The 144179-nt window shown below is 38.0% G+C and overlaps 1 protein-coding gene across 3 annotated transcripts; it reads right to left on the minus strand.

The window, feature by feature from the left end:
• Positions 1 to 17941: 17941 nt before the first annotated feature.
• Positions 17942 to 108415, minus strand: KHDRBS3 (KH RNA binding domain containing, signal transduction associated 3). Of its 3 annotated transcripts, none has more exons than XR_008839890.1 (11): positions 107906 to 108415; positions 81609 to 81727; positions 71554 to 71670; positions 69349 to 69495; positions 63037 to 63176; positions 52537 to 52729; positions 40556 to 40638; positions 25620 to 25678; positions 22153 to 22302; positions 20718 to 20774; positions 17942 to 18715 (listed from the first exon to the last, which is right to left on the minus strand). XR_008839890.1 is itself a non-coding variant. In XM_056485382.1 (9 exons), exons 1-9 carry the CDS (start codon positions 107991 to 107993, stop codon positions 22211 to 22213), a joined length of 1038 nt encoding a protein of 345 aa, XP_056341357.1. In that variant the 5' UTR covers positions 107994 to 108415; the 3' UTR covers positions 20993 to 22210. The 3 variants fall into 3 exon arrangements, 1 of the variants encoding a protein (XP_056341357.1); XR_008839891.1 differs by having other exon boundaries at positions 21196 to 22302; XM_056485382.1 differs by lacking the exons at positions 17942 to 18715; positions 20718 to 20774 and having other exon boundaries at positions 20993 to 22302.
• Between the last annotated feature and the right edge of the window lie 35764 nt (positions 108416 to 144179).

Here is a 144179-nt window from a genome sequence, read left to right on the forward strand (position 1 = left end):
AGATTCTAGGTTTTGCTGCAAATTTCCTGTCAGACCACTGCACCTGGGGTAGTTTGCAATGAGGTGAAGATAATTCCAAGCCAACACCAACTTTTGGTATCAATGCCACGACATTTGTATAAATATGTAATGTAGAAATGTATAAATGTGGGGCTGATGCATACCACAGGAAGGCAAGAAATCCCTATTCAAGGGAGAATGTGCTCACCTGAAAAAGCAAGATGTGTTGCTGTAACCAAGGCAAAGGAACTGCCCCAAGGTCCTCTGAGAGAAGGAGAAGTCTTGGCATGAAAATATCTGCCATCTGATTAGTCAGAAAATCCCACAGGAACAACTTGAACACCCCAAAAAATCAATCTAATACATATGTGATTGTTTCACAGAGACATTATTCCTGCCTCTTTTTCCTCCATGCTTTTTGATTAAGGAAGACAATGAGTCATGGTTGCCTCTTTGTGGCCCACTCTGAATTTGCCTACAACCAGCAGATACAGACAATGGCCACTTTTCTGAGGTGTCATAAATCAAAGTTTCCACCTTGGGCTAAACTACAGGCCCTGAATCTCTCATGGAGCATCTCTTGGGAGCTCTGTGCTGGGTGGAGGGATGGTATTTAGTTCTTCAGTTCAGTATTCATGATAAGCAAGAAACCCTCACTTCCATCCCCATATTCTCTTTATTATCCATCATATAACACCTAATTGCTGCAACAAGCCACATTCCTGGGCAGTGGAGCCTTTCACTGCTCATTCCTGATTTATCTGAGGAGAAGGGCCCATAAACAGATGCAATATGTGCCTGTATTTGTACAATCAGTGGCTGGAAGGTAAGAGATGCTTGTGAAGATCACCAGCTGTCACAGAAAATGATGGTGATTCCCAAGCTATGTGCTATACATATTAAAAAAACACATAGATTTTTTTAAAGTCAGTAATCGTGATTCTTTCCAGATAAAGAGGGAAAGGGAGGATCCAAACCTGCTTTTGGGTTACAATATGGCTAGATAATTATACTACATGTGTCTGGGATCACTCTTTGGCACAGATTTGCCTATATCTCTACTGTTAAACTCTCCCAGCCTTGGAAACAGGGTGGGCATCCAAACTGGTTTCTGGGAATGGTCCTGGGTCTGTGCTGACTCCCCAACTGTGTCCAGGATGCATTTGGGAGAGTGCCAGCTGAATGGGGCCAAAATCATAGCAGGAACCATTTAACAGGGCAGTCTATCAAGTTCCCATTGCTGGGAACATTCCCTGGTGCCATTCAATTAACCAGGATAGATGTAGTCCAAAAGTCTAAACTAATTACCATGAAAAGAGACAGTAATTCAGTCATGGTGTTTTGTGGCCATATGCTGGCACCTTTGGAGCCTGGAGAGGAAATGAAAACATCTTAAGGAGACCTTTGCCAAATGAAAGCTCTAAATGACAATTGCAATAGGGAGAAAAATATTAGGCATTGACAAATTGTGGGCAGAGTTAAAATCAACAGGAGAAGAAAAGATGAGCCCATAGGAATGGGGCATGATAAAACTGCCCTTCCCTTGCTTCCAGAGTATTTCAATAGAAAGGAAACATGGTGAAGAACCAGAGAAGCAAAATACTCAATTATTTACAAAGTTGTGCTGTTTCATTTTTAAGAAAATACTCTTTAAATGCTGTGTTTTCTTTACTGGAATGAAGAGTTAACCACAGCCTGTTCCACAGGGAGAGCCCAAATCAGCTTTCATTTAAAACAAATTTCAAACTCTGGTATCCTGAACACAGTGATGTGGGGAACATTTACCAGAAACAGAAACACTTTGTCAAGAAGTCTTATCAGGAAGAGCAAATTTCCCACATACGTGCTGGGGCCTTGTAAAATTCATTTCTCAATGAAAATGCAATTGTAAATGACAAATTCCTCCTTGAGTTGAACTGAAGGGGTTGAAAAATGATATGTGTTTTAGAAATATCAACTAGTCTTCCCCAGGCATGGATTTAAAAATGGGATAAATGAGATGAAGTAATCTAGTTGCACATGAGAGGAGACTGTACTGTGATACTTCATTTTACTACTGACCTCAGAACATTTTTTCAGACCTCCAGGCCTAGCAAATATCTGGATCATGGGAAGTACTGCATCAGCAGGGAGATAAATAACTTCTGCAAAGGCCATTTCTTGCACTGTGGCTCTGCATGGATTCAGCTACTGGATGTACTTTGAGTAAAGCCTCCAAAGGTGAATAAAGAGGGTAAATTCCCTCCTTGTTTACTGGCCCACCAGCTGGATAAGATAAATGTCTCTTTCTACTCTTGTGAAAAGAAAAATATTTATCTACTGAACACCTCCAACTAAGCATGACAGTGAAAAGAGGAAAGGAAAATTTACACATAGGACACAAAAGTAACCTGGTTGCATCTCAACAAGTTCTCCTTTATCTGGAAGAATACAAAATTTGCTTGATACCACTGCATACCAGAAATGCCTCACTCCCACTTGTAAGACAGTGCCATAACATGATGTATCTACCCTGTTAGCTTTTACCAACTTCCATTCACTAAATAGTGGGAGATGGATAAAGGTCAATTGGTAGCTGAGATAATTGAGTTTAATCATGAGCCACCTAAGTGAGAGAAGACATTACCACCTGGCATTATATAGTAAGTACATTAAACTGACTCTTCTCTGGCCTGTAAAGGTCATTGTACATTGTACAGCAAAGGTTGTGCTGTGAAAATGCTAATTGATTTTTAATAATGGCTGCTGACTTTCCTGTAGAGGGTGTCAAGTGCCTCTTGGGAGTACTTACTGACACTCATTCCAAATTCAATCACCATTGTCATCCCATGCCAGCAAAAACAAATGGAATTTGAGGTCCAGTCCAGCAAAGCTGGGAAGGACTGAGTGACTGTCCCTGAAGGACTAGACCACCTGTGTCCAGCTTGGGTAAAATGTTTGAATCTCTCATCCTGAAAGGAAGATAACCCTGAACTCTTGCTATGAGATTCAGAGATGGAAAGGGCAGGTTGTTACATTCACAGAACAGGTCTGAGCACTAGGGGTTTAAGTGATTAATCCATATTTCAGCTGACTTAACTAAGTGTTAAATAGAACAACACAGAAAATACATCACCAACCCAGATCAAGTTCTGGGGAGGACTCTGAGGTGATGAGAGCTGGAATGCCCCAGAGGGGAGGCTGAGGATGGGCAGTAGGATGCCCCAGAGGCTCAGGGATGGGCAGTGGGATGGCCCAGAGGAGAGGCTTAGGGATGGGCAGTGGGATGCCCCAGAGGCTCAGGGATGGGCAGAGGAATGTCCCAGAGGCTCAGGGATGGGCAGTGGGATGGCCCAGAGGCTCAGGGATGGGCAGTGGGATGGCCCAGAGGCTCAGGGATGGGCAGTGCTCAGCAGGGAGGGGAGGTGGCCTTGGGGCACCTGAGAGCAGCTCCCATGGCAAGGTCCTCAGGAAGATGGAGCCAGGCTTTTCCCTGGTGTGTGGTGTGAGGAGAGCAGAGTCCCCCACTGAATAAAGAGGTTTTTTTTCTCTATTGCAAGGGCCAGGCAGTAGAGCAGATTGCCCAGCTACATGGTGCCTTCCCATCCTCAGAGCTTTTCCAGACCCAAATGGATCAAACTGAGCCATGTTATAGGATCCCACAGCTGACCTGTTTACAGAAGGAGGTTTCACTAGAGGTCTCCTGGGGTCCCATGTAACCTGAACAGCACTGAGCCCATGAAATGGGCAGGTTGGTGCTGGACACCCTGTTTGTGTGAGCCATCTGGGACAATGGGCAGGGGGGAATTCCATCACTCTTCACAATCAGCACACTCAGCAACCAGCAGGAGCCAGATGTGCTTCCAGCACAAACTCAAACACCTCTGAAGGGGGACACTACATGGTGATATTTTGCCTCCTGGAAAAAGACAATAGATGATTTTGTCTGGCATCTGTACAAATGTCCAGCAGCCTGCTCCTGACTCTCATCTTCAGTGGCAAGAAATGCATTTGAATTGTACACACAGTTACTAAATGAATGCAAAGTTCAATCTTCCTGGTGCCTGTCAATTAGAATTAGATGCATCTCTAGGAAATCCTGAAAAAAGACAAGTTTAAAATTGGAAAACTGTGGTTGGGAGGGCTGTGGTGTGACAGGTTACATTGCTCACAATGGTGGCCTGCAATGGCAAAGGGAATCCCTGGCAAAATATTGGCAAATTTCTGTGTCCATAATTCCCTCAGTTCTAAAATGAATTCTGGAAGGCTGATAATCATTTTTATTAGATCACTACTATGTAGGAACAACAAAAAGCTGTGACAGAAGGGAGACAGAAGTTAACGATGAAAGCACTTTAACAAAAAACCAAAACACAGAAACCAACAAACAAAATTCAACCAACCAATCAACCAACAAACCAACCCCCCAAAAACACCTTACTACAGAAAACAAAACTTCCCTATTTCAGAACTGTTTATTTCTAGGAAAAAACAGCTCCAGAACCTCTTCCAATGGCACTTCCAGTAGTTTAGAAAACATTATCCTTTATGTAGTACTTGTCACAGCTTTGCACAAATGCTCAAAGTTAGGGGGAAAAAACCCAACAAAAAATTTAAAAAAAAAATTAACATTAAAAAAAAAGACCAAACAGAAAAAAAAAAAAAAAAAAAAAGCCACTAAACAACCCAAAAAAACCCAAACCAAACCCCAAACAACAAAAGAGAGGAAAATGCACTACCAGGGCTTAAAAGGAACAGGTGAAAACAAAATGTATTCCCAGTGCAATCCAAGCTCCTTTTGTCAGATTTAAAGAATTGCATCAAATTTCCCAATTAATCAGCTGATGAAGCAGACCCACATTCTGACATGAAGCATAAGATAATTTCAACATTATTTGCAAACTGCTGCACCACGGTGACAGCCTAATGTTTATTACTATCAAATTACTGTCATTTTATTAAAAGGACCAAAAGCTCTGGCTTTGCTGAGCAGAGCTCCCTGTCCCACCAGGGCAGTGGAGCTGCTCCCTGTTTCCCTGTGCTGTTCTCTGTGATGGAGCACAGCATTTGCATCCATCTGCCTGAGAATGTGCTGGCTAATGAACAGGGCAGGCAATTTTACACTCCAAGACATCTTTTATCTGAATATCACCCCTTGGTTTTTGATAGTTTTTTTTGTTGGGAGGTTTCGACTGGTTTGTTTGGTTTTTTTTCCCCCCTTCCTTTGTATTATCCCAACAGTTTATTCTCCTAATAGCTATTCTCCCTGTGGTGTTTGTGTTTTTGGGACAGACTCTACTTGACTTCCTCAGACTTTCTTTGCTGTGTCAGTTCTGGCACTTGTGAAGTGACATGCTATGAAATTTTAGAAAAGATATCACTGTGCCACCTTCTAGACTTGCATTTCCTAGTCAAACAGAATGTAATATTCTCATCACCTACGCTTTTCTAGTGTAAAATAAAAATACTTGGTAGAAGGTCTGGGCTAATTCACTCCACAGGATTGCATGCAAACACCCTAATATTTATTTTGGTATAGTTAACAAGAGCTGGAAGCTAGAGACTACAAAATTCAACCTTAAAATTAGTGATGATAACCCAGAAATAACATTGTTAAGAGCTGGAACAAGCACAATACTTACACAAGGAAAGGAAGGGCAGGCAATGCCTGCCACCTGCCCTTGCGTGGTCTTTTAAACAAGGTTTGAGATCCTTTTATCCAGCTTTGGAAAGAATTGCTGAATTTGCATTTTTTGAGGAGGAAAAGACATTTGAGCCTATTCTGCTGAATGAATGCAAGCACCACCAGCAGGACTGGAACTCCTTGTGCTGCACTCAGTGCAATCACAGCACAGTAATTCAGCTAAGGCTTAATAATTTCTTGCAGTACAAGTTAATGTCATCTGATTAGCACTGATAATTTCCAGAAGGATTTCATTATATTCATGGAATACAAAGAAAAAGGGCATCAGATTCAGGTACTCTGTGCTACACTCGGTGTGGCCCCTCCCTCCAGTTTGCTTGTTACAGTTGTTAATGAGTTTAAATGTTACTGTTGGTTCAAATAGGAGTAGAATGACCTGTTCAACTGTTTTTACAGAGGCTATAAATGAAGGATATGTCTCTCTGTAAATAGGTGAACACATTGCAGAAATACACATTCCTCAGCACGTGCCATAGCAACATACTTAATGTGAGAGGTGGGAAATGGGATGGGAATGCTGAGGGATAAAAGCACCTGGCTCTGGTTGTCACTGTTAAATCTTCCCAGATTAAATACCCCAAGTCAAGCTCATTGTCCAAACCAGCTGAGCTTTAGCAGCTGATTTCCAAATATGAAACTGAGGTTTGTAGAATCCACCACTGTGAACCAGAACCAAAGGAAACTTTGTTGGATGCTTACAAGGGAAACTCCTGCCCCCTTTCACCACTGCTCACAGCCTGTGCAGCTCTTTTGCCCAGAGAAGCTGTGGATGCCCCATCCCTGGAAGTGTCCAAGGCCAGGGTGGATGGGCTTGGAGCAGCCTGGGATAGTGGAGGGTGTCCCTGGCCATGGCAGGGATGTTGGAGTGAGATGGGCTTTGAGGCACCTTCCAATCCAAAGCATTTTTTTGTTCTATGAATCAGAGACTCTCACAGAAAACCAAATGACTTTTAATTAACCTATTTAAATTTATGCCTTTGCTTCATTTGGATTCATTATCTGATATCCATCATTTAGAGAAGCACTCCAACTCATCATCCAACCCAGTGGTGACCATGACTTGTTCCATTCATGAGACACAACTCTTCCATCATTTCAAATACTTATTCTACATAGTGGAAATTCTTTCAACTTTCAACTTTAAAAAAGGTAAAGTTGCTGAAATGAAGGCAAGCTATGGAGCTTGCACAGCAGGAAAGTGAATTTCATATAAATCTTTGTGTGAAGACTATTTTTAGGTGAGCTGTACACAAAGACCAATCCTGAGGGTCTGGAAAAAAATAGCATCCTTGAGTTTTGCAGGAGCCATTTCTAAGCTTGGCTTGGCTAAACCTGAAACCAGGAACAGTTCATGACTAGACTTTTCTGTGTGACAAGAAGGAGCTTGCACACCATCCATGGCAAATCTGAATGAGCTGCATTGGGATCACTTCATGGTCCTCATTCTGTGTTATGTGAAATTACCAACATGATACATCTTCCTTCTTGAAAGAAAAAAAATAGATACTTGGTTTATGGATGTGGTTTTTTTTTTTTTTTTTTTTTTTTTTTTATTTTAACAACTTGTTTGCTTAATAGATTGTTTTCTTATTATCTAATTTTACCAAAACACTTATGTCAGATCTTCTGATATAAATGGAGGAAGTCAGCTGAAAAACATTAGGAATAAACACAAACTCAAATTAAATATAACTCATCCCAAAAACAGGCAGAAGGAGAACATCTGGTAGGATTTTAAGGGTTTTTTTTTTTTTTTTTAGTTTCAACTAAAAATGACCTCTGGTAGGCCGATATTTAATTACAACTATTTAGTCGGATTTAGTAAGACTGAAAGTCTGCTCTGTTTTGTCTAGAAGAGATCAGTAAAATATTTTTTCTGTGTGGGGGGAGGTGAAAAGAAGTAGTCATCTGCAAGGATATAATAATTTAAGGATGCGTCCCTACCAATATCCAAACATCAGATTTTAAACCTGCAGGTGTTTGAAAAAGATTTTAAAGTCAAATAAGGCAGAAGATTAGGAGCTTTTTACTCCCAGGGAATTTCACATGCTTGAAGAACAGCAATTGCTTTGTCTTCTGCTGAAATGCTGCTCTCTGGGGTAAAGAGAAGCAGCTGTGTAATAACACATAGTGATGCCACACAGGAACTTGACAGGAAAGGAAAAATTGCACGTGAAAGCACAGCAGCACCAGGAACTTCTCTAGACAAACTGTGCAGTCATTACCCTTTCAGATTTTCGGGACAGAGATGGAAATTAGGCACAGGGCCTTTAAACACTCCTCTGTGGCAAAGTCTGGAGTCTGATATCTTATTTTAGCCTGGCAACCAGCACCTCACAGGGCCCTTTGCTCTGATGCTGCTGCTGCTGCTGCAAGTGCTGCTCTGATGCCACAGCAGCAGATACAAGTTCACCCACGAGAAATCTCTGCTTACAGACAGAGTTTGCTGGTGCAAGTAACTTTGGCTGCTTTAAAAAAGGGGATGGGGGAGAAAAAGAAAAGAAAAAAGTAGAAAAAAAAAAAAAAAAACCCAAACAAAAACAAAACAAACAAACAAACAAACAAAAAAAAAAAACCAACAAAAAAAAAACAAAAAACAAAAAACAAAAAAAAAAAAAAAACAAAACAAAACAAAACAAAAAAAAACCAAAAAAAAAAAAACCAAAAAAAACCCAACCAAACTAACCCAAAAAAAAAACCCCAGAAAAAAAATCCCCTGAAAAACTGAAAGGCAACATCCAAATATGACTCAAAAGCTGTACCCCCTACTAAGTCAACAGGAAACTGAAATGAGATAATAAATACCTGGCTCTGGGTGAATATTAGAAGCTCATCAATATGATTTACTCGATTCTTAAAGAGGAAGTGCAGGGTGAAAATTAACACTGTTGCTAGAAATCTAAGAGACAAGTAACAGGCTTTACCAGAGGCTTAGGAGGTGGGGATGGATTTTCCAAAAAGGAATTTTGCTGTGCCTAAGTAAAGCACGGGTAAAGGTAAAAGGCACCCAGAGAAGGAAACTGAGGCAGTTCTTGTGGGGATCACAGATCCCTGCTCTAACCAGAGGAGGTGACTGAGCTCATCAGAGCTGTTTGTTCTGCACAAATGGCTGTGCCTGAGCAGCCTGGGTGGGTGAGGGTGGAACTCTGTGACTAACCCACAGTCCAGGGCAGCAGAGAGAGTCATTGAAACATAAAGGCTGGAAAACTGAGACCATTTACCCAGCACTGCCAGGTCCAGAACTAAACCTGCACCAAGCACCACTCCCACACATTTTCTGAACACTTCCAAGGACAGTGATTCCATCCCTACCCTGGGCAGACTGCTCCAATGCTTGGTCACCAGTGGAGAAAATTTTCCTAATATCCAGTTAAGATTTAAGTGAAGGATGGAGACAAAGCTTAGCAGATGCTGCCATGTCCCACTGGGGACCTGATCTATACCCAAAAACCCCAACCATTTCCAGCAATTTGTGAGTTCTGCTCTTCCCATCACTGTGTGTGGACATAGGGTCCAACAGCCCAAACAAATGAAGCATTCAAACCTTTCATCTGGAAATTTTCATGGTAAGCAATGCTTATTAACACTGTGATGACAACTGCTGAGTGATCACTCCCTTTCCACATCTCCACACACAAATGAGCTTTTCATTTTATTTCCTCCCCTGACCAATAAGGAATAAGACTAAAAGAGTAGCTCAGTGGGCAGGAAAGGAAATGAAGTCCTGTGATTTCAAGGAAGATCAACTGGGCAAGGTTTGGGCCATTTCTGTGCATTTTGTGTCATCTCATTCACTTTTCTTGTTTTCACTTTTTTTTTCAGAATTTGCTCTTGTTATTTTGTAGCATTCCATTTCTTCAATTTCTTTGCCTTTTTGTTGACCATTTTTGCTTGATTTTGGGAACTCAGTGGGAATAGCTTTGGCAAGTTTCAGTCCTTTTCACTGCTTCTCATTTCAGCTCAGCCTATTTGGTTGTAGCACTCCATTTGCAGATTCTTGGGATTTTTTCTGATTGCATTTGATTTGATCATATATTCTTTCCAGAGAGCTTGTTCTACTTTGTTCTGTGCTTTCAAGATTTCATTTCCTTTCCTGAAAGGAAATTGTTCCTTTCAGAAAAATAAATGAAATCTTGCAATTTCAATGAAGATCAATCAGACAAGGTTTGGGCCATTTCCATGCATTTCATGTCATCTCATTCACTTTCCTTGTTTTCACCTTTTTCCAGAGTTTTCTCTCATCATTTTGGAGCATTTCATTTCAGTTACTACTCCTGTCTTTTTTTTTTTACCTTTCTTGCCTGATTTTGGAATGTCAGTGGGAATAATTTTGGCAAGTTTCAATCCTTTTCACTGCTTTTCATTTTGTCTCAGTCCTTTTGGTTGTAGTCACTCCATTTGCATTATTTTCCAGTTGCATTTCCTTTCCAGAGTGTTTGTCCTTTTTTTTTCTCTTTTTTCTAGGTTTCTATTCCTCTCAGCCTTGATTTCCAAATGTCCCTTATTAAAATAATTTGAAATTTGCCTATAGGTCAGTGACTTGTGCTCAGATGATTAGCTGTCAAAGCTGTAAATCTTTCCAGCCTGTCTCCATTCTAACTAAATATACTGTGGCCAAGGAATTAAAATTCTGATTGTTCTTTTGAAAGCTACCAATACATCATGAAGTGTGCCCTAAACTAATTTTTTTTTTTTTTTTGGGCTTTTTAAATTTTAATGCCTCTTACATGGAGCTAATAGGAAAAAGACATTCACAGATACATGTACTAGTGCAGAGTTGTGTTCTGCTCACTAGACATGAAGTACTCAGTAGGTGCTGAGAAGAAAATGAATAATATATTGCAGTCTGCTAGTTTTTCTGATGCTTTAATACTGAGAAGCTCCTTGAAAAATCATTGCCTGCATATATTATGAAAATTCTGCCTTGTTTTCTAGAAATATCTGTAGTAGAACAAAAGATCTGCAGGGATAATTAATCTGTAGCACTGCTCCTCAAGCACCATCTGATTAACAGTATTTCCACTTACACAGTCCTTCACTGGAATGAGCAGAACAAGGTTTCAGCACTGAAGGACAACAACAGGACTGGTGGTGGAGTAGCATAAGGAAATACTCTTTCCTGCTGACATATGCTGATCACTGTGAACTTCTTTCTAATCAGCCCACTTACAGTCTGTGTTTGCACAGTACAGCAGACAGAGGACTGAATACCAGCTCCATATTTAGTGTGCTCATTCATTATTAAATTATTTTTTTAACTCCATTAATAACTGCAATTATTTCAAAAGCCATTTCTGTGAGTCAGTAAGGGGGTGTGAGACAACCACATGAGGCTCCTGGCCCAGGAGCAGAGTTCCTGATGTTTCCCAGGGTAACCAAAGCACACCTGGCACACTGCTCCCCCCTCTCTTCAATGCCTTTTGACCACAACTAACTATAAAGAAACCCAGAACAGCTACAGGCCAGAGATTATCTGGGTCCAACACACCTGAAACACATAAACCTCAACAGACACAGACACTGTGCAGGTGCTTCCAAACTATTCAGTAAAAGTTGTAATGGTCCTAAGGCCTTCTGGCTGAGGGAGAAATAAAGATATGCAATCACCTTTCTTTTACCTTGATGGATTTGAGAAGAAAAAGAAAGCATGCAGAATATTTTTAATGTCCTTTTTATGCTTTTTTTTTTAACAGAAGCAGAATCAGAACCAACCTGTGTTGGTTTAGATTCTTCTCAAGTACCTTCCTTTGGGTGTTGGGTAAATACTGACTAGCACACTGTCCTGAAAGAAAGTCATCCCTTAAATAGATACATTTTTGAAAAGAAATTTTGAAATAAGTTATTTTAAAATTAAACAGTAACTCTGTTCCCAATCCTTTTTTTCTACAAACCCATATTTTTCTGGGAACGTTTCACCTTCCAAGGAATATTTCACCAATGCTAAACTTCATGCTTGCTTTAGCTCTTTTTCTGTATAGTGCAAAAGTTATCTACCTGCATCACCACTCCCTTAACAGAACAGTGTTTGAAAGTTAGTGAATTCCTTAAGTGTTATGAGCCACAAAGGTATAAAGTCTTAGATTTTCATTAGTAGAAGTGCTGCATATTTTCTCTTTCCTAGTTAAAAGACAACCTGCACATATTCCAAAGGATAGATAATGTTATTTAAACAGCTCTGGATAACTGGATAAGTACACTGGAGGTTTTTATTTTCCTTCTGTGTAACATCTAATGGTTATTAGTGGGGACTGGGTACTAATATTTCAAACACTAGACTGAAAGAGGAAAATTCTTACTTCACATTGTTCTAAGTATTTATGCACAGAAATTTATCTGCTTTATCTTGTCTCTAGGCTTTCCTTCAGAATTTAAAGCTTTCTCTTAAACAGTGACTGATATTTACAGCGTAACCATAAATTCATAGAATCCTTGAATATCCAGAACTGGAAGAGATTCACAAGGATCACCAAAGTCCAACTCCTGACCTGCACAGGACAGCCCCAAGAATACAGATTCAGAGAATATTCTGAATTGGAAGGGAAATTTCCTTTTGTACAAGTTCTCTCAGCCAATATTCTACCTGATCCTGAGATTTAAGGTGCTTAAAACCAAAAGCATGTGGCTGTGCTTAACAGAAGGCTCTGGAAACAAATACTGAGCATGAAAACCTCCTGACCAATGCACATACCAAGAAGGCTGATGGAGAAATATTTGGAGCAGAAACCATCAAAAAAGAGTCTGCCTTTCTTTGTTCCCTGCTGTTGTCTTTAAGATATCAACAAAGGTGGTTTTGGAACAGAAATATGAGTGAGATTCATCAGGCTTTACTTCAGACATCTAAGGTTTAAAATCCAAATAAGTTTAATCACCCACATGAGTCAAGGGGGAAGAGCCAGGTGCTTTCACAGTATGAGTCTGTCCCCTGTAGCTCAATGCATTTCCTCTTAAAAAGTTGATTTATCCTTTGAGATTGTTTCTCTTGGTCAATGATAAGGGAATCCTGGGCAAACACTCAAGAGTTTTTCATCCGAGTTGTACATACATATGTCAGAAATAAAAAAAAATCAGCCTGTTTTTTAACAAAATTAAGAGCCTTCTGTGAATTTAAGAACTCGATGGTGTCTTTTTCAAAGTGTAATTTGTGGGGTTACCACAGCAATACCCAGAATCTCTAGGTGCAGCCTGCATGAGGAACAGGAGCTGTGTTGGTGTACCAGCACCAGGAAATACCTTCCAGTTTGCACAGACAGCAGGAGGTGCACTACACAGATAACACAGACAGAAATGGAAATTCACCCCTTGAATAAATTTTTATCATCTTAACTCACATATTTCTAGTCTGAAAATCAGTTAAAGAAAGTAACAGTGAGAATTATTATACAACAATCATTGATCCATGACTCTCAAGCTCAGACACAGTTATTAGATCATCCAATCTACTTGCTACACAGGAAAACCAAGAGAAGCCCATTCTTTTCATGTAGCTTGCTGCTGTGGTTAATCACTCTCATTTGAGCCTAATTTCTCATTTAAGACTGCAGGGTTTTTACTCAGCATTAGTTCTTACTTTTTTCAGTACTAGATTAGAGTAATTTAGTACTTATTATTTTCTCCCTGTGCGAGCAATTATAAAGCATAATCAAGCTTTTTAAGTCTCTCACAGTAAGATATCACCTTCTGTCCTTTGAATTATTCTTCTGAAGGGCCCTTACCAAACCCGTTAAATTATGTACACATGCCTATAAATATTATTCAGTACACAAAGTGACCTTTCAAAGGAATATTGATTGTGGCATTTACGAAAGTTATATGCTTATATCTTTGAAGTGTATCACCAAAAATTAGTGCTGCTGTTCCTACCATGTGAGGAATTTCAATGCCAGACCAGTTACATATAGGCAGAAAAAAAAAGTTATCACAGACTGCAACTGTGACCTGTGTTTATCTTGTCCCTCTGGACCAGGATATATCACTTCAACTTCCTGACATCAAATATAGTTAAACTGAGAGTGAAATTCAGGGAAAAATAGTTGGAATAGCCTAGACAGAAAAAAAAAATACAACAACAACAACAACCAAAAAAAAAAAAAAAAAAAAAAAAAAAAAAAAAAAAAAAATCTCAAAACATAAAAAAAAATATTAGCAGCTACTGCATGGCTCCCCAGGCTAGCTCAGGGAAGATATGTTCTAGAACATGGTGGCTTCTTTCCTCTTCTATTCCAGATTTTGAAATCCAAATTGTCTTTTAGTCTTTAGCCTTCTTTTGAACAAACCACTTCTCAGTTACCTGTTGTGTAATAGGCTTATATTAATTTTTACGTTTTAATTTCCTCAAGCCCATAATTTGTCTAATAAGGCAAATGCAATTCATGGTCACCACCATCAAACACACCACAAAACTTTGCACAATTCCTTATGCATTTATCCTGTAGCTCATTCAGAACTGCCTGAGGATCAGCTTTGTTTTCTTGACTTATTAATTCTGTCAGTCTTAGAGTGATCCTATTTCTGATGTTAAAATAAATAAATAAATAAAAATTAGTCTTAAAGCTAATAAAGAAAAAAAACCACACACACTTTTCTTATTAGTAAGCTGTATGAGAAAATAATCACTGGAATACTTTAAATATCTAAGGGAATTTTCTATTCAAACTTTTATTTGAAGTTAGAGCCTCAAGTGCTGTAAAATAGTAAAACTGTGCATGGTATGTACTCTAATTTTTAATGTAGGTTTGTGCAGTATATTAGTTGCTTATAACTGAGGTTGGCTGAGTTGGTCAGAGCTCAGTGCTGCTAACACCACGGTTGTGGGGTCAGTCCCTGTATGGGCCATTTACTTAACAGCTGAACTTGACCCTTGTGGGTCCCTTCCAACTCTCCTGTCAATCTGTAAACTTATACTAAAAAGATTAAGCTCAACTTTCACATGTGGATAATTCTGATAATCAACATTAGTCAGATGATTTCCAGTATGCATGCAGGCAGAAGTTCATATAGAATTCTCATTTGATTTCAAACTGTAATTAACTGTCTTGAAAGGTCTATTGAATTTTCTAAATAGTAAATATTTATATTGTAATACAAACGTGGCAAAATGATTTAGCAAAAGCCCAGAGCCCATGAATGCAGGTCTAGCAGTGTAATCCTGCAGTCTCACTACCTGAAGCAAGAGCATCTTCATCCATGGATTTCTGAACTGGTAATTGTGGTAATTGCACTAGCAGAAGAATTAACTCAAGGACAAATGTGTTTTCCTTCTTTTTTTTTTTTTTTAATTTTATTCTTCTTAAAATATCCTAATTCTGAGATGGAGTCTACATATCTTCTTTCAGTAAGAAAAACAACAAACAGCTATCTCCACACAAAGAAACTTCTACTCTTAATAGAGGAATGAAAACAAGGCAGGTATTCAAATGAATAAAAAGTGCTTCATCCTCCTAAGATGTTTAGGACATCAGGATCTTCATAACCAGATCAAAAAGTTACCACTGAAGGCAAAAAACTTGAGTTCCTGGGTTACTGCTTGAGTAAGCATTTGGAGGAGTTTACTGTGTTTTGTCTAAGGGAGGAAAAAAATCACTCTGTGGAGGTCAGTAAAAACCCTCCCAGCTTCCCATTATCTTTACAAAGGGGCCAGAATTTAGCTTCTGGTGAAACCTTTTTTTTATTCTAAATTTCAGTATGAACATAAAGATAAAATTATTTTTGCTATTTCATGCCAAAGGGTTCTAAGCACAAAGGACAGGTTTAGTATTTAGCTTTACAAAAGCAGAAAGAAAAGCAGAAACTATATTCCAAGGATTAATTTATATTTGATTTTTCTCTGTGTACTAAGATCAGAATCTTGTTTAATTATGACTTCTGGCCCAGTGGCTATCTTGAAAGAGCATGAGCTTTTTGATTACTCAATATATAAACTGAGTTTTTTTTATTATTCAAAATATAAATTCCTGATAAATTTTGCCAATAAACATTTACTACATATAAATTATTTTTATTTCATATTTTTCAAGTACATCTTTGACCAAAAAGTGAAAGTGTTCATTAAGCCTATTTCCTAGTGTCCTATCTTTAGGAGTGTTGACATCTCACACTTTTTTAATACCTTCCTACTGATGGGAAAAATCACCAAAAAAAGAACTGTGCAGCAAGCAGCTTTATTTCAACCCTTGGCTACAGCTTAAACATCTTTAAAATCCAGGTTTGCCAGAGATGGTCTCTTGACTTGCAATCATGTGGAAAGCCTGCCTGAAGAAAAGGGTAAATGTACAACTAAGAATCTGAGGCTGCACAAACATTTATCTTCACAAAATCTGCTTTAATACTAAATACCTTCAATAATTTCCATTACCAAAGGGGTTTTTCTCCCCATTAAACAAATGTAGCTGTCTTGGACAAAACTGCTGAGCTTGTGAAAGTAATTCTCAGTCCCCTCATCCAATTAGTCTTTTTCAAAAAGCTATAAAGTCAAAGATATTTGGATTCTTGGTGTATTTACTTCAGCTGCCAGCAATGTGTACTTGGACACTGGCAACCTGGAAATTCTTCTACAAATTTGGCCTTTTAGCACACATTTGTCAACTTACTACAGAAATCCAATTATAATAGCTAAAATAGTTTTAAAAAGATTGCAAAATTCTTTGTGGGGAAATTAGAGCAGAACCACCCAAGAACAGATTTGATTTTATTTATACCAAAACATTATATATGCATCTTGAGCTTTGCATTCCAATCTTTAAATTTTCAGTTCTTTCTTTACCAGAAGGATGAAGTTGCAACATGAAGTGTATGTTCTTCAACATCACTTAGAAAAATGTCTGACCTCAAAGTTTGTTGTAATTCAGTTGTGGAACATCTTTTCATAGATTTATTATGTACCTCATGGTGGGGTCATCCCCAAAAGAGCAGACACAATGGGAGAGGCTGTGATGCAGACTGGACAACTCATCTGAAGCAGCAAGCTCATGTCCTTGCTCAAAACCTTTGAAGTAAATTGATGTCACCTAGAACAGGCACCTGGGAGCAGAGCATCAGGACAGTCCCACAGTGTAACATCACTGAGGCAGCACAAGGCTGCTCCTGAAGGGAGTGACAAATGAGACCCAAATTTCACTCAGAGCACAATCACAAGAACTCCAATTTTTGCCTAGTGATGATAATCAAACCCAGCAGAAATGAATCCACAGAGTCAGAGAATGGTTTGGGCTGGAAGGCTCTGAAGTCTAGGCTGCAAAGGGCAGAGACAGCCAGGCCTTAAATTCTGAGTGAAACAAAGCACTTGTAACCCCAACAGCGGGATGGCCACAGCCAGCCCACTCTGAGCAGACCCCAGTGGTTCCTGTTAGGCCACTCAGCAATCAGACAAAACCCCAGGAAAAGCACATTTGCTAGATAATCTTGAAAGTCACATAATCCCCTCATCCTGGTGAAATGTTCCAGCATTGCCATTAAGCAGCCCTGTTGTTCATGACTCCAGAGTGGGACACTGCACTCCTTGAGCAGTCCATAGCACTCCTCAAATGAGCTTGTGCTCATAGTCCTGGTGTCCAAATTACAGAAAGTGAAATTGCATTCTGCTTATCTAAATTCCCCACACAGTATCTATATACAGTTTTTATACTTGGCCTGCATTTAAAACGTCAGGTGCTGTTCCACACCAGAGGCTCCTGCCTGTCAGTCTGAAGGAATCACTATTACACATCTCTTGTGCTTATTCAAAGAAGTTTTTTTCTTGATTATGCTTTCACTTATTTAAATAATTACTATTGCTGGCTGTAGAAAACAGTTTAGAAATGCAGTTTTAGCACAGTGAGAGATGAAGGCAGGGAAAATCTTTCCAGATGGTGAGATTAACTGACAGAATCACCTTAAATATTCAGAGGTTAAAAATACAGACTTTTTAATGGTCAGTTTTCTAAGTCTATTAAAAACTGCCTTACTCAAGATAATTTGATTGGTGCCACAGTTAATAGGAAATATTTTCTTTTCCCCATCCCCGCAACTTCAAAGCTATTTTTCAGTAGTCAGTATATGGAATTAGAAGTTATGAAAACCTGTTGAAGAGGCAGCATTTTGGTGTGAAACTGACAACTGGTATTGTTTATATTCAAAGCAGCAACAACATAGAACCAAATTATGCTTTTGTTGGCAATAAATTGAGATTCAGTGAAGAAAAATGCATCTGTGATGGAACCATAATTGATGAATGGGGCACACATGCTCTGCAAGCAGTATTTGTGAAAAAGAACACAAGAAAATAAATTATCAGAACTTTATTTCTGTTACAAATTATCACAATCACAATTAATATAAAACAGAAAGCACTGAGGAAACATGACTGTTGGATACAAGATTTATCAAGGTGTAAAAGCCTCATCCAAGACTACTACTAGAAAATCTGTGACTGTGTATCAGAGAAAAGATTTCTATGCATCAAACACCAAGTGAAAGAGAATAAGCAGCAGGGATTGCTCCTTATTGATATAATAATTGACAGGGATTAAACATTTTTTTGTTATACAAGTTTTTGAAGGAAATGGAAGTTGGAGCATTATTTTTACCCAAGAGTCTTGTCTGGAGCAGATTTGTTTACAATTAGCTATTAAGAAAAGCTTCAGCAGAAAACACCAATCTTCATTTTAACTTATCCATGTTGTTCATACATTAGACAAGCTATTTCCAAAAGCATTTAAGTTCTAGTCATGAGACTTCACGCACTCTCTTACACTTGCTGCATAAGGCTAAAAAGAGTCACTAAAGAATGGGAGGTTGCATTATTGCTTTGTAACAGGAACTTAGATGGAAATTCTTTATTGAGCTCCAAATAAAACATTGTTGCAACACTATACATAACTATACAGTTAATTGTTTCAATATACAATTATTTTAAAAAGTGTATGTTTGCTGTTATACACTTTAAGGCTTTCATACAAGAAATGCTGAGCAGTATTTTCATACTCGGTCTCGTCAATGTCTGAGCACAAGGGTAAGTACAGTGCTCTAAGCAGTCCATAATTAACATGGCAGAAGTTCCTGAAAAAGAGCAAAATACACTTTATTTTTATATAACTTGAGACTAGACATCATGAGTTCTCTGAAGCCTGTCAGACTGTAACTAGAGGAATCAGACAATTATGCATATAACAAATAAATGTAGATCTAGGCAAGCATTGCAGAAATTGCTATCATTGAAATTCAGTGGAAATTTTATAAAAAGATTCAATAAAAGGAAATTAATGATATGACTAATTATGACAATTAACATTACTTTTTTGAACAGTAGCACACAGCTAACAGCCCTGTGTTAGAGTGGAGAACTCTACTAGAATGAAAACACACTTCTAAGTTTGTCACAATGGAAGAAAGGCTGCCTTCTACATTGGTTTTCTTTTGTGTGGAGGCCTTTTTAGATTATTTTCCCCTCTGCTCAAAATCAAATGGATTTAATTTAAGAGATTATCCAAATAAAAGAAATACACAAGAGAAATGCAATAGCAGAACAATGCTAGTGCATGTTATTTGAGGAAATGCCAAGAAAAGTTTTGCACTACAAAATAAATTTTTGAAGAATATCTAGTACCATTTGTTTGAACTGGTGTAGTTTATTGTGCACACACAGGACATGAGAATTGATACAACAGTTTTCTTCTAAGATGCATAAAAACACATTTTCTTAGGAGAAATAAGATGTATCAATGTAGAGCACTGGAAGGAGGAAGACTTAATTCATATGATAATCATTAAATGGTGCCCTTAGAGCCTCTGTTATCAGGGAGACACACTTTTCCACCCCAAAGGGAACCTAAAACAATTTAAGGTTCTCTAGGACTTCAGGGTAGAACAATAGAAAATCACACATGCTGATCACACATTCATCCTCCATGCTGGAGGCAGTAAGAAAATATGGCATTAAATAAAGGAGAGTTGGATAAACAACACTTCTGATTCACTTATTTATCTACTAGCCACCCTTGCTACTAGGTATTTTAGTTTCAACCCCTGAAGTTTCATTCTGTCTATTTAATATAATACATGATGTTTGCAGATGAACACTTCCTATTTAATTCATCATATTATGTGATTTAGGATGTGACCAGAAGGAGAGATTGTGCCAATTGTTATAAATATTTTTAAAAGATATTTATATATTCAGTTTTGCCATAGCAATTCCAGCAGCTGGTATTAAATCTTTGCCCTCTGAGGCCCAAAGGGGAGAAATCTTCTTCAAGCTCTCCTACTCTTGGAGTCCTTTGATTTAAGCCCTTAAAATGGTCAAAACAGTTCTAAAGCCATTTTGTAGGTACAAAAGGTTCCTTTAGCCTGTGACAGCAGCCTCTTAAATTTACTGTAGTACACAGAGGCAGTGCAACTTATGCAATATTTCACAGTATAGAGCTCTATTTATCTGAGCCTTGTCAACTAAAAGCACTGAGATCATGAGGTTAGCAGGAAGAATTACCATTTCAAGTAGAAAAAAAAATCTGTTTTATTTAAAATGTACACCCTCTGAGCACAAATACAGTTAAATTATTTCTTACTTTATATATTGAATTGACCAGAAACAGTAGAGCCAGCTATTCTTTAGCTAATGTTTCTTAATGGATTTGTTCTCCTTCAATTAATGCCATAAATCAGTCTGCTGCTTGTACAGAAATGCTTTACTTTGAAAATCAGTTTACAAATGTATTTTTCATATTTTAGACAAGCTTGTTGACCAGATTAGAGTTTTAAATTCCTATTTGAAAACTACAACCATCAAATTAGGCTCAGTTTCTTCAGCTTCCTCTGTCCAATCAAACACTTAATGTTTTGAGATGCTCTCAAAGCCATGCACACCCTTCAATGAACTGCCAGGGGAGTGCCCACACTGTGACAGTTTAAGGTCCTGATTAATGAAAATTTGAAACTATTACCTTTCCAACCAGAATTGAACACAGACATTGACACCTAACTTAAAGCTTTGTGCAGAATTAAGGACCTGATGAAAAGTTCCATTATCTATCTAATAATTTCACAGATGAGCAAAGATACCTACCAAAGCATCAGAAGATTAGGGTTTTTGTTCTTTTGGCTGTCCAAGAAGGTGAGTTTCCTGACAAGAGAGATAAAAAAAAGAGATTTTTTTACTAAATTTCAAAGAATTTCAAATAAAAACTAAAGAAAACAACATACATCAAACTATAAGTAATAGAAACAATGCTTAAAAAAAAAGCTTTAGATAACATTTGCAATGTTTAAGTTACTAGAATTTATGGAAAAATAATATATTACAAACTAGTGGTTATGAGGTTTTACAGTTGTTTAATAGGGAATAGTTTGTCCAAATTTAACTAGCTAAGCTAAGGCTTTTTAGATGACTAATACAAATTAAACGTTTTAAAATGAGAATTTAGGTGTCCTCACAAGTCTCTCCTACATTCTAAAATGAAACTTTCTAAGTTGTAGCCTCCCTGTTTTTATTGGTTCTATTAAGATAACTTAAGTGAGATTAAAATCTTATTTGATTTATTTACCTTTGCAAATGAAGACCGTTTTAAGGGTTACACATCCTCTGCCTCTGGCGAAAGCGACCTCAATTAGTCAAGTCAGAAAGTCTTTAAAAGCTTTGTGTTTATTGCTTCCAGCACGGAGCGAGGTGGTCATTAACGTACCAAAATTCTCATAAAAATTCCCAAGTTGCACTAGTGAAAAAATGCTCAACAAGGTGAAAACTAGTCACATCTTTTTCCAGAAAATTCATTTGCTATTTTAAACCATTTTTTTTTTAACAAAAGTATTTTGATTTAATGTGGCACTCCAGCAGATCCATACCATTTGGATATTTTAAACAGCATTTATATCTACTGTGAGTATATAGAGAGATACATTTAGGTTTAAACCATTTTGTTTTAAAAGAAGTTGCACAGTGTTTAATATGAGCCTTTTATGCTGATCACTGTTAAACATTTCTCCCTGTTTACTACTATTTATGAAGTTTTATTATAAGATAAAGCATAAAATTAATCTCACACACACTGATTTTCTTTCAAAAGTTTATTTAGTATCAAGCAAGGGTAAAACTTTGCTTAACACTACAGAACATTTCAAGACTTGAGTTACAAAATACCACATTATTCGCATTTGTAGTTTGCTTCCCTTTTTACGCATGTTTGCAAAGAGAAAATCTAGCAAATGGCTGAAAATAAAAGCTATAAACTAAATTGTTGAAAACCTTTCAAATAATGTTATGTTAAAAAGAATGGACTAATGTATTTAGTAAACCTATTTTTGTTTAACACTAGTTAATCAAAGGTTATTTTTCTGATCACCTATTCTTTCAAACACAGTTTGGAAATAACAAAGTTCCTTGTTTTACATATCTTTCTGTCCAGGTTGTTCTTTCAACAAAATGTTTTTAAGTTCAGTCCATCCACTCAGATTTTTTATGCACTTTGAGTTAATAAAAAGGGATTGTTCATAGAAAAAATTACTTTGAACAGTATACAGGACTGGTGGAGATTGGATATTTCACAACATCAGACAGTACAATCAGTATCTGGCATATGGCTGGTCTCTGTAGACTCCTTTTGTTGTCCTTGCAGAAGGTGTCTTGTGTCGTGAGTTGGTCCATTCTTCTTGCCCTACAAGGAAAGAAAATATGGTCAGAGCCCTTCTAGATTCTCAGATGCTGAATGTAATTCTCCTCTGTGAATCAAACAGCCTCATTCTGTTTACAGAAACCAAGGTGTACAAGCCTAACACTTGAAACAAGAGATCTGGGTACAGCACATCTCTCTGAGCTATCCCACAGTGATTTCTCAGCACACAGAACAGAGAATGTGACAGGCTAATGGCAAAAATATTTACAGCTGTGGAAATTTAACTGGACCTGCTTGTTGCAAATGCACAGAAATGTCAGCTCCCACTGCAGACACACCAATAATTGCAATGGGATGAAATGAATGGAAAGAATGAATTATGTATAAGGAAATAAGCTGCTCTCAGAAATAAGTTTCTCTGCATCAGTGCCAATTTAGGCCTAATTCAAACATGCAAACCAAGCCTCAAGTATCACTACAAACACCTGTGGCTTTTAACATCCTAGAGCCAATATTCCATTTCTCTGGAGGTAAACATACACCTCCTCTGAAATGCAAGAAATAGGAGAGAAGATTATTGAAAAATATATTAAAAGGACAAGGAACAGTGGTTGTTTGAATTTTGGCTATAAAATAAGTTTGTAAGAAAGCTTGTGCTATATTTAATGATTCATAATTCTACCACCTTTTAATGCTAATAAGTATTTTTAAAAAGTAACAAAAATTATTATCTTAAATGAGAGTCAAACTATGCTGAGCAGTGTTAAAGGGGAAACACAGGACTAAATGCAGAGTATAAGGAAACAGTACTTAGATAAATTTTAATGATGGAAATAAATCAGGGCACTATGTCACATCTGCAAAAACCAAAATAAAAAATCAGCACCAAGAAAAAAAAGCCCCCAAAAGTAAATACACCTTAAAACAGTGGATGTGTTTCCATACTTATTTTTGCAGAACTGTCCTGCCCTAAACAGAGAGGTGCTCCAGTGAACCCAATGCAATCCAGAAACTAAAATGGAATCCAAATGTATAGTAGAATAAAATACAGACATCACTTTGTCTTTCTAGGCCATTAAAAAACCCTAAAAAAGCCCCTCAAAGAACTGCTGCATGCACTTTGAATGCTGAGGTAAGTTGCTCTGACATGAGATATCTGAAATTAGATGACAAAGATCCCATATGTCAAGGGTTCAGTTTCACAATCCCTTTGCAGAAGCCTCATCCTAACTACTCTTTAACAATGTAGGTGGTAGGTGGCTGCCTGCAGGGTCCAGGCTATAAATCATACTCAGGTGGTCAGGACATTGGCCTAGGAGGTAATAAGAAAAAGTTCAAATTCAGTGTAAGGCTGAAAGAATTAAATTTTCACCTCAGGCAATTTTGAGGGGCATCTGGTAACAACCTCTTCTGCTTCTTCATCACACAGAAAGCAAGACTTACATTATAAAAAATAAAAAGACTCTGAGCCTAATAGCATGTGCAGCTGAGGAGTAGGAATTAAAAATATCCTAGCTTTTAAACACTGAACACAAGAACTGTTTAAATGAAAAGAGAAGTCTTGGTTACAGTTTAAGGGGAATATTTGCTCTTTTTCAAGCAGTTGATAAATCTGCAGGGTAAAGAGTTATCTTATTGTTTCTTTGTTTTCATTTTGGTGCTGTTCAGGGCTCCAAATCCTAAAACCACTGATATTCTTCCTACATCCTCTCAATTGTCACCTGAGTTTCTCAGAGGAAAAGTTCAGATACCTCCTGAGAATCTGAATCTCCTCCTCTCCAGTGTCTCAGCACCAGACAACTACCTGCTCACTAGGCAGTGTGACTTATTTTGAGGCATTTAATGTTCTTTACACATGGTGAAAATGCTTCAATCTCTACATGTGCTTTTAAGGGATATACTTAAGAAATAAAGTGTCTAACTATTTATATGTGTAAAAACTACAGTGGCTGCAACCCATAATAATTCTTCAAGGTATTTATAGTCTCTCTCAACTTGAATAAATACATCACTTAATATTCTGAGTGGCTGTGCTTTGATAAATGGAAAACCAATTTTAAATGCAAAAGCAGTGAAAAATCCATATTTTCAACCTTAAATACTGCAATCAATATCTCTCCCTGTCAGTCTATCTACATTAAGCTGTTTCATATATTTTTTCCCCATCAATTTTGCATTAATGAAATAGTCTTAGAAATATCAGGTTTATAATGGCAAACAGTTTATTTTAATGCTGAAATAAATATTTAAGCTATATATCTATCAACACCAACTGAAAGTGCTGGGGGACAGAGGAATTACAAGTGACGTCTTCTTTTGATGAACTGTCTTTCTCCTTAAGCAAAATAATTAGTTTAAGCAGATACACTGGGCAAACTACTGCATTAGGAGCATTTATCACAACTTAGTTAAGACCATTTTAGTTTCAAGCAGAAAGCACTTCCACACGGAATAAAAGAAATGGACCTCAGAAAATTTCAAGTAGAGCTCTAAAGTTATTGAAGCATTCAATACTCAGAATCACAGCTTTTACACAGGTTACTAAAAACCCTCAAATGTTTGAGATTTGAGACACCCAGATTGTATTTCCCTGATCTCTATCCAGAGACTTAACATTTACCCCTTAAGAAAAAAGGTGCCTTTTAAAATGCTTTATGCTTCTAACCCGTAAAAGATTTCTTTAATTAAACCTGTCACTACCAGACTTCTATAGGGAAAAAAAAAAACAAAAAAAAAGTGATCTTTACAACTGGCATATGTTTTTGCTTCATTACGCATTGTTTTGTGTCTATGCAGAGTAACCTGCTGCCCTCGTGTCTATTAGCTACCTAAAGTACTTGCCTAACCTTTCCATAATGACTCCCTGCTTGATTTCCCAAGACTGATGCATGAAAATGAACTAAAACAAAAGGACCATACAAGGCTAAAACACACTCAATTAGGCTCTAATTCAGATGGGAGCTTCAGCAGATTCCTACCTTGTACCAAGCATCAATGCAAGCTGTGCCACACCAGAAACATTTGCTTTTGGCAGCCCAAAGCTCCTGGAGGAAGGTTCTCCACCCACATTTTTTTTCTTGAATCTCATTGAATGTGACATGAAAAGGCTGTGTGCATCATGATTTAAGTTTTATTTTCTCTACTTCTGTGGTTTTCGTTTCCCATGGCTGCGTTAGCTACCGGACCACAGAGGGCATTTTTCTCAATAAGCACACGAGGAGCTCTGTGACATCTCAGGAATCCCTGAGCAGCCATTACCTGCTGCAGGACTAAGCCTTGCCTCACAGAAATTATCCTTTCATTAGTTTGTTTTTTCCCAGAGTCTGCTGTGCAGGGATGGAGCTCACAAAGCCACTCACCGTAGGAGTCGTAGGTGTCTTCAGTCAGTCCGTGGCCATAGTCGTAGTAATCTGCTCCACTGCAGGGCAGGAGGGGAACAAGAAAGAAAACATGACAAGAAAAACTTATTACACATTCTAAATCTGAAAAGGATATAGGACATGCCCTAAGAAAGGTAAGTATCCATGTAACAGTGACAACTGAGGTCCTGCTTGTTTATTAATTAGAAACTATATTTAATTTCATTTAGGATTTTTTTTTTTCATCACTTGGCTACTTGTCTGCATTGTAAATGTGGATGTGGGACTTTTCCATTTAAAATTATAGTTGGGGAGGTTAAAAGATCTTACAAGTGTTAATGAAAAAATGGAGATATAGGTACTGAACCAATTAATTTGTCTTGTAAATTCCTTTTCATAGCCTACTGCTACCTAGTATTTCACTTTTATATCTTCAAATTCACTGATAAGAATGCAATAAATGGAAAACTATTTGGTAATTGGAGTGTTATACAGCTGCTGTGTGTGCACAAGTTCCAGTGTCTTCAAAAAAAGACACAAGAACACAAATACAAAGGCTATCGTTTTAACAGGAAGAAATGACAATAGGAACAATGTTAAAAGCTGAAATCTGTAGTTGTTAGGATCCAAAAGTGTGGATGAATACAATAATCACGGCCTAAAACAGTCCTCCATTTTATAATGGTTTTTATATTTGTATTAAGACCTCTGAATGGAATTTGAAGAACAACCCTTATGACACATAATTCCATTATGCTTTCATATTTCATGCAACTCTAGCTACATGCACTCTTTTACACAGGATACATAAAGCAAGTGCCTAAATAGTTTTTTCCTTTTCTTTCTAGCCACAGCCAGACTCAGGGCTGACAATATTTGGAAAATACTCTATGAAATGATGCTGCCAGATCAGTAGACTCCTAACTTTTTATTACCCTTAATGGATTTATTCTGCAAGGAAAGACCTTTTCATAGAATCACCTCCTGAGTGAGAAGGAAATCACTAATATATGATCACTAGCAAGTAATTACTGGTATTGACAAAATGTTCCTAACATTAGATGATTGCTAACAAAATAAACACCAGAGTGAAAATAAACAATTTATAGCCTTAACATGAATTAGCAGGTAAAGCATTTATACAAAACAAACAACACATCACAATTACTTCTGAACTGACAAAATACTTTGTTGTGCTCGAGTTGATCGTTTGTGTTTCAGTTTGGGTTTCTTTTTTTATTTTTCTTTTTCCCTTGAACTAAAAATTTTAAACCCCTCAAAATAACTAGGCCAGAAAAAAATTACCATTTTGGTGTGTGCAAAATATATCTAAAAAACCTGGATGGGTATTTTTTATTGCTGGCATAATGCTTTCTAAACAAAAATGTAACCAACTGAACTTTGAAGATCTACAAAGAATTATCTCTACAAAACCTTTTCTCTATGTTGAGGTGATGAGGACTCCAGAATAAGGGCAAAGTTTGAATAAGAAATATTTTTTCCCTACAGCAGCCAGCAATAGAAGTCTTTGTTCTGACAATGAACTGAAAACAGACATTCACTATCTTTCCACATAGCACTTATTTATTTTAAGACTGTGATCAAGTTTAGAAGTCTAAAGCAGCTGAGCTCCAACTCTGTATCTGTCAATCCTGTCAGAACAACTTTGTGGGGTCTCATTTCAGAGATCTAATATATATATTAAAAAAACTGACTACAAACTGCAAAACAAATAAACATCAGAAAGAAAGGAGCTTTTCACTTATATTGAAAGTATATCACAACTCATCTTTACTAACAGACAAACCCTTCAAAATTAATACTCTCTCTGAAAAGTACAAGGTAAAATGGGAAGCAAACTTGCCCAGTGCATTTCTGTACTCCCTGCTCTACTTCATTCATGTTCTATCAACAATGCCAACATTCTCCAGTCAACTGTGTGTTAAACAAACCCAAAGCCTCAGATGAGAAAACATCAAGGCTCAAAGAAATGGGTACATACAGATAGTTGTAAGGAGGTCTCAGTGAAAAAAAACCAAAACATTTAAAAGATAATTTAAAAGTTTAATTTGTTAGAGTCTGAATATTCCATGGTGTCCACAACCAAGACCGACACTAATGATTTCTTTGAATTCTTTTAGAATTACAGAAAATTCTAGTACTGTGTCTGAACTTACAGCATATAGAATTGTATTTCGTTTCAAAGCAACTGCCTGCAAAAAGCAAACTTATTCAAAGCACCCTACAGCAATACTAGACTTCTAAATTGTACATTTTAACTCATTAACTGAGATAACTGAGATAATTGAGATAGCTGAGGTCATTTCTGCTGCAAAGACTTAAGTAGCTACATTAAATAATTCTTCCTGTGGACAGAAGCTATGATATACATTTTTGCTTTAAAATAATCTTTTACATTTAGACACTTTTGTACATATTCTCTGACATCTTAGCAGTCTGACTGCTTTTTATTTCCCTTAACGGATTTACTCTGCATGCAAAAGCCTTTTCATAAAATCACAGAAAGGCTTGGGTTGGAAGGAACCATAAACATCATCAAATTCCACGGCAGGGACACCTTTCACTAACCAGGCAGCTCAGGTTGCTCCTCTTCCTTTCATTTGTCTCATAGAAAGGAAAAAATGAAATCCACAAACGTAGTTCATTTTCTTCTTTATATCATATGACTCCCTTCTTTCACAAATAAAGGAGAAAACATGACATGGATCCTTCCCTTTTTAACCCAACCAGACTAGACATGGACTCTGCTTGGAGTTCTTTTGTTTTCAGATGTGAATCATCTTCATGAAGTCACTTTATTTTTCCTCATTTCCCATGCATCTGCTTTTTTAGATAAATAATTGGACTACATGCTCTATCCAGCTGACTTGTCAAGCATCTTCCTAACCACTGAGTAAATGGTACAAGTGCAATTAACACTGGAGTATCAGCTGTGTACACACAGTCGTTTTGCTTATATCCCCCTCTTTTTAACTTCTTTTATATTCCCATTCCAGCATAATGGCTTTGGGCCGACAAGGGAGAACACAGAGATGGCAAAGAAAAATTGCTTTGATTTCCAATGTCACCATAAAAACTTGAAATCACAATGATATGGAAGGATTAGAGAACAACAATAAATTTAAATATGTTTCTAATTGCTGAGTGCTGGCCAGTAATCCTACAACGTTCAGAGGAAGTGTGAAATGAGGCTTAAATAGTGTAAGTAAAGCCAGAGGAAGAGCCTGTTTTCTGTGTTCAGAGAAAAAAACTTCAGACAGAAGAGTAAGCTGAGATTTTAGCACAGCAGGGCTGATGAAGCAGAAATGCTTCTCTACAGCTTTATTTAGAAAACTAGAGGACTGGGAAGCTTCCTGCCATTTCTCTAGAATCACTATGAGAAGTATCTTAAAATACTTCAATTTAGAGGTATTCAAGATAAGCTTTCACAGGGCCTATGAAAAATGACCTCAGTTTTCTACTAAGCTGATTTGTTTCTGAAAATATCTTGATGAACCATAATAGAACAAATGTTTATAAAAACCATATAGGAGTAACTGCTGTACAGGATGGTGAAGTCTTAAGGAACTTCATCTTTTATACTTTATTAACTAGTAGGTTATTCTGCCTAGGGATACTGGAATATTCTCTTAGGACAGATATGAACAGAACAGTAGTTTCAACCCAACTCTCATGGGTCCCTCACTACAAGAGGTGCCAGAGTGTATCCAGAGGAGGACAGCAGAGCTGAGAAGGGTCTGGAAAGTCCCTATGAGGGGCAGCTGAGGGAGATGGGAGTGTCTGGGTATAAGCCTGGAGAAAAGGAGGCTCAGAGGAGACCTTATTGCTCCCAACAGTGCCCTGAAAGGAGATTGTATCCTGGGGAGGTCAGTCTCTTCTCCCAGGCAACTAGAGACAGGATGAGAGGAAATGGCCTCAAGATGTACCAAGGAGATTCAGGTTGGACATCAACTAGAATTTCTCCACTGAAAGAGTGGTCAGGCACTGGAATGATCTGCTGAAGGAGGTGGTGGAGCCACCATCCCTGGAAGTGTTTTAGGAATGTCTGTATGTGGCACTGAGTGCTGTGGTTTACTTGACATGGTGGTGTTTGGTCAAAGGTTGGACTCAGGAGGTCTTTTCCAGCCTTAATGATCCTGTGATTCCATATCAAAAGAGGTCACTAGGCTATTTTTGGGATAATCCTAAAACAGGCAGATTGACCACACAGTCCAAGTATACTTCCAAAATGCACAAAGGTAGTAAAAATATATTGCACTTAATTCTTGTGATTGCCACAGCTCTCTATATTTGATACAGGCATCTTGTAGAATGGCTATTGTGACATTTCTGTGTTTGAAACAGAAGCAGTGTGGCAGGGAGCCTGCTTGCTAAGGGAAGATTAAAAGGTCTCTGGCTGAAAGCTTCTAGTTTACTGGAAAATCCCAGACTTAAGCAGTGACAAGCCCAGTATAAGCACCAAGTGATCTGTAACTATCTTTGGCTTCTGACGAAAAACAACCTTGGCCAACAGTTCAGCTTCCAGTAATGCCTATTAGGGAAAAACCGACCAAAATTTCAGCTTTTCCTTTTTCCCATGAGTTTCACAAGAATTTTGATCCCTTTAGGCAGAATCCAGGGCAGTTTCAGAAAGTGACAATAAAATCCTTGCAAACATCAAGGTTTCCTTTGGTCAACTGAAGCTCCGACAAGCACCACCCTTTGTGCTTCCACCCAGAGCTGCACAGAATAAAACAGAAAAAGCAGATGAGGATTTCTCTAGCAACAGTTCTTATATGATAGACTCTGACTGATACAATCACATATGAAGAGAACTCTTCCATAAGGATAAGCCTCTTTCCATCACTCCTGTCAGTTCTTCATGCTCAGCTACTTCTGATAACAAAATGCATCTGTCAACAGCAAAGAGGAGGAGCATCCAAGACAACAATCACTGCAGTGAAGTTTCTCATTACTCTGTAATGTCTTGAACATTGTGTAGCTGTTCTCAGTGATCACTAGAACACCCTATTCTGGAACCCAGCTTACAGCAGGACAGCTGAAATCCAGAGTATCAAGAGGAGACCACACCTTTTTTTACATCTTATAGATAAATTTTTAGTTAATAACCAGTTCTGCTGCTACTTAGTAGAGATTTCTTTAGTACATATCTTTACCCCCGCAGCTCAGTTTATATCTGTCAACCAAGACCCCTATGTGAATGCTTTACAAAGTACAGAAAAACGACACAATCTTCCTTGAATTATAGCCTAATATAGTCTCAAATGTATCCTACAAACAGCAGATCTGTTACCTGTAATCCTAAAAGGTGACCCGAGTGCCCTCTCAAGGATCCCCTTAGATATCACTGTTTAGGAATTACTTTTTATAGCAGAAATGGGAAATTTCACTTCTGAATAGGGAAATGCTCTCAGAGGCATCTCCATTCTGGTGCTACCTACCAGGCACAGACCTATCTAGGTATTTCCAGCAGAACTCTACAGAGTTGCCTAGAGCAGTTTTACCATCTGAAATATGAATAGAACACAGCAACAATACATTCCTGATCACGAGAAATGCTAACCATATTAATGTCAAAAAACCACTACATTAAATAAGAAAGTACCAGCAGAAGAACTGAAACCTCAGATTGCATAAATTCAGCATTTTGGTTTTGCTGGTGACTTAGAACCAAGTCCCACACACCCCACACCTTGTCTGTCTGCTTTGCAAAGCAGGTTGTGAACTGCTACCAGAGGAAGCTAAACTTGAAGTCTTTAACTATCCATGTGTGTAGCTATCATATTTCAGCTGCTAAATGGAGAAAAAAGACATGAAACAACATTAACATCAGAAAAAGATGTTTTCTTCCCTCTCTCTCCAAATAGGCAAGATTACTCTGGGCAGTGGAAGCAGCAGGAAACAGTGAAGATCTGAGAGGTATCAATCAAAAAATCCTTAGACTATTCACTGCAATACTGGACAGACCTGGGGTATTATTCCAGTTAATTCTTGTTATCCCCCAAGTTCTGCATATGTTGTTGTCAGAGATCCAAAATGATGTCACTTGTCACAGACTGGAGTACAAGACAACACTGCCTCTCACACTGTCCTCAAAAAGTGCACAGGTGGTTTGTCACCATTCCATCATCACAAATACTGCTCCAGAAGATATACATAACACATTCTTATATTTTTAAGGAAGGAACTGAAGGAACAGTACAACTTTCAACACCCTTCTAAAAATTTGGGGCCTTACCAGTTGAAATTGAAGAACATTTGAGAGAAAAGGTATCATCCATCCTGGTTTCATATAATTCAAAAATAACGGAAGTGCCATCAAGGAATACATTTGGTAAAGAAATATTGTGTTTAATTATTTTCAGAGCTGCATAATCATGAGCTTTACCATGTTCAAGATCTTTCCAGTACTTTCCTAACATCCTTTGTACCAGCAGGGTCCAAACTTGGCTCTACAAGTACAGTAAGGCAGGACTCTTCCTCCTAAGGACAATTCATTCCATTTAAGTGCAAAGACTCATTTCCTGGCCTCATGTGAGCTCCACTACTTCTATCCATATGCATGTTACAGGTGCATTACATACAGCACTCATGATAGAATTACACCAAGATAAATGTGGTTATGATGGTTGCTAATACACTTTTTTTCACCATCTATACCTAAACTACACCAAAATTGTTCTTAAAATCACATTTTACCGCCCTCAATATTTCTACTGAAATAAAATGCAAGTACAAACAATTAAGACCATTATAAAGCTTTCCTACAACCATATCCCATTTTTAAGTTGCCCAATTAAGTAGGTATTTCCTTACCAACAAAAAGAAGCGAGATTTTTCTTCCCTTGAAAAGCAAACTGAATACAACAGGGTCCTCAGAGAGAAAACTGCAACTTTCAATTACTGCTAGTAAGCAGCCAAAGTGTGTTGACTGTCAGCAAAACAGTGTCAAATCTTCATCTGCAAAAACATGTTCTGTGACAAAAATATGTTCTGAGCTGATGCAGCCTGATTTCTCATTCAGCTAATAGGCACTGGCTTCCAAGTGTGAGTTTCCAGAGAAGTCCCTTCCTCACCCCACACCAGGGGAAAAAAAAAAAAGTCTTCCCTATATATATCTATCTATATATCATTCTCTAGTATGCAAATGTACATTTCAGATGTCCTTTCTCTACTCTGGAGAGAATATGTTGTCCCTTTTTCTTATCTTGGTATCTCTTAATCAAACTGCTGGAAAGTTAATTACTATGTGAGATGTTTGAGAAGTCCTTTCTAAATGAATAACTTCAATTTGTAAGATTGATTATCTGTGTTCTGTCTCCAAAGCCCATATATCCAGCACCATTTCTACAGCATCCTGCTGATGCCTGGCAACTGGATATGCTCTCTCTTGTTACTCCATCCTCCAAACTTAAAAAACCTTATTTTTAAAACAAATTGTAATTAATTTGAAGCCTTCATATAATAAAGATTTTTTTAAACTATGACTGATTCCATAAGTTACACTAACAGGTCCAATACAGCACATCATGTTTAAAAGATATTCCCTGTTAAAGATTTTTTTTTTTCTCCTTTGGACTTAAAAGATCTACTTTGACCTTTCCTTTCCTCGTGTTTTCACTGTGTAATCAGTCAAGGAAAAAAAATCAAATCCTACCAACTATTAATCCTCTTTAATTGTATTGTAGAATTCAACCATCCAGTTTTAGATGCTGTAAAATCACTAAAGTAAAATTAAACCAATCATGCAAAATTAATACAATTTTATGAAATAATGCATTTTCTTGATTCCTTAATACTTGTAATTTGATGTTACTACTTTCTGTATTACTATAACACCTGCATATTAGTTCTCTCTAGCAGTTTTCTACATTTATTCTCAAATACATTTTTACTTGTTTCCCAAATATGGAGGCAAAGACACAGTTAAATTTAATAACAAAATCACAAAGAAGACCAAATGAATTTTATTGATTATAATTAGTGCAGATGAAGAGTAATCCTAACATTTATTAAATAGTGAAGCCATCTACCAGTATCATTTTCCTGTTTTATGAGTCCACCATGAGATATGATTGTGTTTTTCTATCACTGAATCATCTTAGCCTTATTCCTTTTTACTGAAATTTCAGACCTGATTTCTAGAAATCAATTAAAGAATTAAAATACACTAGATTTACAATTAAAACTGTGCTAATGAGGCAGTTCTGAATAGTTCACCTCCTCACATCTCAACATGTAATCAAAAGGAAAACATCTATCTAAACCTGAAAAATTAGATCTGAAAAACTGCAGTAAATAATCTCAATAATATAAGCACAAAAATTAAACAGGAAACCACATGCCAGGATTTTCATTCAAAAGCTACACTTGCTTATTTATGCTAATGATTTAAGGCTTTATTTTGCTGAATTATAACCTTCAGTACACTCTGGTATATAGCAGGTGTTCATAAACAACAGCAACACAAAATGCCAATCCTTTGCACAATCCTCAGAAATCAAACTCCTGCAGACTGATTTGATTTATAAGTCAAAGCATGAAATACAAACAGCTACAAGCATTAAAATGGAGAGAATTACATCTTGGAAAACTACAGTAGCAGACACTCACTTGCATATAATGCATATTTATACATCCTGGAAATGCATGCTTGCTGACAAACTCAACAATGCAAATTTAAAACACTGAGCATCACAAACAAACTGTTAGCAATTAACTTTCAAATACCAACAGCAACATCTCCATAAGCCAATTTCAAATCCATATGCTCAGCTCTTCATGAAAATCCTCCTTTTAAACAGGAATGTCATCATCTTTTGTATGACTACTAAGCATAGTTTCAAAAAACACCTGAAAATTTGAGCTCGTGGGAAATGAGGAGGGTATTTCCAAGAGCTACATCCTAGGAATCAGCTTCTCTTATAACTAAAGTGCCTCTGGAGTAACATGAAAAGCAGTACTTAGAGATTTGAAGGATTTTAGCAAACCAATTTAGTTGTATTCTTCAGGCATCAGTTGAACAATGGCCACTGCTGGATTTCAAGATATTTTCCTAAGTCCTTTTCAACCCAACATCCAGTTTCTCCATTGTTAGGTAACCACCACAAGATACCAAATACAAAATTCCTCAAACCTTTCACACCACAGGGTTTTTGTGCATAATCTTTCCTATTACAAAGATATTGTCTGTCTTGAATAAGTCACTTTTGAAATAAATGGATAGTGGGAAAAATTTCTTCACTGAAAGGGTGGTCAGGCACTGAAACAGGCTGCCCAAGAGACAGTGAAAATCTTAAATGAAGTGTGGATGTAGCACCTGGGGACATGGTTTGGTGGCAAACATGGTGGTGCTGGGTAGATAATTTTATTTGATCTTGGAGGTCTTTTCCAACCCAAACAATTATATAATTCATAACACCAAGTCTTTAACATGCCTAGGATTTACCATAGCAGCAATTATGTTTTTATGCATTTAAGTAAATGATCCAACAAAGTTGCAGCATGTAATTCTTATTTCCCAACACATCAACAATAACCACAGAATGATTTAGAGGCAACGAATAAACTTAGGTGTACTAAAGAGAATTTGCCAGTTCCCTCAGCTCAGATTTGTCTAACTGTATGGCTCCACGGCTCACAAGAAATTTGCAGCAGGGATTTTGAATTTATCACATTTTGGTATGATTGGAAGTGATAGTAATTATTGTTAGATATGCACAAAGAGCAGCTGAGAAATGCTATTTAAGCCAAAAGCAAAATGGTTGTTGCCAAGAGAAATCTATAGCACTAATTTGTAAATGTGGAAACCACAGAACAATGCAGAAAACTTCAAACAAATCCAGCAATTACTCCAAGTCATAATTTTGCCACTTTTATGCATGTGTTTAGATTAAATTTTGCAACAGAGTGAAGGTGAGACTGCCTCAACTGAAGATCTAAAATACTTTTAAAATTATGCATTATAATTAAACACAAAACTACATTACTACATCAATGACTTATTCTTGTCCCTGACCAGAAACTGGCATGCAGCTACACAGTGTTCCCCTTACAGTTTAGGCTTTTGATCTTTGCTGTAGGCTGAAAAATAAATCTTGAAAAACCCTCCTAGGAAGAGTATCCCACTCTAAATGCTAGCAAACAATCCTGAAGAAGTTCTTTGAAACATCTGAGTGCGTGAAGCAGACGGATGGGGTTTGTCCACAATCTTTCTTGCTCTACAGTAACTGTGTTAGCCATTCTCTCTCAATAGTAAACCTAAAAGCACACAGTAAACCCTCTAATGCTAGTGGAGAGGTAACAAACCCAGCCCCCTTTCTCAGCAACCTTGCCACATAATGAGGATTTCAGCACCAGAGCTCGTTCCCTGGCATGTTAACTCTCTGCAGCATCTGTCACTGCTATGAATGGTTGATCACAAGTACCTCTGCAGCCATCTCAGTGCCATTAAGCAGATGGCAGCGCTAAATCCGAATGATGTACTACATCTCCCTGGTGGACTTTGTTTCCATACACCACCATTATTCTACAATTCCTCAGTGATAAATCTTATGTATTCTAGAGAACATTAAACAGTGAGCTGACAGCGACAATTGATTTATTAGCATCCATTTCCCTTTGCCATATTATTGTCCTCGCAAACACTTGTGCAGATCATCTATGGAGTCACTAAGGGACCAGAAGCACTCTGGCTCAATTTGAAGCCTATTTCAGAGACTTAAAATAACTAGATTTTTTATTCATGCTGAAAATGTTTAAACTACATTTTTAAATGAAGATTCAACTAAATCCTCCTGATTCCTCCACAACACTATTAGGTGAATTTTCATAATAAAATTGGTCTATTAAAGCATCCACTACTTTCTGCAATAAATCCAAGTAAGTAATTACAATACTAGACAGGCTTGGGAAGTCCTTTAAGAGTGAGCTGAGTTGTCTAAGGATGCATACATGCTGGTGACAAGTCTACGTGTGTCTGACACAGGCAAATAGCACCAGGAGTCATGAGTTTGGCTTTCACAGTTACAATTCATATTTTACCATAAGATCCTGAAAAGGATTTTGGCACACAACTGCACATGTGACATTAATGCATATGTATATACGAGAAACTTTATGAAGGAATTGCTGACTACATGACATGCCCTTGACTGCATATCATGTAACCCTAAAGCCTGATTGAGGCACGAAGTGATAGAAGAAGGTATGGCTTTAAACTAAAAGAAGAGAGATTTACATTAACTATTAGGAAGAAATTCGTTACTGTGAGGGTTGTGAGGCACTGGTGGAGGCTGCCTGAAGAATTTGTGCATGATCCATCCCTAGAAGTGTTCAAAACCAGGTTGGATGGAGCTTGGAGCAACCTGGTCTACTGGAAGTTGTTCCTGCCCATGGCAGGGTGTTGGAACTGAATGATGTTTGAGGTCCTTTCCAACCCAAACTGTTCTATGATTCTATGAAACCTTTGCTACCCTCTGATTTTCAGAAATTGCAAAATATTTTTTAAATTTTAGGTTGTTTTGATTTTTTATAACAAGAATAAACAATATAATTGATTAAACATCCCTGTCTATACTGATAAAATTATCTAGCAATCCCTCTGCTAAAAACTATACATGTAATTTAATCTTCTAAAAATCAATTAGGTATCTAGTAAAGCACAGTACAGCTTCAAGGGATATTTTAAGTCTTTTGGATCATAAAAAATAATTCTGTTAAAGGATATCCTGAAGCACTATTTGGGGCTTTGTTGCATGAACACGCAACAGTGGATAATAAAATGTTCTAAAGGAAAACAACATTTTTTTTTATAGGATTACAGGGCATTAAGACAGATGAGAACTCAGAAAACTCTCATGTTTCTCTCCCTATTAGTGCTGTGGCAGGTTTTAACTCATCAGATTGCCAGGCACAAGAAGGATACAGTCTCACACAATGTCAAACAAAATACCATTAAACTTCGAACCACTCACGATTTGGTATCAGCAAGAAGTTAGTACACAGAATGGAATAATTTATTTGCAGAACAAAGTCTCAACTAGTTTAATGCACACAGAAATACACAGTTTCCTATTCTTCACATCTATACATGTCAATCATCCTAATCCAACTCAGATTTGGCCATTTCTGGGAAATACAGTCGAAATGTCCAGATTAAAAGAGCAATAAAGGAGAGTCCCACTGTGTTGTGCTGAAGACTGAATTTGAAAAATGCACTCCTGTGCACCTACAGTAAAAGAAATGCTGCCATGCAACCTCTTAGAGATCTCCAAATTCCTAAAAATATTTTTGATTCTATTGCAAGTTTCTATCTTTAACAGAGGAATCACTAAATAAGGAAATTTTTGAAACTAAAATGAAAATTTTATCTGTTTCTACCATATTACACGTTGTTCACTTGTGAGCATTAAGCCCTGTTCCTGCACTCAAATTTAGTCATATACTAAAAACTACTGCAAGTAATTTGATATGCCAATTCATTTTCAGTTTATTAGCTATTTCTTAGATTTCCTCTTTAATATACAGTATCACTATTATCATAGTATGTCTAGAGATATCAGTATCAGAAGACATACTAGAAATACTATTACTTCAAGATTACAATTTCCAATTTAGAAAATGAAAGACTAAGTTATTTCCACATGCTGGTCACCAAATAATTTATTTTAAACACATCACTGCTCTCCATGTGCAAATGCAGTTTCTTTCCATGTTTTATGAAGGCAAAAAATCAAGAATAAATAAGGCTAAACTATGAAAACAATGCACTATTCTCTAATTTCCTTCATGGTAAGGGCAGTGTAATGCACCTAAATATGATAAGTATCTCATTGTGCTTACAGAATGATATTTTGCAATATGGGCTACTACTTGATATTCAGATTAAAGACAGGAATGCTGGTCTAGGTAGCTCAGATGGCTGTTTATAGTTATTACCTTTTGCCTGCCAATACTATCCTAAAAATCTTTCTGCCAAGCCAGAAAATATGGTAGAAAATGAGTGCTGATATCTTGTGAGAAATGTGCAAGTGAATAATTTCTTGTGTTTTTACCACAGAGTGCTTAATAAAATTAGGGGAAAAAAGTCAAGTAATCACTAGAAGGTAATAAATTTGCTAAAATCTAACAATATATGTATTGTGAAACTACAGGTAAAATACAAAGTAAAGCAATCATTTAATGAAATATCTCCTTCTAGCTAAGCACGTGCACATGTATCTAAGAAAATTATACATATTCTTATGTATTAATCCTTTACAAGAGTAATTCCTTTACATTGAGCAATTTCAATCAAGAGATTTGGTTTTTTTCCTAATTTTAGTTCAAAGGAAGAAAATCTCAGTGAAAACCTTCTTAATGTGGAAAAAAATCAAATCCAAGTAATGTTTAATTTTGGCTCAGGCAAATGACTTTGTAATGAAGTCCAAATGTTTGTGTGCATTACACCCATTTAGCAACAGTACAAGCAAGAAGGCAGAACAGAATTGCTAACATAAAAGTTGAGGACTGTGTTGGCAACTGTCTTTTTGGAAAAAAAAATCCATTACCAGCAACTGTTCTTGAAATGCAACACTCTATAGAGTCTCATATTTTGAAGGTTCTACACTTCAGATTTCTTAATTCATATTTTTATCAAGCTTAGAGTCTATAGGAGCCAAGTATCAGACAAAGGTAATTTCATTATTTCAGTTCACAACAATAATGACACTTGAACTTTCCACTATGCTTTTTCACATTGACTAAGTTGTTGAGCACAGAAAAATATTCATTTACACAACAAAACTGAAGTTGGGTGTGACAAAGCTACAGCAGAGCAGATGCCAGGTGTAAACAGCTTTGTTCTCAACTTTGCTGTGAATAGCTCTGTACTCTTTTAGATAAAGCTGCATATTTAGCAAAAGGTACAAGAAATCTGCCTCAAATACACAATTCAGTTTAATTCACCACAGGGATTTATTAACAGGAACCCTATAACCCTACCTCAGAGGCAGGTCATAGCTTTGCCATAAAATTTCAGGACATTGTCAAAGACATTAAAACATCTACTATTGAGCAAATTATGAATGCTTGGTCTGAGATAAAAAGAATGAAAATAAATTACAACTCAGTAAAAGATTAACAGAAGATCTGTTTCCAGACAGGTACATTGGAAATACCCAGAAGTGGAAATGATCACCCAAGCTGCTAAATTTGTAATGGGATTCTTGCCATGAAGTTCAAACCACATAAAGGAAGTAGTTTGCACTTCACAGCATGATTCCCATTGTTGGGTCACATTGTTATTCATGGAGCTGCCAAATAGTGACTCCTTCAAAGAAGGAAAAATAAAAAAAAAGGATAATAATAAAAAAAAGAAATCAAAGGTGCTTAAAAATACTGCTGAAAATGAAGTGGGAGAATGAAAACAAATGGCAAGAGATTCACAAGGAGTCACATGGAGTTCCACAGAGGAGTAAAACAAACTGACAGGTGTATTTTTCTTACAGTCAAATATGGGCAAAACACTGGAATATAACTGTAAAAGTAGTAAGAAAATTTTATCAGTTCTGTTTCAGATAATTTAATACCTCCTATGAAGTTGTCTTTTTTCTCCTCTCCCCTCCTTACCTACTCCTCCCTCCCATAATGAATCTGAATTAAATTTCCCTGAATTTTCTGAACTTTCAAAAGCTTTGATTTAGAATTTGGCATCACTGGAACTGTTAAAAGTGCTCAGTTCTGTTTCTTTTCAGCCATTCATAAATTTAACTTTTATACTTATGCAATAGTAAAGACAAGTAACATTGGGGTTATTTCCAAAATCATCTCATAAAATTTCTCCTGTTTAAGATGAAATTGAAAAACTCTAAATAAAACTAATTGGCCAACCACAGAATTTCTCAAATCTTGTCACAGTTGATTTGGAGGCTTACCTTTGTGCTTGAGTGCTATAGCTGTTATCATAGGAATCATAGCTTTGCTCATCATAAGCAGCTCCATAGCCATCATCATACTCCTGAAATGACACAAAAGATTCAATATTAACTTCAAGCATACTCCAGAAACAGAGCAGTAGCTTAGTTCTATGTGTGAAAGACAAACTCCTGAAAGGTATGTGTAACATATGTACACCATGAAGTGGCAAAATCTTAATCTTAAGACTACTTCTATCTACAAATATTAGACCATAATTTCTTTAAAGACATTTTAAGCTATTGGCAATGTGCTTCAAAAATATGCTTTTTTTAGTTAACACTGGCTTGTGCAAATAACTGTACAAATGTTTAATGTTTCCATGTTCTTGAGTTTGAGTGAACTACTGATCTTCAAGAAAGCTCAGGAATCAAAACATCTGAATAAATATTGTACAATTGACTTAGGTACATGACTTATTTCCGGACAATAAATTCAATCTTTTATGTAAATTTGGATAGAAAAGAACTTCCCTAGAAATAAGACCAGTAAGAATTATAGTTTTACTACTCTAAATGCTCTTTGAATACACTTCAACTTATAGGAGTTTATCACTGAAGAAGAAACTAGAAGAAAGGATTTCTTACTTCTCTCCACATTATTCGCACTATTTAAGTATACACTGTAACACCCTTTCCAAATCAGTGCTGAATTTGAACAAACTACTAACTCCAGCCATATAGAAGTTCAGAATAAAAAGAAGTGACAGTGATTATGAGTTTTCACAGAGAATGATTAGCTATAGGAATCTGAAGAATTGTCATCAATTTACTGTTTTGTCCAATAATACACCTAGCTGAGCTAAACACAGGAAAAGCAGAAATGGCTCATCCACTGCATTGATTCCTAGGAACTCCTAATATCTAAATCCTGTCTAAATATGCCAAAGATCTCAATGGATTTTTAGGAGTATGTTGCCAGATGAGAATGACCTAATGAGAAAACACTTTGAAGACTGGGGGATCATCCTTCATATACATATGTGTGTGTTTGTGTGTGTGTTTAAATAAAAATGGTGTTTTCTGAATAAGTGTGTTTATCCAGCCCTGGCAATTAAAGGATAAAGCCTCATTAAAGAATATTTTCACTAAAAGGAATGTTTAAGAATCTTTTAGCAATGACAGAAAGAAAACCAACAATCAGTTGGAACGACAAATGATGGACTGTCTAACTCTAGTAGAAAATTTCTCCAATGATGGCAATCTGACAGCTTTCTGTAGCAGAAGCCAGTGACATTCTCAAAGCAACTGATAGAAAATCTAATTTCCTATGAGTTTTTAGCAAGTTTTCCAGTCATTTGGAATTGCTTCTATGGAAAACAGGCAACCTGCCTATCAATAGAGCTTCACCACTGCTAGATCAGTGACCATGACTGTTTCCCAGCAGTGATTAGGAGAAGAGTGTCTGTGAGCATTTGCCAGCACAGTTGAGTGAGTTTATTCATTGGTTTGGAAGAAGAAACTAGGATTCTTTCAACTGTCAGTTGAATGGAGATCCATTAATAAATAGTCACTCTTAAAAGGAAATGCATTTTCTCTTTATGTAATTCTGCCCTGAAACTAAAAATTAAAACAGACTCTTATGATTTTCTTGCCCATCAGATATGGTTTTTTCTTGATAAGCCACAGACTAAACTCCAGCACCAGTGCCTCCTGGCAGTTATTCCAAACAGGCATTTTATTACTTATTGATGCAATACACACACATCTGCTAACAATACAGACCCTGACCAACAGCAGAAGCTGTCTGAGCCAATTTCTTTGCTCTGTTCCAGAACATTTGTATGACATTTGGTCTCCTCTCATAGACTCTACAAGCTGTGAACCAGCCATCCCTAAGAGAGGCTTCCAAACATCAAACTGGGCACCTCCAGCAGTGGCAACAAATGAAAGCAGAGGACTGAAATGAACCTTTTAATGTGTTAGGAAAACTTTGCCCCTAAGGAATGATTAGAGGCCTCTTGAGCAATCAGTCCTCTCATTCACATTTATGTTAACTATTTAACTGAAAAAATGGATCATGAAAGAAAGATGGTAAGAGACTACTTTGAAGTCATGGTTTTTCTATGATTTCTTTAAAACAGAGGAACAAATTAAATGAAGATCCTTCATAAGATGTTCAGCAGAACAAAAGGAAAATTTGGGGGAGGTCCATTCTGTATCAGACTGAACTATTTCTTTTATCAAAGAAAGAAAATTAAAAATTTTCTTCCAGAGAATTTTTGCCCAGGATTCACCACTGTTCATCTCTTCATGTGTTAATAAGTTGACAACTACTGATATTAAGCCTTGCATAATGATATTGTTGATGATGGCTCTTAGAAGTCTTATAAGGAAAGACTTCTGGCTTGTGGTTTATACATGGGACCCATGTCAGAATTAAAATCATCAACCTGAGCTTTTGAGATTACTATAATCTGTCTTAATAGATCAATTATCGTTTATTGATGAATCACAGAATGGTTTGGGTTGGAAGGGACCATAATGATCATCTTGTTCCATCTCCTGTCATGGACAGGGACACATTCCATGTGTCCAGACTAGAGCAGGTTGCTCAGAGTCCCATCCAACCTGACCTTGAATACTTACAAATGGGTCACCCACAACTTCTCTGGGCAGCCTCTGCCAGAGCTTCACCACATTCACAGGAATTTTCCCTAATAATTACAGTTACAAATCTCAAAGTTTACACTAAAACCAAGATAAATATGTGAAACATGCTCCAAAAATAAAATGGGTTTGCTCTTAATAGCTTGTTAAGAAATAATATGTCTTTGCTCTGCACAATTCCTTTGAAGTAGCAATTAGGCATGAGCAGCTGAAGTATGTTTCAGAGCTTTCCCTGAACTAGGTCTGACAGTGTTTGCTCTTAGTCATGCAGTATTTGAAAACTTTCTCTTTCAGAAGGTTACAAATAAGGTCAGCCCAGACAGATTTTTTACATTTTAAATTAAATCCACATAACTTGAGTATTTTCTTTCTGAATCAGACCTCTAGTGGCTTCAGTGAATGTTTTCTTTGACTTTATTAAGTATTTTAGGTGAAATATCCTTGGCCATCTGGCATGTTTCAGTGCTATAAAATACCATACTAACTTAAATGAAAATAACTATCATTTTTACACATATATAATGAAAATGGACAGAACTGAACTTAAAGCACAGAAAGCCTGTACTAAAGTACATCTTTGTACTAAGTACATTCTACTAAGCCCAAGCACTGCTATACAGATTTCTTTCTATGTAATAACAAAAGAATTATACCTTCATAAGAACCTTCTCATTACATTTTTCCTGCTGATTTTTGGGCATCTTTCAGGTACTTTTAAAAGCATTCACTTTTATATTTAAAGCCGTTATTCTTCTTCACATGGATGACCGTGTCTGTATTCCTTCCACCTACTAAATGCAATACAATGGACTTCCCTCTCTATTCATACTATGTGTCTATGAATAGCTTTTCCTAAATCAGATATCAAAAAGTTTACTGGAGAACCCATAGTACATCTCCCACTTCAAAACCCAAAAGCCCACACCACATCATGTCTTCATTCCATGAACAGAAGCCTTTTTTTTGTTATTCATTATTCTACTTTTCAGGATAACCTAGAAAACTTAACTCTTCTCAGACTAGTCTGATCAAAAGACAACAAATGTGCTGAACAGTCTGGGCTTACAACAGAAATGGGGGGAAAAAAGACCTTAAAATGCTGAAGTCCTTTTAAACTACAAGTATTTATCACCCAACATTTGAAGTATCCACCAGGAAGGTATCAAGTGCAACTGTCTTGACTTCAGGCTTAAGAATCTTCCCCCAAAGTAACAGAAAAACTGGTGTTACAACACAGATCATCCAAAAAGAATATGAAATTACTCTGTAAATTCTCAAAGCTTATTAATAAAGTCCTTTATTAAGCCAACCTATAAGTGTTTCTACTTAAAAAGAGCTGCTGCCTGCAGTGGTCTCAATGATGGTGCCCACAGGTGAAATAAATCCAAAGAAAAGTACTGGTAGCTGTAATTGCTCTGTGTAAAGTACAGACATTTTTCATTAATAGAATTAAAGGCAGTGTGTAAACATGCACTCTTTGAATATATTAAGGTACTATCATGGGTCAAAAAATGATAAAAGCAATCTTTGCCAAAATCTCTGCATTCCCCAAAACATTATAAATCATGCTAAGCCTTGCTCATCAGTGCTTTTTAATTACAGCAGGAGTCTGAACAAACCCTTGCAAGAGGAGAACAGGAAATGGTGGTTTTAAATTGTAATCTGCTGGCAGTGACAATGACAGACTACTGTTTGGACCCTCTTTAAGGAAAATGAACAATGTTTCAAAGAGAAACACTGAGAAACAGGAAGGAAGAAGAGGGTAAAAGTGGCCTTTAACAAAAAAGGCCATTTGCAGAACTGGGAAAAAGATAATGAAATCAATAAAAAATCAATTTTCCAGCTGTTCCCATCTAAGGAAATCCATCCAAGGAAAAAAATAAGGCCGTTACCATTACAGCTAAAATGTTTTCTTTTTACAGTTTCTTTTCCTCATCATTCTCTAAAATACACCACTGCTTTATCCCAGAACACTGGAGGAACATATTCCTTTTAGATAAAAACTATAAAATAAAAAAAAAAAGTTTGTGTGGAGATTAACTTGAAGGAGAAAACACAAAACATCATCAGTGCAGTGCAATGAACTTCTTTTGGCAAATTAGAAATATAAAAGGAAGGAACAGCTATTTTGTTACGTGGGAATAACATCCCCCCTCATTTAATCAACAGGGAATATGGGGCAATCAAAACAAATATGGGTAGCTACAACCATCTGAAGTCTGAGTGCCACCATCAAGGACATTAGCAGCAAACATGCACAGACTGTAAGCTCTTATTTTGGAGATTTTCATCTGTTTCCATCCAGAAGGAGCCTAGTGCATATCCAACCAGAACCAATAAGGTTTTCCTAGAATGAGAGATGTAGGAGTGGATTGTTTTTTCATGCACCTGAAAAAAAAAACCCTGAGGAGTTGCTAATGAATATAGACAGCAACATTTAAACCAAATTACTATCAGACCAAAACAAGTCTGGTTTTCTATACACAACAGCAGGGAGCAGTGCCAGAATCAGGAGGACTCATTCAATAATACCAAGTTTCAGATAAGCAGCTTAAACTAAAATACTTGGAAGACAATTTTATGGGAACTTTATAGGTAAACACTGATTTAGGCAGGGGGAAAATCTGTTCAGCCTTTTCTCCAAAACACTCCACTTTTTCCACAGCCAAAGTCACCTCAGCTTCTGGACAAATAAAAACATTTTGCATTCTCTCTCCATCTCATCCTGAAAAACCCACAGAAGATAGAAGATTTAAAATTCAACAAATCAGTGAATTGAAGTGCTTAAAATATGAAACCTTTCTTTTCCCTCCACATTTATTTCTTCTTGCCTGTCCTATTTACTATGAAAAAGAACACTGTGTCAGGAAGAAAAAGCCAAGGAATAACGTTTGCATATTATGACCTTGCTTTCCAATAGTCTTACACCAATTCCCCTGAATTTAAGAACAGGGATAGCACTTCTAAAAAGCCAGAAGTTGGTGAGTAAACTGCTTAAAAAATGGCACAATACCTAAATGGAAACCACAACATTATCCACAAAGGGGAAAACAGGGAGAGCATGGACAAAAGATAATTTCTCTAGTTCTTAGAGACTGATGCTAATTCAAGCCCTTTTCCAGGAACCCAAACAAAAAGCTTCACATTCAAAACAACAAAGCAAATAAACTCACTGATTTAAAATGCTGCATGTCATTAGGAAGCTATCAACATTCACAAGACCAAGGTAAATTAAAACTTGGTGTAAATCTTGCAAAGTGACACAAATTATACTTGAACTCCATTCAAGAATTTAAATTCTTTTCAAAGTCTTATGTCATCTGGACTAGCCCTTACTTTCACTAATATTTTGCTACCTCAACTTCAAGAAGCCTTCATTTGTAACAAATTAAAAAAAAAAAAAAAAAAAAAAAAAGGGGGGGGGGGTTTATATAGGATACAGAAATTTTTCTCTTTTTTTCCTACAGCTCTTACCTTCTTCAACCCCAAACAGCAAGTGAATGTTAATGAGAAAACTCTACTTTAAAAACAGTTCACCATGCAAAAATCAGCAGTGTATTAATAGCTCCAAGAAATTGCTTCCACATTAATCCTAATTTTCAGTTTTTCAAAATCTAAATTAATTATGATCTCAATAGGGAGACAAGGAATTCAAACTTAAGGCCGGAGATTAAATCAGAATTCGCACTGGCTTTCCAAGGAAGTGAACTAAATAACAGGCTATAGTTTTTCAATGGAATAGGGGTTTTTTCCCCCTGTAAATAGTAAGACTGCAATCATTCTTTTCTCTAATGGATACTTACATCCATATTTTGTAATAATCACTGGATCATGAAATTAATTTCTTAGCCTTCCAGACAAATATTTGTGACTCACCTTTCCCTTAGGCTGACCAAATTTGCAGGATTTCCTGCAAAACCAAAAGGACAGAAAGCACTGTGTATGCTGGGATAGTATCCTGGTGGTCAGCACATCATCTCCAGGGATAACCAAGGGAACATGAAAACCTGTAACAGGAACTTAAACCACAAACCTTCCCCTACCAGAAAAATACTGAGACAGAGTAACACACCATCTGCCCATTATTTTGGGCAAGATCTTGTTAGAGAGCAGGTTATGGTCATGTTTTGGGTCCTCCTCATTTCTCATGGAAAGCAGGACAAGCATAGTCTCATAGTATTGTAATATCTGTAATACACATGTACTTCACAGTACACATACAGTGCTAATTTCAGTCTCACAATACAGAGTTAGTGCGAGAACTACAATCTTGAATCTGAAGTCTGCTTTGTTCATCAGTTAAAGCAATGTATTTCTGGAAATATCTACAAATGAATGCTTCAGGAACTATAAAGCTTAAAAACATCTCTAACTTTTATGGCTTTGCAGAAAGAAGAAATAACTAAATGTAGATTTTAAGGAGTAGGTTTTGAAGTTTCTTGTTATCAGTAACTTTTTTTTGCATCCAACTGTTCTGTACATACTTCTGAGTGGCCTGTATCTATATCCAAGTTAAAATAATCTTGAAAACCAATTGGAAGCATTTCACAATGACCTTTTTCAAATTACAATTTACTAAACATTAGAAAGGCTCCCTTGGAATCTTACTGGTAGACATTCCATCAGCTCCATTTCTTAATACACAAAGCAATGTCATTGAAGCATTAGCTGCTAGAAATTATACATGTGGTCAGTGCATCAGAAAACTCTGCCCCTGTACTGACACTTGTCTGAACATCAGAAGACATCAATAAAATGCTCAAAACCAGAAAAAAAGCTCTGCCACAAACCTTCCCCAGAACAGGGAGAAACATTTAGATCTGACTGTCTTCCAAAGTAGTGTTGAAGCAAGTCTTGGCCACAACATGCTAGACTGATGAGCTGTTTTTTTTTAGTGTAGACATTACACACTGCCAGAGCAATAGGTTTTAAATCCATGTTTGAAGTTCTTAATGCCTAAAAATCTGATTATGAACACAGATAAAACTCACTTTGCATTTAACACAACTTAGCAGCCAAAAGAGGACTTGACACAGGATCATCACAAATATATTCATGCAGTACAGAAGTGAAAGACTGGCAGAATATTTGCAAAATATTTGCCTTTGTAAAATGAAAACAGTATCAAATAAAAATCTACTCTTTAATAAGCTTCAGTCCCACTGCTGTGTTGCTAATTTGGAAAAAAGCCTCAGAGGTTGGAAGCTGCTAAGAAGACGACAGCAGGACGAGGCCAAGAGCAGCAATGTTATGAGACAGTAACTGAGACTGAGCAGTTCTGTTCTAACCTATGTTTGACTCAACATATGCTAAGGAATTGACCTTACACTGTTACTAACTTCCTGCTTATTGGAAAATTGTGGAAAAGCTTGAAATTTTCAGCTGGTAGTTAAATATGGTTTCTATTTCTTATCTTAGTGGAATAAGTTGTCAGCTTAAAAATCCATTAAAATATTTTTATCTATTACACAGTATAGTTCAGTGAGTAGAGAAAAATTCACATTTAATTAAGAGAAAAATGTTCCTGAAACCATCTGTAAGTGCTTCAACAAATATAGTATCCACCTAGTATGGTTTTCCTCTTCCAGTTATTACAAAAATAATGTAATGGCCATGCTTCACACGTCACAACATGCTTTCTCCTGACCTGAGCAGTTGAGGAAAGAAAAAAGAGAGTCCTGTTAGTCTTCAGAGCAAGTTTATCACAGCAATCAGAGCAGTGAGGTCAGGATAGCAATTATAAAGCTGGCTGGCTGTAGAGGCTGGAATTTTTCCTATCTGAGCTGATGCTGCAGCTGTAAAGGAGTCAGTCTTCAGAGAAAATGATAAGGAACTGTCATTTAGTGGCTTCCAGAGCTTCATCATGGTACTAACAGTGTGGTGGGGTCTCAGGAGGAATGAGTCCTGTGGCTGAAACTCCTATGTGAGTAATACTGGCAAGAGTGGAGTGGGAAAACTACTTATTCTGAACTGGAAAGGTGTGCAAATATTGCTGCTAGTCCCCTGTGCTGTGTGACTCCTGCAGAGAAAGCCAAAGCATCCAAAGGTCACCAATACAAAGATCCCAGAAAAATGACAGAAGACAGAGGCAGCTCACTCTGAGTAGAGTGTTCTGTAATGGGCAAGGTTCTGGAACACTTCCCTGTGGGCTGTAAACACAGGACAGCAATGTTCAGTTTTCTTGATCTAGAGCTCACAGTAAAATGCATTTCAAATTAATGACTTTTTGCCTGTGATATTTTTCCCATGTGAAATACTGCCTCCAGAAGTAACCCTTCCAATTTTTCAGAACAAAACAGGCATTCCTCTCCACATTTTGATGATAACTTAAAAAAAAACAAAACAGCTACTTAATCAAGAAGAGGAAGGAGAGATATCAGGAAAGCAGGAGGCAGAATTGAGTTAGTCATAGATGTTAAAAATTCATTGGTTCCAGGGACTACATATAGTTAGCAAAGGGAGTGAAGGAAAAGGGAAGCTGTTTGTAATTCATTGTCTGTAACAAGGTAGATTTAATAGCACTCAACAGAGGAAATGGGCAAGGACTTGACATACTGAAAGCCCTAAATCACTTTTGAGATATTCACAGTTACAGGAGTGAGTGGTTCAAAGCTTCCATCCACACACAGTTTGCTTCTCCTGGACTTGCAAAGTTTCACATTAGTTTCATGAGTACAAAGCAAAGGCTTTTTAGCCTAAGGGAATGAAAAGCTTCATGAATCCTCAGGACTTTCCAATCCTCAATGGAAAGTCTTCTTTCGGTGGGTTGACCCTGACTGGACACCAGGTGCCCACCAAAGCCACTCTGTCACTCTGCTCCTCATGTGGACAGGGGAGAGAAACCACAGCAAAAGGCTTGAGAGCAGAGAGAGAACACTCACCAGTTACTGTCACAGGCAAAACAGACCCAGCTGGGGGATATTAGCTCATTACCAATGAAATCAAAGTAGGATGATGAGAAATAAAAACTCAATTTAGCAACATCTTCCCCTGCATTCTTCCCTTCTTTCCCAACCTTCTTTTCAACCTCAATCCAAAATTCTCTACTTGTTCCCTCACAGCAATGCAGGGGGTGGGAATGGGGGTTGTGGTGAGTTCACCGCACTTTGTTTCTTCTCATTGCTCCCCAGGGACAGGACACCTCCCACTCTTCACCTGATCCAGCAGCAGATCCTTCCCACAGGGACAGTCCAACACCAACTTCTCCAATGTGACCCCTTCCCTTGGGTTGCAATGAACTGTTCTGCTGAAGGCCCCTTCCATGTGGGGCTTTTTCCCCCTCTTTTTCTTAAAGACACATGCCAGAGCCAATACCACTGCTGCTGCTGGGCTTGGGTTTGGCCAGCAGCAGGACCACCTTGGAGCTGGCTGGCACTGGCTCTGCAGGACATGGGGCAAGCCTCCAGAAGTGTCTCACAGAGGCCACCCCTGCACCTCTCTGCTACCAAAACCTGGCCACAAAACCCCAATACACTTCTAAAGGTTTCTCTGTAACCTCTCTGGATATCTCAGTATCCAAAGCTTTGATGGTGCCTAAAAAGCTTATGGTACACCCCAGTCTTTCTGATGTTCTCATTCCACAACACTTCCCAAACAACAAGACCTTATTCTGCTCAGGTTGGCAAAATAATACCTTAGTATTAGATATAACTAAACAGGAATTAGTAAAGAAGGTGCAGAAATACTACTAATGACTCCTACCATGCTCCCTTGACCTGTAAAGGATATAGTTAAGGCACTTAGATAATGTACTGCAAATGGACAGGTTAAAAAATACCCAGCATCCAATTTAACACTGAACATGCAATGCACCAATGGTTTATGTCCCTGCTAAATGTTCTTCCAAAGAAAAAAAGACCACCTAGGACTGCTTTATCAACTACAGCTGTAACAGCTTTCAACTACATCTGTATCTAACTCAGCTAAGGTATCTTTTTTGAAAGATAAGTGATCCAGTTCTAAAGAAAATTCTTTTTATAAGTTATTTAGCACAGCACTATTATTCTGTACAGTGCTATTTTCTAATTATTCTCCCAGAAGTGAAGCATACTTCAGGATACTGATGCAAACAGCTGTTACTTCCACAGCACTTCTATAGACACGTGCTATAAATAGCAGATTATATATAAATATGAAGTTACTCAAAGAGGTTTATATTATATATCTCTCTATGTGTTCTAGAATGTATGTCCTGGAAACAGACTGTTCAATGAGGACTGATTCTTTTGAAAGCATTGTGAGAGAACCACGTATCTGCAGTACCCACTTTGACTAGTCAAGTATAGCCAGGGGAAATTTAGGCATGTTGTTAAAGTGCTCTTCCTCAAAATTAACGAACTATCTTAACTTCTTCTGAATTATTCAGTTATATGCATAAACGTTTACATTAACAACATTAAACTTCTTCCATAATAAAGCTACAAGTGTTATATAGAAAACTGGGTTTCTGCCAAAAGGAAAAGGCCTGGTATTTGATTTAGATGGCTTTGGTGGAGATCTCTGGAGGAAGAGAGGCAAAGGTAGGGGAGGGAAAAGGTTTAGAGAAAAGCAAAAAATATCTAAATAGCAACACCACTTTCAGGAATGCAGAGTCTCCTTTTTTGCTAATCTAAACAACAAAGTCCAGACACACTTGGCTGTAAAGAGCATATATAAAGCATTAAAAGCATTGTCCTTGAACGTATTTTTTTTCTATAAGACTAAATTCATTTTTATCACTAAAGTTTCAATGATCTTTTTTCTCTATCTTACTGCTCTCTAAGTTCAATTTAAATTTTCCCTAACAATTCATAACCACATAATTTTGTCATATACAACATAAAAAGTATTTTGACATGATTATAATGTTTAATACAATAAAATCAAGATGAATATGTATGGCTTATTGAGATACACTGTGCATTGTTAAAATTTTAGGATTAGTTCTGAAGGTTTCATAAAAATATTTTACATGTCTAATCATTAAACAACTATATGACCACAAAGATAGGCTTGGGAAGGAAGATTAGAATATTATTCTGTTTTAGTTGAGAATTAAAAGTCTACAACATTGTGATTTTTCAGATTCTTTTGGAAAGCAGAAACCATTTAAGAGGTACATAACTATTTTGTGAAATGCACTGTAAATGTCTTTATGGTGGTGTATACATACAAACAGGTTTTTAAAAATGAAACAGTTCAAGTCAGAAATGGAAAAGAGAGATGACCACATTTGTCAGAGAAGTTGGGTGCAGATGTTAGCTAGGTGCTAATGACAGACTGTCCAGCGCTCTGGAGGGATGTGACCTGTCCAGCATGACTCGCCCAGCACAGCACAGCCCAGCCCCACTTACATACTCCCCGTAGGTGTCCTGGGCGGGCGGCGGCGGCAGGGGCCGGTACCCTGCCGGGGGAGGAACTCCTCGTGCTCTGGGGGCCAGCAGTCCCCGGCTCCGGCTCACTGGTCCTCGGCTGGGAGGGACTCCCCGCGGGGCTGGTGCCCCTCTGGGCACTCCTGCTGGTGGTGGAGGCACTCCCCCACGGCCCCTGCGAACACAGCATCACTCACCATTAAACACCATCCCCACACCGCCCTTCCAACGCCCCCCTCCCACACTTCATGACAGTTTTGCTTTGCTACAGCCAGAAAAAGTCTAGAAGAGATTTAGAGTTTGTCATTTCTCTGCAGGCTTAAATCTGATTATGCGTTATGCAAAAAAATGCTGGAAGATACAAACTAGACATGGGATTCAGTGACGAGCCTTGCACTGACTTGAGTCATTCTCACACATTCAGACACACCCAAAACAATCTGCTGGAATCAGTCAACTTCACTGGAATTTGACTTCTAGTATGTGAAATCAAAAGCACAGAATAACAGCTTCATTTGAAGTTGTCAGGCTACATCATACTCAAACCCTGCACAGTTGCCACTCCCTTCTGATCCCATGAAAGCTTCTGAACACAAAAATCACACTGGGTGTAAGATACTGAGTGGGTCACAAGAAATACATTTTCTTCTGCTTCTGAAGAGATTTCCATCTGTTTCAGGAAACATCCATATGTAGTAAAACGTGCAGGGTGATTATAGGATAACCTGATGTCCTACATATATTTAAGAACACTAAATGGCAGTATATTTGGTCTAAAAATTCTGAAAGGATGACAAGCACTGACTTGCATTCCATTACTTTGGACATGTAACATATGGATGAAAAAGACGAGACTTCAGTGGAACCAGTTTTCAAAAACCATCTGATCCATTTAGAAGTGCCTTTTCCTCCTGCCTCTCTGCAGTAAAGGGAGAGACTTAGAGGTACAATCTGTGAGAAATTTGCATCATTTAGTCTCTTTTAAACAGACTAAAATACTGTTAATAGACATCTCCTTTTTAAGGAGATCATTTCAACCCATGAACTATAACAGAGTCTGAATGACTGCTGCTGGCAAATGGAATTGTTCCAAAGAAGTCAGACCCTTATCATACACTCTAACAGATACATAGAAGGAAACAAGGCACAAGGTCTACCCTATCTTTCTACTGACCAAACCATTATCTAATTAATCTCAAGAACAGTAATTGTGTAGAAATGTCCTGATTTCAGTAGAAATTTCCAACTTGAACAGTATTATAAAGATCCAGATTTGGCCTTATGATTTCTTATCCCCTTTCATACAAGTCATATAATTTCACATCAATAAGTGAATCAGAAAACAAGGCAGTCATTCTACCACAAGTAAGTAGTATTTCAAAAACTGCATCACTGAATGAGGAATGCAAAAAAATGTAATGATACAACCAGGATAGATTTTATTAATTTTAATTACTGATCAAAACATAGTCACAAAGTATTTCAAATGAGCCTAGAGAATATGTGATTTAAAGCTGTGCTTATTACTTGGTTTTGGCTAATCTGTAGAATGCCTCCTCAGGACAGGGTACCAGTGGCTTATTTGACTTCATAGTAGTGGGGGCAGGGATGAGCAGTGAAGTTCCCAGACACAGCCTGCTCAAGTAATATAAAGAAATAGCAAATGTGTTGCTTTCCAAGAGAAGCCAGAGAAAGGGAAATGAACCTAGAGGAATAGACTACAGTCAATACCAAGTCAAAAAAAAAAAAAAAAAAAAAAAAAGACAGAGGTCAGTAAAAAGATTCAAGAATCACTAGGCATAACCATGACAGCATCCTTCAGGCAATATGCAAGTGAAAGCAGGAAATGGGATATGCTGAAAAACATAGAAGAACATTTAAGGGAAGAAAAAAGGTAGTTTTTCAAGCTAGTATTGATTTATTTTTGAGAAGTAATTAGAAAATCAGATCCACGTGTCTTTTCTGCATTAAAAAAAAAAAAACAGTTAATAGGACAGGAATGGTGATGGGTGGGAAATTCTCTCGTATTATGAGATCACTTATGATCTTAACTTTTCATAACTTTATTCATTCCTCCTAGTGGATCTCTTAATCTGAAATGTATAGTTCTCATGGTTACTGCACCATGCTGGAGGAGACTGGAAAAGCACCAAGACAGAAAACCCAGTGACAGGAGAGTTCAATCAGCACCACACAGACTTGAGTTGTATCCGGTTATGATGCTAAAAGGAAATTTTTAGAAACTGTAAATTGTTTTTTCTTTTAACTTGTATAAAAGTTTTTATATTGTAAATTGTATATGTGTTTAACTTAAGAATTGTTATCTCTAAAGAAGGTATAGTGGAACTAAAAAAGCTTGATGGACATTTACAGAGAACAGACTCAAAATATTGAGATACCACTTGAACAGGAACCTTTGCATACCCTTGCAAAAACAAGAACTGCTCAGCTTTGCTTAATTTGAAAAGGGCACCTACACAAATTATGTTCAAAAGTTTTTAAAAGAGTAAAATAGACATATGTGATATGGGGAGACAGCATTTCTGTGGGAATTTAGAGGAAACACACAAAATCAAATTATCAAAAAAGAAAAAACTTGAGAAAGGGCAATAGGAGCTCACTGAGGCTAGAACAGGTTTTAAGAGGCATCACTTGAAAGGTTGAACCCAATCCTAACCTCAGAGAAAGAATCCTAATAAACAAAATACTCAGAACAGCAGGTCCAAGATAACTGAAATTCTTCAATTGTCCCAGAATCAGGAAACCTCCCAGACAGAGCCTCAATCATCAGTACAGATAAATTAGTATATACATGAATGTCTACGTGCACATGCACATTAAGATTTTGCTACACAACCAAGAATAACTGAACAAGTTTCTCAGGGTAGAGCTATTCTTAGAGTAATCCACTGGATAGTGCTGCCAATGCTTTAGAGACAAACTATGGAACAAAAAGGACAAATTAAAGTGCATGTACTATTTCTCTATAAACTGCAACAGAGGTTCAGATGCCTACTCTAGCAGGTAGCTGAATCCCAGCCTGAATGTCTTAGAAAAGAAAATATCTAAAAAAATCCAACTTACAGGAGGGGACACTTGGGAGTTAATACATAGACACACATAAATTTATGTATCCTTTGCACAAACTAATAGGTTCTGCACTATGACTGCCTATAGAACATCTAGAATTAAGATTGGCCCAGAGATCAGAACACTAAAAACATAATTTTAGAAAACATTAGAGTACACACAACTTCGCTACTCAACTGTGTGTATTCACAAACTTGTTTCCTAAATCAGCTTCTTTCCTAATTAAAAAAAAAAAAAACCAAACCAAAACAACAACAAAATAACAATAATAATAATATATAAAACAACTCAAAGTGCATCAGAAACTATGTCAAAGATGACGAGCAATGTAGAACCATTCACATATCAAGGACAATTCAGACAATTAAGGCACTTCATACTACAAATGACAACTGAGGTTTATCTGATGGATCCAACAGAAACATCAGAGGGATGGAGAAGGCTGAGAGGTGCCCTCAGCACAATCTGCACCTTCCTCAAGGGAAGGAGTGGAACAGGAGGTGCTAGGCTCCTCTCTGCTGACCAAACACAGGACCAAACAGAACTGAATGAAGCTGATTTTGAAACTGCATTCTTTGAAGGACTTTTCATCTCCTAATAAACTATTTTTGAAGGGTATCCATCTGCTTCTGAAGCCTCTGAAGAAACTGCACAGAGGGTCTGTTCCCTACCCTTTCCCTTCTATAACTAGCTCACCTATAAATTAAAGAATCTTTGTGCAACTGTTAATAATTAGAACAATTATACCACATATTTTATCCCAGATCTGTTTTATCACATCCAGAGACACCTTACCATTAAATTAAACTTCTCAAGGCTTCTAGACCACTTCCACTGCTTGCTTCTTTGCACAAGGACATCCTTATGCAGGCCAAATTTCAGGTGCCACCAAGGTATTCTTTTGTCTCTATTTTCCTTCCTTTCTACCATGATGTCATCTCTGTCCCTGTCAGAAATATTCTGAATGTCCTCAATAAGAACCCCTTAGGAGTAGGAACTCATAAAAACTTCTTAAAGTGCTGTGTCCATATATCTGGGCAGATGGCATGTACAAATAAGGACTGAACCTCCCACAGATGTGTCTCCAAACTTTTTGAGAACTTTGATTGTGCAAATACTTTGGAACAGGGTTAAAGTGTCTTATTTTCAGGAAATATGAAATAAAAAGGTCCTTGCCAATAACCCCTCACAGTAAGACACTGCAGTGTCACAAGTACTGGAGCATCACAGAGTTCGCTAGCAATTGATTTTTTTTTTTTTGCTATGTTTTTTAAAAAAAACCTGTAAGGACCTATTAACTGCAATTTCTATCACACACACACTAGTGTTTAATCATTGGCAGTAAACACACTCAGCAAGTCCTATCACCTAGCCTGGTGCTGTTACTGTAAAGCCAAAAAGGCTTTAGCAACAAAATGCTCATCCTATGCACTTGAGCTTTTGCTCTCAAAGAAACATTTTATTACCAGATTATTACTGCTTCAAGAAAATTTGAAATATTTGTTTCATATTTATAATCACTTTGGGTTTGATTTTCCTGAATTTATTAATCTGGCAGTGGTGAAGGCAGTGAATAAATTAACCCTTCTCCATTAAACACACAAGTAATTTAGATTGTTATTTTCTGAACAACTTTACTCCCAAAGTTGAGTAATTATCTTGTAGGCTCTGCATTAAAAAATGCATTTATATCTGGGTACCATGGACTAGACTAAGTAAACCAAATCCCAGTAACTAATTTAATGTATTTTGTTTCACTACAAAATGGGAGGAAAAATCTAATTTAACTCAGATACCACATCATCCCTTGAAGATACTGTCATGAAAGCTGTTTTTGTTGGAATCTAACTCTCCTCTCATAACATTATTTCATTACTTATACTTCCAATTCAATATATGAGAAAAAAGAAAATGCAAAATGAAGGTGATTTGAAAACACTGTGGACTAATGATAGAAGATGGTTTATGTCAAAAAACATGCAAATGCAAAGTCTACCTTACTGTGTCTACTTACAGTAAGTATTACTAAAGTATTGAATTTGGGATTACCATCTCATTGTTTGAATCCTGAATTTACTGTACCTAAAAACATTCTCAAGAAAATCTAATACCAAAATCCAATACCACTTAGAACTATGCTACACAATGTTAGACTCAAAACATTTGAGAACATTCAGGAGTTGACAAGTATTAATCTAATAATTGATTCCCACTGAAATAGTATTTTGCCAGCTTATACAACTTAGATACTTCCTGTTTGGTCTTTGTTAGCAATAATATTTGACATTTCTACTTTCTTGTAGTCCCACAGTGTTTCTAAGATTTATTTACAGCAAACCAAGTTAGTCCCCTTTACACAGTAACAGGCACAGCATCTCACACTCATCTCCAGCTGCCCTCAGCAACAGCCACTTAAATAATTTCATTTAGCACTTTCTCTGCTCTACAATCACACTGATTTTTATTTCAAGTTTAGCCAGTTACTGGATGGCTGAGTTAGTAAAATTATTCTGATCATGTAATCACAACTAGAGTCAGTTCACAGTCTTCCTTCACTTTCAGCAAAGAAAAAAAAGTAAGTTTATGGTATGAAGATCCTTTTCACTATCAAGAAACATGAAATGGAAGAATAGCTTTAAAATAAAAATACCTGCAAAATTTAGGACCAGTTCTCAAACACTATATTATTTAATGAGGAAATACTTGAAATTCTTTAATTTTAGCATTCATAGTTGGTTATATCTGCAGGGATTTATACTGTTCAGTAAATAGATCTAACAAATTTGGTTACCAGATGTTAATACATTATCTTCATTTGAGCACAGCCAGCTATTTTCAATGTTCCTCAAAGAGTAAATATTTTTGGTTTTTATTATACATCTGAAGACAACAGACCTGTTATTTCAGTGCTGGCATTTTAAAATACTAAAACTGATATCCAGATACAACTCAGAACTCTAATTCCTGACTTTTTTTCCAAAAAAGAATTAAAAGAATCACCATTGACTTAATCTTACACAAGTCTTATTTCATATTTATATTTTAAAACAGTAATACATATGTTCATGTTTCAGTTTTGTGGAAAATGGGAGATCACAAAACTAAAACAAAACACAGTGGACATTAATAATATCTGCCTTTGGCCTAGATCCTGAACTGGCTGTGTCCAGTATTTATTTTGTGCTACAGAATCTTCTACACTTCTCTACCTACATATTCTTAAGAAAAGGTTATTCTTCAAAAAAACAAACCAGTTCATTCCCAACATGGCAGGAAAGCAGCTGGAAGCTGTGAACACACTGCAGCAGCGATCCACACCAGCTCATCTTGCTTCTAACCTATAAGACAGCAAGTTCTAACTCACACTTTCTGTAGCAGTTTTATTTTTCCACAGTGACATTCAACCATTAAGACCCCAGCCATGCATAGACTGAAATATGAATAATAAATGGCAAAGTAAAAAAAAAAAAAGAAAAAAAAAAAAAAAACACTCCACACCTCTTGAAAGCATAAACCAGAAATCTTCCATTTCTTTAATAAGACTACTGTTTTCAAATACAATCTCTCTTAATCTGGGGTGTGAACTCAGCCAGCTCTACCTTATTGTGGCCTTTCAATAACTAAGTGGAGCTGCTTATAAGAAAAAGAGTAGTTTTATCAGGGTCTGTACTCATAGGATGAGGGACGACAGCTTTCAGCTGAAGAGGGCAGGCAGAGATTGGACAAAAGGAAGAAATTCATGATGAGGGTGGTGAGGCAACACTGGAACAAGCTGCCCAGGGAAGTCGAAGATGCTCCATCCCTGGATATGTTCAATGCCAGGGTGGGACGTTGAGCAACCTGGCCTAGGGGAAGGTGTCCTGTCCATAGAAGGAGGTGAAATGAGATGATCTTTAAAGGTCCCTTCCAAACCCAAATCATTCTGTGATTCTAGCACTGATTTCTAGCCATAAATGACACAAAATGCTTCCCCCTTCATGTCACCCCAAGGTATCAAGGACCTTTTAGCCTGAATTCTTAGACTTATTATCATCTGATAGAATTTCACTTTTCTAAAACATCTCAGTTGGAGTCACAATTGAGTGATCCTTGAATCTTACTTTTATTCTTAAAATAGTGTGAAGCTTTAGAGAGAAATGCTGCTTTAGTTGCAAAACCTCCTTAGAGATGTACATTAACATGTATAGTCACAGGAAGGTTTGGGTTTGAAAGGACCTTAAAAATCATCAAATTCCAAATCTGTTGCCGTGGGCAGGGACGCCTTCCACTAGAACGTTAACATGCATCTTAAATCTTTAAGTCTTTAGTTAATCAGAAGTCAAAATTCACATTTTGGTTGCTATCATTTATAATGCACTGATTCAGGATGGGAATATAAATGCACTAAAGAAACACTGATTCCTAGAAAGTTACATTTTCTAGTTTCACACCTTAACAGCATCATATTATACACCATGGATCCTTCTAAGCTTGCGATCAATAAATTAAAAAGCAATAAATTAATAAATAAATTAATAAATTAAAAAGCAACTGGTATGATCATTTTATACAGTTGCCTCCAGAAAGAATTTAAGATCATAACAAAAACAAAGGAATAAAACCCAGACTTTCACCACTTTTCCCTTCTTGTTGTAGAAAAGATGGGTTATTCAAAATAGTTTAAGTGCTCAGCATGAACACTACAGCAAATAGAAGTGCTATGATTACATCTTAAAGTCATCTTTAATGGTATTAGGGACAAAAACTTGGGGCAAGGTGGGGGAAAAGGAAATAGCTATAGGAAGCAGCTGTATCCCTCCAAGATCAGTGATGAGAAAACATTCCTGAATGTAAAGCTTACAACACACACAGAGCTCTTCCAGAACAAAATTCCATCCAGGCACCCACAAAACTTTACTCTTACTTATTACTCTGGCTCTAGAGTAATAAAAATTTAGTCAAGAAAATAAGGAACAATCCAGAAAAAAGAATATAGAGTTGCCAAACCATAAACATTAGGAAAATACTTACCACACACAGGAACATCTGCAGATAAGCTAGAGTTTTTGTATGCAAATACAAATGTACTGTTTTCTACAAAATAAAATTTTGTTACAGAGCTAAAAATAGATTTGACAAGATGCATTATATCCAGTTCTCACATGTCTGATAAGGAGCAAAAAGAGCACAAATTAATACTTTTTTTTTGTAACTGAAACTATTTGGGAGTAATAAAGGTTTCAGAAGTGGGAACTTCAACACACTCAACAGGGTGTTTCATGTATCAAGGCTGGTATCATAAAACCATTCTGCAGATAACAAAGAAAGGTTAGGATCAAGGTTTAAAACTTCATTTTGCAAGTCTTCTGAGGCTTTGCTTCAACTTCTCCTGGGTATCTTGGGGATGCTGCCTATTGAAACTGTTTTATCCAATACTGCGACAAAGCCTTAAAAGCTTTGCTTCAACAAAAGTATTATTCATTGACATCCATTTCTGCTAAAAAAGAATCAGAGCATTATAACTGAGTTTGAGATCTTCAGCTCAATGGCTGTACAATCTCAGTAGCAACAGAATTGAACTTGGTTTAAGGAATACGGTAACAGAGCACTTCAATTTGAGAGAAAAGTGTCTTGGAGTTTAAGGCAAGCCTCGAGGTAAGGACCAGTCAGACACCCTCTCACTTTGCTTTAGAATATATATGTGAAAAATGCTGATGGAAAAACCACAGTCTTTTACTGCCATCTCCAAATCAAGCACTAATAACATTTAAATTTACCCTGAAGACACTTCAGTAGCTGTAGACCAGCTATGCAGGATTCAGTAAGCTGTGGAACAGTGTATCTCTTGCAGAAAATGCAGATTTGAAAAAATACTTTACCAAAATCCAGAGGACAGAGCTAGTGATGTTAGAAATGTAGTACTCTAAAAGACTATTTACATGTGCATATATTAGGTACTAACAGTGTAAATTAATTATCAAGCTTTAATGATAGGATCCAACCAAACAATGGCTTCTGTATCCCACAAATATTAGCTGAAGGACATGGAAAATTAAATAAACTTGAAATAGTACTGCAAATGTATCTGCATTGAGCATCTGTAGCAGAATCATTACAGGCATCTGTGGCAAAGTTACAAACAGCAATTTAAAAACTAATAAAAAATTGGAAAAAAAATAAAGTCCAAAATCAAATGAGGTCTCCAATTTGAAAGAACTCTTGTATAGCTGATTACCAAGGGGTGAACCTTGGTATATAATAACACTACTAAGAACATAAAATCAAGAAAAGTAGAATATATATATATATATATTTTTTTTTTTTTTACACAGTATTACAAAATACAAGACCAACAATTTAATGATTGAGATTTTTTTTTTTTTTTCCCTCCCAGGAAACAATCCACAGTAAGAGTAATTTCTTTAAATTAAGATTTACTCTGCATTTCATTTGAATCATTATCAGGATACATGCAACTAAGCAGATCTATATAAATGGAATATTTTCTTAGTGCTGGTTCTTCTAACATGCTTTATCATCTGAGGCAAAATGCTTCATGGTATTACTCAGAAATTAGTTTACGAGAAATGCATTGAAAACAAGAAATTTCTTTACAATTTGCATTCAGAAATGCAAGTTTCAAGTTGCATTAACAAGAACTGTACACAAAATAGAAGAAAAGATTACCAAAGTTAACAGACACACTTAGGTGTTGCAGCCACAATCTCTGTACTCTGTAACATAAACAGTTATGAACTTTATTTAGGTTTTGTTTTCACACTTTAGAACTTGAAGGAGTTGAAACTGTCACCTCAGTACTGCAATGAAGATGGGGGATGCTAGAGTAAAAATAAAACATCTCCTGTTGCAAAGAAAAACAGCAAAAGCAGTAGACTTTGCCTACTCCCAAATCAAACAAAAGCCACTCTTCACAAAATAAGTGCCACTCAGACAAGAAAATCCAAATTCTACCTCCAGAGCACTTCTGTATCACTTCATAATGACCATGAAAACTTAGTAGTACCATAGAAAAAGTATACTGTATAAGTTGGAGATACTGCCTGATATTGACATCAGTCGAGGTAAGACACTTACTGCTGTGAACTCCATAGGGCCCAGACACAGACTGCACCTAAGGAGCAGCTCAAGGCTAGAAATCAAGCTGCTCACAGTAGGATTGAACATCTCCTCTGCTGTGCACTGCTTCTTTACAAAGGCAGCACTCAAGTTCCACGAGACCACTGTTAATTCAGTCCAAATGAACTAAACTTTCATCAATAAGTGAAGGCTGTTTCCCCGACCTTTTGCTCTTCTTCTGGGAATCTTTCATGTATTTTACTGTTGTACTTGGGGAGAAACTGTGTTTGAAGGGAGAAGCTCGAAATATGTACATTCAAATGAAATTCCACATACCTGGACAAAGCAGGAACAGGCACTCCTCTGGCTCGAATTGATGATTTTCCACGGACAACTGGAACTTCTGCAGTTTCTGAGCCACCATTTAAATATGTTAACTCTTGAAGCTGTGCCTGTCTGATTTCATCATTGTAGTCCTAAAACAAGGGGGAGGCAGAGTGAGAAAAAAAATTAAATTGTTTACCCACCACTCTCAGCAAACACTGCTCCTGAAAGTTTTCTCTTAAAAAGTCAAACATTCCACTGAAAAAGTTTAATATACATAATAAGACAGGAATAATATTCAGTTCAAACATTATTAGACAATTCTACATAATAACTAACATTTTTGCTCGGGCATGTTTTTCTTTCCCTTTGCATATATTTTTATGCAGCTTTACCAATTAAAATGGCAATCTTAAAATGCTGCAGAGATAGGAGGGAACCAGAAAAAACAAAATCAATATCCCATATTCTGAACTGAGATCCAGTTTGTAGTTCCAGCTGTAGAATGACTGTGTGTTAAAAGCAGAAAAAAGAGGAGAGAGGGAGTTAAAAAAAGAGTAGAGAATAAATACACTGTTGAGAACACCACATGAAAATGAAGGAATAGATTAGGAATCCATACTTTTAAAGTCAGGAGTTATAGAATAAACACAGGAATTCATTCAATACACGTATGTGCTGTTATCTAATAAGAGCTCAAAAAATTAAATTCTATAATATGCAATGGTGAAAATGCCAAGGACACATGGCTTATTTCTGTCTGCACAAATTCTCTACTCTCAAGGTCTAGCAAAAAGAAAGCTCAGGTTTTTAAACACGAAATTAATATGGTACTTCTCAAGCACAGTTTTCGGGGACCTTGAGTCAACCTCTGAAACAAACCGAGCACACAGGAATAAAAACAGACCCAGCACTGAACTCTTGAGATAAAAGTATTTTTCTATCATTTCTCCTCCACTTAAAGTGAGCCAAGCAGAATGCAGCCATAAAGGTGAATTAAAGATAACCATTTTACCCAAGGTGCATCCGTACTGAGTATCAAAATATTAATAGGTGCTCCCATAGCAACAAAGGGATACTTCTGATACAACAGCTCTTCTGCAAATCCTCCCATTTCAAGAAGGAAGGTTTGTTCTAATACCACCCATTTTACAATTCAATGACAAAGAATCTGCATCTCACTGCAAATCTGAGTTTATTACATTTATTCACTAGACAGGGACCAAAAGATTGCCAGGCAGTCTTACAGACTTTGAAACATAACCCTGCATTGAAAGAAAATTAAAACATCCATGAATTCAAATCTCTCAATTATCCTTGAATTATTTGGCTTCGTCTAGACTTCTGTAAATGGAAATAAAAAAGTTGTCCTTTATATGCCATTGCTGAAGAAAGTTACTGGTATTAAAAGAAGAAGCACCATAACAGCATTTTTGTCCAAACTGCCTTAAATAGGTTCTGCAATTTAACTCCCAGCTGCCCACCTGAGATCATCCTCAATTTTGCAGCAGAAACCAAACAGCAAATATGAAAAAGGTCTAGAAGACTGAAATAACTTTTTCAAATGGCATAATTGAAGCTTTTGAGAAACAGATTCCATTATGAAATGGCCAGGACCCAATATGTAACCAATCCATCACAGGGAGTAGACTACAAACAGGAAACTGAACACGATTCTGGCCAGCTGCTGTACAGAAACCCACTTTGCATTTTTTTATTTGTTGCTGGATCAGAACTGGCTACAAATGCAAAATTCTATGTCCTGTATGGAACAAAACTTCGATCTTGACACAAAATGCCAAGAAACTGTACCAAAAACATACAATATCAAAGTTCTGACAGGCTGTATCAGATGCCCTTTATAATTTCTTCACAAAATCTTTTTCAGAACTTGGCCCCTGGAAAAATACTTTTGATCATTTTATACTCAATTAATTTAATTCCTTAGCAAAGATGTGCTCGGGTTGCCACTGTGTGTGCTGGGTCCCTTTTCTTTTTCTCCCTGATGCTTTCTCATTTTCCTGCAGCACATTACCAGACACAGCAAGCAGCTCAGGTCACAGAGAAGGGCTCCACTGTGCACAGCACAGAACAGAAAACATGGCTCTTATCACACAGGCCAGAGGCAGCAGGAGGGTGCAGAGTGAAGGGGCAGTACAAGGCAGCCACGATAAGCTGCAGTGTTAATCCATTAGACTATGAAATGGATTCCTCAATTAAAAGTAGCAGATGGTCAATTTATGAATGCTCACTGCTAGAAACAGCACACTTCAAGTCAAATTAAGCAGACAATAATCTTTTTCTCACCTAGAAGATGGACATGGAAATGCTTTAGACTGCATCCCTCCTCTGAACAGCTTAGGCAGTGGCAACACTTGAATTTCAGTCAAATGCTGCTCCTGAATTTCAGCTAAACAGGTGTACTATCATTTTATGAATAAATTGCCTACTTTGACTAACTACAGTCTTATCCAATCATGGAGGGTGCATTTACATCAAGATCCATGCAAGACATTTTCATCTCACAAGTCCCCATACTTACATGATCTAACTTTAAAATTTTATCTATGATTTTTACCCAGCCAGATCAACACATTGGCAGTGGCTCTTCTTGGGATCACTCTAGCTTAAGACCTTATTTCAATTCACCACTCAAACTATTAGCAAAGCTATTCATTTATATAATGTTAGGAGAGATCCCTACAAAACCCTTTGCAGCTTTGCAAAGCACTCAAGTAGATCTTTATCCTGACAAGTGAGCAATCAATAATTACCAGGTTTCCAGCCATCTTTCTACACCTTACAGTTACTTGCCAGCTTACTTAAGGAAAAGTCTATGAGAGCTTCCAAATGCCACCAAGCTCTTTAAAATGCCATTAAAAGCTATTTCATCACATCTTACAAACCAAATATGCAAACAGTAGGACAGGCTACAGGAAAGGGTTGTGAATTCTGCTCACATTGTCATATAACTGGTATAGATTGTTCTCTCAAAGACATTTCTATACTTTGCTTTAAGGACAAGGAAACAAGAAACTGGTAGCCAACAGCAAATGGTAATTAGTGTTGTATCTGTCAGAAGACAAATGACTGCCACTACTGAAAAATTACACAAAATAGACTAAGTTCTAATGGCCAAAACTGCCATAACCAAAGAATCACAGAACAGTTTGGGGTGGAAAAGGCCTTAAAGACCATCTTGTTCTGACTCTCCAGCCATGAAACACCTTCCAATAGACCAGGTTGCTCAGGGCCCCATCCAGCCTTGCCATGAAACCCTGCTATAATACAACAACCAGGGGCAGGTGAGGTTGGCTTTTTGACCTGACAGCAGTAATTCTGAGATAACCAGTAACAAGCACAATACCCACCAGTCTAATACTCAAACAAGAGTGCTGACTAAAGAGTCTGGCCAGAACAAAGGGACTGGCTAATTTAAAGGAAGACAAAAGAATATACTTAAAGTCAGAAGCTGCAATTCTAACTGCAGAAGAAAGGTAAGACTCAAGGCAACATAAGCACAGCCAAAAATACCCTCAAAACCAGTTTTTATGTTTTGAACTGAGTTATGCCAATAGTTTAAATTACACCACTGCATCTGCTTGAGGTTAAACTTCAATGCAAGGATGCTTGCCCATGGATCTGAAGATCCAATTAGAGAGGCTGAGGTGTTTTTGCTATAGTCAGCTACCACAAGGATAGTCTGTATTCTGCATTCTAGCCCCAAATGTGATGTTATATTCAGCACTGATCTGAAAGATGAACAATAAACATACTCATAAATATGGTCTAGCATCTAAAACTGTAGGAAGTCATAGTAACTCTACATTGTAAAGAGAATGCAAATTATGATCATAATAATATATACTCATAGCAGGACATCTTTCCTGAAATAAAACAGCTAATTTCTTAAGAAAGCAACAACAGACCCTGGAGAAAAACAAAACAAAACAACAAATAACCAAAACAAGTTACATTTGGCAGCAGTGAACCAAACAGTAGTTTTAGAGAAGAAAAAGCTGCTCCTTATTCCTTCAGTGGCTGCTGCAAGGTGGAGGCAGGCAAAAGAGATTAAGGCATTTAGAGCAATTCAGATAAGCTTACAATTGAAAAGCCAAAGGGAAATTAAGACAGTGTTGGCTTGATCCCACAGTTCAGGAAAGATTATATAGCATCAGTTCAGCTTAGTATAATAAAGATGCAATGATCAAAAATAAAGATGGAAAAGTGTATAAACACCAGTCAATGGAATTGCTCATTATCAGTCTGTAATTCTACTGGCTTAACACACTAATGACCAGGTTTTGATAAGCTTACTTCATTTATGGCAACATTAGGGAAATCAAGCTCAAAGAAGAAAAATAAGACCTTTGATGGAGGGGGCATGGGGATCAGACATATCCTTCCTTCCAGCACGTGAAAGAAGAATTTATCAAATTGAACATATTTCTATCTAAAAAAGGCAGCTGTTTTCTGTCTAGAATACCCAAGAACTTAATCCTCCCTTATCTCTCCACACCATTAAATCATGAATCATGTAAACAGAGTAGCTTCGACATTATGACAGCCCAGCATCCCAACAAATATTCTGTTGAGTATCCCCTGTCTGATCAGTTATGTTGGCTGAACAGCAGTATGCTCATTCACCTCTTCTCATATGCATAAAGAAAAAAGCAATTTGGAACCTGCAGACAAATGCACAATGTGATGCTTGATTTTTTATAAAATGACAACATAATGCCCAGGACATCTTTGTTTTTTAACTGTCCTAAAGTGCATCTACATTGGGGTTATTTCACATCAGGATATATTCCTACTGAACCTCCTGACAGCTGTTATTTATCATGCTCTGGTTCATACCACGGTGTAGTATTGGGGCACATGTCCTCATGTCATCCAGACAAAAAGAGTTCAGAAGGAACACTCAAGGAGCACACAGCTCCTGGAAAAGACTTAGTTTCACAAAATACCTTGAGTTGGAAGGGACCAACAGGGATCATTTAAGTCAAAATCCTGGCCCTGCCCAGGACACTCCCAGAATTCCACCATGTGGCTGACAGTAATGTCCATTTCTTGTATTCTGTCAGGCTTGGTGCGGTGACCATTTCCTTGGGGAGCCTGTTCCAGTGCCCAACCACTCTCTGGGTGGTTTCACAGGTGAGGACTAGGTTTGGTACAAGCTGTAAGTACCAAAATGCATACAGGAGCACTGTTAAGTCATCAGCACCAGCTGCTGTATATGAGGCATCCCCAACTGGTCCCCAGCACAGCCACACTGGCTCCACTCAGACATTTACAAGCTGCAGATACATGCCTCACTTTCCTTAGCCAGGCCCCCACACTTCCCAGATGACACAAATAAACACAAACACTTGGGTAACATTTTCAGCAGTAAAAATAAACAGAAGTCAATGCACCTTGAAAATGCTTTATTTTCTATACTATCCCTTTGATCACCAATAAAGACTGAAGAAATGTTCACTCAAGAACTAAAACAGTTGAGAACTTCACACACAACCATCACCTCAAGTGCTCCAGAGCTTCCTAAGAGAGGCTGGATTTTTTCAAGCAGTTTAATATTGCAGAGAAGTAAAGTTGGTTCTTACATGATGAGCAGATGAAGTTATCTTCTGATAGAAGACATTAGAAACCTAGTACCTAGATATATCCCAGAGCTGGAGTACAAAATTGTACTAGAAACCAGATGCCATTTTATACATCCATACAATGGAAGCTGAAGTATACACCAGAAAACAAGTATAGCTCATGTATCACTAATATTGTGATGAAAATAATGATAAAAGATAAACCTGTATTGATTCTTAGCACTCAACACTAAACCAGGATTACAGGAGTGAGAAATACTACAGCTTCAAATGTATTAATTCTTAAGCAGAACTGGTGCTTCATGTGTACCAAGAAAACAAAAAAGGCACACATTTTACAGATTTTTACAATTATTTGTAGTCTGTGATACTTTGCATATGACTTGTTAAGCAAGAATAAGTTTCTTTTTTACTATAGGTCAGGTCATGAGATTTGTGTGAACAGTTGCAGATTCACCCAGAAACTGCCTGTATCAAAATGCAAAGTATTTGACAATCATCATTTCTTTTACAAATGAAATTAAACAACATGACCTGCCCAATATTGTGCACTGTTCAGAATTATAGAACAGTTTGGGCTGGAAGGGACATTAAACATCATTCAGCTCCAACCTCCTACAATGGGCAGGGACACCTTCACTAGACCAGCTTACAGTTTTAGAGATGACATTTCTCACTCAAGAGTACCAGAATTCTCATTAAAAAAAAAAATACTAACAGGGATGAGGAACTTCTTGATTTCTTCCAAGGCATGTCCCATTCTGGCATATGCTTCTGCAGGTGGAGCAAATACTTCAATCAAAACATGTAGGTCGTCATTTAGGTGGAAATATTTAGCTTCTCCACTTTTTCTCAACTCTTCCTCCTAGGAAATAAGAAAAATATTGGTTTTCTTGTTTGAAACAAATACAAGTGTTGAAGGAATTTGCAGACACTGTTCACTCACATTCAGATGTCTGCAGCTAAAAGAGTAACATGAAGTAAGAACCAACTGTTTGTGCTCACATACAGAAACTACCATAGCACAAGGAGGAATGCCCCCAAGAGTTTTCCCAGGTGCACCAGTTTCATGAAGAACGCACTTTTTCCTTCAAAGTCTATAGAAACAGGTTTGATCTAATATTCCACAAGAAAAAGCTTCTTTTTACCAATATTATTTCAATCTCAATGTTACTATGCTGCTCTCTATTACTATGTTGTTCTCACTGAAGTTTTTATCCAATGAGTGCATCCTTCACAGAACTGTGCTATTTGGACATAAAGCTAACAGCATATGAGATGAGAGAACATCAGCAAAAAGAGTTCACTAGCTATTTCAGAAGCAAGTTTATTTCTTTCATCTTCCTTCACCCAATCCACTTCAATGACTGCAAAGTTGAGTTCAATGGAGTGAAGCAGAGCTCAGTTCTCAAATACTGACATTCACATGCAAAATATTAACAGACCTAAAGGGCAGCACTTGCTTTTCTCAGCTTGCCCCTCACCTGTGTGCATTTGACAGATCCAAGGGATGAAACCAGCACTGGAAATAATTTCATTGCTTTACCAGATAATGTTACATCAAAGAACTAGCAGTTCTGCTGTCTAAAAAACTGACACTCCCCTGCAGCTTCCTGTATTTGGCAAGAGCCAGGTAAGCACTTCACTCTTTAGATTACTAAAATTATAAGTTGCAATGATAGCTGAAATCTCCTCCCCTGCACACCCCTAATTACAGGTTGAGGTTTATATGTGACAACCCATTTCTGCTTTTCATGAATAACATTCTTATCAACATGATCTGTGTTTTACTATGAAGATGCTAAAAAAAAAATAAATAAAAAATCAGTCTGGATCACTGTCAGAGCACCCAGAGCAAGAATATTATGAAGTCACTCAGCAGCATTAGACTCCACCAGCAAAATCATTATTTTGTCAACACAAATAAGAGATCTTAAAAATAGAAAGTAACGTAATATAAACGTCACAGCACAATTATTTAGTTTTAATAGGAACTGCTTATCAGTTAAATACTTTAGGCACAGTTACTCAAAACATATGAGCCACTAGCACTGGAAGCTGAGTTCCCCATATACTGGTTTTTATTATATACTTGCACCATGCATTCCCTGTCCTTTTCTCCTAAAGAGGAAAAAAAATCACTGTGCAGTTGATTTGTGCAAAAAACAGAGTGCTAAGAAACTTCCTTTCTGTGTTTATCAATCAAGTTGGCTGAGAACAGCAATAAGCAACAGAGAAGTCACAATTTTTTGTGTAGGACCTGGTAAAAAAGCATTTCAATCAGCACCTTTAACAAAATATACAGAATTTCAATGCAGCTGTTTTTAAGATCATTCCCATAATCAAACTTTTAAAGTGACTCTGTGCTTTTTTTTTCCTAAGTTCACTTTTATTATTGCATTTTATTTTAGTTTTGCAATATGACTTGGCAATGCTTCCATTATTTTCTCCATTACTTGCAAGGCCAGAATTGGACTTTGATGATCCATGCAGGTACCTTCTAACTCGGGATATTCTGTGATTCTCAGAAAATACTACACACTAAAACTCTTCTAACAGTACAAAAATGAAAATGAGCTCACTCACTGACTGAATACATCTCACAACCTTGAGAACACATTAAGCATTTCAGGTTTTTTTTTCATTTCCCATGAAGAACAACACAAAAGCCACAACTTGTTCCCATTCCAGTATCCTTCTCTGACAGAAATTTAGCTCCCATACAATTATCTGTCCTCATTATTTAACATCTCTTGGGTTGGTTTACCCACTGCATGACTGGCCAAAGAGAGACACTAACCAACAATCAATATTAGGATCTCCTATGCTTTTTATTTGTTCCAATTTTTCTTACAAGGTTTGTTCCCCCTCCTCAGAAATTTAAGGTAAGTAAAAAAAATCCACTGACATGTTCAGGCCTTACCTTTGTCTTGTCCCTCATAGAGCCTTTCCCCAAAATAGACATTTTTGTCAGTGTTTCTTCCTGTAAACGTTTTAGAGAATTACCACGTGGACCCAGAAGTTTTCCCACAAAGTTGAACTGTAAGAAAACAAAGCCAAAACAAGAAACCACATTAACCTCATTAGATCTTTAATTGTAAATTAATAAGCAATGAGCAGTGAGTAAATTAAAAGGGATATTTTGCTGAAACAACTTTTGTTATAGGTGCAAATTATTAAATAAATTTAAAAACATTAAAAACAGTCCTATAGCACAATTAATAGAATGCCAGTGGCTGCAGCAACACATTAGTATCTGAACTCAAGGATAACCTGATGTCCACTACAGGCTGACAGATCCAGAGGAGCCTGTTAACAAAGCCTTCCTGCTCCAGCTGGCAAGAGGCATCATGCCCAAAGCTCCTGTCCTTCTGAGAGACTCCGACCAGCCCAACAGCTGCTGGAGAAGTGGCAAGGTGAGCTGCAGGCAACCCTGGAGACTCCTGGAATGCATGTGGGATAACTTCCTGACCCCAGGTAATAGAGAGGGGAGATGTTACTGGATCTGCTGATCACCAAATGAGCTCACTGGGGCCAGCAGCAATCATCCACTGGGTATGGATCAGCTAAGGAGTAAAGCTGGGCTCCTCAGCTTCAGGAAAGCAAACTTCCAGCTCTTTGGGGAGCTAGTCAGTGGAATCTCCTGAGAGACTGCCTTCAGGAATGAGGGAGTGGAAAAGAACTGGCAGATCTTTAAGGAAGTCTTCTATTGAACACAAGAGCAGCAGGAATTCAGGCAAGAGACCAGCATGGCTGAGTAGAGACAGGCTGGTCAAACTAAAAGGCAAGAAACAAATGCACAGACAGTGGAAGTTAAGACAGGTGACCTGTGAAGAACATAGAGATGAAGTCTTGTTGTGTAGAGCTGGGCTGAGGAAGGCCCAAGCACAGCTGAAATGGAACCTGGCAAAGGACAAAGATTAACAGAGAGGGCTTCTCCAGTGTCCCAACCAGAAAAGGAAGGTTACCCCCCATTCCCATCAATAAAGCATGACGGAAAACTGGTTGCTAGAGATAAGAAGGTTGAGGTACTCAACAACTGAACACAAGTGATACAACCATAAAAGATTTAAAAGATAGTTTTAGGCAGAAATAAAATATAGTGATGCTGAACAGCAAACAGGCCGAAGCTTTGTGGCCTCAAATTTATGAAACAGTTCATAAGGTCTGTGCTTGTCCTTCTTTTACTATGTCAACTAAACAGGAAAATATAAATTTACTCCCCTTAGTATATGCAAATTCAATTCCCAATGCAGATCTGACATAACACTATTGAGAAAATGGATTATGGATTACTATCATCCACAGAACCTTTTAAATTTAAGGCCTTGTATGAACCAGTCTTTCCTAAAATTCTCAGGGAAATTCTTTAATTTTGGTGGTTTTTTTTGTTAGAGTTGTCCATTTTTTTCATATAGGTCCTAAGATACAGTCAAGAAAAATATTAATCAAAAACACTGAACAGATACAGGTAGAAATTTCCCTTGCTGAGAATATTCAGGACTCAGGGCCACTGATGGGGTCCTGTGCAATTTAATTTACAATCATTATTTCAACAGAAGGTTGAACATCTGAAGGCACAGATGTTCTCTAGAGATTCCTCTAAACTTGGACTTCTGATTTTATTGTTTCTGTAGGTATAACTAAGGAAAGCAAACAAAGTGAAACAATTTGTAATAAATTTGAATTTTGAGAAGTCAATTACTCCTTACCAAAATTTCCTTCAAGAAAGCTCATAGTTAAGCTCAAAGTAAAGCTTTCATGTAGGGGAACATCCTCCTCCCCCGGGGTTTTTCAAGCTTAAATACTTAAGATTATTTATGTCTACTTATAATAGCCTTTTAAGCTACTGGGAACAAAAATAAACCCTCTTTACTGCAGCTATATTCTTTTAGTTAAAACCAAGTAGTTCAATGCTGTGTAAATCTAGAACTTGACCTACCAAACTTTAATACCTTCAAAAGATTTCACCTTTTAAAACCCATGAAATCTCTAGTGCCAAAGTCAGACATTACAGAAGCTATATCATGACTGCACAGATGACATGTTCCAGACATATTTAATGAACATGAAAATGCATTGTCTGTATCCTGGGATCCACTGAACTATTCTTTCCTGTGCACTGAGGCTCCAAATATTTGATTTGACAAGTCTGAAGCGTAAGAAACTTGTGTTGCAAGTCTGAAATTCTGCTGATTTGAAAGCACACTACCTCTAGGTGTAGCAGAAAAGCACAAACAAAGGGTAGTAAAATATGGCTTACAAAGCAGTCATAGAGCATTTTTGCTCCCACATAACAAAACTAAAAGGCTTTGCAACATTTCAGTTGATTATTCCATATATAAAACCCATTTAGGATATTGAAAGAAATCCTTTCAGTAGAAAACAGATCATTTACTTTGAACAGGTACTGCATTTTGTTAAAACTATTGGTCTATCTGCCTTTTACATTAAATTGGAAATATTCGATCAAAGGTTTATTTTGAAATATTTCATAGATACAGAAACACTCAAAGTATTAGTCACTAAGTTACTATTATTACTTATACACTGCTTTCAATCAAATAGTAGAAGGACTCAAACCTAAAGATACAAGTCCAGCACACAGTAAAACAAATTTTACTTACAAAATTAGCAAAATCTGTTTATCTGCTGGTGTTACAGAAGCAAGTAAACCTGCCAGATCCAGGTAAGCTCTTACACAAGATTGGTCACATACAAGTTGCATGGGTGCTTCCCATGTTCCACATTTAGGGTATATTTGCCCCAAGAGCACAAGAACAAAGAACAAATTCAGGTTTACTATTGAGCTCAAGCTTATAAACTGTTCTGAATTAGATGCACTGGATAGTAACAAGCAGACATCTAAGCAGCTCTGCCCGAGTCAGACCAGTCACATCCACTATTGCTGGATCAGAATCAGACATGCCACACTCCTCTCTTTACCTGCCCCACCCAATACAGCACAATCACCTCCAAACTGCAAATATCAAAAATAATCCTCACCTTCACCAGCTTCAGCTTAACACTGTATCAAAGCAGTCACAGTGTTCCAGTGCAAGCTGGTGAAGTTTTCAGTTCTACAGAACAGATGAACTCTTAAGAGTCAACCATAAATGTCACTCTACACTGGATCACCTTTGTCAAACCAGGAACTGTCTCTGCACTAAGACAGTTTCTAATGTATTAGGTAAGTACCAGGAAACTATGGAGAATGGCATATAAAAGAGGAGATAAAGTCCCCAGCTCAAATTTGCTTCTAGACTAGCTCTGAAGGATTTGGCAAATATGGAACCTCAAGCAAAATTATAGGTATCTTTGCAAAAACACTATCAAGACTCAGATTAACAGACCTGGGAGGGAACAATTAGATAAAACAGAGAAAAATTAGTACCTCAGCTACACCTCTAACCAAATAATACCCTGCTATTGATAAATGGTACCCTCTGAACAAAATATCATCTGATAAGACATTAGTTTGAGCAAAAGGATGCAAGATTTGAGAGGTGCTCTTATTCCTAAAATCTGTGATCACTGAAAGCTCATCCTTGTGTACCTCTTGTTTACCTTGTGGGTAAAAATACAGTGCAACAGCCCTTCCTCAGATTCCTGGGATAGAGCATTTTCTCCTCAATATAGTGTCCATTAGCTACCAAATACTGGTTAATTGTACTGAAAGAGTGTATCCGTTTCCCTTTTACACATTATCCTAAAGTCTGTAACAAAAATCTCCAATTTAAAATGCATCTTGAATTAAAAACATCTTTCACAATAGAAACAACAAAAAATTTATTACAAGGTTTTTGATTCAAAAGTGTTTCCTTTCTTAGATGTTCATAAATCCTCATTTTAAGATGATTTTTTTCAGTTATCATACAATTGAAATTATGGGCATCACTGCACAGCACCCATTTTCTTCAGAATCACCAAATCAAAACATGACTTGAACAGTTGCCTAGAGATTTGTTTCCTTACCACATCATTGCTTGAAATTATTCCCTGAAAACATTTATAGAGAAACACAGTTACAAAGAACATTTGAAGAGCATGAAATTCTCTTCAGAACCATTTGATCTACTATATGAACTATATAACTAAAAAAAAAAAAAAAAGAAGAAGGCATTAATGCCACTGCTACAGCGTTTTTTAAAATGTATATATTACAGAAAAGGGGATATAATAGAAAAAGTAATCCTTGTTTATCCCCAACCAAGGCAAGCCTGCTAAGAATGGTTCATCCAGCTTAAAACACTCAGTGAAAGTACAAATGCTTGACCAAATGCTTTCCTGTAAAGCTTTAAGCACTCCATTGTTATTAAAGCCATAGAAAGCTTTCTTGACATTAGTTTTCTGCAATGGTTTTTCTGTGACAGGGTCACTAGAAAAAAAAAAAAAAAAAAAGTAATTTAAGATTCAGAGTACTTTCCCTTAGAATGACCTGAAACAAGGCAACTTCAAGGTTTTTCCTATTCATCTCAGAAAGATAAAGTTTCTATAGAAAGGTAAGTGCTTCAAACATCAATATTCCACCACTAACTACTCTCCTTCATGTAACATGGTAATAGTCTTTAAACATTTAAGCATAGCAGAAAGCTTGGTCAATTTTACTATAAAGTTGCTCAAAAGTTATCTCTGCTATTACAATTGATGCTTGTTCCTCCACATTACTTCTGCTTATGCAGACACATTTTCTCATTTCTGCTTTAAGAAATCCTCAGAGCTGAGCTATTATGAAAAATTGCTTTCTGGTCATGTGATTAAAATATTAATCTCTCCATGACTTTACATAACAACAGCAGATATACTGTATATGACAATGACATTCTAAAACAGGTATTTTCACTTTAAAAGCTGAACTAAAAAGTGGATACCAGTTCAGTAATGTTTGAGAAAATATATTTAAAGTATTGCTTTGGGGAAAAACAGACCATTTCCTCCCAGCTTCTGAGATTTATCCAGTATTTAAGTGTAGATCTATAAGCAGTTTTTAAAATGGTAACTTGTCAAAACGGAAATAATTATTCCCCAGTTTTGATCCATCTCAAGGAAAACCATCATGATTCCATTTACCATCCATGGAAGCTATTTTTTTTCATCTAATTCAGAACACCCAAGTTCAGCAAACTGAACATTTCTGAGACTAAACTACTCCACAATGCACATTCATTAAATGTATGGGAGGGGATAAAACCTTCCTGCCTCAGAAGAACAAACCTCTACAACACCTTTCACACATGATGGCTCTTCATAGCAGAGCTGGGACACAGCCAGAGTCCCTCCACCAACACAACCACATCAGGACCTTCCTTGAGTGGCCAGCTCACCTTTAATGCCTTTAAGTCTGTGCAAATTTGAAGATTATTTTCAAGCATAAAACACAACAGAATAAAACACAAGTCACTCTCACCTCAATGTCCTAAGCTGACAAGATCTCATTCCATGTTTAGACATCCAGCACCCACATGGACTCCTATCTTTGGTGACTTGATTTAGAAATCAGTTCTACCTCCAAAGCTGGCACTTTTCCTATAAGATTGCATAAAAGCTCAACCTCTCTAATCCTTACTTGTAGTAGATGTCCCAGTTACAACAGGATTGTAGATAGCATTACCAGAGCTTACTCAAGCTTCACCTAAATACCTCAGATTAATTTCTGTATCACAGCACTTCAGGCCTCTTGGAGGCATCTGCAGAGATGGAGCAAACCAAAAAACTCTAAGACTCTGCACTGTCATATTTTGAAAAGATGTGACTGGGCCTGCAATCTATAAAGGAGTTTCCACAAGGTTTTGTCTCACCAGGTACAACTATCTGTCACCATATCAAGACATTAAATCAGAGACTTTCTTTACAAGAGTCTGTAAAAACAAGAAAATTTATTCAAATCCACAACCAGCCTCAAGGAGAAACTGAACATAACTCCTGGGACTAACCATCTTGAGTTATTTCATAACACAGCCAAAATTCAATAGAAATTGCTTATTCTATCATCTATCAGAGTACAAATATGGAAAAAAACCCAAAACATTTAGACCAATAATCTGTAGCATGAGATTAAGTATGTTAACTAACACTGCCAAGGATTGAACAAGACAAAAGTTCCCAGTTAAAGGATATAAATCTAGAGCATCACAGAAAGAACCAAGAGCTTTTAGGCAGGAGCACATCACCAGGAACACTCAGCTATTTGAGCACTAAGCAAAAGACCAGAAACTCATGTTTTTTGAAGGTAAGCAAAGATGCTCAAAAAATTGCAATATAGGATTTGGAATGTGAGGTCTACCAGACTCTTTTCCAACAAAAACCCAGCTGCTCTGCACTTTAGTTGAAGAGTTTCTGCTGCACTTAACCTGTCACCTTCCAGGGCTGTCAGAGGTAATTGCACAGGACCCAGCCACGGGCTCATGAGAATGTTTCTGGCTGGACAGGAAATGTGAGCAAGCATTACTATGCCAGGCTGATCTGATCAGAGCCTGGACTGCCTGACCTGTGTTGAGGCTACTATGATTTATTCAAGGAGTCAGAGTTACAGAAAAGTTTTGAAGAAAGAAAAGGCAATGTACTACACATTTCAGGTATAGCAGGCTGTCATTCTTGGGGGCTGGGCACTGATGGGTTGTTTTGGTTCACAGACCTCTTGTATAACAAGAAATTAGGATAGGATTAATGAAATATCAATATAAATAAACAGCAGAATCATCCATGGCAAATATAAACAAAGGAATAGTTTGTTGGCAAAAATCACTTATATTTGTGGTTTATTTCATTTTCATCCATTTAACCATGTTAAGATTTAACAATTTTAATAACTTGGAGGGGGGAGTTGATCTAGTTTAAAAGCAGGACCCTTTATTTAGGGGACTATTCTGTTAATGAAATTGAAGCAAACTTGTTTTTTCTCACTACTTCCTGGTTACCAAAGTAAGTTAGATTAAACCCAAACTGGTAAACCAAAGCATGTTTGAGAGATTTATCAATTATTATAATAATTTTGTCATCTTCAAACAGAAGATTCTCAGATCACTAACCCCATAAATATTTCATCTCCTGAAAAAATGGAAATGTCTGTTCAGTATCTTGTGAGGAAGGCAACAGTATTAGTGTGGATTGCAGGCCAACATGCCAGAATGATAGCAGAACTCTGAATTCAACACTGACATGCAGAAGATTTTTTTTGCACAAACTTCATCCATATTTAACTCTGGAATTTCATTCTTCTGAAGCATTTGTCACCAACACTGATCAGCAGGAAAAAAGCTCAAAAATGAGAAACAAAAGTTTTAAACATTTTTCTGGGTATTCTCCCTTGGTATTTTCTAACAACAACACATTTGCAGAAATTCCAACACCTACCACAGGTAAAATGGTCTAGGAAACTGCACACATATACAGAACAACAGTGCAGAGACACAAAGCATTTATGTGAAACACAATTTCAGATTTTTATGAGGACCACAGTATTTTTTAGTAAGTTCTGCAGAAGAAAATCACACAAAAGTATAGGATGGAAGAGACCTTAAAGATCATCCAGGTTCCAACGTCCTTGCCAAGGGCAGGGACACCTTCCACTCAGTCAGGTTGCTCAAAGCCCCACCCAGCCTGGCCTTGAACATTTCCAGGGATGGAGCATCCACAACTTCTCTGGGCAACTGTACCAGATGTCTCACTGCTCTTTCAGTGAAGAATTTCTTCCTACTAGCTAATCTAAATCTCTCCTCTTTCAATTTAAAGCCATCCCCACTTGTCCAATCATTCCATGCCTTTGTAAGAAATCTCTTTCCAGTCCTCTTGTAAGCCCCCTTCAGGTACTGGAAGATGCTGTAAGGTTTCCCTGGAGCCTTCTCCAACTCTCTCATCCCATCTTCCTAGCAGAGACGCTCCAAGCCCCCATCATCTTCATGACCTCCCTAGACTCATTCCACCAGCTCCACATCCTAAGCTCTGGGGATGCCAGAGCTGGGTGCAGCTCTGCAGTGGGGTCTCACCAGAGCAGGGCAGAGGGGCAGATTCCCCTCCCTCACCTGCTGCCCACGGGGCTTTGGGTGCAGCTCAGCACACCTTTGGTTTCAGGGCTGAGAGCACATTTTGGGATTGTGCTGAGCTTCTCTTCCACCAACACCTTTAGTCATCCTAAGGTTCTTAGTTTGCCTTAGTTTGTCTTTTGTCGAAGCTATGTCACTTCATACAAAGTATCATAATTTGTTAGATCTCAAAACCACAAACCTGGCTCTAATACCAAGTGATAGCAAATTTCAGTGACTGGTTGTGGTTTAGGGCAGGTGCTTCTCAGAGATATCAAGAGTATGTATCATAATTCTGAACTGATACTCACCTCCTTCCAGACCACTCCTACACTGTGAGAAATTTTAGTTCATTTTGACTCTACAGAATCTTAAATGAGCAACCTTTATCAAATATCCATCTATATGTAATAAAATGGAAATTTCTAAGAGAAGTTGAGCCCCCCAAATATTGTGGTAAAAATATTCTCATTAAGCATCTAGGATTTTATTCACTCTGGCAGAAGAGATTTATGTGCATAGAGATACCAAGATTTTGCCTTCAGTGGAGCAGTCCTAGTGGAGATACAGGAACTCACATGACATGTCTGTTCTGCATAGCTGTTTTACTTTACACCGCTGGATCTGCCTGGACATAAGTTCAGGCTTCTTTCCATGGTATACACCAGGCTTTATTCCAATTCAGTGTTTCTATGGACCAGAATCAAACAGCAGAGCATCTCTAGCCATTCAAAATACAGCAAGAGCTTTTCTACTAGCTATCCTAAATAATTTCAGTGTTTAGTCCTACAAGGAAAGTTGACACTAGATAAAGAAGCAGAAGTACCTTTCAGAAGGCAGTTTCCCTTTTTAATAGCCAGTTTGCCTTTCTTGCCCCTGAGCTCAAGTATCTACATCTCAACATTTAAAAGAAAAACATCCTGTTTGCAAACACTGACTGTAGAGTAAGAGGTTCCTATATTTTACATCCCAATCTTTATGTTTCTGTTTGCTTGTATATAGCTCTACTTAGTCATAAAGATGACTTAAGTCAGAGTTCCTAAGAGGTGCCCACATGATGTGCAGCCTTGGACTCACTCAAGGAATATTTCATGAAACTTTGAACAGCACTAAAGAAATTCCTGCAAGTTACTCTGCACAGGCCTGTGAAAAAAACACTGATACTGTGCAGGAAAAAAAACAATTATAAAAGGTTTTCTTAAACAGAAGGAGGAAGGAATGGTGACTTTTTTCCTCCATGAGCAGAAAGTATTGAAATTTCTAGAAGGAAGAAAAAGCCAGTTCAAACAAATTAAAATAAAATTATAGTCTGATTGTCATAACATTAGCCTTAAAATTTTAAGCAGCACCAAAATAATAAAGTTCCACAGCCTACTGAATGTTGCATAAATGCTTCCAGGCAGCAATATTTTAGTACAGGATAATACTTGGTAGTAAAGAAGAGTTAAGAATTCATGGTGGGCAAAGATATTAATGAAACAGTCTCTACCCCTCCAGAACAGACTGCATAATTTAGCAGTCAAGCTATAATTCATTCAAGAATAACAATGCCTGAAATCTAAGAGTATGAGAAGAAAATTTAGACAATTAATTCCTTAATGCTGCATTTTAAGCTGCACTTCCAGCTACAATAATAAAGTTTCAAAGCCTGGCATCAGATTCAACTTCAAAATTGGTTCTTCCTTTTGATATCCTGAAAAGGAAAATCCTGCTATCCCAAAGATATGGTTTAATTACTTGCTCTCAACATGCTATTTTGTGTGACCAGCACCACTTTCCTGCATATTTATTCCAGTAAGAATCACTTCTTCCTCAGAGCTCCTACAGTACAGAATGCATAACAGTAACAGTAGTTACTGGTAATAGTTTTAAATGCTACATTAAAAAAATAGTTAAGATACTGGTGAGTTATCTTTTATAAGAACTTAAATTTATCAAATAAGAAAATTAGACTTACCTTAGGGAATTGTTTTACTGGAATCAGAACTTTTTGTCCCAACTTCATATTCTTATTGATGACTACATCAATATACTTTTCTTCTTCCTTTCCTTCCCCTTTTTGGAATTTTTCAATTTCTGTTAAAGAAAAAAGTTATTTTTTCAGTTTAATGCAACAATCTAAAAGCTAAGAATCTTCAAATTAAGTATAAATAAATTTCAAATCTAATACTGTATGGTGTATATATACAGCATATTGTGTAATTAATACATGTAATTGGTTATACAAGGGCAATAAGGTAAAGCATGTTTCCCTCTTTTTATATTTATGTTTATATCAGCACCTTGAATTAGTATTGCAAACACTGTACTAACTTAACACTTAGGATATATTTTTTTATATAGCTCAAGTAGTGAAAACTATTCCTAGATACCTTTGAGCATGTTTAAATTAAAAAAAAACAACAAAACCACATAACATAGTTCAATATTCAATAATTTTATTCTCTTCTATAAATAAAGTATGCAGTTTTAATGGTGGCTTTCTACAGTGCACTTAGGAATAAATGTCAAGTTAGTTAATCTTTCAGAATTTCAGGAATGTAATTGAGGCACATAGATCACACTCAAAAATCTGAGATTAGTGTTATACCAACAATGACATTATTAGGAAAGGGATTTAGAAGTTCAAAGCCTGGCTTGCATGACTATTCACTCCAGAGATACACACAAAACTGACTCTTGATTATACTTTACTACAAATATTGATTCTCCAGTGTGCTAATGAAAAAAACTGCAGATCTCATTTCATTAGAGAGGATTCCTGAGGAGCATACAGGGAGACAAAGTGAAACATTTCGTGATGTATTTGCTGGATTGGGTCCATCATGCTGGGGGCTGCAGCATTAAACATGTTAGCATGCACCAAAATCCAACCCATTTCAGAAGTGCCACAGAAGCTCTTTTATGGGAATCCAGCACTTGTCCTCCACAAGCATCTCCATATATCTTGTTAATTTGGCACCACAAGAAACACCCTTCTACTCTACTCGACCACTAGAAATTAAGGACATTCATCAAGACCTTGCAGTTCCCTTAATGGGAATGTGATCTTAGGCCAAGAGGAGACTGTAATAAAAACTTGAATGAAAAGAAATCAATCAAAAATATACAGGAAACCAGCCTTTAGTTCACTTTCAAAGACAATATGGTTTGAAATTAGGTCCAACAAAAAACAGAATAAACCAACAAATTTCTAACTATGGAAAAAAATCCATGCATTATTAGCAGATTTGTTTAATGAATACCAGTCCATTTCCATCTACCAATACAGAAATTAGGATGCCACCATCTTTTTTAATAACAAACTTATCTTCCATGCACGTTTTAACCTCACTAACACAAAACAGGAAATAAACAATTTATCCAAGTTACTGTTCAGTGGCTGAAAACTAAGAAAGTCAGACCAGCCTCAGACTATCTGAAGGCTTCTTGAAGGAAAAGAATTCCCCAGCTGTACTTTCAAAACTTCTTGTCAAGTCTTTTCAAAGTTTTTGATTCCTATGGATGGTAGCAATGTAAAAATTCTGGAGGAGCCCTGCCAAAGCAACTGTGTTTCATCATGCTCAGTAAAAAAAGCCTCCATCACCATTATCCCACCAGTTAACAACAAATGAACAATATTTCAATAGTGGAAATCCAGGTAAAAATGGAAATGTCACATTACAGACTAGGGAATTACGGGCAATTAAACAGATGTAAAGTTACACCAGTTTAATTTGGAACTCATTTCCAGGTGAAATTAAAATTAAAATTTTATAGGATGTGATGTTCCCACTCAGAAATCAGTTAACTGGTATCTTTTAGAAGTTGAAGTTTGCAACTATCACATTCATGTGCAAAGCATAATACTACCACAGCATTCAAATACAGATATATATCTAACATCCCTCTTTCCTCATGTAACAAGGGCAGTAGCGACAAAGGTCTTTGATTTCTCTTGAAAAACAAGTTTAGGTCCTTAGAGGTTTTTATGTTTTACAAGTAAAAACACAACACTAATTTTTAAGGCTGCTGCTGGTACTATACTATTAACACCCAAAGCTTAAAACTGACCAGAAATCTGCTGTTCTTTAGCACTATTTTACACCAAAAATGTTGGTTATTAAAATTGTAATAAATATACATCCATTTTTTATGACTGACGCAAATGCAGCTCCAAAAAATTTGGTATGACTTGATTTAGTATTGATTTTAGTATTGATTTTATTGATTTAGGACTAAAATTTAGGACTAAAAGTCATAAAAGCACAGTTAAACTTCATTCAGTATTAAATTAAATTAATGCATTTGCTGTATTTTTTTATGACAGAGCAGTGCACCAAGACCCCCAGGCAGTTGAACTGATCTCAGCCTGATGCAAGAGCTTCACAAGTTCTCTTTCACTGTAATTACTGTTACAGTAAAGGACTTTTTCCTGAAGAATCTAAACTTCCAAAGTAAGAGTACCTTCAACACCAAAGTGCACCAAGTTTTTATGGACTGGTAAAGCTAAAAATTTGTTTTCTCATGTTGAATCATAAGATGTTATCCCCAAATGGACAGCATGGCATACAATTCCTGAAAGTGGGCAGACCACAATAATAACAATAAACCACAAGTTTATGAATCAACAATGGTTTAAGGAACTTCCTAGAAACTGCCAAGAAATATTACACCTGGAAATTAGTCGTTTCAGACACCTCAGATGCACTTAAAATTCTCTTTGAGTTCTACCTCAGTAACATTCTTTGGCTGAGCCAGAAGCATAAATTCCTCAACAGATCAATACACTGCTAATTGTATTTCCTAACTTCTTTAGCTTAGAAAGTTATTTGAATTAGGTATTTGAAGGACTTGGTTGCAACATTGTGATTAATGCTAATTTTGCTCATAATATGGGACCACTTTGAGCTAATAAAAAACATAAAAAGACCTTTCTCTTCTTGCTCTAGTAGATACTGAACTTCAAGTCGCTACAGTAATTATTAAAGGAAACACATTACTTACTCCAAAAATCAGTTTTCCGATCCCAAGTATCTACACACTTTATTGAACCTTTTAAGCAAAAGCCCTTCATTCTTTTACTTGCACTGTTTAAACAACTTTCTTTTTGCTTGAAGAAGCTACTGAAACCCGTTAAGAGGCTGCAAATCAGCTCTCAGCAAAATGGATCACCATTTTCTCCATTTGCTTTAAAGATAAATTACTTTAGTAACAAACAGCCACAGCCCATTGCCAAAGCAGTACAAAGTAAGATTAAGTCATTTTTCCCTGTTATGCCCTGATGTTAATCAAACAGATTTAAGACATTCTGACTCTTCATTGCTATTGTAAAAGACTTCAGTTTTGTATGAACAAAGTCCAGTCCACTGATAACATTTTATTTCAGATTTCACTTTTTTTATTTCTTTGCACTTGAAATCTAAGATAAAGGGGAAAATACAGCTAAGCATTATAATTTTATTCACATTTGCACAGCTCTTGCAATATCATTCATATACATCAAGCTTTACATAATTAGGGGAAAATCATGCCAGATCACACAGGAAATCCAATCAGATTTTCAAGGTCAAAGGGATAGGAAGATTTGCCTTTTCTTAATCCTTAGATTACATTCTGCACTGCTTAGCTATATGAAGCAATGCCATTTCCTAGATCACAAACAGTAAATACACATGTGATTAAAGGTTCCCATAATGCTAGAGATTAAAATCTCATGTTCTCAGACCAAGGATGCAGCTAATGCAACAGGAATTTAACTGCATCCAGTAATAACTGCATGGATTTTTTTCTTTACATTTAATCATAGTAGAGATCTAAGCAATGATTAGTCCTCAGTTAATTCAAATAACAGTGGTAGATACATCAGATAATGACAAAGTAGAATTGTTTCATATTATTCTTCAGCTAGAATTAATCTTCCTGAGGCAGAACTACAATCCAGGATTCCAGCTCCCTTGGCTAAGCCAATATAAATACTTGTGTTTAATGCTGAGCACAGTGATGCCCTATTTGTCTGTAGTAAATCAATATAATAAATATAAGATCAAATGTCAACCTCAAAGTGAACAGAAATGTTTACTGCATTTGTCCTTAAGGTAGTATTTCCTTTACCCAAGATCAGGGACAACAGAAACCAGGTCAATTTGCCTGCAAATCCTTAAGAAAATTTCTACTATATTTCCTTAGATTCAGATGTCTTACCAAATACCCATTATATCTAAATAATTTTGTACTGACTTTTTCCTACTTTGGATGGAAGAACAAGTGAAAAATGCAAGGCTCATTCAAGGATATCCACATGATCATGGTTAAAGAGAACAGGGCATTGATGGAACTGCACTGCAATTGCACTAGAAATAGTTTCCACATTCATTTTGAAAGTGAAAATATTCTAAGAATTACATTATCCTTTAAAAATACTCTTAGATCAAGTGGGTTTGAAAATTACTAATATTATACAATAGAAGCAATAGATTTTGCTTTATTTGGGCAATTTCATTGCCTTGTATCTAAGAAAAGAAAACATCAAAATTTAGACTGGCTCAATCAAGCATGTTATACAACTACTGAAGCATAGCCCAATAGCAGTTATATTTCTCAGTGCATTCTCAAAACTTCACAGCTGACTTAGAAAAATCACACCCTCCTCAATTCAGAAAGCTCTTAAGTCAAAGTGAAAGCTAAGTATCTTTACATACTTCCCCTGCCCTTTTTAGTTCTTGAAAACTCACTGCTTTTGACCATTGCTGGAGATGGAACACTGAGACAACCTCCTCTGGCAGCACAATTCCTTTTGGTTTCACATCAGAAAAAAATCAAAGACCTTGACTTACTAGTTTGCATTTTATGAAGACCCTCTTTAAGGAACACATTCAAGCTTTGGTAAGAGACAAGCTCCCAGAGGAAAAGGAGGATCCCAAGACAGTTGCAGCAGAATTTCAGAAAAAAAAAAAAAATCCCTAGTTTTTCCTCAATGGACAAAAACTGACAATATCAGCATTCCATACTGTTTATTTGGAAATTTTCACTGTGGCAAAACCAATTCATCTCAGAAGACACATTTTAAGAATACTTATTCTTAAAAAAATATTACAACTTTTCCAATGAAGCCAAGTCATGGGAAGTCTGATGCTCCAGATTCTGACTAACTGCCCACAGTCCTTCCAGGAGTTCTGTAAATCCAGAGCAAAGTCACACAAGATGGTGAACCCCATTACAATTTTAAGTTTGATTAAATTGTTGAGAGCTTAATCTCATTATTGTTGTAGTAAAATAGTCTTGACTGTGCTTCAGGTTATACATCCTTTACCCTGGATTCCTTTACTCCCTGTCCTACTAGGGATGATTAAAAGTTCCTTGAATCAGCACCTCTCCAACCAATATTTCTCATATTTTGAGCTGAAAACAGTACTGCACAGCATGAACTTGAACTAGAATTGCCACACCAAGGCTCTATTACATTTCAAAAGGCTTGCTGAAATAAACCCCACAGATTTCCTTACAACAGCCTCTAAGAGACCTACTACTCAATCCCTGTCCTCTCAATCATTGAAGCTGGAAAACCTCCCCAATTTTTGTACTAAACAGAAGAGACAATCTTAGCTTCCTACTTTTGAGTATCTTAAAACATGTCTAGCATAGTGTAGTCTGCTGCAAAGCAGTTTCTCTGTGTAGACATTCATCAAAAAGGGCAGAATTTCCCGATTTCAATGGTATATAGCATTCCAATCCCCCAGAAAAATACGCAGCTAAGTTCAGCCACTAAACATCTTCTGAATATGAGAAAATGCTTAAACAAATATCCCTTTTTCCAGCCTCCAAGATATTTCCAAAGTAAATACTAATTAATGTGTCTTCGTAAAAAAAGAAAAAAGGGGAAAAATAGAGAATTAAAGTAATCAAGCAAATAAAAAATTGCCTCAAAATATTTAAAATAAGGAAACTAAATATATGTGTAATAGCAACATTTAGACTCATCCTGAATGGGTCTAAAGCACAAATTAAAAATGCAACAGAATTTTCAATTTTTAATTCTGTTGATCTATTACTGCACCCACCCCCACTCCTTTAAGACCCTCAGAAAACTTCACCAATTCTCCTCAGCCAACATCTTAATCCTTTAAAAAGTCTTTTTAAAAATCGCAAGTTGTGCATCCATAATAGGTCCTAATTCTGAACTGGCACAGAAAGTAATGCATTAAGAGCATGAATTGTGCATTAAAAAAACCACACTAATTTGTTTCAACTAATGCACATTATTACAAAAGTTGAATTCTGAATAACTGTCTTTCATATGCCACCTTAATTTTGTAAAAGCACCTGACAATGAATCTTATTTCAATTTACAATAAAATAAGCAGTTCATGCTAGAGCGATGTCTACAGCATTCAGAATCTTCAAATTAATAATAATAATATCCCTGTTGAAGGACTCAAACCAATCTTTATTTAAATTGCATTCACAGGCATTATAAGTTCTATTTTAAAATTTAAGTACTACTATCTGCACTGATCTGAAAATACATTTCAGTCACCAATATGACAAATATTTTGAATGGGCTTTTTTATTTAAGCAATTCAAAACTAATTGAATACCCATTACCTTCACATCAAAAATGACTCCACTGAAATCTTTTTAGACTGATTAATATTAGCAGTAAGGTAGGAAGTACCACAGTAGGAACTGTCAAAATCATGTATAAGGTATTAATAGCTATTTAATCAGTCTTGCTCAGGAAAAAAAACAAGATATAGACATAGACTTCAGTCCCATATCCTCAACCTACTCCACTGAAAATTATTTATCTCATTGTGAAGATAATTTATAACAAAACGCTAAAATTAGCTGTAAGATTTACCTACTGTACATTTATTTACAGCAGATCTTTCTCTAAGCACGAATATTTTTTAAAATTAACAAGGTCAGGCATCAACTAATTACAAAAAGTCAACTCATTTGTTCTGTACCTTAAAATAAAATCTAATATACAGAACATCTTACACTACTTGGTGCACAGGACTCAAGCAAAATGAAGTTAATATTCCTCATCAAGAGTCCTTAGGAGCAGATGTTCTACCCTTTTCATTTACTCATATGAACGCAGCCAGGTAGCTCTTACACAAGATTTCACTTGACATTTTGGTGAGACATCAAGGAGGGCTTATAATCTTTCTTCCTTATCATGTACTTAGCACTGCAGAGTACTACAAACTTTCTGAGATTCCTCTGACAAGTTTCCCAAGAAAATGCCTCACATCTCAACTGAAAAATGGATACAACCTGCAGTTCTCAACATGCAAATATAACATTCTAACTATTGCCAAGGTGAAGCAGTAGCCACAGCACATCCAGCTGTTGACCCTTAAAACAGACAGACTTGAGCACTATTAGGACTACACTTTAAGGCACAGGCAAAGACTTCACTCTAAATATCTGCCAGCAGATTCAAACAAACCATATTTAATACTAGAAAATATCTATGCTAACAAAACACATCCCTGTGTTTCATGTAATGATAGTTACACAAGTAAGTGTACAGCTGTTTCCTTAGCATTATGCAAAATTTATGTAGCCATCAGCAAGACAAAGTAGTGTTAACTTCTACTTCTCCAAAAATCATTTTTAGGTAACTAGAGCTTTGCCAGGAGTCTCCATGCCAATGACAGAAGGCCAAGGCAGAGCATCACACTGGCAATCCTTAATTATAATAATTAATTATAATCCTTAATATTCTAAATATTAATTATAATCCTTAATAATAACATGTCATATCCCACCGATAAATACCAGTAAAACACAACTCACACCTTCTGTAAGTCACAATTTGCTTGAAATGTCACTAAAGCAGAAGTTTCATGAAACATACACAAATACTGAGGGAGCTGGCTGATGCCATCAACAGGCCACTGTTTTGTAAGGTCATGGTCATCAGGGATGACTGAGGCAAAGCAGTCCTATCTTCAAGAGCAGGGAGGAGGATCTGAGGCATCACAGCATGATAAAACTCACCTTGATCTCTTGGAAGGTGATGTAGTAAACAGCTCATGAAAACCATTTGCAAGCACAGAAGGACAAGATGAGAGCAGCTTGCACAAATTCATGGCAGGGAAGTCTCATGCACTAAACAGCTATGAACAATATGAGATGAGACAAGAGCTGCTGTGTCCACCCCATCTGTAGTAGAGCTTTTGATAAGCCTCCCACACCCCATCCTCAAGTGGTCTGACAAGGCACAGGATAGAGACATGGACCATGAGGTGGACTGAAAACTGACCTGCCTGGTTCAAAGGACTCTGTCAGGGGCATCACAACCAGGCCAGCCATCAGTGGTGAGCTCTGAGGGTCAATGATATTTAACATCTCCATCAGTGACCTGGCTGATGGCACAGAGTGCAGCTCCAGCAGCTTTACACATTACAGAAAACAGAGCAATTCAAACACCAGAGGGTTGTGATGACACTCAGCAGTGCCTCGAAGAGGTGGAGGAATGGGCTGACAGCAGCCCCATGCAGTTCAAAGGGAAGTGCAAAGCCCTGTGCCTGTGAAGGAATAACCCCATGCAAGAGAATGGCCTGGAAACCAAACAGCCAGAAAGCAGCTCTGTAGGGAGGATCTGAAGCTCAAACAAGCTGAACACCAGCCAGGAAGGTGCCCTTGCAAAGGCCACCAGCACCTGGGCTCCACCAGAACAGCACTGCCAGTGCCTTGGAAGTGGTGATCCTTCCTCTCATAAAAGTTTTAGCAAGTGTCTTGATTTCAACTGTTTTGCTGAAGAGTTTTGAAATTATTTTTTGAAGAAAAGATTTGTTCCATCTTCAGTACTTTAAAAAAAATACTAGTTCTAATAAATTCTTCCCCCAGCCCAAGATTTATTTCTCATGAAATGCTAGAACATAGAAAACCATGATTTGTTACCTGAAAGCACAGCAGAAATTAATGTTATTCATTCATCATAGGAATGCTAAAACAGTCCAGAGAAATAGATATGGACAGACCCAGGCTACAGCAGTCCATTGTTTTCCCTCTCCAATGTGCATGGCTGAAAATGCACACAGCAAGCAGCTCTTCTCACTGCTTCCCAGAATGCCACACTGTCCAAAATGCATTTTCTGTCCAATAAAAACTTGTCACTGTCCATATTTCACACAGAGTTAGGGAAAGGAACAGAGATAAAGTTATTGCAAGTATCTATAGTGGTTTTAAATTCCTGTATTTAATTCAATGAAATTCAGAGTTAGCACCAGACACTGCTATGACTTAAACTCACACCCACTGACTCTACATAAGCTCAACCAACAAGTACAACCTCAATCTTACTACAGAATTGATAAAAAACATCTATATATTCTGTGGCATTACACTGACCAAGTAAACTCAGAAAGTGAATGCAAACACTTAGAGCCTCTAAAAGATGAACCACAGAAAACAGTGTACACTGGAGTAAACTTCATGTATAATCTCTTCTTTCAATCTATCGTTCAGAATTTTCTCATCTTGCTGATTTTTAGCACAAGCTTCCTGGCCCTTTGATGTAAATTTTTCAGAGTCCTGAAACTTCCACCTCTGAAACTTTGTTTACTAAAGCACAAACTATTGATGTGCAAGTAAGCTGTTAAAAAGTAATCTTGTAAAGAAAGAACACAAAACCACAAAAACAGGTGAATGTCACAGGTAATAAAATAGGTGAGTTGTATATTACTCTTTAAAACAAAAAAAAAAAACAACCAAATTTTAAAAATGCTTTTGTGATATTAATGAAAAAGGCAACAACCTAAAGCATCCTAAAGCATTTGTGCATTCTGATCCACAGATGTAGGAAACAAATCTATGGACATTAGCTGGCACATGTAAAAGAAAAGGGACTAATTCCAACACACCATCCTGGATTAGGTTAACACAATCCTAATCCTCTAACCTCAAAGCCAGGTTGGATGGGGCTTTGAGCAAGCAGATCCTGTGGAAAGTGTCCCTGCCTATGGCAGTGGGGATCTGAACTTGGTGACCTTTAAGGTCCTTCCAACCCAAACCACTCCATGATTCCTTCAGAAGGAATTCCTTCCATCACCTCCACTGCAGGAGATAAAAGAGGCAAAGCACCATTTTTGACAAAATTATTTTAGGTAGTACTTTTATTTTTGTCACTCATTACAGTCCTGGGCTGCAGTAGTGTAACTTGGCAGGAAAAACATATAAAGGCAGCTTGCACATCTACTGTCCTATGGGAAAGTGAAGCTTAAAGAAATTTGTGTGATAATTTTATGTATGAGCTTCAACATAAATTGGACGTTATAAACTTCTAGCATACAAGTTAAAAATTACCTAGCAGAGGGATAACATTAATTACTATCCCTTCCACATGCTCAATATCAAGCAACTAGAAATTATTTTCTGTGTAGAACACATATTACACAGAATTAATGCATATTAATGCATATTGCTATCACATTCAATTTTTTCCAAATATTATGCTACTAAACTTATTCTCATGAAATTAGTTGAACCACTTCACAGAATTGTAGAAGATAAGACTCCTCTAGAAGTGTTATAAAGCTTGAAAGTCCATCTTGTGGACTCAATCCAGCTGCAAATCATAAGGAAAAGACCAAACATCTTTTAACAGGCCAGTTTCTGCAGGAGAGCAGCCACGTCTGCAGCTGCAATAAATCTCTGCCTCTGTAGGATCACATACCTGTCCATGCAGCACATTCCCTGAGGAAGACAATCTCCCAACTTCTGTGGCATCTAGGAAGAGTTTTTTCCTTAAACTAGTATTTCTAGCATTTGCCTAATAGAACATTATTCATCTTTCCAAATTTAAGAAAAAATGAAACAGACCACGTTTTATGCCTGCAAAAATATCTGAAGTAACTACTAACCTATACTAGTAAGCTTTTGCTGAAAAACACCTTACAAAGCTAAAATATACTGCAGTTTTAGCAGCATTTATGGCACGGGTTTACTTGCCACAAGAAACAGCTCTGATTCAAAATCTTTCTCTAAAGAAAGTATCTTCATTTTTACCTTAAACAGAAGGAAGTAGTTCCTTCTGAATAAGTTGTATTTTTGGTTAGTAAATTTGCATAAAAAAAGCATCTTTCTTCAGTAAAAAGTCTTCTTAACAGTCCAAGGTTCTTTCCAACAGACATGGTTATGGTATAGCTGTAAGAATCAGGAAAACCGCATGTTCTGTGCAACTTTTCAGCAGTCAAGACACTGCAAATTCATTTGTCTTACTAATTTGTTTTTAAGACAGTTTAAAATCAAATGCTTATACAGAAATCTAAAATATGATGCCTAACTTTTACTGCAGGCAAATTATGTTATGTAGTTATTTGATAAATTAACTTTTGACATGTTACTGCTTTAGTTTTAATCCAGCTAATTTCAACTTTCACTGAACACAAATTTTTTCCAGTGATGAGAATGTATGTTCTTAGGAGAGTAATTCCTATATTCAATAGTTTAAACAGCAGATTTCAGTATATTTCTACAGATTATACACTGAAAATCAACTACTACAAAGTGTCGTGGCCACAAGACAGCTGACACCTTTAAGTGCAGTGGAACAATTCACAGCCCAGGAAGTTCACCTACATTCAAGGTGAGACAGCAAAAACAAAACTGGTCGTATTTTTAACAGTAGTGCTGGGAGCCTGCAGAAGCTGCTTCTAATCTGGCCTGCCTGTCCCCCACCTGCCTTCACAACCCCATATATTCAAGTTTCTGCTCCTTCATCACTTCTGTCTGCCAAGAAACAATAAGAAAAGTGCCAACGCAAACTACCTGAGGTGCCATTACCTCTTGATTCAGTGATGCTTAAATTGCTTTTATATGGGAAAGAAAATGTTGATGCTCCATTTTCCAAAAGTACAGAATGAAGTTATCTTCTAGATGTGGCAGAGGACAAAGGGAATGCATTTGCAAAAAATACAGCAGCTTAAGAAATTTAGAGTCTGGGTACCTAAAAGATGAAGGACAGCTGAGACAGCAATAACCAATTAATTAATGGGGTAGATTTTTCTACTGCTCCTTGCTACTAGAGAGAAACAAAGCAAAAAAGGGCATTTGGGAAGAAAGCTAAACAATTGCAATGGATACTTGTGCACCCAGGAAGAAGTCTTCCTAGAGAAACAGTCATGTGTAACTAAGATTCAAATCTCACTTCCCCATCTGGATTTGCTGACCTCACAGCAAGTGCAGGAATGGCATGTCCACTCACATACAGAACAAGCATCTGAAAAGGCTGGAATGTGTTATTTTGCATATACCCAAGAAATAAAGGTGCTCCACTGAACTGAAAAATCTGGCTGTCCACTAATACATGTGAAAAGAACATTTAACCAGGGGGAATATAAGCTCTTCCTCGTGCTGACAGGAGAGACATTCACAAATCCCTCTACCAAATCTGTCATGAGGGTTTAAAGACTCAATCATCAGTGTGTCACAGAGCCAGAAAATACCAGAAATGCTACAATGAATTTTCGTTGATCACAAATGGAACTACATTCCCAGAGTCGCTCTTTTTGCAGGAACCCTTCCTAAATCAAGACACAACTAATTTAATAAGTTGCTACTCATACTTGCTATAACTGTAACTTTAAAAATATGAACAAAGCACTAAATTATCAGAAAGAGTTGGGAATGAGGAAAAGCTTTATTCACTGAATTCATACAGCTTTTACTTTACCTTTGCATAATAACTATTGGCAGTACCCCTTGACAAGAAGCATGAGATTTACTATGTAGATGGCCAGGAGTATCTATTCTGTTTAATCTATTTTTCTGAAGGGACCATCTGCTCTTATTTCTTCATTTTGTGGCTTAGCTTGAAATTGCATTCACTATTCTGTTAGGATTTCAATTAGGTACTTGTAAAATTTGTTCCATGTCAGGATGGCTGTCTTGAGGATGAAATACTGTAAGGGGAAAAGGTGTTATTACAAAAAGTTGATTGACTATAATTGATACAGCTCAAACAGCTAATTAGTCACCAATAAAATGAGAGAAAAATAATGCTAACATTTGTTTTATTACAGCACAGCTTGACATCCATTACTAGCAGTATGCACAGCCATGTTTAAGGTACCAAACCTGAATAAAGGAACTATGCTTTCTGTATTCCCTCCACTCAGCTCTTTTCCAATGACTCTGCAGAAAAGCTTCAAATCTCAGCTTTGACAACAGCAATGAAACCTTTCCAAATGAGGAGCCAAAAAAATACCTCATACAGATGCTGACAAGACATACCTACTTGATTAGCATCATTTGCACAGACTTAGAAATAATGAATAGTTACTCCTAAAACACTTACTGAGATACAAGCTACAGGGTTGAGCTCTACCCAGTTACTACTCCAGTGCAATAATATAAAGTTAAGAAAAATATTCTGAAAGAACTGGAAAAAATAAGCCTACAGTTTTGCCTTATACTTTACCCAGGTAGGAAAGAAAAGTACTTTTGATTCAATTATTTCCTATCCATTTCACTGCTTTCCCCAGAAAAATGACCAAGCAGGCAGCTATCCAGCAAGTTGAGTACTTTAGCTATTGCCTAGAGTAACTAAATAAATACTCAGCATAAGCCTCATGCAAGGCATCATAGCAAGCAGCCTCCTAGCCCAGGCAGCCATTAGAAGCTTTGGTCATTGCTTTGAACACATGAACAGGAATAAGGGATTGGTGCCTTCAGGACCTACAACCTACTCAAGAAGCAGAAAATACATTATGTTAGCACAATGCTCAGCACACCACTGGAGTCTAAAGAAACTATGATCTACCAGTTAAGAAAACAAGTTGCATCCATTTTCCACTGTCAGAGCATTAATCTAAAGGATAATTTGCTTAGAGTTCTTTATAGAGCTGATCCCACAGCCAGCTACTTGCCACTTATGTGAATGAAACACACACCAGCATTTTTAATTAACCTTATCTTGAACTATGTGAACTATTACTTAGGATTTCAAACAAGGCCTATTATTTCAGGTCTGCAAACTATATAACTGCATCTATAAATAAATATTTAATTAATACCATTATGGTAATTTCCCTGTACTCTCCATTTAATCAGCAGATAATATTCTAAGAGCATGAAGTTTAAAAGCCTGGGAAAGTTTCTTTTAAAACATCAAACTGGACTGACAGCAGGCTTAGTAGTTCAAGCATAAATGAAGAAAACACCACAGGCCAAAGCTACTTCAGGACACAGAAGGGTTTGGGGTGGAAGTGACCTTAAAAACCACCTAGTTCCACAGCCCCTGCCATGGGCAGGGACACCTTCCCCTAGACCAGGCTGCTCAGAGCCCCATCCAACCTGGACTGGAATACCCCAAGGGATGGGGCTTCCACAGCTTCTCTGGCCACCCTGTGCCAGTGCCTCAGCACACAGAGAAGGATTTATTTTTGATATATAACTCAAATTCCTCTTCTTTTAGTTTAAAACCACCTCCATGTGTGACATGGAGCCATCCTCGATACACAAAGTGAGGGGCAGAGGAAGAAGGGGACATTCAGAGTGGGAGGAATAACGGAAGGGAGGATGTTCAAAGTGGAGGCATTTGTGTCCTGGAGCCACAGTCAGGTGTGATGGAATCCTGCCTTCCTGGAGATGGCACAGCTGCCTGCTCACAGGACGTGGTAAATGGATTCCTTGTTTTCATTCACTTGTGTGCAGAGCTTGCACCTTGCTTACCAAGGGAACCTGTCTTAACCCAGAGTTCTGCGGTGTTCACTCTTCCCATTCCCTCCCCCATTGCCCGGCGGGGAGGGAGGAGCGGCTGCGGGCTGGGGTTACAGCAGGACAGGGACACACCTGTGCCTTGCGATGCAGAACACACAGAACACACGTGGCTGCCGAGCTGCTGCGACAGGCGAACAGCGCTGCACCCAGCGCCCGACACACCCGATCCCGACGGACTGACGGTCCCAGCCCTCCCGAGAGATCAGACCCGATCCCGGTTTCCCCGGGGAATACACCCGAGCCCTCCCGCTCCCGGCTCTCCCCGGAGGATGGATCGCACCCCCAGCCCGGCTCTCCCCGGGAGATGGATCGCACCCCCGGCCCGGCTCTCCCCGGAGGACGGATCGCACCCCCGGCCCGGCTCTCCCCGGGAGTTGGATCGCACCCCCGGCCCGGCTCTCCCCGGGAGATGGATCGCACCCCCGGCCCGGCTCTCCCCGGAGGATGGATCGCACCCCCAGCCCGGCTCTCCCCGGAGGATGGATCGCACCCCCAGCCCGGCTCTCCCCGGAGGATGGATCGCACCCCCAGCCCGGCTCTCCCGGAGGATGGATCGCACCCCCAGCCCGGCTCTCCCACCCCGATCCCGGGAGCCCCGCAGGGCCGCGCCGCTGTCGCCCCCTCCTGGCGCCGCTCGGCGCGGGCGGCACCGCCACAGAAATAATTCCCGAAACAGCTCCCCATCAAATGAAACATACACAAGGCCTTCTCTAACTAGTGCCCTAATCATAATAGAGTTGCCTGGCAAAGATCTATTCAAAAACCTTTCTACATAAGCTACAGCATCAGGAGTTCTGCATCACCACAGGCATAATGCTTTATTAGAATCTTGTAGTAAAACCCACTGTGGAAGGCTTCTGCTCTTTCTAAAGTGTGCCCATATTAATAGTTCTCAATCGCCCAAGATCCTCAAATTCACAGGTGGCTGTGAAAGGCTGGAAAATTCTTCAGAGATCATTTATTCTCTGTCGTGGTTTAACCCCAGCTGGCAGCTGAGCCCCACATAGGTGCTCCTTTCCCCCCAGAAGGATGGGAGAGAAAATTGCAAGGGTAAAATTAATAAAACTTTATGGGTCAAGATAAAGACATTTTAACAGTAGGTGAAGCAAAATCCATTCACATAAGCAAAGCAGAACAATTCATTCACCACTTGTCACAGCCAGGCAGGAGTTCAGGCATTCCTAAGAAAGCAGGGCTCCATCACACATAACTGTGACTTGGGAAAACTAACACCATTGCTCCAGACTTCCTCTCTTCCTTCTTGCCCTCCAGCTGTATATGCTGGGCACAATGCCACATGGTCTGGAACATCTCCTGGGTCAGTTGGGGTCAGCTGTCCCAGCTGTGTCTTACCCCCCTCCTAATTCCCCCCAGCCTCCTCCCCAGCAGAGTGAGAAGCAGAGAAGGCTTCTGTGTGAGCTCTGCAAAGCAGTAATGAAAACATCCCTGTGTTATCAACAGTGCTTTCATCATGAATGCAAAACACAACCCCACACTGGCTACTGGGAACAAAAAAAATTAACCCCAGCCAAAACCACCACAACCCCCACAAGTACTTTATGGCTACACTTAGATCACTCCCAGCATTTGTTTCACATGGTATTAACAGGCTTCTGTGAAGACTCAGGTGCCTGCAGAAACAAAAAGGTCTAAAGAACAGATACAGTAAGCCTTAAAAACATGAAAAATCTTTTATTGTATGCTTTTATACAGTAGGCCAATAAAAAAATAATAATTTTCCAGACCATAGATGCACAGTGTAATGAAAAGGTCAAGGGTATATGATAAGTGAAAGAATCTTTAAGCCCAATCTGTGTAACACAAGACAAGTTGGACCACAATAGTCTTTTCCAGTCCCCAAGATCTAGTATTAAAGGTGCTGCACTTCACCTTGCAGACTATCCAAGCTAGGATATTACTGAGATAATTCTACATGGAGAGCAAGTGTTAAGGGCTAAAGGTATCTGCTGTGAAGCAGAGTAGCTCCTCCAGACACACCAGGCTTGAATGGAAACTGAATCAATCATTAAGAACAAACTCTTTTGCTTTGAAAAACATCTCCAATTACCACAAAGATTTTGGGGAACTCAAAAAGAAAGGCAGAAAACTGATCTGTGATCAAGTTTCCTCAAAATTAGAACTTCGAGCCTAAAATCATAGGCTGGAAATCATCATGAAGCAGTTGGATACTTAGTAAACTGAAAAAATGTTTTCTGAACTTTCATGACTCTACAAATGGATCAAGAATATCATACTCTAAGTGTGATTCTACAGCTGAGAAAAATCTGCTTTCCTTCAAGCTCACAAGGGGAGATGAGGTACAGTTAAACACAAAAAAAAAATCAAATAACCAAACAGACATGATGAACCATAATGCCTTTCACTTTCACAGAAGTGAGATTTATCATTTAGCATTAATCTGGAGGTAGGTAGAGAAGGAAAGGGTGATTTTTTTATTTCACTGTTTTACCCCATCGAGCTGTATCACTGAAGTCAGCATAGAGGACACCACAGCATTCCTGCTTAATAGCAGAAGAAAGGCAATAAAAATCTCCTTAACCCTCAAATACTGCAGATGTGATTGCAGGGAGCAGAAACTGAGCTTCTGACCAGGGACACACAGGATTGGTACTTGACCATCTCTAGTTAATTAGGTCATGGATCAAAACAAACCAGTAACAAAAAACATTTTCCACTACCAGCCAACAGAAAAGGACACACGAGAGGAAGAATGATCACATTAAAAGCAGGTCTTCCATTTTTACATCTGAAAATAACCATTTTTATCCCAAAGCCATAGGAAAAATTGGCTGAAAACATCTAAACCCTTTTGCTTTCAAACACATCTGCTTCCCAGAGTACTGCTACTGAATGGTCTGAGGCACTAAAAGGCTACAGACACGTCCACTCTCCAAGCATTCAACAAATGCAGCAGCAGTGAGAGGAGAAGCAATTTTGATTCATAGAATCATAGAATACCCTGAGTTGGAAGAGACCCACAAGGACTGAAGTCCAGCTCCTGGCCCTGCACAAAACCAGCTCAAGAATCCCATCCTGTGGCTGAAAGCAAATGCCTGTGGAGCTGTGTCAGGCTTGGTGCTGTGACCACTTCCCTGGGGAACCTGTTCCAGTGCCCAACCCTCCTCTCGGTGTAGAGCCTTCTCTCAGTATCCAACCTAAACCTCCCTGGAACAGCTTCAGGCCTTTTCCTCAGGTCCTGCCACTGGTCACCAGAGAGAAGAGAAGAGTGCCAGCCCCTCCTCCTCCCCTCATGAGGATGTTGTAACTGCAATGAGGTCTCCCCTCAGCCTCCTTCTCCAGGCTGAACAGACCAAGTGATCTCAGCCACACCTCAAATGGCTTCTCCTCCAGACCCTTCATAGTCCTCCTTTGAACATCCTCTAATAGTTTTATATCTTTCCTATATTATGGTATCTGAAACTGCACACAGCACTTAAGACATTTTCCTTTATTCTTCATCTTGACCACATGAAAGCATCTTCCTCAGATTATTCCTTTTGAACAATCCTGATAGATTATCAAATTCAAAGAAAATCAGTAAATCTTCAAAGGATTTGCAGCTTCAGGTTTTCACTGTCACTGTATTATACCAAGATCAGCACAGCAGCAGTTGTTATAACAAATCTTCTGTTGGATCAAGTACAATGGGTTTACTGAAATGACTTCTAATCTTTTAGGTTTCCAATTACTTTGTCAACAAATTCTTCCTAGAAAATAAAGATCTATAAAAGAACACCTATACAAGCCTAAAAAGTGAAAGATTTACCATCTACAAGAATTAAACTGACACTTTTTTGCTGCCTTGCAACTTTGTTGAAGTTGAGTTGCTACCTGCAGCCAAAAGTCTGATAAACACATCAAAATAAGAAATGAAAAGCATCCAGCAAATAGCAACTAGAGATGGAGCATAGAAAGGAAATCCATTTAACTGCCTAGTTGCTTAATAAGTTTACCTTGACAATGAGGTAAAATGCTGAAAAACAACAACACAACATAAAAGAACCATAAGTGATAAATATGAAAAAGGCAAGTTTAACTGAAGGAAAATTTAAAGATAGGATAAACACACAAAGAATAAAACATTCACTGCTCAGCTGCTGAGGTACAAAAATACATCAGTCAGTCTAACAATACTTCTTCATGCTACCTCTCCAATTACTGCTCTTTAATTTGCTCCTTGGCATAAACAACTGACCTACAGCTACTGTGCAGCCCAAAACATGGGCAGTTCAAAGAGCTTAACAATTTAGCAGGGATCAGATGTCCATAATTGCAACCCATTTTGAAGCAAAAATCTACTGGGTCCTTGTATTTGGTTTGAGTTAATCATCCATTGCTAAAGCATTGTGCATTTTTTCATTTGCAGTTCTTGGCCAGACATTTCACCATTGGTTTAAAGGGGCTCTCACACCTTTATTCACTCCTGAAGGCTGCCAGGCTCTCAAAGCACAAGTCAAAGATCACTTTCACACACCAATCAGACCAGCAAGAGGCCTGCAGACCTTCTCAAGCTTGCAAAGCATTGTATTTTTTCCATGATTTCCTCAAAGATTAAGGCATACGGACTTCTGTAAGTGGAATGTCACAAGGAAATTAAATTCCTAAGTCCATATGCCCTTATGGCCTTAGCTTAAGGCCAGAAAGTTATTAATTTTCTAGCTAGTGTTACACTTAGAAAAAAATACACCTGGCTGGAAATAAAAGGCTCTAAAATAATTCCCAGAACTACCACCATCCCTACCACACAGGTCCCATAGCATGGGTGAGACTTGCCTTCCCAGGATTCAGGGATGGAGAACACCACTTTATCAAGACATTCCACCTACCCAGTATAGAAGCCCTGTCCTTCATTATATTCTATCTGAAAAACAGTATTAACAATGTAAACATTAAGCTTGCAAGATTCCTGCAGAGCTCAGCTAAGAACAGTCAGTTAATTCACCATAAAATATTAGGTGTGTCAGTTACCAGTTAATCTATTTAAACATGCTTTTTACTGAACCCTGCTAAATACTAATTAAAAAGTCATGCAGTACCACACTGAATACTTCACAGATGCTTTTCAACTTTGAACTTTGATACCTGTTTCTTTCAAACAAAAGCGCATCCTAAATTCTTTTGTTTCCTTAATTATACTTGAGGGGAACAAAGAGGGCAGAAATGTCATGTACACAAATTTTAAGTACATGCAAGAAAAGTCAAACAAGCCACAGGCCAGAAGAACAGCACTGTGACCTTTCTGATTTCCCCAGTAAATAAGTACTCAGGAGGTTACAGTTTTAATTTGCATGGCTGGTGTCAAAAAGGATTGAAAGTGACAAACCATGTCAGCCTGCATTTGAAACCTTTAAATTCAATCTTTCTCATTGACTGCCAAAGTGAGTGTGCAAGTGAATTAGGAATCAGCTTTACACTAACTGTGATCAGTGAGTGGCTCTCAGCTCAGTCAGGCTTCAGAACAGAAGAGCCCAGGGGTGTAGAAAGTATGATTATCTTCAGCTGCATTTTGCAGAAACCCTGTTAACATGACTGGAATATCTGATAAACCACTTTCCCAGCCTTTTAAGAAAGCAAGATTGAAATCTAACTTTTAGGAAGACCTCTGACTGTTCCAATACGGTTTCACTGCAGTAAAAGCGCAACCATAACAAAAATGTGAACTTCTGAAATTTTACCAAATACAGATAGCTGAGATGAGAGACAGACTCTGAAATATCCCTTCTGCTCTCCAAGGGTTACTACTTTTCATTCTGCTTTAATAAAACAGAACCCAAGTCAGCCTGCCCCAGTTTGATGGTGCAACCATTACATCACATTTATTCTCACTACTATAATTTAAATTTCTCATCACACTTGGCATGGAAAACATCCAATTCTACCAAAATGTTTTGCTTAGACTGTTGTCTTCTACAATCAGACTAAAACCCAAAGAGCTTATTTCTGGTTAACCTCTAAGAATGGCAACTAAAAGTGACCAGCTGTCAGAAATAAATCTGAGGAGCACAAAATTTACTATATTTTATACAATACACCAAATAATTTTAAAACGCCATCAGCTTTCTACAGCCATATTTCATTTTCAAAACACCTATGACCTTCATGAAGTGCTTTGAAATCCTAAAAGAGTAGGACACTTGAAACAAGTATTGTTTCTGTGATTGCTACTATAATGACAAGAGAGTCTGAGGTTACAGCAGTGCATTCAACGCCATGGCTGGGAATGAGCAGCACCATGTGTCTGTGCCGTGCCATGAAACTTGTCCACACAGCAAAGTGGATGCTTCAGTGGCAAACTAATACTTACATTACAACATATGGATGTCACTATACATAATCACACTTATTTTTGATAAATTAAAGAAAAACAAACTCTTGCATACTTAGATGGATTTATTGAAGGTTGTCCTGGTTTTGGCTGGGATAGAGTTAATTTTCTTCCTAGTGCCTGGTACAGTGCTGTGCTTCAGACTAAGTATAAGAGTAAGTATAAGACAATACAGTAATGTTTTGGTTGTTGCTAAGTAGTGCTTACTCTAAATCAAGGACTTCGCAGTGTCTCACACTCTGCTGGGGAGCAGGTGCACAAGAAGCCCAAAGGGAGCATGGCCAGGAGAGGTGACCTGAAGTGGACAAAGGAATATTCCACACCACAGGATGGATGCCCAGCATACAAACTGGGGGAAATTGACTCAGAGCCACTGATTGCTGCTCACAGACAGTCTAGGCACCAGTGAGCAGATGGGGAACAACTGTAGTATGCATCACTTGTTTCTCTTGGGTTTTATGCCTCTTTTTCACTTCCAGCATAATTATTACATTTTACTTTATTTCAGTCATTAAACCCACAAGTTGTATCATATTTCAATTCTCCCCAGATTCCACCAGAGGAAAGGGAACAAGTGGCTGCACAGTACCTACCAACCAAGCTAAGCTTAAACCACGACAAAAATCAGCAACATATAAGGAACCTTAACCTATTGTTAAGCTCCTACTTAAACCATTTTTACAAAGCCATCTCTGCTGAGAAAAAAAATTAGACCACTAATATCCTCCACAAAGCAGCAAGTACTGTTGTAAGGATGAACAGGGTTTGGATCCCATTGGACATGTCTGTACAAATCTGGACCTTCTGTGTGTGCACCAGCTAAAAACTATATTTAGTTGCTCTGTTTTGCCGTTCAGTTATTTCTGCACATTTTGCTGTTCCTTCACATGCTTCTTTCACATGCTAGCTGTTTTTGTGTATTTCTCAGTTTAGATCAGTGTTTACAACAGGTGCACAGCATGAGAAAATTTTAGGAGTTTTTCTAAGATAACTTGTTTGAAACCCTCCAAGGCTGCTGGAACATCAGCTATGCTAAATCAGGAGAGAAGAAGCTGAAAACATCAAATACCAAGATTAGAAGATTCAAGATAGCAGGGGAGGCAAAGATTTTGAAAACCACCAATTTCAGACTTTCAGGGGGTTGAAGGGGTGGATCAATATCTTAAAATTACCAATTGTAAAGTGTGTTCCCACGTGGGTGATGGTTCTAGAAATGTTTAATTGGGGTGAATTGTAAACAATAAATTGGCTTCTGCAAAATCATATTGATTTGCTGTCCAGAAGTCCAGTTTGTTCCTGCAAAGTACATTCCCTCACACTCCTTTCTCCCTGATATCTAGGGAGGTACAGCTCTCATTATTGAGCTCCCAAGCAAAATTTGGCACAAGACACAGCAAGCCCCTCTAATCACCACCAGACATGTGGCTGAAGGAAGCCATTCAACACACAGTTAGCACATACAGCCATCTACTGATAGGAAGGCTGGGTATTCCAGTACACCATCTCATTGATATTACCTCAAAGCAGCTAAAATGAGCTTGTAAGGAAGAATTTCAGAGGTTCAGTCTGCACAAGAGTGTTGTCTTTCAGCAATGGTAACAGCCCTAACTTTCATTATAGACACATTTAATTATCTACACAAACTAAATAACTGCCAAGCACCCATTTTCATGTCTCCTGTTAGAAATGTGTCTGGTATCCCCATGTTTTATTTACAGTTAGCTTCTTCCATCTGCAGTTTCAGATACTTCATTCAACATTCACAAACTGCTCATCTTGAATAACTACTATAAATAAATGTGAAAGAAGGTAAAGTAACTTTTCACTCAGATCTTTCAGTATTTTTAGAGCATCACTCATGAGCCAAGTCATGACAATCAACACTACACTTGCACATTTACCAACATTTACGTACAACCACAACTGCAAAGTCAGCCTTCAAAATAAGGCTTGATTTCAGAACTATCATCACTCCCATAGACAAATATTTTTCAGATTTCACATAAAGATAAGCACATGAGAGTTGAAAATAGGAAAAATACAAATGTACTAAGCTCTTTCTTCATAGAATCTCATTTTTCCCAAAGTTCTTCATTTACTGAACTTACTATGAGGTAATAACTGGACCATATGTTCCAGTTCCCACTGTCTGGTACCAGCTGCAAATTAATCCTATTAGCATGGTCATCTTACTCCACATGCAAATAAGTCTACTTCCAATCTATAGCATTTTAATAGTTTACAGGCAAAAAAAACTCTCCTTTTTAGGATAGCTTAATGTTGAAGTAAACAAATATATCATCATAATTAGAACAGGGGATAAAGTCTGGTCTCCTGGAAAAGATTCCCACTGCTCTAAAATTTAACCAGCAGCTGAATGTTTCAGTGATTGTTTAAAAGAAAAATTAGGCAATGGGTATTATATTTGTGTCCCAAGGAGACAGGGCATCAAATCCTTGAACAGAGTTCTCAACAAGAAAAATCAGGACCTACTATGCAGGCACATTGAATGATATTGGTATTTGATTTTAGTGCTTTCAAAACAAGGTTTTGAGGCAGAGAAATTTCTGTCATATATCTTAATTCAGAAAGACAGATTAGTAATACTGCCCACAAAAATATTCTTACAGAATCTTAGTTATTTCCACCTTATTCTTTAAACAAAATGCTACCCAGGAACTTGAAGCAGGTCAAGCTCCACTTTTTAAATTTAAAATTATGTAATTTGTGTGTACACAAATTATGTGTAATTATAAGCATAATATGCAAATTTATCCACTTCCATTTGACAACTATAATTACCAGATTTCAGAAGTCTAGACCCAGGATTTTCCCTAGAAACCAAATTTCAACAAGACTGGAAATTTGTTAGCAATTTGGCTCTTCTGTCTAAGCAGTAAACACACCTGAACTACTTCAGCATCTCAAAAGGATTCTGCTTTATCCATACAACTCTTACAAATTAGTCTTGAGTTTCTGAAGACAGCCAGCTGATATACAGTACTTCAATTTAAGTAAATACAGATAGCAAATTTAATACCACTAAGACACCAAAATGCTATTACATAATTAAGCTGGTTATTTAAAGCACTTAAACCCCTTGCTAAGACATTCTCACAGATACCCAAAAGAAGCCAAACTTGGAAACCTGTTTCATTCTAAACTTAAAACATATACAAATCCAGTTAAAAAATTAGACAGGCTATTTCATTTGCCTCCATATGAACTAATATAGAAAGTACTCAGTGGACCTGGCACACAAAATCCAAACCAGAACCATTACATATACATTTCCACTAATAACTGTCATTAATTTAGGTGCAGAGAATTATTTACAATTGAGAAGAAAAGCCAATCTCTGATAGTGTCATGGCAGTATGGGTTTGTAAAACAAGCCCTCCTGAAGTTGTATTTCCCACCTGTATTATACAGTCACTTCATTTTATCTGGCTCTTTGGTGATTCTACAATTAAATTATCTATTTTACATAGACATGATATAAATGTCCATTTTAAACTACAATTAACCAGTTGATTAGCCACCCTCAATCTTTTTTCCCCACCTCTAACATGTGAAACACTTCAGCTATAATCCAAGACTTCACTTTCAAAGTAAACAGAATCAAGACAATCTAGATTACAGAGGTTGGATGCACATTCATCTACATTTTTTCACTGACAATATAATTTTTTTTTGTAGCTGAATGTATGCATGCAGATACCATGATGAAAGGCAAAAGTTTCAGTCCTCCAATTTATCATTTCAATGAGAACCTCAAAAAATATCAAACTCAGTCAAAAGGACTGATTTACTTCCTTTAACATTGTTTACAAAATAGTAAATTATATACATCTATAACACCCTGTAGTAATATACACATGCAAAAAAAAAGATCTTTCACTACCTGGAGAGGAACTTCAATAATTTATAGCCATCAAGTTTAATTTTTAAAAGTTTTTATTCGTTCACAGCAAACACAGCAAATAGCTGGGTTTTTAAACATAAGTCTTTTTCCCACAATCAGAGACATTTTTACAGATTCAATGTTTGGAAAAACATGCAAAATATTAACCACCCATGGCCATGGACCTTCAATTCACTCAGCATATGAATTCCACAGTTGAAACTGTGTCAGCTACCGCTAACTCCAGACTATTTCAGACAACAGTAAATTCCCTTCTGATTCTGAGGCAGGCATTCACATCTATTACACATCAAAACCTACAGTGCATTAGAAGAACCCACATCAACTTAAACTTGTTCCTGTTATAGGATGTAAAGTACACCAGACACGGCTTTTTAATCACTGCAATTGAAGCCAAAATCATTTTGGCTGTCACTATGTTTGGTGTATTAAGAGGATCAGTTCATCACTTAAGCATCCTAAGCACTAGATCAAGCATTTGTCTCTCCAGAGCTGAACTTGAAAGTCACCCACCAATTACACAGTATCTCCAAACGTACATTAAATCATACTTTAATTCACACAGAATGACTTTTATAGTCAGTATTGCATCACTGAAACAAAAAGCTAGCACTTTAGAGCACATCTGACGTGACAGATGCAGAAGGGGTGGGAGCAATTTATTATCTGGAGTTATATAATTGCAAAACAAAATATGCTTTGTGTTTTTCTTAAAGGTTTACTAAAGTGTATCGCTGGTTCCTTAGCATCTTAGCCGCAGAGCCCAAAGTTTCTAGGAAAGGCCACGGGCAGTGGGCTCGTTCTTAAGAAGGCTCACACGCATGTAAACAATCGGCTGCTCATTGTTCAGAATCGCGGTAAAATAGGAAAACCTTCTGGGGTTTCAATTGACGAGCAGAGCTCAGCGGACCCAGCCGTCCTACGCAGCCTTCATTTCGGAATAAAGCATAACTCGAGCAGCGAGCGATGGCAGGGAAAGCCCCGGCTGAGAGGGGCCGTGGGAAGGCGCCCAGCGTGCGCGGCGCCCGGGCGATGCCGCCCGGCAGGGAAGGGGAAGGCGCCGGCAGCCGGAAAGCACCGACAGCCGAGCACAGCAAACCCGCCGAGCGGTGCAAGGCAAGGGTGAGCTCCTCACCGAGAACCCCGCCGGGAGCCTGAACGAACCGCTCCAAGCGGTGCGATAGCCAAGGGGAGCCTCCGGCTGAGCTCACTCCGGCCCGTCCCCACCGCGGGACGAGGCGCCCCGCTCCGCCCCGCCGCCCCTCACCTTGGTTGACCAGCCGCAAGGCGTGGGTGAAGGACGGGTCCAGCGAGTCCTTCTCCGCCATCAGCTCGGGCAGGTACTTCTCGTCCATGGCAGCGGCGGCCCGGAGCGGCAGCGGAGCCGGGGCGCCGGGTGCGCCCGCCGGGAAGGAGCGGGTCCGAGTCCCAGGCGGCGGTAAATCCTCGGAGGCAGCGCTTCCCCCCTGGCCGCCTCCCGCCCGGGGCTGCGGGGACGCATCCAGAAGGAAGCGCCGCAAGCCCCCGGCCAGGAGCGGGGAGAAAAGGGGCGCGGGCTGAGGGGACGCCCCCTCTCAGCGGGCAAGCGGCGCGGACAAACCACTCCGCGGAAGCGCACGAGAAGGAAAGACGGGGAACGGACGCACCCCGGGAGCCGCTGACCCAGGCAAAACGGGGGCCGCGCACACAATGAGAGAGGGATTGTTAGGCGGCGGCAGGCGCTGCGCACAGACCCGTGAAACAAACAACAGCGCCGGCGACTCTGCGCCCACTGAGCGGGGAAAAGGCGCCGCACCAGGTTTATATACCGCGCAAGACCACGCCCCCCGGCGGGCCTTAGCCCCGCCCAGGAGCGATGCCCCGCCCCTGCCCCTTCCAATGGGCGGGGACAGCAGGGCCCCCCAAGTGTCAACGCCTTGCTGAAGTGGAGGCTCCTATTGGATGGCGTGGCCTGTCAGTCAGAGCGGAGCCGCAGCTTCTCATTGGTCGCTGCTGCTGGCCCCGCCTCCCCGCCGTCGGTGAGGGGCCGGCGCTGAGGGAGCGCCCCAGAGCGGCTCGGCACCCGGAGCGGAGCGGGAGCTGCAGCGGGGCTGTGCGTGGAACAGCGAGACTCGTAGAGCCCCTCAGACCCTCCCGGCACACGAGTGCCCTTCGAGGCGCTCCCCGGGGCCATAGGATCTGTGAGAGGGTTCGGGGATCCAGAACGTCGTCCTTTCCGTCTTAGTCAGACGTTACGGAGAAAGGCAGATCTTGTTTTGAAAGGAGTGCAAACTCGATTTTATTTTATTTTCTTTTTCCCTCCCCCAAACAGCGGTATCCTCTCTCCAGCGTTCTGCACTTGCGCCTTTAATAATACAAACCGCTGTATAAATAGCAGCCGGAAACCCATATTTCTGATGAGTTGCCCAGGTGTGCAGCTGTAAGTGGGATTTCACCCTGTTCTAAGGGTGAAAGAGAAACAAAGTTTAAAAGACCTTGCTCAAGCCTATTTTTCTATTTTTTAGAGGATACATTTGTTGTAGTAGGTCACGATTCACTCTGTTCTTTAGCTTTGAGGCTTTACACCGCTTCCTTATTAGTCCTTGGGTGTCTCATCAATGAATCTTGGGTGACAGAAGCCCGGAGGAAGCCAGACCAGCTCTTCTCTGTCACACAGCACAAGGGCAAAGCAGAGGAAAATTACTAAATCACTGAAGCCAAACCCATAAAGTAGCATTTTAAATCAACATTTACTGGAAAAGCCGTTAAGAAACTTTGATGTTCTACACTTAGAAGACCACTGAAAATACTCTTATATCTATGAATTGAATAACCGTACATTTACTTTTGTATTTCATGAAGAAAAAGGGTCTGTGAGGTATACTCATATCCTTACAATACAGGGAGGAAAAAAGCTCTGAAAAGGTAAACCAGCATGAGGAATGCTCACTCAGAGCTTGGAAGCAGAGGTTAAGGCTCCCTTCTCAGAACTGCAAGTGCTCTTTCACCCTGAAAACCAAAAGACTATATTTTAAGGTATCTTATTCCTTGTTGTATTTCACAGATTTCAATACCCCATGAAATAATGTCTAGTATGTTGCAACACAAAGCATATTTGATTTACACTCTCTGTACAACCATTCCAAATAAATCTTGATGCAGGACAAACAGAAAGAAATTTGCAAAGTTCTATTTAAAAAATTATTTTGCATGACATCAAGCTCAATTGATACAACTAAAGCATACAAGCAGCTGGAAGGAGTTGAATTAAAACAAATGGGTTTTTTTGCAACTTTCCATATACGTCTTCTATATAAAAGTACTGAAATGCAGCCATCTGTTGTGAAACAGGCAGGCACATACAACTCTGACACAGAACAATATGTAGGAGTGTAATCTTTCTTGAGTGACCTGGAGCAAAAAATCTTTATTTTGCCAGTTAAGTCTAAATGTACTTTAAGTCGAACTAAAACATGCAGGACCTCAGACAGAAAGGTAGATGTGTTACTACAAATTGTGTAAAACACAATGAACCTTTATTGGAAAGAGTCATATTCTCCCTGGTAACTGATTAAATAAACATTTGATGTTTCAAGAAACCACAGTATTTCTTCCCAAATTATACCAATTCCCTCTGGCTTTCAACAGAGAAAGACTTACTGGAAGTCTGAAGACTTGGTTGTCTCCAAGTCTGTGATAATACAGGAATTATAAAATTATCCACTTTGTACCCTGTTGTTCAAACTCAAACCTGCACATAACAAGTGCAGGATATTGTTTTCTCCAACGAAATTCACTAGGATGCAATAAAATAAGACAAGGGAAGAAAGGACTGCAAATTATGAGCCTTGGGCCCTAGAAAGCAGCCCAGGATGTGGTTAGCTGGGAAAAGCCTGCTGAGCATCACTTTTACTGTCCAGGAAAGGCAGGAAACACCATCTTCTAAAGGACTGATTGCTTTCTTACTGCTGAAATCTATGCAAAGCTTGAAAAGCAGCTTGCTCAAGGAGCTGCTCGGTAAGTATTAGCTGTAGGATTCATGAATATTGAAAAGCTATGAGTCCAAACTTTTAAAACTCATTACTTAAATGTGTTTTCCCTCTAACAGTTCACATCTGCTTTGCTGTTAAATGCATGTGGTGGTCTCAGGAAGTTAGTTTGGTGGGTGGGCATCAGTCAGGAACCACGTCAGACTAATATCCATTGCTCCTTTTTAAGCACCAGTTATCTGACCTGACAGTGTGCCTGCCTATCCATGAGCTAAAGTTGTAGGTGCCAAAATTAATATTCATATCTGCTAGAAGCATTAGGATGTGTTGGTATCTTCACTCTCAGGAGTGAAATTCACTTTCTTGTACCAACAGGATGTGAAGGGACCATGTGTAAAGGGGCAGAAACTGAGCTGTGCCCTCTCTCTGGAATATGGATTCTGTACACACTAACCCATTTATATTTTCATTATTTGTTGGATTAACATAACAAGCAGTGATTATAAGCAGTAATTTCACTGTTAAGTCTTTGTTCCAAATATTGCAAGTGCAACTAAATATTTGTCATTTTCATGCAATCTTTGAATGCTTTGGATTTGGAAGGGTCATCTAGTCCAACTCTGTTCCTACAATGAGCAGGGACATCTTCAACTAGCTCGGGTTGCTCAGAGCCCCATCAAAACTGACCTTGAATATTTTCAAGGATGGGGCATCTATCACCTCTCTGGGCATACTGGTCTAGTGTTTAACCACACTCATTGTAAAAAATTTCTTTATATCTAGTCTGAGTCTATTGTGTTTTACTTTAAAACCATTACCTTTTGTCCCATCACAACAGCTCTAGCTAAAATGTGTGTTCCCATCTTTCTTATAAGCCCCCTTTAAATACCAAAATGCTGCCATAAGATCTCCCCAGAGCCATCTCTTCTGCAGGCTGAACTGTCCCCACCCACTCAGCCTGTCTTCACAGGGGAGGTGTTCCAGACCTCTGACCATCTTTGTGGCCTCCTCTGGAGCTGCTGCAATAGATCCATATCCTCCCTGTCCTGAGGAGCCCCGAGCTGGATGCAGCACTGCAGCTGGGGTCTCATGAGAGCAGAGCAGAGGGGCAGAATCGCCTCTCTCACTGTGCTGCCCACGGGCCAGGGTTGGCTTTGTGGGATACGAGCACACCACAGTAAGGGGCAGCTTGGTGTGATCATTGAATAGATGGAACACTTGTCACAGGAGAAGAACCAGAGTGACAGTAATTTAGGCAAAATCAACCCTGTGATTGGGATTTACTACAAGGCGCCCGATCAAGGGGAGCCTGCGGACGCAGCACCCTCTCTCCAGATGCAGAAGGCACTGCACTCACAGGCTGTCACCCTGCTGAGGTCATTTCCAATTCTGTGGTAGACTTTACATGCCTCTAATGTTCTTGCCTCTGATTAACTCCCGGGTTCTTAATTTAAATCTCAGACCACAATAGGCTGTTACAGAATCATTATTTATTTGAGACTTCAACTTGCTAAACTGCACACAGCTGAAGACCTGTAGAAGCAGGGTCTGTTTGGGAAAATAGTTTGTCACAAATACCACATTTAGTGATTGATGTGACTCACCACAGTTCTGACTAGCATGTTGCTGAGTGGGTTCTGGCTTCCTTAATATTACAGTGTGTGGCTTGCCAATTTCTATTAGGCATCACAAAAGTACCATTGCACTCCTTTCTCCAATATTCCTATAGCTTTGGTTTTTTTTTTTTTTTTTTTTTTTTTTTTTTGTTTTTTTTTTTTTTTAAGATTGTATATGTTTTAAAATATTAAAAAAATAAAAGAGTGTACTTTCATATCAAAACGTCCATGACAAATTGTTTTCAAAAGCTTTTCCCTAAAAATTCATATCTTTCTCTTTTATACCTTTTGCCTCAATTCAAAGTTCAGGCTTTTTTTGGACCTAATCAAGGTAATCAACCAAGTTAAGGTAGAACACAGTACACAGAATGTATGAGACCTGTAGAGAAAAATGATTACATCATCTGAAGCATGTAAATTTTATCATTCTACTTTGCTTTCTTTCTTTCTAGGTCGTAAAGGCTAACACACTGTATCAGAACAGTCTCTCCGATTTCTAGTGCAGTAATTGAGTTAATACTTTGCAGTGAGCTCACCACCTTGATCATTAAATTCCAGTATGCCATCTTCTGAAGGGTTTTTTTCTTTCCTCTAAATATTTTGCTAATGGCAGTTGTAGCAGTGCTCATAGTCCTGGAGCTGCACACATATGTGCCTTGGTCACATGATGTGCCTGGAAGCATCTTGATGAACTTTGTATTCTCTGCTCTGAAGCATTTTGCCATATTAAAAGGGTCTTTTCTAATCTTGTTTTGAATAAGGTGCAATGATTTTACAACCTGTTATTTGTTTTGTACAAGTATTCGTTAAAAATCTAGATTTTGTCATTTTCTGTTATGTACTTGTTAATACACATTTCCTGTAGTTCTAAGGATGCAAAAGATATCATTATCATGGCAAAAACCTTTTTCTAGGTATTCTTTTACTCTTGTGGCATATTTGAATATAAATACTTTTTTTAGTACTCCTTTCTTGATCTTATACTGTAGCCATAAAGGAATGTTGTACTATTGCTAAATTCCTCAGCTAGGAGCTTTTGCAAAATTGCACGCTCTTTAATTTCCTATATTCCCATCTAGTACACTTACAAAAGTGGTTTGCTTTGAGCACTTTGTGACTGCCTTCTCTGATGCTGGGACAATCGATGTGTATTACAAACCTTGATGCATCTGGTCCTCCCACATACCTCTTTTATTGCTCTGAACGTGGGTGATGCCAAATCCAGTATATCCTTATCTCTGTTATACCTGTCCTCTTCCTGCTTTCATATCTTTTAGCACATTGTGTTGTGTGCTAATGAATGTTCTCTTTTGTTCTTAGGACAGCTTTATACAGGGTGAAATTGTTTGTTTTTAATTTTTTTTTTCTTTTTATATTCAATCCATTAAAAGCTTGTCTCTCACAGACTGTCTTTCCTAACTACCAAGGCTTTATCAGCCATAAGTTATCCACTGTCTTGGTAAAACTGTGATGTGTCTCCCAACGTTTATCTTTGTATGGTGATGTTTTCTTTAAAAAGAAACAGAAGTCGATTCAATATTGCAATCTGTGTTATCCTGTCTTGCATGAGTTTACTGGATACTTGAGCTTTGAAAATATCAGTGCCTTTTTCCTTGTTACCTAGTAGAACCGAGGTGAAGAGTATTAGCTACTCCAACCCTGGAATAAATCTGTTGCATTAATGTCTTCTATATACCACTATTTTCTGCAATATTTCATTTCTGTTTTACCCATGGCCTATTTCTTTCATTATTCTGCATGAAAATCGCAGTTTCTTTTCTTCTGATAATATATCAGAAAATAACATTGTTCAGACTGCTCAGATCCTCAGAGAGTCAGAGTAAACTGAAGTTATTATATAGTAGAGGGCATTTGGTGATGGTGGTTTATTGCATTTGCTTTTAAACTTTAACTCTACACAGTAATAATAAAGCAGTCTTATAAAAAACATATCTTAAGCTTCTCTTAAGGAGGAGTGATAGCAGTAAAATGTCCATTTTTTCTCTTGGAATAAAAAATCTTATTTAAAAAGCTGGAGGTGAGCCAGAGCACAGTTCATAAAAACTTCACAGACAATGTTGAGACCAGAGTGGGTACAAAAGTAATGCTGCTCTTGAGTGACCTTCAAGAGCCTCCATACTTGAAATGAGATTATGAAGCAAAGCAGCAGCTCTAGGAGACCTCCAAAGGAAACAATGGTGGGGGAGAGAATAAACAAAAAAGGCATAAAACATTTTCTGTTTGGAAATGGAACCATGCTCCTTCTACAAGGCAACAGGTGAAAGAGGAACTCACCATGTAAGACAGTAAGACTCAGCTCCCACTCAAAGCACACGTGCAGATCAGTCTGTGAAACGTGGATTTTATACATGCACCCTCTCTGCCAGGATTCACTGGAAGAATCAAGCAGTGCAAAATGTTCTCAGCATCTTGTTCTTGGTATCTTTTGTGTTGCAAAGAGTTAAGGAACAGAAAGAGAATAATCAGCCTTTGCCATCAGAGGTTTGCTCAGCTCACCAGCAGTTGCTGAGAAAGCTGTTGTGTTTTTATGTCCAGCTCCAAATGATGTCATTTGCACTTATCACACAAAATAGGTCTGTTTTCTAAGGCTAATTCTCTCAACCTACCTATCAGTACCATCTCCACAATGTAGAGATGTGTTGATGTGACTGTTGCATGTGTATCTCATTGCTTAATTTTTTAATATCACAAAGTCAGGTAGATGATGTATGCAAAACAATTGGTTTTGAAAATATTTCAGCTGTGTACACATTGGTATTTATTAATAAATTTTAAGAATACCTCGGATAGCTAGGCAGAGTTTTGTCCCATTCTATATTTATGAATTTTGTCTCACAAGAAATCTGTTATTTAAATCTGTCACATAAGTTTAGATTAATTTCTATTGAAACTTCTAATCATTGTGTTTTGGTCCTAAATTTTGAAATAAAATGTTTTCTTACTTAACTTTAAATTTATGCAGGAAGCAAACTATGTATTATATATTTAAGTTAGTAGTTCCTTACCTTTAGACATTATACAAACTGAATCATAGAATCATGGAATATTTAGAGTTGGAAGGGACCCAGAGGATTCATTGAGCCCAGCTCCTGGTGCTGCACCCCAAGAGAGTTGGCACTGCAAGATACTGCAGGAAGAGTTGGGAGAGCTGTTGCTTTGGGGGATGTTAGAGGAAATATGGCTGTGAGGAGAGAAGTCACTGGGAAAACAAAATAAAACAAACAAAAACCCAACCAAACCCCCAAACACTTGTTTCTATAAACTATGCCTGAGAATTCAATGGGTGGCAATGACCTGATTTCAGATTTTTAGTTTAGAACTCAAATGGAAAGAAAATAGTCCTGACAATACATTCATAAGTATTGCAGCACTTCCATATATGTATTAAGTTTTCACAAAATGTGGGAAAGTAAGAAGCAAGACTATTTCATTACAACAGGACTATTGCATTATAGATCAATGTATGAAGTGAAATATTAAGGCAAAAATACTTCTTTGCTTTTCTGCTGGAATATTTTCATTAGATGCAGTGTCCTTCCCTCACCCCAGCATTTCCCCTCATAATTTGGGATTCTGACTTAATGCGGTTATGGGACTTATATTGAGAAATGTATTTTTGTCAAAATAAGTTACTAAAAATCAATAGTGTGAATTTTATTCATGCACTGCCTGATTTTGGCAGTGAACAGCCACAAACGTAAACTCAGGTAAGAACTGCTTAGTAAGGCTTAAAGTGTACCCAAGCACACACTTCCTTAAAAATAATACATCAGTAGTCTAATATCTCAACTCTGAGTCTTATTTAGGGGCCTCTACATAGTTTATTGTCTTTTTTCAAATTAGTGGTGGATTAGATCATAATATTTCCCAAGGAAAACACTTTTGTTTTCTTAAGGAAACTGTTAAGTTTTATTGACTTCTGAAGAGTTTTACCTCTTACAGAGTTAAAGCAAAAGTGCAGTGCTTGAAAAGTAGAGTATAAATGGGTGTTTGAAATTACCTTGAGAAGCTAATGATATTTTTATAGCATTAGTATTTGGTAATTGATGCCATAGTCCTAAAATCTCTACTTTGCTGCTCCAGCAAGTCCCAAAAATTAGCATAACAATCCTAAAGAACAAATGGGTCCCTTGCTGTAAATTTCTCAGCCACTGATTTTTTCATTCATTGCTGTGATTTTTTTTCCTGGTGTTTTGCCACAAATCTCTTGTTCCCATGATACCATATGCAGTTAAAATTATCTCATCTTGGATTTGTTTTTCCATAAACAGAATGTGTTACACAAATGTGCCATATTCATGGCTTTATATAAAACAAATACTATGCTCTAAATGACACAAATAATTAGATTTTTAATATCCATTATTGTTTGTTGGTTTTGGGTTTTTTATTCTTGATTGCTTATAGCTATAAGTATTATAATGTGATTTCTTATGTTCTATATCACATTAGATTTCCACAGCAAAATTAGGAAACAATACTAAAAATATCCAATGCTAAGTATAAACAGATTCATTTCTATTCCTTTTTTTCTGATATCACAGAAATAGAACAGCTATAACTTTATACTAGTAACAGAAGTAATTTCAGTAAAAAACACTTCAGGTAGGCTGGGACAAATTAAAGCATAAAAGTGGAAATGTGTGAAAGAAGCATGCTTTCATTTCAAGATGTATGGTATTTATCTACAACGGTGTTGAAGTCTTGCTGTTTTTTCAATATGGAAGACTATTCAAATGTCCTTAACACAACAGGTTAGTGGTCAAGTGCAGCTTTATAAAACATTGCTTTGCCAGATGCTGTTGTCCTTTATATGCAGGAAAAGCATCAACGTGGATATTTTTTTCTTGACAGCACAAACAGCACAATGTTACAGTGAGCTGCATGATACAGAACCAAAGAAAATGAGAGTGAAACAGACCCCCAAGGTCATCTAATGCAACAGTTTGCCCAAGGAAAGAGTCCAGGGAACACTAATATCTGCTGAGCTGCCTTGTCAAAACTTGGGTACAGTGACCAGTAACAGCCTCCCCTTGCACCCTCAGACACTTCCTTTGATGTAAAGCACTGGGGGCTGTGAGTGCAGGAGAGAGCTGCAGGACCTGAGCTTCTGCCCCAAAGCTGTCAGACAATAAAGTTTATCCCACTTGTTCAGATTATGCAGGGTGGTTTTATGCATCCTGTATCTTGGTTGGTAATATTCACCCAACCTAAAGATTGTGAACAATTATGTAATATTTTTCAAATCTACGTATCTACAGAAGTGCCCAGTTACAATTTCTTATATCAAACAAAAGATAAAAGCCTAAATTTACCTCCCACTATAGTACCTCCCACTATATATCGAAATTATTTTCTGTGGTATTATTATGCTAAATTCTTTAGACCTAGACTGCTGATCCAGTCTGAGGCTCAGTTTGATAAGGGTATCCACTCTGAACTTTGGGAATCGACAGGAGGATCTCTGTTACCTGTTGCATCCCTTACTCTTTTTCCTCCTTGCCCATCTGTGTCCCAGGTCTCAGCAAAAGGCTTTGTAAGTTATTCCTCAAGCATTTTTTATTTGTGGCCTTTATTTCTATAGTAAGTATTAGAGTGAACCTTGCCATCAAACTTTTTCATGCTTTTGCAAATTTATATCAAACCTGCTTTTGCTGATCCCTTGCTGGTGATTCTTTAAGCAACCTGAACCACTCATTTGTGGCAGCAGCAGCTAGTTTTTCCTTATTTACACTGAGCTCTCAACTTCTGTTTTCTTCTGGGCTTTGTTTGGTTTGGTATGGGTTTTTTATTAAAGAAAATAAACCCATACATCATTTTGTACTGATTACTTTTATCCAGATCTGCTGACACAGCAGGAGTCTTTACTGGAATAATTTCTTATCTGGGTTAAAAAAAGCCATCAGTGTCCACCCTTAAAACCCACAAAACCTTAAGGCCTCACACACAGCTGTTGCTATTTATAATGTGTTTCTTTACTGAAATTGAGAAAAAAAGAAGTCCTGAAATTTTGAATCCATTTCTGCTTTTTCAGAGTCTTAGAAGAAACCCACCAAAAATGGCATTAGCTCCAATGTAAGAAATTTTGTAAGAAATAAAAGTTAATATGCATTAAAAATGTGAAAAATAATATTATATTTTAAAAATCTTTTGTGTGTTTTATAAATTTTAAGGCCTCCCTAAAAAAGCTCACAATATAGCTCTAGATGTTTACTGTGCCACATGTCATTTAACACTTTCTGGGCTGAGGAAATTCTTAGAAAATTTTATTCCTCTTTTAAATTTTGTTAATAAATAATCAGTTATAATATAAAACATTATAGAGATGCAACAATGGAGTAAGCTGAGACAAGATAGGGCCCCTGTAGAAATTTAATCTTTTGTCTTCATTTGCAAATACCTGAAAACCCTGAACTGAGAACAACTCTACAATACCAATTGTATTGGCTGATTCAATTGGGTCTTCAAATCTATTCTCTGACGAAGGTTCAAGAAGAAAGTTCTCTGTTATATGAATCTTGACAGTTATTGAAAAATAACTGCTTTGCGAAAAGAAAACCACTCTGGGAAATGTAGTTCTACTGCAAATGGTTATTTTGCTAATTAAAGCTTATTAACACCTTGGGAAAAAGGAGATGGAGAGTTGGTAGTGTGTAGTAAAACTGTGTCTTACAGTTAAAGACTGTGGCACAAGCAAGGGAGCATTACATTGCAACAAGGGTCCATAACCTTGTTTGTGGTCCATTTGTTCTGGGTTATCTGATGGGTTTAGAGCCTGTTTTTGATTTCTTTCTGAAAAGAAGATGTGTTTTTTTTATTAATATAATATAGGACCATTTGGTCTGGGTTTCATTATTTCCTTCATAACAGAGTCTGAGAGCAACATGCAATAAATCATCTATTGAGTTCTTGTTAAGATAGGTGGGGATTTTGGGGGTTTGGTGGGGTTTTGGCTTTTTTGTTTGGTTTTTTTTTTTTTTTTCTTTTTGGTTGTAGTAGTTAGAATCCTCAGTTTTATGCCATTTTTCAATATTCATTGGGTGATACAGCTTTTGTTTATACCCCTCTGTTGTCTGCAGGGTATAGACAGTTTCCTGCAATGCTCCCTTGCAGGCAGGTGTTGCTCTACCACTGGAGAACAGTTTTAGTGAGTTGAATCTGAACAGAGGAGAATTTCTAGGAAAATGAGACTTGCTATTTACTTTGTGAAACAGTGATCTCTTATATTTTATAACAGGGTCATCAGAACTGTGTCACTTTTTAGAAATTTTCAGTGAATTCTTTTTGCTGTCAATCTGAACCTACTAATGGATGTTTAAATCAAAACACTCATTTCTAGACTGGATTGTGCATGAACTGTGTCTGAGAAATAAAATTGTATGGCTTACATTTCATATATCAAAAATAATTACCTCTAGCTAAGATCTTAACACATCTTAGGGAGGTGAAGAAGAGAGAATAGAGGGCAAGTAAGAATTGCTGAAAATCATGTGTGTAGTTCTGGCTTCTTTGTTTAAATTACTGACCATCAGTAAAGGTGGGCAGTGAGGTTACCACCTGTGCTTTAGCACTGAGTGCACAGCAAGGACTGAGCTCTCTTTCAGCATAAAGTGACACAGTCTTCACTTGGCAGGGAGGCAGGGACCAAACGTGTCTGATGTGACCTGACAAATCTTGAATAGCACACCTGACCTCCACCTGTATGGAATATATACATATAATTTATATGTGTTCCATAAGGTGCATATATATGTGTGTGTGCATGTGTGTTTGTGTGTCTGTCTGTCTACACCTTAGCATTTAGTAGCCCTAGGTTCTTGTTCTTACACAACTGAATTGAACCTTTCCCCATCCATGGAGAATTTCTTTGTAGCTTATGGGAAGTCCCTGAAAAGCACCGTCTCCTTTTACAGACAAAAATGATTGGAATTATTTGGCTTTCTCATCTTGGTTAAGGACAGAAATATATTGATTTCAGACAATTTTAATTCTCCTCTAAATGGCTGAGATGTATCCAATAGCAACACAATGTTTCCTTGATGTTAACCCCAAAGAAATCTATCATAAAATGATTTGTTTACACAGATTAAGTCTAATCTGTAAGGCTAGTGGTTTCAAAAAAGTTTTAAAATGTAAATACTTATTCCTCTTTGACTTAGCCATATTTTTTTTTCTGTAGGGATTGAAATTATCCACCAAGCTTTTCATGTCTGGAAGGTATTTAATGACATTACAGTTTTTGGTAACCTCTTATAAACAAACTAAGATGAGAGCAGATAAAATAACTACCAGCATGACTGGTAATAGCTACAATCTCATTGTTCAAAAGGTTTTGTAGGGTGAACTTCAAACACATGTGGAGGCCACTTTGATGGACTCTATTGAGCACATTTATATTGGGAACAGAGAGCCACCAAAATTTTAGCTGGATTGAACCTTCTGTTTCTTTGTGCATTTTCCAAGATTGTGTAAGTCTGTGGATGACTATCATCTGCTTCAGTGAGCAGAGTTATCCTCCAAGAAGAGCTGATCTTCTCAGCTATTTTCTATGGCAGTACTTGACTTAAGTAGGACTCCTTCAGTATGAACAACTTGGAGTGAAATTGTCTCACACCAGCACACTAAAGACAGATGGATAAAGGACTGCAGTGATTTTTTGCAATATTTTTTTTAGGTGGCTGGTCCCAATAAATGGAAGCCAGAGCCTGCCATATGCCTTCTCTGCAATGCTCCAGGAAGAGCTAGTTCCCTTAAGGAGACAATCAGATTCACTAGGGCACTGCTGGTACCTCAGCTGTTTCCAGTGGAAAACTCAGAGTGTGGGAGAACTCCAATTTTCCTGCCATTTCTTCAATTTAGGCACCATACAGAGTTCTGTTAAGGACATCCTAAATAACCTTCTCAGAGTCCAGAGTCAAAAGTTGAGAGAGATGATGTCTAATCTAAAAAAATGGAAAAAATTGTGCTAAAATCATTGTGATGCTTTTGTGAAAATAACCTACTGGGTTTAACATTCAATCAGAAATCCTTTGACACCAGTGTTTAATGCCTTGAATTTAGACTGTAGGGTCCTGGAGTCTCAACTTGCCCTCAAGATTATTTCTTGTTTAAATCCAGTGTCTATTGAATGCAAAACAAGGTAGCCTGTGGGTACATTCTAAGTGTTTGCCTGTGTTGAAAAGGAGGAAAGATTCATATCTCAAGAGGAGAATGGATGTGAAAGAGTGAATTGCTGACTAGGGTAGCTTCCCAAGAGAAGAAAGTCTTCCCAAAGCATACAAGTTAGTTCTCAACAGTTTCTGGGTAAATATTGTGGCTACTGGGCTAATATAATGACAGATACTGCTGCAGCTCAGTTTTTGTAAAGAAAAAAGTTACAAGTGTATTTTGGCAGCTTTTGTCCTTCTGAGTTTGTCTCCTGACTGTTCTCAGAAGACATCTTCCAGACTGGCTGTCTGAGTCTTAGGCACTGCTCTACATATTTTCTGGATCCTGACAGAGCTTATGCTTTGGGCTGTGAGGGAAAGAATTACATCTGTTTGAAAAGAAATTGCCATATTTGTGTAAAGAACGCAGTTACCATAAAAATATCCTTAGGTTGTTGGTTTGTTTTTTTTTTAATTCTCACTTTTCCTTTTAATTGTGCATGGCTATTCCTAAATCCTGCAGCTAATTTAGTTATAAAATTAACTTAAACAGCCAGAGAATCCATTTTCTAAGTACATAATGACTGTAAAAAAAAAAATCAGTATCAATCCTGTAGGAATGTAAACTTTCCTATTTCATTTGTTCTGCAGGTGGAAAGATGCAGACATTAAGCAACTTAAACATATCTCAGCATCTCCAAACTAATAATAATTTGATTTTTGGGGTTTTTTTTGGGGGGAGGACATAAGATGTTGGGGTTGAGAAAAGTGTTTGTGTTGATAAAAATTATATAAACAGGTAAAGCATTTACAGAGAAGTCCTGAGAGCCCTGTTTATTACAAGAGAAAGTCCAAAAGCATCCAAATTGAAATAAACAATCTTTGTGCATAATTCATTTTATTTGAGGAAAGATGTGAGGAGAAAGCATTTACTGAAGATTATTTTTGATTTTTTTAAATTTAGGGAACATAAGGGAACCCCTTGGGAGGCCTTCTCTCATTTATCAGTTCTCTTTGAGAAGCAAGCTCAATGTCTATGTGCATTTCTGGTGTGTCCAGAACAGCACAATATCATCACCTTAGGGCTTATGAACATCTATATTTCTTCATTGTTCTTGTGTCTCCTTCCCCCAGTTAAAAATACTCATCTGCATGATTTATAGTACATAACTAGGTGCATGCTCTATTTATATAACCTAGTTTTCAACATTGTTTTTGTTTTGCCCTTTCCCATATAAAAGCATATAAATCCAGGAGCTCTCCATGGAGTAAATTTTAAAACAAATGTCCTCCAAGCCTGTCTTTTAGCTCTATCAGCTACTACATTATTGACATGGAAAAAATGAACAGTGATTTCCAGACAATAAGTCTGGCAAGTACATATTGTTCTTAACTTATTTATATATGAAATCAAGAACATCTTTAGTTAGTTTTAAGGTAATTTTCAGGGCTTATGCATCTGTGTTTTCATTGCTGCAAATCAAACCCAAAATTTCAATGTTAATGAAATTAGACTCATGTTAGCAGTTAAATAGATAAGCACAAATACTGTCATTCCTTTCTCTAAAAAAAGCTCCTATCCAAAATGAAGACTATAAGTTATAGATGAAAGTTTCTGCCAGGTTATGACATTGTAGTGAATATTACTAAGTTATTAATTATGATGACTATTTAGTTCACAGCATATTAGCAGTTGTTTATAGCTTTCTACTCCCACGAGCTTATAGAAACAATATTATCCTTTAGGGAAAAAGAAAAAGGACAAAGAATCCTCAGTCCTGTACAAATTATTCTTCCAAATAATGAAGGTAGTGAGTTTCATTTGGTCAAATTTTGGATTTTTCTGGAACTATCTGCTCTGAATGGCTTAATTTGTAATAACAGCATTGGAAATATAATTTTCTAAATGCTCTCAGATGATGTACTGGGTGCAACTGGTTCAAGAAACCTGTTTTGGTTACCTGTAACCCCAGAAGGCTTAGGCTAAGTGAACAACTAAATTGTTTAACCAAAAAAACGAAACTATTTTCTACCTGCACGTTACCTCTGACATCAATGTTGGAAATGGCAGCTTTTAAAATGGATTCTGTAATATTGTTAACTCTCATTAGCACAGGGATGAAAACACACACAGGACATCAGGTTCCTGAGAGAAGCTGGGGGGAGTCTCAGCACAGTGAGCAGGGTGGGGGGAGAGCTGATTTTTAATCACTGTCTGCGTATCATAAGAATGGAACTGAACAAAATAGAGTATTTCAGTTGGAGGGGACTTACAAGGACCATCTAATCCACTGCCTGACCACTTCAGAGATGACCAAACGTTGAGGTGTTTAAGGGCATTGCCCAAAAGTCCCTTAAACACTGACAGCCCTCAGGCATTGATCACCTCTCTGGGAAGCCTGTTCCACTCTTTGACCTCCCTCTCAGTAAAGAAATGCTTCCAAATGCCCAGTCTAAACCTCCCAAGAATGGATTTGAACCATTCCAATGTGTTCTAGCACTGGATCAGAAGGAGGAGAGCTCAGCACCTCCCTCTCCCCTTCCCCCCTCAGGAAGCTGCTCTAGAGCAATGGGGTCACCCCTCAGCCCCCTCCTCTCCAAACCAGACCAGCTCAGAGCCCCCAGGTGCTCCTCACAGGACATGACTTCCAGCCCCATCACCATCTCTGTCACCCTCTGGATGCAGCCATGAACCTTCTCATCCTCTCCTGGTCCCAGCCCTCACTCAGGGCTCCAGCTCTGAGCACAGCAGGATAATCCTCTCCTTTTCCTGCTGGCCATGCTGTGTTTAATGCACCCCAGGAGGGGATTTGCCCTCTGGGCTGCCAGGGCTCACTGCTGGCTCCTGCAGAGCTGATCCCTGTCTGCAGGGCTGATCTACAGCCACTGCTCTCCCTATTTAGACTTTTGCTGTGAAGGTGCAAGAAGGTGAAGAACCAGTTACAGCTTTTAAATTTCATCCTCTCAGTCATATCCCAATTCCCCTATCTGTCTAGTTTCCTCCAGAAGGCCTTTTGTGTCTCAAAAAAGCAAACAACACCTCCCATTTTGGTACCCTCAGCGAACTTACTGGTGGTGTATCCAACTCCTACATCCAGATTGTTGAACAGGACTGGCCCTAGAAACAAACCCAGAGAAGCACCATTGGTGACAACCTTTGAAACTCTGTCCTTCAGCCAGTTCTCCAGCCAGTGCTCTGTGTACCTGATCTTTCCATGGCTGGACTACTTCTCCAGAAGATGCTGTGATGAACAGTATCCAAAACTGTGTTCTTCCTGAAAAGCTTGAGCTCATTTACAAGATCATGCAGTTTATTTTCCCTCCTGAGCCCCACAAAGAGTTCCCTGTTCAGCCAAGCTGGATTTCTTTCCCACTTACTTGACTTAAGACACAGTGGAATTGCTGGCTCCTGTGCTTCCAAAAGGTTTTCTTAATGACTGAACAGTGCTTGAGGACTTCCAAGCCCTCAAAAGCAGATTCCCAGGATAATCTGCTAAATAACTCATGAATAGCTTTCAGTTTGCTCTCCTGAAGTCCAGGATAGCAACTCTCCTGTCCCTTTTTTCTCATTGCACTGAAAATTTTAAACACAATCATGTTGTGATCTCTGTGGCCAAGACAGCCACTTGCTGTCACATCACATCCCACATGAATCCTTCTCTATTCACAAACAGCAAATCTAGAAGGACATTTTTCCTGGTTGGCTCACTGAGTACCTGTGACAAGAAGTTATCTCCTACAAACTTCAAGAATTTTCAAGATCTGTCAGTTTGTCACAGCAGGGTGATATTCCCAGTTTTGTCTGGGAAGTTGAAATCTCCCGTAAAGACAAGTGGGTCTGAATTCCACATTTGACTTGACTATAATTACACAAGTGTTTTTAATAAAGGTAGAAGAAAGCAGGCAGAATATTATCATAGATTCATAGAATTCTAAAGGTTGGAAAAGACCTCTGAGATCAGCAAGTTCAACCATTAATTCAGCACAGCCAGGTCCAGCACAAAACCATGTCCCCAAGTGCCTCAGCTAAAGGTTTTTTGAACACCTCCAGGGATGATGATTGCACCATTTCCCTGGGCAGCCTGTTCCAATGCCTGACCACTCTTCAGAGAAAACATTCCTGAACTTACCATTTTTTTTTTCTCTCTCTCTGGAGCAGAACTAAATGATTACTCTTTGTTTACTTTGTCCAGCAATAAGAACTAAATAAGTACTTGAAATAAGCAGATATTTTTGCTCTTCTTGAAGCTGCTGGTTATCTTGTGCCTGAGGCATGTAACTTCTGCTTGTCCAGTTTATGTAGAGGACAGCTCTAAGGACCTTTCTGAAATATTTTATATGAGCCTCATTACAACAGTACTGAAGTGCATGGCAGTCATAAATTGAATTATCTGTATAATACTGTGATAATTAGAGAATTAATCTTTTGGAGATGAAGATCCAAGGCACAGCAAATTGTCCAAAGGTAAGCTATGACAGAGCAGCAATTAGCTTTTAGTTGGCACCCCGTGGAGCAAACCACCTTCCTCTGGTGCCCATTGTTACCTGACTGGGTAACTCTGCTGCATTGTCACACAGCAGAGCACAAGCCAGGTGTGTGGCTGTGCCATAAAATCAGAACCATTTTCTGTCATTGACTCCTGTTCCTGCTCATAACCATCATCTCAGGTGACACACTTGTAGGAGCACAGCTATCAAACCTGGAGCTGATTTTCATTCTTCTAGCTCTGAGCAGAAGCAAATTGAAGCCAGCTGTTTCCAGCTGCCTGAGCACACGCTCTTGGCACAGGCAAATTTGCCAGACAAACTCTGATGTTCCCGTGGATTAACCTACCAAACTCACTTTAACATTAAACATCTGCACTGAGGAGGAGTTTAAATTGAGATGTGCATTGTGTTTCTCACTCATTGTGTAATGAGTTCTGTGTGGTGAATTAAATAATTCTAAGTGTAATGTCCTTTAATATTGTTCACTTTGGGTTCTTTGCATTGTATTTCTATACTTAATGTTATCAGCTGATCTTTCTGTGTTAATTGTTGTTGGGCAGTCAAGGCAGCTGATATCATATTTATCAATATTTAAAGGCGTGTTTCTACCTTGAGGTGAAAATGGGAAAATATCTTGCATCTGAAATATTGTGGATAACAGCAGAAAAGGAAAATGTTATATGTGTGATCTGCTTCAGGAATTAAACTCTTGTACATATGAATCAATAGAGATCATAAAGCATAATTTTAAATGGAATTTTCCATATGCTACTTTCATTATAAAATTACAAAAATCCTAAATATGCTGTATTTTTTGAGATTATGGCAGCACTTAAAAATAGAGCAAATGCATAAGACAAGAATACTAGGTAAACCCTTCTCTGTCTATGATACTTTATAAGTGAGAGTCAAATCTTTTTATGAAGTTCCTTCAAAATATTTGAATGCAGAATTTTAAAATATGTATACAGCATTCTTCAAATTGCCAAAGAACTGTTAATTACATGAAAAACAAGATTTTACTTAGTTGTACTTAGAAGTAAAAAGAAATTGGATTTTGTGGACTTTTATTCTGATGAGTGTCACTCTAAGAACAGAATGTCTCAGCCTTCTGTGGTTTCTGATTTTTCATCTGTACTGCACTCAGCTTTGTTTTTTCCTTCTGAGATTAAAATCAAAGTGGCTGATACAGTATAAAATTAATAAAAAGCAAAGGTTTTTTTTCAACTGCAAGGAGAGTCGTATTATCATTACTTTGATTTTCCTTTTTTGCATAGCAATTTTCAGTTTTGAAAGGCAAGTATTCATTCTGCAGACATTCCTAAACTTCTTTTTACAAAGAAGTTCGTTCATAATCCCTTAAGATTTCAGCTTGTTCCATTTCAGCAGTTGATGACAACCCTCTTTTTTATTCTGGATAAAGTTAGAGGATGCTATACAACAAAACAAACAAACAAAAAAATCCGCAACCACTTTAGTCTCTGGTAACTAACAAAAGTCACACATCACTTTGACTACAAACATTTTCAGCACTATTCAAGGTAGGTAAAAATGCACCAGCCTCTCCATAAGAGTGTTTTCTGCAGTGATGCTGTCGTTGTAGGGTGACCTGCACACGAGGTGTTTGCTGAGGACCTGCAGCAGCAGCAGAGGCTCTGATCTCGCACTTGCTGAGTGGCAATAGTGCCTCCCGGTGGCATTCACATTTTACAGCTGATTTTCAATAAGTCATATTGTTTCTTTTGTATTTTGAATGCGAAATGCAGACAGGTACCCTCCTTTTATTGTGTTCAACAAGCTGCAGGCACCTCCCTACCTGCATTTGCAGGATGCTTTTTTTCTGAATTTTTCATGTGATTATTTTACTACAGTTGCAGTAATTGAGACTCAGACTGGAAACTTCAATACTGTTTTCTTCTCATTCTGCCTTGGAAAGATTCTAAAGGAAGATACACAAAGCATTCTATTCCTCAAGTCAAATTTGCATCTAGAGCAATTCCTTTTGCAGCATCCTGAGCAATGTGATTGCTGGAAACTTCTCATTGTTTGGTGGAAATGATTTAATGAGTCTGTATCCTTTAGCTTAATTACAGGCACTAGATTTTTGTGTTGTTTATGACTCTCCAAGAACACAGAGGTCCATTTTACCTGTCTGCACAAAGCCCACTCAGTCCCTCAGAGAGATGATTTGTGGAAAGTCACTGTGAAGGGACTGCAGGGGCAAGCTGTATTCATTCAAACAATAGTGTATAATGAGTTGAGGCAGTTATGCCTTTTTTCCTATGTATTTTAGTCAATTTCATGTGAATTGCAAAGCCTAATTAAATGGCTGTTTTGCTGACTGAAAAAATTCCATTTTTCTGAAAGCAAAATAAACAAGATAATTCTGATTTTTTTTTACATTAATATTTTAGTTTTCCATTGAAATGAAAGTGTATTTCACTTTGGGGGTGTAGTTTTGGGGGTTACTTTGATATTGTTTTTCTTTCTCACCTTACTTTATCTGGGATCTCATATGACCATGAGAACATGCCTGCCCTGGATGCTCCAGGCCCTATAAAAGGTACAGGCAACATTTGTCTTAAATAGTTGCTGATTTTTGGTGACCATTTTGAACATGGAAGTCTAAAACTCATGGCTGTCATGCACCCATACATAACTGGTTGCATATTTTTTTTTGGGTGGTGGAATTCTGTCCAAAAATATGGCCAAGCCTCCGTGTCCTGCAATTAGCAGAGGTTTGCAGAGGTGAGGAGAGATGCTGTAGGTTGAAGCATGTGTCAGGTTGGTTTTCAGAAACTGTTCAGAGGAGTCTGGAATTGCTGGTGGCTTTTGTCTGTGTGACTCACAGCTGTGCATCAACTGGTAATTATGGCTTTAGGCACAGTTTAAAGGCAGAAAACGAATGTGAGGTATTGTGAGTCTGTATCAGCAGCAGTTGCAGAGGTAGATGAGAGTTACTAGCTTGGGGATGTAGGAATCCTGAACTCTTTGCACTGTTTGTCTCCTCAGATAGTGCAGGTATCAATATGCTGAAGCTGTGGGGTAGTTAACTGGATCTGGGCTCATTCTGAGCTCTCTGTGTCAGTATGTGTGCATGCATCTGGGCTGTGCAATAAAGATGTGTGAATATTGCCAGGGGAGAGCACTTTGTTGTGTTTTCTTTCACTGGAACCATCCCTGGTGACAGCTTTCCCACAGTGTTAAATACCTGTTGTTATATAATGATATTTATTTCATGTTCTTAGGCATAAAAGGATATAAAGCTATTGGGGAGTGTACAGAAGAGGCTGCAAAGATGGCAAAGTGCCTTGAGGGGAATCCATAAAGCAATGACTGAGGTCACTTGGTCTGTTCAGCCTGGAGAAGAGACTGAGGATAGACCTCATTGCAGTTAAAACTTCCTCATGGGGGGAAAAGGAGGGGCAGAGGCAGATCTCTTCTCTCAGGTGACCAGTGGCAGGAGCCAAGGGAATGGCCTGAAGCTGTTCCAGGGATGTTTGGGCTGGATATTAGGAGAAGGTTTTTCCCCCAGAAGGTGGTTGGCCACTGGAACAGGCTTCCCAGGGAAGTGATAACAGCACCAAGCCTGACAGAGGTCAGTGGCACTTGGAAAATGCCCTCAGGCACTTGGTGCCTCCTGGGGTGACCTGTGCAAGGCCAGGAGTTGGACTCAATAATCCTTGTTGGTGCCTTCCAGCTCAAGGATATTCTGTGGTTCTGTGGCAGCAGTGGCTGCCTCAGGGCCTGATTTTCAGCTGTGCTCTGTGCTTGGTCTGGTGTGCACCCTGTTTGGGCAATGTGAAACATGACAGTGAGACCTGGTTTTCCAAGTCCACATTGCAGGAAAAGAGGAAGGGAAAGTTAAGTTCATCTTGAGCCAGGTAATCAATGCAATTAGATCCTAAGTTGGATCCAATAAACAACTTTATATGGGGCTCAAGCCTGTTTGGATGGAGCAAACTTGATTTAGTGTGTGGCATCCCTACCCACGGCAGAGGGGTTGGATGACCTTTAAGATCCCTTCCAACCCAAATTGTTCTGTGAATCTATGAGTCTATGGAGTTTTTGTTTACTATTGATGTAATAGTAAAAAAGTAAAAAAAAACACAAACAAACAAAAGAAACCCTAAGAAAACACAACTAAACAAACAAACAAAAACCCAATCAATCAAACAAAGATAAACCCAAACCAAAAGAAAATGGTTCGTGTCCACAAGTCTTGTTCTGCACCTTTATTTCTGTCATTTTCCATTGCCTCATTTGCTGTCATTGGCTCTGGTTTGTGCTCTGTAAGATTTCCTTGCTAGTTGAGGTGCCTGGGAGAGGGAGGCAATGCTTGTCCTGCAGCAGTTCTCTCTGTTCTCTTTGTTAGGCACTTTGTCTCTCTTGCACATTCAATTCACTAGTGCCCTGTAGAAAAGAACATATTGCCTGGCATGATAGCACTGTTTAATAAGTGGTTAAATCTTTCTATGTTCCTGGTGTCTTGGCTTTGATGGAGATGGAAGGAGGATATTAAAAGCTTTCAGTAACAGGCATGTGCTGGAAGGACAATCTTGATGCTGTCCTTTCTTAGCACATTAAGGTTAAGTGTAAGAGGAATACTGTGCATTAGTGATTACACAGGAAAGTATTCTGTATCTGTTCATAATCTTTCTCATGCATGCCTGTCTAACTTTTCGGTTTTGGCAGGCTCTTAATTTAGAGCAAGTTTTTTTTTTATTGCAAAAGTGGTCAGTCCAGGTAAATTATGAATTTTGCCTCTTTTTTTTTGCTTTAGAACATCTGAGCCCCCAAGGCAGTAATTGTGTGCAATCCTCTTCTCCTGGCTCTAAAGCTCTGTAGAATTACTGTTATCAGTTTTCTGTCCTATGCCAGTATATTTGAACAGCAGGGATGCTGCAGCCCAGAATGCAGGACTGATAATGGCTCTGCTTCACATTCCTGATGTTTATGGCCTGTTGTCTGGAGCACAGCAGAATTGTGGGAAGCACCTCAGCTTAAGAAAGATACATGCTGGAACTAAAGCAGTATTCTGTTGAAGAGACTGATGTAAATAAGAATGCAGAGTGGTGAAAATTTTCATTTCTAAACAGTTCCCAATTAATTTATGACACTGGGCTGGTCTGTGAGTACCTGCTATGGCTTTCAGGGGGCTGGCTGATCACATGATTTAGTCTAGATGTTTTTCCTTTGTCTGCTGCTCCATGTGTGTCTATTCTTTTTGCAAATGACAGCTCTGCTCAAAAGTGCCCAAATGGCACAAATCCAGCTGCTGATGGCAAGAGCAGATACTATATCTGAGCACTCCCAAGCTGCCATTTTCCAGAGGAAAAGGATGTCCCAGGCAGGCAGGCAGAAGGCAGGCAAGCAGTGTGCACAGAGGATAGGGGTGAAGAGGATGCAGGTCAATGGGCAGTGCTTACAGTGAGTAAGGAAACTTCTAACACACATCCAAACTTAGATAAAATGCAGAGACAAGAAGGAAAGCACAAGGTGGGAAGAGACAAGGATCAGAGCATGAAGAAGCATATTCAGGAGAGCAGAGAAAGAGGAATGAACAGATTGATGCAGTATAATTTTTTACACATTTATTAATAAAAGGGAAGCAAATTGTGTCATTAAATTGAAGACTTATCTATGTATGCATATATATGTGTAGGTATTTACTTATACATACATATATAGAAAATACACACATTTTCTTAATAGTGTCTATATGAACATCTGCTGCTAGTACAAAATGATTCTTGTAGTCTTAGTGCATAGTTTGACAAAGCTTATGAACCCCTTTGCTATGAGAGAGAAGAGAGCTTCTCTACTTCTCAGCAGAGGGAATATTCTGTAGCATTTCAATACCATTATCTTTTCCTAGTTCCTCTGTAATTCTGTGAAGTGGGTGTAGAGACTTGGATAATTCAAGTGTATGAGTTAATAAATTACAGTTAGAGAATATCCAGTTAGCATAATGGCTCTTAAATAATTAAACAAAGCAATCTTAAATAGGATCCTGCTGTACTGCACTAACTAGAAAGGTGTCATAAGAGTTACTAAAAACCCATCCCTTAAGGTCCCATTCCACTGTGTACATACAGCACAATTAGTGTCTGCTTTGTGGGTCTGGAGGAACTGAGTATAAATCAAAGGCACAGAGTGCTTGTAGGGAATTGAGGGGAATTTAATGATGAGAACTGTGTGGGTTATGAAAAATGTGGCTGATGAGGATCTATCAGGTGAATCTCCAAGCCTTGGTGGTAGCCAGCTTGCAACTGGCTGTAGCCCCCTTCCAGGTCACTACAGGAATTAATTCTTATCAAGTTCTTTCAAACTCTTCAAAGAGGACACTACTTTTTAAATCAAGATCTGAAATAAAAATGTTATGGGAAGACAGTGGTGTGTATTGACCATGCTTCAATCAGGCCTTGAAGTCCTGATGAAAGCAGAAAGCAATGCTCTCGTAATTAGTTCCACCAACACCTGAAAATTTATTTACATAGGTGAAGGATACAAAATTAGTCCTTTGTTAGGACTCTTGCAGGACCTAAATTTGTATTTAATAGCAGTGAGTTAATAATGGGCTGATTGATCCTTTGTGGAAATCTAATATAATTTTTTTTTTAAATCCAGAAGCCTAAAACAAAAGAAAAAGAGCATTTAAAAATAATATTCTCACTGAATTCTCATTCACATGAAGAAAAAAATTAATAGTGATATAATAATGGTTTTTTTTTTCCATGGGGAACTAGGGATACTGTCTGAAAACTGAGTAAGGTACATGTGATATATATGTTATATGTAAGGTATATGTATATGCCATAAAGCACATCAACAAAATATTCTCTGGAAGAACTTTACTCAGAGGCTTTTTACTGTCTGTGGTATTTCAGATGTTCTCACAGCAGGTGGACCATATATTGTGTTACTTTCCTTGAAAAATTGCAAGAAAGCAGCTGGTGAAATACAAGGTGTCATCCAACACTTGTTTCATCTCCAGTAAAGCAGACCAGTAATGCAGGTTTCTGTGATTTACAGTAAAGATCCAAACCACATACTCTAGACAACTCACTCAGTGCTCTTTTAATAAGAACTAAGATTTATATAGTTCCTCTCATCCCTCAGATATCCCAAAGCATTTTATGAACTCCTTCAAACACCCTTTTTGAGAGGAAAAACAAGGCCCATGAAGAATTTCTTGAGCAAGGAGTTGTCTGGAAAAATATTCAGTACACCAGTTTGGGACAGGAAGAGAAGGACAAAGGTGTCAAAACATAATGACAGATAGTATATATAATTAGATATATTATGAATAAAAGCAATTTATCTAAGCAGCCTGTTGCTGAAATCTAGCCATTAAACTGCAGGATTTCACTTCCCTTAGGAGAGACGTTTGTATTTTTTAATATATAATGTGAAATCAATCCAACTCTGAATGTTGAAATACTTTCCTATGTGTGTAGCTGAAATGAGAATGTATTTTTGTCACTGGTAGTTACACTGTCTTAGTATCCAAAATAGATGAGATGCTGTTCAGTTGCTGTAGATATAGTTCTGGAACTGGAAGAAAAAATCACAGGACAAGAAAAAACAAAAATGAGGGATGGGCAAAAGATTACAATGGGTGATAATGCACTTTTTCTATGCCTTCTTCACACTTAGGATTTGTCCTGATTATTAAGCCTGATTTGTCATTCTCATTCTCAAAAATCCCTCAGATTTCCTGCTTCACATCACTAGGGAGGTTGTTTTCCCCTTTATGTCAATCCATGGGGTACAAGGAGTGTTCTCCCACAGGTAGACTGGATCCAAATCTGATTTAACTTTCATGCCATGTAAATGCAGGATAAAGCAGGACAGCCTTTGATGTGCTGGATTGTTTGTTTGTTTATTTGTTTGTTTGTTTGTTTTAATAAACACCATGAGGAGAAGCCTGTGATATTTTTTAATTCCTCTCCTTGCCCTTTTGAGTTTTCAGGAGCCCTGGAGAGGGTGCCTCTGGGAATCATTTATTTACAGACAAGGGAAGAGAGGTTTATTGAGTAGTGAAAATATCATCTTGTTTTGTTGCTGTATTTTCCACTTTTATTTCGAGAGATTAACCTGTACAAGAAAAGCACTTTAATGGAATACAACTGCTCTATGAAGAGGGCCTGAAGAGATACCTATGCAGTATTTATATGCTGTCTCAATTACCACTGCAAAATAGTTTGATGATTCAGCAAGGGGCCCTAAAAGTATCTTCAATAATTCTTTCCCATTTAGATCTCTGAAGAAGAATCAATTTTATACCATTGCCTGGTCTTTTATTGCCTTCAGGTCCCACTTTTCATACAGAAAGTGGGCTTGTAATCCTCTGTGAGCTGGAAATGCAGATGAACCAGGCAACAAAGCTGAGCTGAATGGAAAGCCAAGAGTTTGCGACAGTGCAGGCTCCTCTGTACAGGATACAGTGAGGTAAACTTACCTGGTTTCCAGTTATATTAAAAAAAAGGGTTGGGGATGTGCCCCACACACAACACTCTCAACAGGAATGGGAGGCAGCAAAGGAAATGTTTTTCTTTAAATTGCTTGTGCAGTTACTGTGCAAAGCAAACATATAAATTTTCATTGTCTCCAAAGGCAAAAAGCCCAGGAGTTAGGAGAAGTGAAGAAAGCAAGAGCAGCCATTGGGAAGGGTGGATGCAGAGGAGATGCTGTAAGGAACATTCTCTGCCCCTGTCAGGAGGCACATCAGGGGAGCTGGAACAAGAACAAGTGTCAGTGGCTCAGGAGCACACGAGGAGCTGTTGCTGAGAGCACTGTGACAAGTTATATGGAGCACCAAGGGATGCTCCAGACTTTATCAAGAGTGAGGCAATCATTTCCACTGCCATAAAAGTATCTTGGCAGACAAAGACTATAAATGTAATAAAAGAGGGGGGTGTGGGGAAATGTTGTCTGTGCCCATAAAAGAGGACAGTGATTGTGTAGTTATAGTGCTTCATAAAATCTTTCAAGTTAGCAGGAAGGGAAGAAATTGGGCAAAAAGATGAGAACGAAGCAACACATTATATTTTTGCTGGAAACTGGGAATGTGTGTGAAGGAAGACACTGTTGGATCTTATTCTGATTTTATACCTCTCTGTAAACAGCAGCTACTGGCCACTGCTGCAGACAGGACTCAGCAGGCTAGACCTGTTCTCTGACTCAGTATGGATATGGTTTGAATTTCTAACTAAAATAAAGGATAATAGTATGACTGAGAGAAGCAAAATTATTTCATTTATTAAGTACATATAATATTTTCACTCTAGGACAAAGAATCATACCAAGGGCAATGTGGAAACTGAGAATTAGGTGAAAATTCATATCTGTTTGTTTTGGGTTTTTTGGTTTTTTTTTTGTTTTTTTTTTTTTTTACCTCTAGGAAACTGTGGCAAAGAGCAAACAAGCAACACAGCTTCTTTTCTTGATAGAATTCCCTAGTTATCTACACTGGTTTTGTATAAAAGTTTTCTTGTTACTCTTATCTTTTCTGACCTAAATGATCACATTTATAACTAGCAAATGACTGATATAAACTAGATCACCAAAAATTGGTGGGAAAAACCCCAGTTCTGTCAGTTCAGAAGAAAAATTTGTGGTGGTCCTTTACTTTTTGCCTTATTTTCTTAAAGGACTCTTTGAGTCTGAATGGTTAAGTTCAATATATCTTGTACACATCCTAAACACTAACTGAGGCAGTGCTGAAAGTTTTGTGGTTTACCCTAATTTATTCAGGCTTTGTTCTGCCTCTGTGAGATAGGACATAGTAGTGGGAAAGGATTTAGACTTGAAAACATGTGCCACTGCAACAGGAGATTTCAGTTGTTTGGATATAGCAGTTAATGAGAGCTGTGATAGCTCTCTGGAGATACATAAAAGACTACTAATGACTAGTTCATTTATAAGTGATGAAGATCTCTCAAGATCAAATCCTTCCAAAAATGCAATAAACAGAGAGCTGTGAACTTGCAATGGTCTTGGCAGTAGTACACTGTCTTTGTCACCTCAGCACTGAGATTTCTTTGATGCTCAACTTTTAATAGAACTATTTTTCATTTGTAACATCATGCAAGACATTTAATTTACCTTTCTCCTTCTGCTTCATATCTCTGCTTTGCAGAGCACAGTGGTTTATGGTTACCAGATGTCGACATTTTCTCAGTCACATCATTTTTTTTTTTTTGCAGGAAACTTTAGTTTCAGTGGTGTTAGAAGATTTTGTGCAATTCTGTGCAACCACAATGTGTTCAGTGCCTCTTCATTCACAGGGGGCCTCACAGACTCCACTCCTTGCATGGGCAGCCCATTTGGGAAGTTTCAGAACTGTTGTGCAAGCGTAGATCAGCTGGGAAACAATGGTGCATCAGATCTTACTCTTGCTGAAATGTCAGTGCAACTCTTTATTTTTTACCTAAAAAATACTTAACAGAATACTATACACCCTACAGATAAATATTTGAAATTCATGTGACCCTCTCCAAAAAACCATCTAATCTGTAAGCACAGAAATGCATGTCCATATGTGAGCAGTGGAATAATTTCTTTATGTATTTATCTCTTTTCAGATTTTAATCTGGTTTTATATTTTATATTTTTACGGATAGCTTTACTGAATAATCCAACTAAGTTATTATTTACAGAAGTATTTAATTTTATTTTGTTGGTAAATGAATACTCTGTTGTTCCCCTGGATCCTTGACCTTGGGGCAGAGCCTAACCAAATCTTACCACAGGAGATTTTCTGAATCACTGAGAGCTGGACATGAAGTGCAGCCCCATGCTATTGGCAAATTAATTTTATGACTTGTGTATAAAATCTGTTCTATTATTACTTAGTTCCCTCACGGAATACACAATGAAATAATGCAAAATAAATCTCTGCCGTGCTTTGCATGCAGCTCTCTCTTGCCCATGTGGGATGAATGGCAAGACAGCCATTAACTCCAGCAATTGACAATCAAGTCCATGATTTGAAAGGGAGCTCAAATTACAATGGACAGCATTAGTGTTCCAGGAGCTGCAGAAGCAGACGGTGGTTCATGACCTGAAAAGTATCAAGCATCTGTAACTTTCACTGAAGTCAAATTATAAATGCTTGACACCCCCCAGTGCTTGTCCTGCTATTCTGAAATGCAGATTGTGACTAGAGGAGAGAAAATGGCAGTTTAGTGGGAATAATTCTTTAGGGTTAAGTAATCAGAAAATTCAGCAGCAGCAGCTGAATTATTTCAAGATGGGTGGATCAGATAACTTTGTACCAAAACTAAAATTTTAATATGCCACACATGGATGAAAAGGATTTTGACCATTATGTCACTCTGAAAATTAATACAGCTGTGAATAATAATGGCAATCCGTTCCAATAACATGGATATTTATATGATATTGCCATCTGATAATGGTTAAATCAGAAAGGAGCTGTAATTACCACTATTGATTAGTTCTAAATTATGCATATTGATGACTAATGCTGAAATAATATGTTGTTTTCAAAATCCTCTCTTCCATTTTCACACACTGCTTCTTGATCCCATTCAGCTCTCCTATCTTTTACATTAGTAATTGCACTTGTGAGGGCTCTGGCACTCACCTCTTATGGCTTGTCCATTAGGATTTGTCTGAGAGCAGCAGCTACCATTTAACACATATTAAAAAAAAAAAAAAAAATTCCAGTCTGACTTAGTCCTAATTGCATAAAAGTAAAATTCTGGATTAACAATGATCCCAACATTATTAATAACAAGAATAAAAATGCTAAATAACAGTTACTAAAAAGTTAAATTACCTATTAGTAACATCTGTTTTCATGAGATCAGTCACAAATATTGACACAAAGGCCTGTTTTTCAGATGGTGGTGAGAATGTTTTTCACTTACACAATGAAATACCCATTTCTTGGGGGATTTCCGAAGTGTTTTCCACATGCCAAGATATATCACTTTCACTGCATTACTCACCATCTTTGAGCAATGAAGAAGAAAATTTAACTTAGCCAGAGGGTCATTAGGAAAGTGCAGCAGAGCTCAGATCTGTTTACTGTGGTTTGACCTGTGGTTATTGGGCATTGAGATTTTTTGCACTATTGACTCTTGTTGAATTAATTCAGTGTACAACTTAAGTACCTACAAGTGGAGTTCCCTGATGCCTGGGACTGCATCCAGATCTCAGAGGTTTCACTTTTCATGTGATAGGCAAAGAAAGCAAGTTAGGAATGTGCACTCAGAGGATGGATGAGGTTTAATTTCAGCAAGAGGTAGAGCTTTCTTCCTCCTCTCTCTTTTTTGCCTCTGTTATGCTTGAAGAAAACTGCTCTAAAATGGAGAACTCAGCATTTTTCTCCTGGATTAGTGATGTGCAAGATCTCTATGTATATAAGATGCTAGGAGAGCATATAACCATAGGTAGGTCACTCCTAATTATCATGAAGTATTAGATCAACTCGACCCTTTCAGAGCTCAGGCTCTCCATGCAGTCTGTTGAATTTGCCAAGCATCTGGATGCTTTTCCAGCTCTCACTGTCATCCAGAGATGAGCAGTTCCAATAAAGGTCTTTTTGAGAGTTTCTATTTGGAAGCTCCAGCCCAGTGTCCTCTTTAGGAAAAGCCCCTACAGTCTGTCAAAGAGCTCATGTGGTGATGATTCACTCTTGTCTTTTTAAAGATGCAGGAGAAGCTGCACTTTGCCTTCAGTGCAAGTGGTTGGAGACTTATTCACAAAATGTGACCCTGGCCACAGCCTTTCTCAGGAACAGTGGTTTTAAAGAAGCTGCAGGTCTCTGTTCAAGCATTATCCATGCCTCCAATTGGACAGAGATCCTTTTCTCTGCTTGTGCAGTCTGCTGCCTGAGAGGAATCTACCAGGTGGTTTGTTATACAGTAAATGTTGGTAGAGCCACTGCAAATATGAACATGATCTGCAGCTTCCAGGCAGTGCTTGGTTTGATGATATGACTCTGCATAGACAGGATGTGGTCATAAAGACACTGTAAACCTACTTTCTTACACTTTTTACCTTCCAGAAATATATAGGGATCTATCCTATTTGCCAGGGCAACTCTAGGTATGCACATTGAGTTCAAGGCCAGGAGGAGAAACCTGCTTTGCCTGAGGTGCCTCAGTGGTGGGTACCAGCTGAGCTGAGCCCCATTTGGATTTACTCCTTCTAATTCTGTTTCACTTGCCAACACCTTTCCCCCTCTCCATCCTGATCTGGCTCAAATTTCTCTGACACCAGTCATTTCACAAGCTGTTACTCTCTCTAGGACCTTCAGTTGCTGCATTGTCCAAGGTCAAAATATTTTAACTTGGTTATAAAAAAAACCCCTGATGTATCTAGTCCAAAATGCAGGTTATTTTGAGGGAATAGCATGTGGTGCAATTGATATGAGAAGGAGGTGGCATAGACATCTCACCCTCTGAGATATGAGAGGTAAGGGGCCAATAATCCTCTTCCAGCTATGAAATATTAAGACACATCTGAAATGCTTCTCGTGCAGATTTTGCCTGAAGTTGATTTATCAGTATTTTGATGCTCAATTATATTCAGTAAATAGGACCACAAATGTGGCCATGTTTCTGACTTTATAAACCTAAAGAATTATTGGATGTGAGACCTTTTATACCTCAACATGTGGTCAAAAGTGAGTGCAGTGATCTCAGCCCTGTTTCTAGTGGTCAGATATCCACCCTGCTCACTGGCCTCTGCAGTCCTTTCAGATGACAGGATGACAGCTTACTTCTGGAGGCATGTTTGAAGAATAAATAGCTTTAATAACATGCTTGTCAATTCATGACAAAGAAGTTTTCTTTTTTATTCTTTGCTCTTTTCCCATTCCAGGCAGAAGCTGAACAATTCATTACCTTTTGTAATGTAGCACATTCTGCCTTTAAAGGGAAATGTTACATTCCAGCTGGAGTTAGTCAGTACTGATGTTTGATGTTTTATCAATAAAGGGAAAAGTGGCAAAGCTGTTTTTCTTCTTTGTTCTACTCTCTTAGCTCACCTGGCCACCAGTGTCTTTCCCCCTTTTCCTGCACATTATAACATAGCATACCCAGGAGTAGAGGATTTCCAGTTTCAAACTCTCTGCTGCCTAAGCTTTATGCAGTCACAGTAAAACATCCAATTCTGCTGCCATACAGTCCAGAGGGAAGGATATTTTCCTTCATCTTCTTTGTGGCCTTTGACACAATTAAATTAGAAGAAATTAAAATTATTTTTCTTCATTGGAATCACAGAATCAGTGAATGGTTGATGCTGGTAGGGGCCTCTGAAGGCCAAGCAGGGTCATCTAGAGCAATTTGCACAGGACCACATCCAGATGGCTTTTGAATATCTCCAAGGATGGAAACAACCTCCCTCAGCAACTTGTGCCTCACAGTATATTTTACCTGTTGGATCCATCTTGTCTGGAATTGTTTTCATCCCCTATACCCTATCATTATTTTAATAAACTGCCTTAATAACATGCACTGCTGCCTACTACAACAGGAATGTGATTTTTATGGTCTGTGATGGCTATAAATTTCACCCTGTTCTAAGCATCTCTTTCTTGATATGAACATTTTCATACAATAAAATCAAAGACACTTGCAGTACTAAAAAATCAAAAGTAATCAAGACCATCATCTGCCCTTAAAGCAATTAGCTTGCTGAAACTCTGTGGCTTCCAAACCAGGGTGACTACATCCAAACTTCCTCTGAAGAGTGATCCCTGGCCTGTGGTAATTCCCAAAATGTTTGGGGGACTGCTGGTTGGCATGGACCAAAACTGCTCCAGGGCCCACCTGAGTGATTTAACAGTGCACTTGAATATCCATGTCTGGGGATGTTTCCTGGCACTGTTTAATGGACTGTGTAGACACAGCCATAAATTCTCAGGAAAACTACATTAATGTGGCTATTTGGTAAACAGGAGGAAACCTTTGACCTTAGAAAACACTTTCTGTGCTGCTCTGTCATTGGAAGTGTGTATCTTTTAGACAGTGGTGAGAAGCTGGGGCTTGGGTACCCAGCCTGCTGCTACGTTTGCTGTGAGGATTATACAGAAGAGGGAGGAGTGCCAATGCAAACCTTCTACCTAAATTTAACCTCACAGCTGAGTTAACTCCACTGATATCAAAGTAAAGCAGAATTTCAGACAAATAAAGTGGAGAATCGCAGTGCAGAAGGATTCTTGCCCTGTCTCACACCAGCTAGTTATTTCCCTTCCAGGGCTTCAAAGGGGAAATAAGGCATTCCTGCACACTGGGCTTTGAAGGTGAGCTGCTTTGTGAAACTCCCTGCAGTGCTGTGCTGCTGAAACCAACAATCTGAAAATGTTAGCTCAGCTTTGCTATAACCTCACTTTCAAATAGCTGTGCAGGCTAAACACAAATCAAGCAGTTTCTTGAGCTGTATCTGGAAACACACAACAAAACTAAACAAAAACCTCAACCATCTGAGCTGTGTGTTCTCAGCTTCTGTACTAACTTTCAGGCCCGGCTCACATTTCACTTCATGTCCTGATAAGGCACAGAAACCCTGTCTTTTTTTCCCTTTATCTATTAACTGGGAAGAGAAACAGGCTCCCAGCAGGGCCCAGTAATGTGTTCAGCCTGGAAGACATGGGCTAAGAGAAGCTTTTGAGGTTTGACAATGATGCTAGGGATGAGCACAGCAAGCCTAGGAATGGGCAGGTATAACTCTGCCTTTTATTGCATGTGCCACATGGCCACGTTTCTGTCCTTCAATCTATGGTATCAGACTGTTTAATGCTTACAGAAAAATTACTAATAGATGTATAGTTTCTTAGGTTGATGATTTTACAAGATTTCCTAATCTGGTGTATCCATATGGGCTCAATGTCACACACAGCAATACAAAACTTTCATTTCTTTTCAGTGTATGGCCCTGTGCAATAGCATTTGTTAAATGTGTTAGTAACTCAATTATTAACTTCATGTTAGAAAAAAACTCTTTTGTTGGCTTACAGGAATTATATAAAAATTATTTGATGCAAAATATTTCATGGTGTTCCTCCCTTAGATTCATGCAGGTTGGAAAAGTCCTCTGAGATCATCAAGTCCAGCCATTAACCCCACACCAAACTTTGTCCCCTGGTGCCACATTTACACATCTTTTAAACACCTCCAGGGATGGTGACTCCACAACTGCCCTGGGCAGCCTGCTCCAATGTTTGTGCTGTTCCAGTTCACCAGTGTTAAACTGTCCTACTACTTATCATCATTCCCTTCTGAAAACTACTGTGAGCTTAGAAGGGTTTATCCCATGTCCATTGAAGTCAATGGGATATAAGAGGTCATTTAACAGCAAGTTAATTTTTCTGGTGGATTAAATGGCTTTAGGTAAGTGGCAAATTAAGTAATGTAAATTATCATTAGCCTAAAAAGTTATTCTAACATTATTAATGTTGCTACAGTTTCCAGGGCAGGGACTGATCTCAATTAAACTGGTGTGAATGCAGATAGCTGTTAACTTAGAGCTACTAAACTTTTTCTTAATATTTTCTAATGGAATAGGTCAGAATCCAGACCTCTTTTTGTTCTTAGTGGGATTTAAAATGCAGGTTTCCTTTGGTGGTTTTTCAGCTGGTATTTCTGGTGCACTCACCAGTAGTCAAACACATTATTCTTTATTAGAGTCAGCCTTCTTGAAAAGCACTTTTTTTTTTTTTTCCCTTCCACTATTCTGTGTTCTCTTTCTTTGGAGAAGAAAAAGTGATGCAGTTGCACAGGTAACTTTTTACCTTAATTTAAATCCTCCTTTTCTTTAAGAAGTTATTAAAAAACCACCAAAAACCAACCAAAGCCAGAGTTTTTCGCTAACTCCTATTGAAAAGGGACAAGAAAAATGTAATTTCTACCACTATGGAATGACAATACTTTAATTTCTGTCTTCCTAATAAAATCCAGAGGAAGTTTATTTTCCCTAGGTAGCCTTGTAGGTGCATAAATAACAGGGTTTATAAACAAGTGTCCCTATCCATATGGTCACCCATCTGGTGGTGACAAATCCCAAGAGAGATACCAATTACTGGAAGCAAAAACATGAAGTTAGGGAAAGCTACTAAGACATTAGTTATACACTTTGCAAAAAATAAATTCTGATATCACCATGATAATTATTGTTTTTCTAAAGTGTTCATCTTGAATGACCCTGCAGGTATTTTCCAAGGAGGAATTATAACAGACGTGATTTTATGACATGAAAGGGAATTAAAAATAAAATAAATTTCTGGGGAAACCTGCAGTGTTGGGAGGATGAACACTTACATGAACCTGCAGTTAAAGACTTGTCTCCTGTGCCCTAAATTCAGAGCCTTCCCTTGGACACATGTGTTTCCAGTGCAGTAAAAATGAAATTAGAAATTAGCAGAAATTAGACCTGTGGGAATAGTGACCTCTTGGGACTCTGTGCCTCTATGTGAGTGAGTGTGTCATGTTAGGACAGCAAATCCTTTCTGAGTATTTCTTATCTAATTTCCTTTCTACCTTCCATCAAACAGGTGAAGGAACAAGAGCTTAAGGTCAGCATGAACACTCTGCAAACACACACACACTTTCATCCCATATTTGTGGGAATGGCAAGGCTTGACTTTGGCAAGTTGTTTGGAGTGTGTCTGTGCTAATTGCCAGTGTGCTTTGGGAGAGCTGCTGGATGGAGCTTGACAGCTCTTTCTTAAACCTGTCTGCTCCTATACTGGGATTATCTGTGGATCTCAGTATTCCTCAAAAGAAACTAGTCTGTGTAAGGAGCCAGAGCAGAGGTGTTTTAAATTGTTTTAAAGCTATGTCCAGAGTTATCCCTTTACCTAGGTTGCTGCACTCTGGGCATAAATGCTCCTGTCAGCTTTCTGCTCAGCACAGTTGCTGCCCCTGGTCTCATTTTATGGTATGTGATTCTCTGTGTCTCATGGCCAGAGTCCAGCACACAGAAAAGAGTTCTGTATTTTGCCTAGGGAGAATTGGGTTCTAAATATCATACAGTGCCTTCCAGGCATAGGAGTCTCTACTGGAGCTAGTTTAGGAAGCAAAAAGTACACTTCAGGGAATGAATATCTTTGGTTAGGAAGTATTCACATCCTTTTCAGTGGCAATTGCAGGGTACTGCCACTAATCATTCCTGTCAATTTTTAGTAGTTAAACACTATTCGAGTGAGACTTGAGGAAATTAACTGACTAAAAGGCTCTCAACTGAATATTTTGGAACACAGAATGATTAATCTTCCAGCAAGATCTGAAAGAATTTCTGATGTTTAGAGTATTTTGACTGGTAGT

Source organism: Oenanthe melanoleuca, chromosome 2 (genome assembly GCF_029582105.1).
Source record: "Oenanthe melanoleuca isolate GR-GAL-2019-014 chromosome 2, OMel1.0, whole genome shotgun sequence".
Classification (NCBI taxonomy): Eukaryota; Metazoa; Chordata; class Aves; order Passeriformes; family Muscicapidae; genus Oenanthe; species Oenanthe melanoleuca.

Bases quoted from the DNA above. Each gene is read 5' to 3' on its own strand.
- KHDRBS3 (XM_056485382.1), bottom strand. From the start codon at position 107,993: ATGGACGAGAAGTACCTGCCCGAGCTGATGGCGGAGAAGGACTCGCTG. The intron at 52,730-63,036 runs GTATGTGGAATT...CTGTGTTCGCAG, and splicing joins CCTGTTCCTGCTTTGTCCAG to GGGCCGTGGGGGAGTGCCTC. The intron at 22,303-25,619 runs GTGAGTGGCTTT...CTTTCCTTGTAG, and splicing joins AGACACCTACGACTCCTACG to GGCAAGAAGAATGGACCAAC.